This window comes from Papaver somniferum, chromosome 10 (assembly GCF_003573695.1).
Source record: "Papaver somniferum cultivar HN1 chromosome 10, ASM357369v1, whole genome shotgun sequence".
Taxonomy (NCBI): domain Eukaryota; kingdom Viridiplantae; phylum Streptophyta; class Magnoliopsida; order Ranunculales; family Papaveraceae; genus Papaver; species Papaver somniferum.
In genome coordinates this window covers 24,576,831-24,721,009 of record NC_039367.1, presented here as the reverse complement: position 1 = coordinate 24,721,009, position 144,179 = coordinate 24,576,831, and the positions used below count along the sequence as shown (strand labels likewise).

Here is a 144,179-nt window from a genome sequence, read left to right as displayed (position 1 = left end):
GAGATACCGGTTTGACTAATATCAACACAGCTGGGATATACAAGGGAACCAGCGGGTGATAATCCTAACTCTAGGTCAACACAACTGCCATATACAAGGGCACCAGTGGTCGACTTTATTGAATTTATTCCGGTTGGTCTGATGGTCTGGTCTCAAAAAAAAATTATTTTTTTGTATCTCAATCACTCTATTTCACCTAGCAATGGTAACAACTTGAATCGTGTGCCCCACCAAATCACTTAAGAAATAAAAACATAAGGGATTAGGATTCAACGTGATATGACGAAATTACTATTTTTTTTTAATTCTAACACTTGAGCTCTGTGCTTTTATGAATAGACTCTTTAGATGTTTCCATCTAATCAGATTGGTTCCTCAACTCCTACAACCAAGATGTTCCCATCCACTTAGATTGGTTAGTGCCAACCTTAATAAGCATAAATTTCTAGGCTCTGGAGTTTATTTATTGCAACTAAAAGCTAACAAAAAGTTTCTTCCCCACCCTCAAACTTAAATCTAACATTGTCCTCAATGTTTCTAATGAAAGAGCAATACCAAAAAGTAAAGTAACATGAGGAATCAGTAAAGACAGAAGTCGGAGAGATAGTACCTGGGTGAAGAGAGAAATCAAAAACTAATATACAACATACAATCGCCTCGATTGTCAATCAAGGGTAAACAGGGTCCTCCAGAGGGACCTCCTCAACATCACCTGTAGGAAATGGCTCTAAAAAGGGTTTCAATCTCTGACCGTTAACCTTCGAAGAACTACTACCATCTGGTGTCTCGATCTCAACAACTCCATGAGGAAAGACAGTGCGAACAATAAAAGGACATGTCCACCGAGAATGTAACTTCCCAGGGAAAAGATGCAAGCGGGTATCATACAAAAGAACTTTTTGACCTGGAGAAAATGACTTTCTTAAAATATTCTTATCATGCACAAGTTTCATTTTGTTTTTATACTCCTTAGCACTATCGTATGCATCTCTACGTATTTCTTCCAACTCATTGAGCTGGAGTTTCCTATGGGCTCCTGCCTTGTCGAGTGAAAAATTTAGCTGCTTAACTGCCCAATATGCTCTATGTTCTAACTCAACAGGTAAGTGACATGCCTTGCCATACACAAGTCGATAAAGTGACATTCTAATGGGGTCTTAAACGCAATACGGTAAGCCCATAAGGCATCAGTAAGCCTAGACGACTAGTCTTTCCGATTATGATTAACTGTTTTCTCTAATATACGTTTTATCTCCCTATTGGAAACCTCTACTTGACCACTAGTCTGTGGATGATACGAGGTAGCTACCTTATGTGTAATACTATATTTCTTCATCAAAATCCTAAAAGGTCCATTACAAAAGTGCGACCCTCCATCACTAATTATAGCACGGGGTGTACCAAAACGTGTAAGTATATTATCTTTTAAGAACTCAACCACAACCCTCTGGTCATTGGTTTTATACGCAACCGCCTCAATCCACTTAGAGACATAATCTACAGCGACAAGGATGTAAAGGTTACCAAAAGAATTAGGAAACGAACCCATAAAGTCAATACCCCACACATCAAAGACCTCAACAACTAAAATAGGGTTCAAGGGCATCATGTTCCTACGGGAAATGATTCCTAATTTCTGGCAATGCTCACAAGTAACACAGTGACTTTGGGAGTCTTTAAACAACGAAGGCCAATAGAATCCACACTGCAATATCTTAGCAGCAGTCTTCTTAGCACTAAAGTGTCCCCCACAAGCATGATCATGACAAAAGGAAATAATATTGGACTGGTCACTCTCAGGTATACATCTCCCAATAATCTGGTATGGACAATACTTAAACAAATAAGGATCATCCCAAAAGAAGTTCTTCACCTCGGCTAAAAACCTAAAACGATCTTGTTTACCCCAATGTTGGGGCATTTGACCAGTAACAAGATAGTTCACTATATTTGCATACCAAGGTAATTTGGTAATAAAGAACAGTTGTTCATCAGGAAAGTCATCCCTTATAGGAAGGGAATCATCAGGGGAATCAACAACTAGCCTAGACAAGTGGTCTGCTACTACATTTTCGGCACCCTTTTTGTCTCTAATGTCTGGAGAAAACTCTTGCAACAAAAGGATCCACCTAATCAATCTAGGTTTCGTATCCTTTTTATACAGAAGATATTTCAAAGCAGCATGATCAGTATATATTACGATCTTAGAACCTAAGAGATACGGTCTAAACTTGTCTTTAGGCTAGAGTTTTTAGATTATTTTTTTTAGGTTTTTATTTGTTTTTCATTTTTATTTTATTTGTTCTTCTTTACGTTTTTGGGTTTTTGTCTTTTCCTTACAGATTTTGGAGTTTGGAGCGAAAGAAAAATGATGAGGTTTTTGATTGTCGTTGCAGTAATTAAGATTCGGACTCTAAGACTTGTTAAGATTAAATTTAAAGGTTTAATGAAAATAGAAAGCAAAAGCTAGAGTTACTGGGACTATGATTCCACCAAATTCATAACATGAGGTTCAATTATCTATTCTCAACAATTATCGCTCAATAAATAAAACAACATCAACTCTGGTTTTTCCAAGGTAGATTCTCAAAATATTAGTTATAAATCGTAAGCATGGGACATCAAACATGTAAGCAAGAATGACCCATCAAATAAAATAATAACTAATTAAATCAAACCATAATTCTTTTTTACTTAGTGCAAAAGTCATATACAAAATAAATAAATTCACCCATATATGAAGTTCGGCTTCCTCCGTCGACCCAGTATTGGGGTTTAGCTTATCATGATAAAAATACACTCAAAAATATAATTCATAGCTCAAATAGTGTTTTTATTGAAGAAAACTAATAATACAATGAATCTTCAACGGTGTACTGGCGTTACAGAAGTCACCGTTACAAGAAATTGTGGCAAATTCAAAACAAGTGTGCCAAACTGACTGTTGCGACTACTGTTAATAAACGATAGTTTTCTGCGACAGTCAGCAGGCATCAAATGTTCTTCTTCTTCTTCTTCTTCTTTGCAGCAGCAGAGAAATCTGCTCTACGACCCTTTATTCTTCTCCCCAACTCTCGATCCCCTTCTCTGCAACACCAGCACCCTTTATATAGACAGCAGCACCAAAAAATCTCGCTCAATCACTCCAAATTTTCTTCCATTACTCGAGAGTAAAAGAATATATCCTCGAGATATTTTCTTCTCAAATTTATCTTCTCACGCTGTCTTCTCATGTTGAACACTCCAAACGCGCTCAGTCAGCATCCCAGAAGTGGTTAAACGCACAGAAACCACACGCAACCATCCAAATCACACACACAGAACTCGGGTTACTCTGTTTTATCCAACAGCAATGATTCGACCCTTGTTAATCGATTCTAACCAATATACCCATCCTGTTCTGTCGTAACAGGATCATACTAATCCAACTCACCGAAATAATCTCTCTCAAATCACTCCCTGCTTCAAACTAAAAACCCGAGAAATACCTATCTTCCCTGATTTGCTCAATCGAACTATCTAGCCAATTCTGGTTGAATCAAAAGTTATAACCAAACCTGATTATACGTTAAGAACAATCCCAATTAAACTGAGCGATCGAGTCTCCCTCTAATAACTCCAAAACATGAACCCTAACTTTTCCGGTCACTGAAACAACTTTATTTGAATTATCCAACCCAATTCTTTCGAACACAATGACTATACCAATCCTGTTTAGTGTTAACAGGTCCAACAAAACTGAATCCAGGGATTGAATCTTTCCCGAACAGCCCTGAAATTCGTATCCAAAATCTGCCTAAAACTGCCCGTGAATATTTATCTTCATGTTTGCTCCAACATGATTTTTCAGCCAACTCTGATCGAATCCATTGCATATATCAACCCTGTTTAGTCTTAATGAACCCAGACCAACAAAATTCAGGGATTGAATCTCTCTAAAACTCGACTAAAATCCGAACCCTAATCTGTTCTTCCCTGAGACCAGTTTCCCGCCAAAACCTGGAATTTGAATTGTTGAAGATGACCTCCCCTTATCCTCTGATGGGGTGCGAATAGTAAGTGAGTCCCCCTTAGTAATTAAGGTGCCCTTTATCCAAAGTAGGGGTCCTTTTAGCAAGTGTCCTCCGAGGGTGTAAAAACCACTTTTCGAGCAACTTTCTCCATAAAAGCTTATTTCCTTAAAAAGACATAAAGCAAGTTTATTAGTAATAAAATGAGGCCTAACTAATATAGTTATGGGTGAAAATGCGTCACACTTGCGTCCTTGTCAACCAATGTGCTTTGGATCCCATCCTTGAGAACCATGGGCTTGTCTTCGTTGCATCTTTGAAAATGAAGCATGTTCGACATATTGATTACCTTACACCGTATACTTTTACTTAGAGAATGATTTGCAAATGAATGAATGAGTATGAAGGTAGAATAGAGGAAATACACTCCTCTACTTATACATGTTTAGTGAACAATTAGCCTTTTAGAAATTAGCGTTTCATTAATTTTTGCATGAGATATTATGTCTTAATCATAAATTACTACGGTGCACGATGCACCCTTTATTGAGCTCTTCATAATTAGTGACGTTTCTTTTGCATGGGCAACTACTTGATGGTGCAAACGTCTCTTCACATAAATTTTGTGTAACGAAATGGGATGCTCCCCATTTATTCTTTCCTGACGATGGATATGCCTGTAGATCGTCTTGCATCATTGCCTAACATTATTAATATGTTGATGGTATTATTGTGTTTGTGCACGACATAAAAATGGTACAGTAGTAACCTTGCCGTGATAGGGCAGCTACAGTTAAATCTACAAAGGATTGAAGGAACGGAAATAAACGGTGAATAAGGAGGAGATACATGGAGAAATAATTGTAACATACTATATTTTTCAAGAGGGATTGACGTGTCACTGCACTTTACGTTTTGGAAAGTCATTAGTAAAACCAAAGTAGTGAATTCGATGGTCGCCAAGAAATCGATCTCTTCCCATTTTTTTTGCAACACCAAACCTGAATATTGCAGGTTTGTTTTCATCGCAATCATGTATTCTCGAAAAGGAAGCAAACACATTTTGGGCAACGGTTTTTTTTAAGGCCGCATCTAATCATGTTTGACATGTTTATACTCTTAAGCTAAAAATTTCACCAAGAAAATAAGTTAGGAATGAGTGAATGAATGAATGAATGTGCGTGGTTGAAGAAATATATTCCTCTATTTATACACGATTCATTGATAATTGTAATTAGTGACACATTCAATTTTTTGAACGTTTTTTGTCTTGGAATGTCTTGTTATGTGCTAGTCATCAAGAGTAGCCGTTTCGTTGCATGCATACCTTGGAGCATGGACGGTTTTAACTTATTTATGGGTAAGGAATTCTCTAAATCGTGGGAGGAGGATGGGGGAGTAAATAGAGGATCCAAAGTAATTGAAAAAATTAGAATTAGCGTAAACTTTTAAAGGTGAGTTGTATAGGTGGATGGCCAAAATTTTAGCAAAAATTATGATTGAATTCTTTTGTAACTTTTATGTTTTGATATTCTTTTATTTTTGTTTGTGTTGTGGATCACCAAAAAAAAAATTAACTCCATCAGAAGATATTAACGTTTCCGTCAGAAGATGTGCTCCCAAAGCTAAAGAAATAACTTTATTGCATATCCCATTATCAGCAGAATAGTGGCATGGAAGCTCAATTGGTAAGCTTTACTTTAGTAAGCGTGTAAATGGTATGGAAGCTCATAAGTTTCATTCTTCCTTTTCTTGGAAGCAATTGATATCGAATGTGAATGGCATGAATTTTGGTGACAGTTCGTTTCACCATTTAGTTTATATAGATGTATACGTGTTATCTCTATTTTTCAATTGTTTGATCAGGATTTTTTGCTTTTTTTACTTTTTTGTTTGAGTTTAGATTCTTTTTGTTTGTGCTACAGATTTTGATTAAATTATTCATGGCATTAAAATCTGATGAAAAAATAGTCGTGATCTTGATCAAGAATGCTCAAATGTCTCCAAAAATGCTAAAGTTGACAGTATGAAAACATGGTTCATCTTTCGATTGGCTAAATGTCTCATCCGAAAATAAATTTATTATAGATGCTAGAAAATGTTTCTAAATTTTGATTAAATTATTCATAGCATTAAAATCTGATGAAAAGTTAGTCGTGATCTTGATCAAGAATGCTCAAATGTTTCCAAAAATGCTAAAGTTGATACGAATGAAAACATGGTTCATCTTTCGATTGGTTAAATATCTCATCCGAAAAAATTTTATTATGGATGCTAGAAAATGATTTTAAAGTTCTTTGTTCTTTGGTTAAATGACTCTGATTTTTTTTCTTTTTTGCAGGATGATGAAAATAGGCTCATTCGATTACTAAAATTAAAAAATCAGGCCTATGGTGTAAGATTATTTCTTTTGGTGAGTCATTTTATGGATATATATAACTCATTATTGCATTTGTACAATGAGTAGAATGAAAATTATTATTCCTATTTTCCCCTTTACACAATGAGTATAATAAAAAGTGTTTGTGTTTTGCAGGTTGTTAAAGTGTGGCTAATTTGTTTTTTAAAAATATGGGTCAATTTTTTTTTTGTCTATGATTGAAACATGGTTGTAACATTTATTTTTTCAGTTTATTTTCTTAGTGGCGCATTTATTTGTTAAACTGATGAGGAACTAATTAAGAGGGTTAGTAATATCTCCATAAATGAAGGAGGTTACAAACACCAAAGCCGCCAGATGTCTTTGGCTGGGATGAGATTGGGATGGTCGGATCACTTGTTTGTCTCTCAAAATGTTATCCGTCCGACCAAGCTCAAAAACCCATTCTGTTTTGTATTATAGATATTGTTTTTTTAATCCTTATTTTTTTTTATTTCTTGATCAGAACAAGTTGAACCATCTGTTGGGCCTGTAGTGGTTCTAAGTTCAATGGCCTGAGTGTAGTGGGTCTAACTTCAATGGGAATGAGTGTAGTGGGTCTAAGTCCAATATGCCTGCTCATGATAACTCAGAGTTTGAGAAGCAATATGCAGAACACCCGAAAGAAGAAGATGATGAGAAAATGTTCCCACAGGAAGAAGAAGGTGAATTGGATCCAAACTCATTCATAGTTGTAAGTAAGTTTATGAATAAAGATGCTTCCTACAAGCATGTGAATAACTTTTGTGTCCTCAATAAACACCAGACATAGTCTACTAAGATTTCTACAACCAAGCTAAGGGTCAAGTGCATCCATATTTAGAGGACTCTCAAATGTCCATTCTTCATCTATGGCATTGTCAAGAAAGGTGAAGGTAAACCTTTCACACTTAGAGGCTTTAATCTAGATTCACAACTGCAATGGTGACAAGGATGCCATGAACAAATGTGCAAACCCATCAAATGTAGATGACTGGTACTATGAGAAGATTAAGTCTGAGCTTGGCATTAATGAACCAGTACCATGTGCTGACGACTTAGCAACATAATTCAATAAAGCCAGAAATCTTAATATTAGATATCACACTGCACAAAGGGCAAGGGTTAAGGTGTTGGATAAAATAAATGGCAATTATGAGAAGAGCTACCTAATGGTGCCTGCATTTTATGATATGGTCAAGGTAACATTATATGTTTATGTTTTATGTTTTATTTTTATTTTTTTACTTTTGCTTAAATAGTAGTTTTTAGATGAAACAAACCCTGAAATGATCTTTACTTTCTTTGCTTGTAGAAGAGGAATCCAGGCAGTGTAGCTACATTTTCATATGAAACAGAAGATAATACTTTCTTGTCCTTGACAATTTGTTTCAAAGCCACAATGGAGGGATTCCTTGCAGGATGCGGAAAAGTTATTGGTATGGATGCATGTCACTTGTATGGGAAGTGTGGTGGTGTGTTGTTACATGCACTGCATTGGATGGTCAAAATGGATTACTTCCGTTAGGTATAATGGTTTGCAGGAATGAAATAATAGAGAACTGGAAAATATTCTTCGATGATTTGAAGAAGCTGTTAGGTTATGAATGGGAGTTTACCTTCATCTCTGACAAGCAAAAGGGAATTTTGGAAGCTGTTGACCATTACTTTCCCTTGTTTGAGAACATACAATGTGTCAGGTGAACTTTTCAATCATTTACTCGGTTTTAGAATTTGTTATATATGTATAATTGTCATTAGTTACAGTTTCTTGGTGTGGCAGACACTTGATGGCTAACTTCAAGAAGTACTTCAAGGGGTTTAGCTTGCAGAACCATCTCTGAAATGCTGCAAAGTGTTATAAGATCAAGCATTTTAACGTACATTTCTATAAGCCTCATTAATTTTCAGTTTTTATTCGTATACTGCATATTTTACAACTTAGTAATGTTTATTGCAGCAACATATGGATGTTATGGCAGCTGAGAATGAAAATGTTGCAAGATGGCTCATGTATGAAAGGCCTGAAACATGATGTATAGATCATTTTACACCTACTAGCAAGTGTGAGCACATCAACAACAACTTCTCGGAATCCTTCAACAATATGGCCAAGAAGTTGAGAGACAAGCCAATCTGCAAGCTGGGTTTGACATATGGACAGATGGTAATGGGGCTTATGCACAAGAGGAGGAATGAGGCTGCAGAATGGAAGGATAGTGACTTGGTTCCAAAGGAAATGAAGCTGATCGAGAAGATGTGCGGCTTGACCACTAATTTTAAGCTTGATGGTGCTATAAGGGGGAGAGTATATGAAGTTACCAGTTGTCATGGAGCCATTTTTTCAGTCAATATGCCAAAGAAGACTTGTACCTATTTGCAATGGCAACTAAGGGGGTTTGTCTGCCAGCATGTTGTATGTGCTTAAATCCATTGAGACCTGTTTGGGCTGAGTAAGTTTTATTTGTTTCCTTGCATTTGTTTTATTTATTTGTTTTTTAGTTTCATAGACTTAGTTTTATAATGTTGTTGTAGGTATTGTGACCAGTGTTATTGGGTGGATAGCTACAAGAGAACATATGTTCCAGAGTTTAACCCATTATTAGGCCCAGATGACTATGAGAAGGTACTTTTGTCCTAATTTTGTTTTATAATATGCTTTTGTCATTATTATTGTTTGTTGTGCAATAAATATATAATATCAATATTTGATTCTTTTAGGGTTTCACTCTTTCCTTTATAACTCTTTTTGTTTCATTCTTCATATGCAGACAGCAAAGAAAGAAATGATACAGCCTCCAGTGAATATCAGGAAAACAGGTAGACTAAGAGGAAAAAAAATCAGAGCTTATGATGAACCTGAATCCAGTGGAAAGAAGACTAGAAAATACAAGAGATGTAAAGAACCAAGTCACTATGAGAAAACCTGTGCTGGTGGAGCTGTTGGATCTAATCCAAAGGTTAGAACCTGTGTTGATGGTGATACTTACACAGCATTTAAATCAGGTCAATCCAATAGGAACAAGAAAGCTGCAAAGATTGTTCATGGTTCATCTGCAGGTGAAAGTACCAGTGTTAGAGGTGGAAAGAAGACCAATTTCCAGAGTTGTGTTGGTGAATCTTCTCGTCAAGATGCTGCAAGATCTGCTAAGAAAGGTGAAAAGGAAAGGCTCAACCAGAATCTTGTCATAAGTCTTGTTTAATCAGAATTTCAACTAGGTTGGTTCTATTACCAACAAAGTCACATTTACTGCGTCAGATCCAAAAGAAGGAAGAAGAACCAAAAAAGTACATTCATGTTCTTTCTTTTATTTTGCGGGTTTGTTTATGGATTTAAGATCTGAAATTGAAAGACAATGTTTAGTTAGTTTAGTTTCAATTTATGAAACTTTGGATGAATGCAGTTTATTTTGAAGAACAAAATCTGAAATGTTTAAGACAATCTGAATCCAATTTTCTTTTGATCACATTTTAAGAATTTTCTTACACTCATTACATATTTCCAGTACTTTTCCTTTCAATGTTTCTTTTGTTTCAATTACAAGTGCATTTGAAGACCATATAAAAGCATCGCAATCTTTCTTCTTACATACCAAGTAAGCTATATTGAGATTGTATTGATTTTGACAAACTTTTAGTTCTAACTTTGAACTGCAGTTTTGTTTGAAGCAGGGTTGATTGTGTAATGGACAGTTATTGAAACAATGTTCTTGTCCACATGCAATGCAGCTATGTGAGCTTGGAAGCTTGATGTGAAGTGTTGTAGTTGGAGAAGAAGCAAGATCAAACCACTCAAAGTAGTTGCAGGTATGATTCAAGCAATTGAAGAAGGCCTTTCCATTTGTTTGATCTGTTTTAGATCTTAACAATGCTCTAACTCCATTACAAGGTACATGTTTGCACCTTGAATAAACCCATGGGAAACTCTTTGTTTCATGGTTTTCTTTGTCACACATAGAACACTCCACCTTTCTGCTACTGCTGGAATTTGAAGAAAAATGAACACCACCAACCTTCTTTTTTTTTAAAAATCTTTATTAAAAAAGTGAGAAAATCTGAAGTAGGAGATATGATTTTATTGAAGATAATGTTGTCGTTTGGTGATGTGGGGTCCACTTTTTTACCGACACGTGACCAGATTGATGACATGGACTGATTGATGACGTGGCCATATTGATGACGTGTACAAGTACACGTGTATACCCAGTCAGCTCCGAGTTATTGTGCAAAATTGGCGAGTTAAACTGCAACTCGACGAGTTGAATGATTCAAAGGTCTCATAAGTCTTTTTTCCCTACACTAACGGTGGAAAAAAGGTGGATAACCACCTGTTTGTGGGTGAAAACGGTTTCTGCTGATTTTGGTAAATTCGTGTGTGTGAATGAGAAACGAGTCTAAACCCTAAACAATGTACTTCCCGGGAGTACTTTTGATTTAAGAGATCAATCTGTACAAATCTGGCCTAAACCAAGAAATGGTCGTTCCAGACTTGCTTCGGTCACAAAATGAAGGAGAAAGGTTGGTCTTAGGGAGGGAAGCGAAGAAAGTGTTGAGACCAAAATTCGTCGTTTTGGAAATGTGGGTGTTTTGTGACTTGTATCAGAAAATTGGACTACCTAGTTGAATGAAAAATCTATCAGGTGATTTATGAATGTTGTATTGTTCTCCTGACCAAAAAACTTGTCGTTTGGTGGAAATAGATGACACTTATTTATACAAGTCGCAACAAAATGTACCCTGGTCTCGTGTAAACGATTGAGGAGTGGAAGAAGGGAGTAACGAATAACGCATGGAATTGATGTTTCCATAATGAAAGATATGTTTCACCATTACTTCTTGCCATTACTAACCGCCCCGCTTTATGACACTTTCTTGTAACGGGCGTATTGCACGCCGCACGCTGTAAACCGCCAGACCAATACCCTGATGGGTATCTCCCAGTTTGTGACATGTTTTGATGTCTCGAGTGTTTTCGTGGAAAACATGTAGCACTTTGCTACGTGTGGAAAGTTGAAATTGAGAGGCTTGCCCCAGGTAAATAGCATGTGATGTTATTAGGATCGTCTTGGCTGGTCACCTAAAACTTGCCACAAGCTCTCCAGCTTGGTGGAGAACTTCGATGGCTGAGATCGCATCTTATAAAATAAGGGCAGCCGTTGATTGTGGCTACCTTGTGTTGGCGCCTGAAGATGGCGTAGTGGTGTTTTTGGTGCACGCCAATAGCAATTGGCTCGTGCATGCCAGTGGCACGGTGGTGCAAGTGGCGCTTGGCGTAGCCATGGCCATTAATTTTAGGCGGATGGTCGCCTGAAAGTTTCCACAAGTCTATCAGCTCGGTGGCGAACTTGGAAGGCCGAGATTGCATATCATGAGGAAGGATAGTCGTTGATTATGGCTACCTTCTGTCGGCGCCTGGAAACTTTGTCTAAATTAGGGTTTAGCATGCCGAAACCCTAATTAGCGTATAAGGCATGCCATTTGGCAAGTTAGGCATGTTTATTGGCATGTGCGCCTGGCATGCGCGTTTGGCGAGTTTGGAATGCTGCTTGGCATGTTTGGCATGCCGATTGGCATGTGCGTCTGGCATGTGCATTTGGCGGGTTTGGCATGTCGATTGGCATGTGCGTATGGCACGCGGGTTTGGCGGGTTTGGCATGCCAATTGGCATGTGTGTCTGGCACTCGTGTTTGGCGGGTTTGGCATGCCGATTCGCATGTGCACCTGGCATGCGTGTTTGGCGAGTTTATCATGCTGCTTGGCATGTCGATTGGGATGTGCATCTGGCACGTGTGTTTGGCGCGGGTTTTGGGAAGCCAATTGGCTTTGTGACCATCTGGCGTGGTTTCCTCCTTTTCAACGTTGTGGCGAGTTTGAAGCAACCTGATTGGTTAATGTAAGAGGGTCGTCCAAGCATGGGCGTGGCCACACTTCTGTGTGAGTGTGGCGGATTTAAAGCGACCTGATTGGTCGATGGGAAGTGGGGTCGGCAAGCCAGGGCGTGGCCACACTTCCAGTGTGCTGTGGCGAATTTAATCGCCTAGTTTGGCTAAGCATAGTTCTTCGACCAACGGGGTCTAGTGTACTGCGCGGGGCGCGAAACCCTAATTTTGCAAATTAGTCGGGTTTATAAGTTTTTTATGAGTTATCACAATAATTGGCTGGATTTTGTATGCTACCATAAAAATCCTTATCTACAGAATGCAGTGTGTTTTCCGTCTGAGCATTTCGTGCAATGGACTTAACTTTGGTACTTGGAGGTTCATGCTACTCCGCTGCGAGTGAACACAAATCCGTCATGCCATACCGATATTAAGGGTTCTTACGGGGAACATAGCACAGAAAAGTACTCAATGAGTCTTGTATTGGCGAGATGCCGAAATTTACAGAGTGTTTGGGATGGTTGCTACATTCGCCAGTATGGATAAATTTCATGTAAATATATTGAATGGCTCAATAAATATGTTGGTGGAGAGGTTAGCACTCACGGCACTGTTTCCTTGCAGAGTGACGTCAGGTGCAAGGTTTTACGATTTTAACCCTAAGCTAAAAACCATCATCAACATTAAGTCCCCTGCTTAGCTCGGAACAGTTACATTGTGGCGGGGTAAGCATAAGATGGTGATGGACAAGGATAAAATCAAAACGGAAAGTCATGAAGAGATTGTCAGGAAGATTTGGCTAACCTTTGTCGAGAGGCCTGAGGAATTTGTGACCCTTGCATTGGTGGATTTGCATAAATTCGGCTAGGCCATGGGGTGTTGGCATCAGCGTTGCAGCTTTGGTTTGCTGATTGGAAGAGGTGGCACTGTAACCTGGTCCACGTAATGGGCACTGGCTGGCTCAGAAAGGTAGATGTCGCTGGCTATGGAGCGGACTGCTGGCGCTGGCCATGGAGCAGACGGATGGCTGGGACGCGGAATGATGGCATTGGCTTGGGTTGGTGGAGATGGTGCTTCTTTGAACGGCTAAAATGGTACCGTTGGCTTGGTGAAGATGGCGCTGCTTTGAACGGCTAGGATGGCGCTGCTAGCTGGAGTAGCGGATGGGTGCGGCTAGCTTGGCATGGAGGATGGCGCGGCTACCTTGGGATGTCCGTGTAGTGGTGCGGCTAGCTTGGAGTTGAGCGTCGGCGTTGGCTTGTCTTGGACGTCTTCTTTCATGGTTAATTCCTCTGTGGAAAGGAGAACACATTCCAGATATGCGTCCACGCGAGAGTTCCGAGCTAGGAAACGTATTCCTCCTTTGAATGTTTGACCGTTTTTTTTTTCTTTTTATTTATTAGGGTTTCGACGAGAGATTACACTGAGGCTGATTTTTCGGCTGTCATGTAGGCTCATCGCGTTTGCTCAGCATCCATTTCTCTCTAGGGTTTTCACAGTATATATGTTGGTGAAACTGTATCATCCTTCCCAGTTCAAGGCAGAAGTTTCTCTTTTTGAATCCATATTTCTTTCATCATGTTGAGTAGAAGTGAATCATCCTCGAGCCGTCTAGATTCTTCAGTCAAGCGCAGGCGGTCTGGCTCTTGCGACAATTCCCCCATCCGGATCATCCGAGTCAAGAAGATCATACCGGTATGCTTTCGTTAACTAATAAATATTTGTTTATTATTACTGGCGAGTGACGAAGGGAGACTTTATTTTGCGCAGAGATATCCAACTGGGACATGTGTGACCGTCGTTGATGATGATGATCTGACCGCCCCCCTTTCTTCGAACCCGAGCACACTGACCGCTTCTGATCTGGAAAATGCTGATTTGGGTATCTCTTGCCATGAATATCCCAATGCAGGCTTGTCATTTGAAATCCGCATGAAGTGTTTATCTTCTAGCTACCGAAGCGTCGGTAAATTCTTAGTGCGAAAGGAATTCGTGACTTTGTATACGAAAATATGGAGAAGATATGACCATATCGCCACCAGGAACGTGGTGAAGCATTGTTCGTCGGCTTTGGTTACCACAGTGAATTGTCTCCTGCCTATGATTGTTGAAATTGAAGGCACATCCATCCGCGACGTCACGGAATCAACTATTGAAAGGTGGGAAAACATGGTGTCTACCTGTGAATCCCTTGAGTTTAATGTAAGTTGGCTACGACATCGCCTTGACATTGTGAAGGTTGACAGAGCCAGTATTCTTACCAACGTCGTTTCCAAAAGGTGGGAAAGACTATCCAGGACTTGACGAGTATGACTGAAAGATATCAAAACAGGTTGAAGATGATGCTTTCAAGGAACTACAATCTATTAGACGGGCTTTTCTGAGTTATGTAGTTGTGAGACGCCTGACTTTCTTTCTGGTTTCGAACATATGTATTTTTTTTTGTACTGGTTTTTGGAGAAATAAGATAATTTTCATTAATATGCTTCGACTAAATGAAATTCAATAACTGGGATGTGAAGGAAACAGAAAAAATGCCTGGCTAGCCGTTCTATGAGATGGCGAGAGGTGGGGTAAGGGTTAGGCGTAATATGCCTTGAACCATTTTCCATTGATGATTGTTTCCGATCTGCCTCTATCTTTCTTGACAACCTTGTAGTATCCACTGTTATATGCTTTGGTGACCACATAAGGCCCTTTCCATTTTGGGGAGAATTTCGGTGCTGACATGTCTTGTTGGATGTGTTTGGCGGTCTTCAACACCAGTTTCCCTACTTGAAAAACTCGAGGTTTCACAGCTTTGTCGTACGCTCGGGAAATTCTATTTTTGTATGCTTGCGCATGATCCTATACTTTAGCTCTTATGGAATCCAAAGTGTCTAGCTCTGCTACCCTGGAATTTGTTGTTTCAGCTTCATTCCATTGAACTCCGCTTGTTTTGATGATCCTAGCTGATGGGATTTTAATTTCTGCCGGGAGAATGGCGTCTGCGTCGTAGACGAGGGAATAGGGGGAGGCGCCAGTAGATCTCCTTGGTGATGTACGATATGCCTAAAGAGCCATTGGCAGTTATTCGTGCCATGTCCGAGGGTTATCGTGCATTGTCCGGCTGAGGATTCGAATTAGAGTTTTGTTGGTACTTTCGGCCTGCCCATTCCCTTGGGGGTAGTAAATAGTGGAGAAGACTTTTTTAATTCCATATTCCTCAAATAGCTCCCGTACCTACTTGTTGGCAAAAGGAGTGCCGTTGTCGGTGATGATGTGTTTGGGCACGCCAAATCGACAAATGATATATTCCTTAATGAACGCTGCAATTGTGGCTCTAGTAGTCCCTCGTAAAGGGATGGCTTCGACCCATTTGGTGAAATACTCCATTGAGGTTATTATATACTCATGTTGTTTTGATGACGGCAGTCTGATTTTCCCAATGATGTCGAGTCCCCTGCTATAAAACGGCCACGGACTACTTACCGAATGCAGGGGAGTAAAGGGTGCATGGATAAGATTTCCATGAATTTTACATTTGTGGCATCTTTGAACAAAAGCAGACGCATCGTCTTCCTTGGTCGACTAGTAGTATCGCTCGTGTATTTGGAGAAACAACTTCTTTTTCCCGGTGCTCGCCTTCGTGCATTTCTTTCAGCATGATCGGGATTTCTGCCTCGTCCAGGCATCATAACAAATCTCCACCAAAACTTTTTCTATACAAGATTCCTTCATGGAATATGAATCTCTTGGATCTTTGTTTTATCATGGTTGCGTCTTTCTTGACTGCAGGAAGTATGCCGTCGCGAAGATAACTGATGTACGGATTTTGCCAGTCCCCAGCATGGTCAACAGAAAAAAACTTCCAATTGATGCGGCGGTGCTTGGAAATTGGAGCAAGATCCTTGGAGCAATCGAGATTGAGTCTCCATCTCTGGCCAGTAGTAGCCAAGGCGTTGCAGGCGACGATAAAGTGTTACCACCAATGTTTGTCCGCAAATTTCTCTAGGATTACGGTTAAGATGTTGTTGTGCCTCTTCATCTCCGAGGCACCTTGACAGGGAACCATCTGAGTTTCGATGGTACAACATCCCGTGAAGCATGAAGAAGTTTTGCAAGGTCTTGAGACTGACCTTTCCTTGGGAGAGCGAGCTGTTAAGCTCTTGGATAATCGGTGTTCTCCAGTCGTTGTCCTCACTCTACTCAGGTTGCGAGATCCATGTCGAAGCTATGGGTCGTCTCTTCACTGTCAAGGTTTCCTCTAAACCTTCGAACTGCATCTTTGAAGCTAACGTGGCTAGGCAATCAGCATGTTTGTTGTTGCCGCGGCCAACATGTGTTATGGTCGCATCGGCGAAGTAATTTAGCAGCCTTTGTGCCTCGGATCTATATGGGGACAATGTCACTTCCTTCAGTGTATATACTACATTCATCTAGTTGACCAGTAAATTAGAATCACCTCTTATTTCTAGACGCGTGGCTCCGGCTTATTTGGCTAATGACAATCCTATGTGAAAGGCCTCATATTCTGCTGAATTGTTGGTGGAATGAAAGTCTAGCTTAAAGGAATGCGAGAAGAATTCACCCGTTGGGGATACTAGAACCACGCCTGCTCCTCCGGCATTACTGCTGGGGTGGAAGAGCCATCAAAAAACAATAGCCACGCTTCTTCTTTGACAAAAGATATTTCCGGAAAATCTCCAGGAAGGTCCTCGTGTAGCGTTGTGGTGCTCTCTCCTGGGAAAGCTGCTAGCAAACCCGCAACCGCTTGTCCTTTGATAGCTCTTGGGGAAGCACACGTTATATCAAATTCTGACATTTAGAGGAGCCATTTGGCTGGTCTTCCTATCAGGGACGGTTTTGAAAGAAGGAACTTCACAGGATCAGACTTAGAGATCAGCACAACTTTGTTTGAGAGCAGATAATGCCTAAACTTTTGGATGGAGTGAATCAGGGTTAGGCACGCTTTTTAATGCAGTTTTACAAGTGGTAAGGAGAAGATTCGTTGCTCGGACTTTTATGAAGATTTGGTTTTAAGACTAACTAAGAAAAGTACTAAAGAAAATTTGCTAAGATGATTAATGGGAGAAAAATCTAGGGTTTCGGATTCCACCAAATCAATAATGTAAAATAATCATTCCTCTCTAAAAATATTTGTAATGTAACACAAGACAATATTGAACCCAATTTCATGACTCGGAATATATAACGATTAAAACAAATATTACAACTATATGTTGTACCAAAGCAATATAACCTCCTTCGCTTATAAAAAATCGACATCCGAAGACTATACAAAACAATTAAAATGAAGCTAAATATGAAGAGAAATTAATTAAAATATTTACGCTCCAAAAGAATATTTATTGAGAAAGTACTAGAATTTCTTACATGATTTATTGGTTTCCTCCTTAGCACTGATAGAGAGAACTAGCCTTCCATTACAAAAGACGAAAACAAAATGGACTAAAATTACAGTGTTGTCGGCTATTTGGCGTGAAAACTCCTCTTATATATATATGCTCTTACGTACTCTTAATTTCCATGGTTTGAAAATAATATTACGAGCACATGCAAATCATCATCAAATGGTAATATTGCCTATGTGTCGTTGTTTGGTTCGTTAGATTTCAAATCCTTGGCTTAACTTCATCTGTTCTCAATTAATACTTCCTCCGTTTCTAAAAAATAGGCTTGTTTGATTTTCATAAAAATTAAGAAAAATAATTATTGGAGCCACTTTTCAATGTTTTTTCCTAATCTATCCTTTGGTCTCCACTCATTTGTTATTAGAGAAGAGGAGAGAGAAATTGTCCCCTTTTTGTATTAGGAGAGAAAATGGAGAGATAGAAATAGTCTCTCAATAAATATAATAGTAAAATCATAACATTTGACTTTCCACGTATGAAATCAAGCCTATTTTTTAAACATATCCAAAAAAAAAAAAATCTACCTAGTTTTTAAAAAGGGAGGAAATACTTGATATGACTTTCCAAATTTGGTACGGGATCTTCCAAATTTGTGGTAGACATAAGCCAAACATCCAAACCACGTGACACCATTAATCACTCATGTGGGACTCCTTTCCCAATCGTGTGCCTTCCTTTCTCCATGGCTAACTCACCTATATCCCATAGTGGAAAGAAAATTTGTATCATCTTCCAGTATGACCTGTCCTGCTTCCGACGTGGTTAAAATGCTCGTCCGCAGGATGTCGTCACTTTCCCATTTCACTTTCTCCAAAAATATGCCATTAATATTCACAAATCCCAGATTCCCATTGGTATACTCCTTCTCCATGTCTGACGTCCATCTTTGGCCCACTGGTTCCCAAGTTAATCGGTCCATCGGCTCTAAAGTACTCAGCACCGTTAACCCCATTTAGCCCATAAATTTATGGACCAACTCATTTCTCGCATGGTATTTAACTGGCTTTGACTTATGCTATCCGTGTACCTCGAACATCCATATCTTAAGAGAACCCGTACAGCTATTGTGGTTGGCTTTTGATTTTTCTCCATTTTAGGATAAATTCCGGTATTTCTAGTCCATCGAGTTTTATTTCCTAAAAACTGCAAAACCAAACAAATAACATTAAATATGTACAAAGTATATAACTAAGAAAATGTACATTGAGTGGTAAATATGTAAGAATTAAGCACTCATCACTTTTTCTGCTTTGGGATATCTGAGTTCGGCATCTCTCAAAGTTCGACTGAAGTAGTATATAGGGTGCTCAATTCCTTCGTCATCTTATTGGGCGAGAAGGTCTCCAACAACAGTGTCACTGAAGGCAGTGTAGAGGCACAACGGTCTTTCTTGTATCGGGGATTTCATGATGGCTGGGGATGACAATATTTGTTGAATCTTCCGAAATGCCTCTTTTTGTAGTGCGGTCCAGACGAAGCTTGCTCCCTTTTTCAGCAAGGGGGTAAATGAAGCGACAAGCTGAGCTAAACCCGGTACAAAATGTCGAATGTAGTTTACCTTACCCATGAAGCTCTAGAGCTATTTTACGGCCGCGGGGGTGGCATCGTAACGATAGCTTGGGTTTTGATTGGATCAACTTTGATTCCCTCGGCGGTCACCTGGAAACCTAGGAATTTGCCCTAAGAAACACCAAAGACAGACTTCAACGGGTTCATCCTCAGTTTGTATTCGCGACACCTTTCAAATACCTGTCACAGCACCTCTGTATGAGCCGCCCGAGTTTTTGATTTAACCACTATGTCGTCTACATAATCTTCAACTTGCTTGTGCATCATGTCATGGAAAATAATGGTCATGGCGCGTTAGGAGGTGGCGCCGGAATTTTTCAAGCCGAAAGGCATCACAGTATAGTAAAAGTTCCCGAGAGGAGTTCGAAAAGTTGTTTTACTTACGCCGTGCTCGTACATCTTTATTTGATTGTAGACGATGTATCCGTCCATAAAAGAGAGCATACCGTGTCCACTGGTGGCGTCTACCAGCATGTCAATGTTTGGAAGAGGAAAATCGTCCTTGAGGCAGCATTTGTTTAGGTCCCTAAAATCAACACGGCACCTGATTTGGCCGCTCTTCTTTTTCACTGGAACCACGTTGGCCAACCAGGTGGGATGGTGGATTGGTGTGCTTGGGAACGACACACCAAAGACTTTCAAGTATACAAGGCCAAGTTTTAGTATAGAGAGTAAGCAAGGGATTAGTCCACAGGGAGTGGGAGCATACAAGAAATTTTCCTAAGCTAGCAATGGAGACAAGGCACTATGGCAGTGAGCAAGGCAAAGTAATATGGCAATTGCAAAGAACCAAAACAGTTAACAAAGCAAAGATGACAAAACAGCATGGAACCAAGGCTGTGAGCCAAGGGCAGGGGTGAGTTTGTGCACTGATTTCAATGCACAACAGGCTTCAAAATACAAGAAATAAACAGCAAGATAGCTAAGAAATTTAGTTGAGCAGGGAGCAAAATAAGACTGAAATTGTAAGTGACTGAAATAAGGTATCGTGGTCTAAGCTAAGGCTTAGAGTCCACCTTTGTGTCCTAGCCAAACAATGTGATCCTAGGTTGAGTTGAATATCCTATGCATACATCTAGAATGGGAGGAAAACTAATTTTCTCACTAGTTTTCCCCTAGCATTGACTGTCTTTTGACAGAACAATCAATCACAGGCACTATGAGCATTAGTCTCTTCCCATTGCTCAATCAAAACAATGCACTAAGGCTCTAACCTAGCATTCCACTATCAGACAGTGCACTGAGGTTTCATCTAAACCTCAGCTGCAACAATTTAGCTCATGCTCAACATATTACATACACAAGCATTCATCATACAAGATAATTCAAACACACTAGACATGGTGAACAAATACAATTGAAATTACTGAATTTGAAATTAAACAAGAGGTAACAGTAGAGAGCACTGGCTAGTCCAGGCCTCTAAGGTGGTGCTCTGGCTAATCCAGGCATGCCTTTAACATTCTACCTTGTTTCCCTTTTATAGCTTACAACAAAATACCCAAATTTTCTACAAACCCTAATTTGAAAATCCCCAAATCAGCAGGATTAGGGTTTCGATAAATAAAATTAACTCACCCTCTGATGCAAATAGACTCGACCCATGCTTGTTGATGTCCCTCTGATGCTCTTCCTGCTCCAATTGATGTACTGCAACCCTAGCTCGAGTTGTTTCATCAACTCCACACCTAGGGTTCAGAGAGATGTGGGTTTGAAGAAGCAACTAGGCTAGAGAGTTGGGGAAAGTGATGGTGATTGAGGTGGTGTCGGGGTATGGAGATAGTAGTGAGGCAGAGGGTGGCAGTGGACATGGAAGAGAGGCAGGAGCAGAGCTCGACTGCAACTGTCGGGGGAAGAAGAAGGTTTTTGGGGAAGATAAGATCGATGGGAAGAAGGGAAGGGAGTGTTTGGGTGAAGGGTATAGGTTCCGATGCTAGGGTGTGAGGCGGGTGTATCAAAGGTTGATGCTTAGCGAAGCGAAAGCGTAGGATGAAAAGGTGATGGAATGATCCAACGACGCGATAGAAGCGACCGTTGGATGATGAGATACAACAAAACTGACGGCTTCAGATGGAGTTAGGTACTATAGTGTTTGACAGGAGCTTCGGATTTTGATTCACAATGATGAGGTGACCGTTGGATGATGAGATGGATCCAATCTGACGGCTCTCATGTAAATGGGTATGGATAATGGAAATGGATTTGGGTAAGGGTCTTGGGTCTTGGGTATGCCAAGCCCATATCTTCTTTAAGAACAATTCTTCCTCTTCAAGCCCACTTCTAGTTGATCCGGCTCTTGCAAACATCATTCTTCGCTTCCTCCTAGCGAGAGTCTTTGCCGTTTCTCTGCTCTTTTCGCTCCGTGAGATAACCAGGCTTTATTTAGTACCTAAAAATGCAAAATTAATTAAGAAAAATATTTATTCTTGAAAACAATGAAAATACAGAATATGGGATAAAATGTAGAATTAATGCACAAAAGATGAGTTAAATGCCAAGAAAAATATATAGAAATATGCACTTTTTAGCACTCATCAAATACCCCCAAACCTGAATTTTACTTGTCCTCAAGTAAAACAAAACTAAGGAAATCCTACCTATACCACTGTCGCTGGTCTCTCGAATGCATTTAGCGTATGCACTAAGCCTTTTAAACCACTAAGTGTCCCTAGTGGACGAGTTAAGTCTCATGAAGGTTTGCTTAGAACGTACCTACAAAGTTCTAGGTCAAAATATAAGCTCAGATTCCATCAAATGTGACATGTGCAAGTCAGTTTAAGCTCACAGCAAAATGGAGATGTCAATTTAGCTATCAAAGGCACAATCCTAGCACTGATAACAAATAAAGACATGTGATAAGAGTGTAAAGTGTATCTACACATGTGTAAAGAAAGATCGGATGTTATGACTACTAATCACCAAGAGATAGTTTCTCAGGCTAAGAACCAAGGTCGAAATCTAGCTAGCTGTCCGGACTTTACGAGAATTGTGAATGAGTTGGAGGTATTTCACAATTACTCGCGTTGTACATCAATGGCATACACCCTCCTTGCTTATTACAATGAAACAACAAAATGACTATTTACATGACTCTTATTTACATTGACTACTCTCTTTTATTTTTGGAACAAGAGAGGATGGAATTGATAAATACTTGATTTTTTTGTATTTTTCTGATATTTTTCTGAATTTACATCGTTTTTTTTTTTTTTTTTTTTGATAAAAAACACTTTTGATACATATACAAAAGGAAACAAAAGATTACATGACACTTTGCAAGAGGTAGCCCTTTTTGATGCACCCAGTTAAATTCGATGGTTGTCTTTCTTAATGTAACCTCCACCTTCTATCCCAACCAACCAAAGAACAAGCTAGTCAAGTTTCGTTCAGTATTCTAAAGTGATTGGCAATCGTGACTTCCTATCAAACACCTTGAAGATCGAGGCTATACATGTATTGGTAGATCGTGCGCGTGCAAATTTCTTATCACTATGTGAATTGTGCTAGAATCAGGGTGCCTAAATATCTAGACTAAGACTCCTAATAATTACATATTTGCACAAGAGTCAACATTTCAAGGTAAATGAGCTCCATTTTTATGTTTTTTTTTTCAATTTTTAATTTTTATTTTCATTTTTCATTTTTTTCAAAAAGAAGGAGTTCTTGTTTTCAATTATGGCATATTATCAAAGTATCTACTTTTCACCCCCAAACCTAAACTAAACATTGTCCTCAATGTTTCAAAATATGAACAAAATTATAATACAACATATGAAGAGGATCATGTTGAGTAGAGAAAAAGGAAAGAGAATACCCGATTTCGGCGAAAGCAATATTAGAACTCCGTTATTCAAGGCAAGAATCCAACATATGTCAGCCGAGATCATATTGGATTAGCAAAATATATACAAAAGGAACAAAAAGGTTTTTAAGAAATTTTATCTACTGGATTATATACAAAAATTCACCATACACTAACAATCTAAAGAGTTGAGGATCAACCCAAAAGACAAAGTGTAGAGGTTTCAACAGCTTCACACAATATAATATGAAGGCATGCAAGTGAAGCTGTGAAACTGTGAAACAAAATGAGCTACCCCCAAACCTGGATTTTTCAACGGATAAAATTTTGGAAACAAAATCTCGCAGTTTTGGGGGTTCATCATGCACAAGGTCTAGCTCGAAATGAACTGTGCTAGGGACGGGCAAACATGCTAATTCCAACTGTGGCTCCTCAAAGATATTATACTTAGATGCAAAATAGTCCAAGAGGACTTGGGAAGCACACAGTTCCAAACCTAGATTAGGGACTCTCAGAAAAGTCGGTTTGACAATATGGGTACAAACCAAATCTAGGTTGGGTGGAAGGCCATCAGATTGTGACTTATGTAGGACGATAGGCACATCATTACTAATCACATCAACATCTCCTAAGTCTTCTACACGTGTCACAACATGCTTACAATCATCAAACAAATTGGCAAGATCACAATCAGAGTCATCAACATCATCAACAGATTCATTCTCATGCATCGGCAAATCAGGAGAAATATCACAATGTGACCTAGGTAGAGAATCAGACACATCAAATATATTTTCATGCATATTAACATTAGTGTCTACAGAAGATTCAACTATTCCTATGTCATGCTCATCTTCACAGAATAATTGTACGAATCCCATGTCAATATCAAAATCATATGAATTACAATGAGTATTAGAAAAAACAACATTCATGGAGGTCGAGGGCGAGAAGCCATATGTTATTGAACCAACAGGTTCCACAATATTTTCATGTTCTTCTAACAAATCATCATAATCATAATCATCATCATGGTAGCATGCATATTGGTCCTCATTAACAGTGGTGGTGTCATTAGTCGATTCATGTTCCTCTAAATTCTCTAAATTAGGTTCATATTCAACATTATTTACAAGAATGGGACTAGACACTTCATTAGGGACAACATACATTTCCTCATGAATTTCCTCCTTTTGTAGGTGAAGCAAAATCTGATCTAAATATGCATGAATTCGTGATGTAGATCTATCAAAGTTTTGCTTACTGAGTCTTAAAGCTTCTGTGGTGGAGTCTAAATTCATGGGAGTACAAAATTCTTCATGTTCAAATTGTGGTGAATGGTACATGTGTGCATGGTCATTAGGGTTTACAAAATATTGATCGCAACCCTCAAAGGATTGATTATGGTCCCAATGACTACCATTCTCACAATTTATGGGCATTTCATACCTTGGATTTTCTCTAGATTGCCTAAAATTATGCAAAATATGACAATTCTCAACAGGGTGGTCTAGACTACCACATGCGGGACATGCACAGATTTCAGGTTGCCTAAGAAAATTAGATGTGACAGATTCCTCATGTGATTGCATTTCTAAAGCTGTGATTCGAGCTTCTAATTGATCCATAAGTGATGATTGTGTGAGTGAGGCTCTAGCAGAATGTTCATTTTCACGTTGCGATGAATGATGCATGTATGAATAGTCATTAGGGTTCATGTATTGCGGCTCGGGACTTTGAAAATGTCCATAATAATTCCTATGACTATTGACATCATGGTCCGTGGAAGGTTCATAACGTGAAGTTTGTCCATATGCAAGTTCTCTAAGGGATTTGTTGTACTCCCCAACTGTAGAAAAAGATCTATTCATGATTGGCTCAAAATCTAAGTAAAGAATGTACAAAGCTCATAATTTGGTTTTTAAAGGGTTTGGATTTTTGGGAAAAATTTAGTTTTGGTGGGATAAAATTTTGGTTTTTAAAGAGGGAGAAAAATTTTGGTTTTTGAAATAAGGAGCAAATTTTTTTTATTTTTTTTATTTTTTTTGAACTTAGCCTAGCATAACTTATCACACCCCACAAAAGAAAATAAAAACAACAATAAATAATTACAAGCCCATAAAAGAAAAATAAAAGAAAAAGAAAAAGAAAATAAAAATAAAAATAATTATTACAAGCCCAAATTAAAAATAAATTAATTATTACATACCCAAATTGAATATTTAATGGGGCCCAAGTGGGTTACTCATGGTTTAGGCTTACTTGGTTAAGGAGGGAAGCCTAGTTAGGCTTTTGTTCCCTTTGGTTGCACTAGCCCAGTTGGGCTTTAGGATCGTCCTAAGCAGCTCACGCCCAAGCCCAGCAACAGTTGGAGTTGGTTCAGCAACACGAGCCCAGGAGGATCAGCTGCGAAGCCCAGGAGCAGAAGATCACGAGCCCAGCAACAGAAAAAGGCAGAGCCCAGCAGCAGCAGGTGGCTAAGCCCAGTTGCAAAGTTTGGAGAAGCCCAGCAGACCACCACCAGAGAATCCCAGCAGTGAAACGCAGCTTCAGTTGGCAGCCCAGTTACTTTGGCTTGGCAGCAGCAGGCTTGGTTCACCAGCTCCAGCAATAGCAACAACAGCAGCCAAGGTTCCAGCAGCAGCAGCAGCTCAGGTGGCCAGCAACACAGCTCTGCAGCAACTCAGTGGCACCTGCAATGATAGTGATGAAGCTCAGACAACTCAGTGCAATGATTGCAGGTCAGGACAGCAAAGGAAATCAGCAGCATCAAGCACCACTCCCCGGCAGCGGCGCCAAAAACTTGGTGTGCTTGGGAACGACACACAAAAGACTTGCAAGTATACAAGGCCAAGTTTTAGTATAAAGAGTAAGCAAGGGATTAGTCCACAGGGAGTGGGAGCATACAAGAAATTTTCCTAAGCTAGCAATGGAGACAAGGCACTATGGCAGTGAGCAAGGCAAAGTAATATGGCAATTGCAAAGAACCAAAACAGTTAACAAAGCAAAGATGACAAAACAGCATGGAACCAAGGCTGTGAGCCAAGGGCAGGGGTGAGTTTGTGCACTGATTTCAATGCACAACAGGCTTCAAAATACAAGAAATAAACAGCAAGATAGCTAAGAAATTTAGTTGAGCAGGGAGAAAAATAAGACTGAAATTGTAAGTGACTGAAATAAGGTATCGTGGTCTAAGCTAAGGCTTAGAGTCCACCTTTGTGTCCTAGCCAAACAATGTGATCCTAGGTTGAGTTGAATATCCTATGCATACATCTAGAATGGGAGGAAAACTAATTTTCTCACTAGTTTGCCCCTAGCATTGACTGTCTTTTGACAGAACAATCAATCACAGGCACTATGAGCATTAGTCTCTTCCCATTGCTCAATCAAAACAATGCACTAAGGCTCTAACCTAGCATTCCACTATCAGACAGTGCACTGAGGTTTCATCTAAACCTCAGCTGCAACAATTTAGCTCATGCTCAACATATTACATACACAAGCATTCATCATACAAGATAATTCAAACACACTAGACATGGTGAACAAATACAATTGAAATTACTGAATTTGAAATTAAACAAGAGGTAACAGTAGAGAGCACTGGCTAGTCCAGGCCTCTAAGGTGGTGCTCTGGCTAATCCAGGCATGCCTTTAACATTCTACCTCGTTTCCCTTTTATAGCTTACAACAAAATACCCAAATTTTCTACAAACCCTAATTTGAAAATCCCCAAATCAGCAGGATTAGGGTTTCGATAAATAAAATTAACTCACCCTCTGATGCAAATAGACTCGACCCATGCTTGTTGATGTCCCTCTGATGCTCTTCCTGCTCCAATTGATGTACTGCAACCCTAGCTCGAGTTGTTTCATCAACTCCACACCTAGGGTTCAGAGAGATGTGGGTTTGAAGAAGCAACTAGGCTAGAGAGTTGGGGAAAGTGATGGTGATTGAGGTGGTGTCGGGGTATGGAGATTGTAGTGAGGCAGAGGGTGGAAGTGGACATGGAAGAGAGGCAGGAGCAGAGCTCGACTGCAACTGTCGGGGGAAGAAGAAGGTTTTTGGGGAAGATAAGATCGATGGGAAGAAGGGAAGGGAGTGTTTGGGTGAAGGGTATAGGTTCCGATGCTAGGGTGTGAGGCGGGTGTATCAAAGGTTGATGCTTAGCGAAGCGAAAGCGTAGGATGAAAAGGTGATGGAATGATCCAACGACGCGATAGAAGCGACCGTTGGATGATGAGATACAACAAAACTGACGGCTTCAGATGGAGTTAGGTACTATAGTGTTTGACAGGAGCTTCGGATTTTGATGCACAATGATGAGGCGACCGTTGGATGATGAGATGGATCCAATCTGACGGCTCTCATGTAAATGGGTATGGATAATGGAAATGGATTTGGGTAAGGGTCTTGGGTCTTGGGTATGCCAAGCCCATATCTTCTTTAAGAACAATTCTTCCTCTCCAAGCCCACTTCTAGTTGATACGGCTCTTGCAAACATCATTCTTCGCTTCCTCCTAGCGAGAGTCTTTGCCGTTTCTCTGCTCTTTTCGCTCCGTGAGATAACCAGGCTTTATTTAGTACCTAAAAATGCAAAATTAATTAAGAAAAATATTTATTCTTGAAAACAATGAAAATACAGAATATGGGATAAAATGTAGAATTAATGCACAAAAGATGAGTTAAATGCCAAGAAAAATATATAGAAATATGCACTTTTTAGCACTCATCATGGATGGGTTTGATGAAATCGGCGGCTAGCAATTTTTGAATTTCTATCTTGATATGTTCCTCCACATCGTGTCTGAACTGTCTCGGATATTGTTTGACTGGTTTGGATCCGGGTATTATATGTAGATGATGAGTGACCAGCTTCTCATCCAAACCAGGAATTTCCTCGTATGTCCATGTGAACACATCTTGATATTCCCTAAAAAGGTCCACAAGTTTTGCACGCTCGTACGCACATAGAGCCGAGTTGATTGAGACAGGCCGCGGAGATTCCTCGTTTCCGATGTTGACAACTTCAAGTTCATCCGTGGTGGAGTTGGTTCTGTCTTGTAGTTGTCGAGGTGCATCTGGCACCTCCTCTTGTGGCTTGCTGCTGTGATTGCATTCTACTGGGTGGAGAGACTGGGAGGTAGTCTCCCCTGTTAATTGCTAACAGCGGCGCCGATATATGGTTTCTCTTTTTCATCACGACTTGCGATAAAAGCCCGCTTCCGCTTGACATGAGAATTAGCTAGATTTCTGCTTGACGAGAGAAAACTGACGTGCTTTTCCTTTGGAGGGATTGCGTGATATCGAGCTTCTTTGTGAAATGATGTGAGTATGTCCTCATCTTCGATTGACGCCCAAGTCGGTAGTGGAGTGTAGCGAACCTTGCCTGCTGGACCCTGCGAATTTTTCTTTGGTTCGAACATCTCCACACCACAGATTGGTGCATAAGGAGATAACGATGCGGGGATGTGGATGACTTCTCCGTTCAACATGGTCTTTAGGCACTGGTGATATGTCGAAGGAATGATCTTGTTGTCGTGGAGCCACGGTCTTCCCAGTATCATGTGGTACTCTGGCTCTTTTTCGATTACTTTGAACTTCACCTTTGACTGGACTGGTCCCACTGACAATTTTTGATTGATGTATCCATACGTGCTGGTTTGGTTTCCTTCGAAATATGTCATCATGGTAGGCTGTCGTACGACTTCGCTCGGCCGCAACTTGGCTGTCCTGAGCGTTCTAAGGGTAATGACATTGGAGGACGCTCCTGTGTCTATGAGGGCCCTTTTGAACTCCACATCCTTGATGCGGGCGGTGACGTGTAGAGACCGGTTTTGTCATTCTTCTAACATCATGTCGTCTTCGGTAAACGTTACATTGTTGACGGACATCTCTGACATCTTTGAAGTTTCTGGGCGAACCAAACATGCGTCTAGGGATATTTGATTGATAGCAGCACATGTTTCTGCTCACTGGTCTTTTGAAAGTTGTAGAAGTTCACACAAGTTTTCCACCAACGCGGTTGCCTCTTGGTCTACCGGTTTCTAATTGGTAGTGAAGTTGTTAACTTGAAAGCGATCATCCGAGACGTCAGTCCCCAGTCTTGGAGTTTCCGGGATGGGCGAATCACTCAGATTTGATGTCAGGCTGATAAGAAAGTTGAGTATGTTGTTGATCGCTTACTTCATCAGGTCCATGTTCCTTGTGTGGATCTCCTGAACCCGTGCCAATTCGGCAAACCTTGGGATTTCCCCATCGGTTGCACCATTAGGTGTCATGTTGGGAGAGGAACATCGCCATTCTCCAGAGTCCGAGCGGAGTTTGGGATCATGGATTCAGCTCTTAGACCGACCATCTTCTGAGAATTGGGGTCAAAAATTAAAATTAGAAATCGGTATTGCAAACGAGAGATTAGTCTCCCACTGTGGTCGCCAATTGTTTATGGGTGAAAACGGTTTCTGATGATTTTGGTAATTCGTGTATGTGAATGAGTAACGAGTCTAAACCCTAAACAATGTACTGCACGGGAGTACTTTTGATTCGAGAGATCAATCTGTACAAATCTGGCCTAAACCAAGAAATGGCCAGATTTGGCGGGTTTGGCATGCTGCTCGGCATGTGCGTCCGGCACGCGTGTTTGGGGGGTTTGGCATGCTGCTCGGCATGTACGTCTGGAACGCGTGTTTGGCGGGTTTGGTATGCTGCTCGGCATGTTTGGCATGCCGATTGGCATATGCGCCTGGCATGCGCGTTTGGCGAGTTTGGCATGCTGCTTGGTATGTTTGGCATGCCGATTGGCATGTGCATCTGGCACGCGTGTTTGGCGCGGGTTTTGGGAAGCCAATTGGCTTTGTGACCATCTGGCGTGGTTTCCTCCTTTTCAACGTTGTGGCGAGTTTGAAGCAACCTGATTGGTTAATGTAAGAGGGTCGGCCAAGCATGGGTGTGCCACACTTCTGTGTGAGTGTGGCGGATTTAAAGCGACCTGATTGGTCGATGGGAAGTGGAGCCTGCAATCCAGGGCGTGGTCACACTTCCAGTGTGCTGTGGCGAATTTAATCGCCTAGTTTGGCTAAGCATAGTTCTTCGACCAACCGGGTCTAGTGTACTGCGCGGGGCGCGAAACCCTAATATTGCAAACTAGTCGGGTTTATGAGTTTTTTGTGAGTTATCACAATAATTGGCTGAATTTTGTATGCTACCATAAAAATCCTTATCTACATAATGCAGTGTGATTTCCGTCTGAGCATTTCATGCAATGGCCTTAACTTCGGTACCTGGAGGTTCATGCTACTCCGCTGCGAGTGAACACAAATCTGTCATGCCATACCGATATTAAGGGTTCTGTCGGGGAACATAGCACAGAAAAGTACTCAATGAGTCTTGTATTGGCGAGATGCCGAAATTTACAGAGTGTTTGGGATGGTTGCTGCATTCGCCAGTCTGGATAAATTTCATGTAAATATATTAAATGGCTCAATAAATATGTTGGTGGAGATGTTAGCACTCACGACACCGTTTCCTTACAGAGTGACGTCAGGTACAAGATTTTACGATTTTAACCCTAAGCTAAAAACCACCATCAACACCACCTTTAGTCGTTTTCTCAAAAAGACAATCAAAACCGCCCTAATTTTGAAATGCGAAAAAAAGGGGCCTAGAATTGTAACCCTAAAAGAAAACAAGCTTATTTGTGTTTTTCATCCAAGAAAGATTTAGTACACTAGAAATGCAAGTAACTTAAAAATTCTCAGGTGATTCTTGCATCAAAATCTATCATCTCTTTACTTCGCTTCACCTCTGAACCAATTTTTGACAACCTGGTATTGATCACTACATATACAAATTATTGTCTATCACCTATTCTACCCGATCATTTTGCGAAACGAGTTGTCATTCCATGGAAAATGAACCGCAAGTCTAGCATTCCAAGTAGAAAATGAACTCAAATTTAGTTAAACCGATAATGTGAAAATTAAGGCTTTGGAAAAGAGAAAATAAAAAAGTTATTGTTTTGTTTGCACTCATGGCATAAATCTGGCCGAAAGCTTTTTGGATTTATTAAATTTGTTGAAATCCAACCTATAGTGTAGTTTGAGAGATATTCTATTTCAAGTTTTTTTCACTTCAATTTGCACATAAACCACATTTCTGACATAATTTTGAAAATGATGGCATCATCCCGCGTCTTTTGACGAAAGTTCTGACTTCTGAGTTCTGACATAATTTTGAAAAACGATGGAATTGGATAATCCATAAGAACCTTGGGTCTGTTCCATAGCAGCTGGTGCGTGCAGTGGTTTTCGACTCTTCTGGTAACCATTTGGGAGGTGGCACGATCTGTTACACAGCAATTTCACGTACGATGGCAGGTGCTATAAGGATATGCAGCTGCATGCTCAACTGCAATAAATAGAAGTACCGAATATATTCCTATTAGAGCAATAATTATCTTATCGACGCACATGCTCTCTAATCGTTCGCCGTGAATGCTAATGCGTAAACTGATGAATATCATTATGTAATTTATATGTTGGGAAAATCATATGCTACCATAAACATGACATTGGTTGGCGTTGCTAACAAGTTTCTTATCCTTGCCACCTTCTAAAACATTGAAAAGTGAGAGACACTTCTAAATTATGGTGCAGCTATACAATGGAACCCGGTTATGCGTGAAGGAGTGTCTAGCAGGGAATGCGCATAACAGAGACGAGGGAATAGGAATATGTTCTAGATACTAGTTCTTGATTCAAGAGATGACTTAATCATCATGATAATTATACCGCACGAATCCCTCAAATTACAGAGATAGAAAAAGGAGATTGAAGAAGTGAGAGACGGTTAATGTTTTTTCTGATACAAGTTATAAGACCCGATACTGGACCCGAATTAAACGGGTACAGGTAATCGGGTACCATTGACAACCCTAGAATATTACTTTTCTCTCCTTCTCAAAGACGAGACAAGTTACACAAGTAACACAACGCCCTCGCTCCTCCTAGGCTCTTAAACCAGGTCCAGTACTACCACCTTCTTCTTCAACTCCACAAAGTTCTGAATCAGATTTTGCCATCATCAAGGTTCGTCAATTTTTTTTTTTTCTTTTTTTGTGATTACAATTTCTTTTTCTTTGTATGATCTATTTGTTTAGGGTTTTATAACATGATGAATAATATCTTGACTTGATTTCAAGAGTTTGCTCATGCTAGTTGAAGTTGAATGTGTGTGTTTCTCAAGCTTAAGGTGGTCAGTAAGATTTCCTGTTGATTGATTCTTTATTTAGAAATTGTGATTGATTATTTGAGCAGTATGTTATCAAACATTCGATCAACTTCAAATTTTGCATTTGTTGTTTTTGCAAAATGGCCTTTAATCTTAGGTCTAGTCTCTGCATAAGATTTTCTAGAAGCGTATCTAATTGTCTTCTCAAATTTTCTTGTATTTCTTTTCTCTGTATATCTAAGTACTCTAGCTTCCCTATCAATAGAACTAAACTGGGCTGGCTGAATTGGTGGATTTGTAAAGAGCTTCCTTTCGGAGAACATCTAATAATCATAGAATTCGATACTTCGTTTAAGTTGTTAGTCTCTGGTACTCTGATGACATTGAAACCTGAAAAATAGAACACAAGTGAACCTTGTTAGTTAAGTTGGAAGATGATTGAAGGAAGTTTTAATACCAAATTCTCAAGTTAAGAGAACCCTTCAAAGACGGAAATTTGGAAAGCAATACAACTAAAACAAATTAGTACAAATACCCAACATACAACATACACATTCAAAAAGTTTTACATGTTAAGTAGTCCCTCATTGCCGGAGCAACCTAGATTTGTGCAATGTATATGCCTTGGACAACCCTTTCCTCAGGTGCTTTGGTTTTTAAGGAGAGTTGGGTTTTCAAGACGTCTCTGTAGTAGTTTTAGATTGACATTTAGGGGTTCTGTATGAATGAAAAGAATGTTACAGTAATTTTACTTGACTGGAGTCTTTAAGTGATTGTATTTTAGTTTTGTAAAAGAAATGTTTGAATGTTTGTTTCGATTTTCGAAAAGATTCTGCAAATTCGAAGCTCTTAAGAAGTGTTACATAAAGGCAGGTAAAATGGCTCTATTGATTCAGGTTTCTAAGGCTTTTGTTGTCATGTCATGAGTTTGTAATGGAGCTACTGGTTTTGATTTACTGTGGAATTATTAGTGGAATACTGGAATTGTTTACTGGGTACTTCAATACATGTGGAATTTGTAACTCTATTCACACGCTCACATTGATTCTCTTTAAAAATGAGTTGGACGTGGGATGCCCTACTTCTTTGCAGATCAGGGTTTAGGGTTTAATGATTTATTGATTGCTATTTTCTTAAACAAATAAACATACTTCTCCATTCTCTTTAAGGTTTGTTGCTTTCAAGATACTTTCTTTTTACCAGAGTTTATGTTTATGTAAACCTATATGTTAACTTTTTTATCAATTCTTTTGTGTGATTTAGTGAAGGAAATCTCGAAGCAACTCTTGGGTGAAGAGAAATTTGGAGGGATAAGAGAAGATGTCAAGCAATCCATCGCAGCTACTCCCATCGGGTATATTCCCTCTCATACATTTGAATACAAGCATAACCTATTTATTGTTATCGTGTTTAAGCTTTTGAGAGGTAACATAATTTGGTTGGTGGTGCATTTCAGAGTTGATTGATCGGTGCATAGGATCAAAGATATGGGTAATAATGAAGGGTGACAAGGAGTTGGTTGGAACCCTTCGGGGATTTGATGTTTATGTAAACATGGTCCTTGAAGACGTCACTGAATAGTAATTCCCTCACTCTCTCCCTCTCTTGCTTACAAAAGTATAGCATATTCAAATCTTGGCTATGATTTGGCTAAACAATTTGTGCAAATAAACCTTAACATGCAGTACTTCTTGTGTTCTCACGGAAGAATATTTGTACCTCTGTTGTGTGGTTTGAGATAAGTTGTTTAGTTATGGTATCATCATGAGACTGGGTTAAGTACCTTTCATTGTTTCACATCGTTTTAGAAACTAAGATACATCGTCGTTATCTTCAGTTTCGCCTTTGTCTAGGATTTAGACCTACCCCTCGATCTGATTGAGCTGAATTGTTGCTTTTTCCAGCATCGAGTCAATACAAATTTCTGAGGGTCTTTAATATCTACTGTGTTCCTAACTTTTAACTGATATAGTTTCATTTGAACATGTCTCAAACTACTTCATATATGACATTTGTGTTGTTCAAATTTATATTTCTTTTTTTATGGTCGATTGCCGTTTGACACAAGTTTCGTTTCTTATTTGTGATTTCATACATCTACAGTGTTTATCTTTTTATAAACCTTTGTACTTGTACCTTTTGCACATTGTAGTGAAATAACTGCCGAGGGACGACGAGTTACGAAGCTTGACCAAATACTGCTTAATGGAAACAATATTGCCATCGTAAGTATATCATTCCACTCTGAGTATTATATGACAACTTCAAACGTCGTGGAGAATTTTTTCTTTTCCCATTTTGCACTTATTCTTTTTTCGCATCCCAAGTGTTTGATTCTCTGTAATTTTCTAATGCAGCTGGTCCCCGGTGGCTCCCCTGATCCAGAGTAAGAGGTTGATTCTGATTATTAATAGGTACAATGAGAAATTTGGAAATCAAAGTAAACTGATCATGAGCTGTAGGATAAATGTGGAAACCCATATTGGAAAACATTGTACTATGCTTGAATGCTTCTAAGAGCAGAGGGAGGGGATATATTTACTACTGTAAAATTGTAGATGTCTCTTATTTATGTTGTTGATAATTAGATTTAGTATGACTTTTATCCACTCTTTTGTTTTTGCTCTTGACCATTACTGCCTAGTTAGATAGAGGTTATGTTCTGCAATAAGCTTTACTTGACAGATACAGCCACCGCGTGGTGTTAACTTGGAGCTTCCTTTTCTCTTCTTCTTCCTGGGGTTTGAACCCAGTTGATGTCTAATTCCTTGCACTTAGAGGTCAATCGTTGAATTCGCACTCGTGAAGAAAAAGGCTCTTCAGGTTCACCCTAGAGCTCTTGATATAATGAAGATTGTAGCACCCTTTATAGATTAAGACATTTTACCAGTAGACCAAATAAATGTTTATGTTGCTCTGACATCACACACTAGCTTGTGGAGCTCATCACGCTCATATCAGTTGAAACTTTGGCACACTATGGAAGAAGTATTTCAGGCTGAAATTTACAGAGATCAACTGACTTACTTCCTTTTTAGAGCTGGTAAGATTCAGGTCCAGCTTGTTTGTTTGGTGCTGCAGCTGTGGGGTGTAATGACCACTTGTTTATGTATTACAAAGAGACTGCCAAGTTATGGAATTACTTCCTAGACAGTTTTAGGTTGCAATGGACTTTCTCTGAAGCCGTGAAGTCAGACCATTTGGGAATGGAGAAACAAGAAAGGGAGGAAAATGATAAAGAAAATTTGGGGTACATTTCCTTTTGCTATTTGGCGGACTGACTGGAACGAAGACGAGTGTCATTTCTTGATTTGAATTTGCATTTTCGTCAAAAAATATTTATCCAACTTGCTTCAAAAGAATAAAGAATAAACTTCAGTAGGATAACGATCACCATCCTAAAACTTAAAAAAATTTGGAAGTGCACATAAAAATGTAAAACGTTTTTCACTAGGAATATGGCTTTAATACAAAGATACCAACAAATTTTTGATCCTACCCAAATGACTACCACGTCTCAATAGTGTAATACAAAGTAAATTGTTGACACAAGGATAATCGAGACCTTTGACAGCTATCTTATTTCACTGATTTATTAATCAAAACACCATACACTCACCACATCTGCTATTTCCTGACCATGAATTTATGATCAGCTTGACGTCATTATCTGTAATTGTTTTATCGGGCATCCTTGGATAGGAAGTTGTGGGCTTGGATCTGGCGTGCATTGCGTAGCTCATCGACACAGTCACCTCTCTCGAATACAGCTGCAGCTCCCATTCCCGTGCCTGTAGACAGTAAAGAACACAATGGTTATCATCTTCATACCAAATGCACATGGATAGACGGATCAAATTAATACCACCCATTTAGAGGAAGAGAAACACATGGATAGATGGATCAAATTAATACCAAATGCACATGGATAGACGATCAAATTAATACCACCCATTTAGACGGATCAAATTAATACCAAATGCACATGGATAGACGGATCAAATCAAATACGTATCATACCAATGCACATGGATATCACTCCAAATCGGCTATCCTTGCCTCGCCGCTTCATCTCATGCAAGAGAGTTGCAACGCAACGCGCTCCTATAATAAAGATCATGTAGACTGTGAGAAACATGCCAAACCTATCTAGTTCTCTTCTCGATATCACAAGCTATATACCACATTTTACTAATAAAAGACAATTTAGATTTTCAGTTCCATTAACCAGGGCACAAATAAATACCTGTAGCACCAAGAGGATGCCCAATGGCCATAGCACCTCCATTAACATTCACTTTGGCTGGATCAAGACCCAGTTTGTTACGGCAGTACACAAATTGGGATCCAAAAGCCTGTCGAGAAGTGCACATAATTACCTTGATTAGGATCAAAAGCATTATAAACAGCTTTGCCTATAAAGCTTCATTTAAGAAACGCTTGTGGAAGAAATCAGCATATTACTTACCTCATTTATTTCAAAAAGATCAATATCATCAAGTTCAAGACCAGCGGCCTTCACTGCAGCTGGAATTGCAACAGCTGGACCAACACCCATGACATCGGGTTCGACTCCAACAGCAACAAAGCTCCTGTAAGAGTAACAGAGTTGGTCCTATTAAGAAATGTTATCAAATACTTGCAACCATGGAGAACATTAATCTGTAACCTCAACACTGATGCAATGAGCTGCAATAATTTCACGGTGATTGGCTGATTACAAAGAACATGAAAAATGCACAGATTCCTGGAACCAGGTTGCAATTTATGCAAGAGGACTCACTAAGTTACAAGTATCTACAGACCTGAATACACCCAAAATTGGAAGGCCTTTCTGCATAGCTAAACTTCTCTTCATAAGGAGAACTGCTCCAGCGCCATCACTCACTTGACTAGAGTTTCCTACATGCACATAAACTTTGATTAGAAATGACCTGTGTATAGTAAGAGGGCAACATCTTAGTTAATAGTAGCAATGCGCTTCCTCAGACCTGCTGTGGTGGTCCCATCCTTTTTAAAGACAGTCCTCAACTTTGCCAAATCTGCCACTGTTGTGCTTGGACGAATACCATCATCCACAGATATGGTAACAGATTTTTCTTCTCCAGTTTTTGGGTCCACGATCTACAAAAATGGAGCATGTCATTTCAAAAAGAAAAAAAAAAAGCAGAAAACATAATAAGAAAACCTATAAACAACAGACAAGGTTACCTTCGTGTGCACAGGTACTATCTCATCTTTGAATTTTCCAGCTGCAGTCGCTGCAGCGGCACGTCTGTGAGATTCAACCTAAACATATATGCCAGTGAGTAATATTAGTTAAGAAAACTAACGCATTGGAAATGCAACAACAGACTAGAACATCTTTTGAACTCACAGCGGCCTGGTCTTGCTCCGTTCTTGTTACACCAAATCGATGAGCAACATTTTCAGAAGTGATTCCCATGGGAAGTAAACAATCTTGGGCTTGTTTAATGGTGCTGGCCTGTAAACATATGTAAATCACATTTAGAAAACTATCTGTCTCAGTTTTGTCTAAGCGAACAAACGAAATAGTGAGAGCGAAGATATACTCTAGGATTAATCGACCCTTCCCAGGCCATGGGATTTACTGTCATCGACTCCAGGCCAGCTCCAATTCCTGTTTAGATATAAAGAATAAGGCAACAGATTCATGGCTCAAATAATTGTTATATTCCAAATGAATTACATCCCTCTTACCAACATCATAAAATCCGGCTTTTATGGCAGCAGCTACATCAGCAACTGCCTGTAGACCAGATGAGCATTGTCTGTTCACGGTTCTAATGGGCACAGTGTCTGGCAATAACACAATAGAAAGACAAGTAAGATAAAGACAACGATAAAAAGAAATGAATTGGTAGACACTCATGCCATAAATCGAAGAGAAACTGTGAGAATGAGAGAGAGAATAATTACCAGGGAAACCAGCATAAAATGCTGCCATACGGCATTCACTTGCTCTCTGGGAGCCTGGTGCCAAGACCGTTCCAACAACAATATCTCCAACCTCAGCCGGGTTAACATTAGTTTTTTCCATCACAGCCTACATAAATTTTGACTCACAAATGACAACGTGGGGAGGATGATAAACCACGGCATAAAATAACAGACTGAATTCTGAATAGATGTGTATGTTACAAACCCTGAGAACAGGTGCAAGTATGTCATCAGGAAGGGTATCTTTGAAACCTCCACGTTTTGACTTGCAAAGGGCAGTTCGGTACGCACTGCACAGAAGGAAACAGTGTTAAACCTGGACATATAACTTATAAATAGAGTAAAACATGAGACAAACATTAAACTAATAAACATGGGGTTAAAGGGTTTCTAAGAAAATTTAGTATGGAACTTCTCTTGGGGAATTTCATGTCATTCCTTCCTGTGTACTTTCCATATTAAACCGCATCAAATTGAAACCTCTTTATAGCAAGTACTTGATAATACTCATTCAAATACCTTCCCACCAGTGGCTAAACCGCATATTAACAATGTTTCTTTTGCATCAAATCAAAAAAATAACAATGTTTCAAATGCTTATCAATTTTGGCACTAAGCTAATACTCTGTGTTTCAAAGTTCATACCCACACACTCTGGATCAATATGTACTTCCAAACCAAAGCAAGTCAATAGTCAAAACAACTTACGCGACAATCACAACATCGTCACCAAAAGCAGCAGTTCTTTGATATGCAGCACTGTCTCCAGCTGAACAAATGGACGGCTAACACATAAACAAGCAAATCAAATTGTATTTAGAATCTGTAACTCAAAAGAACAATAACAAAAACAAAAAGATCAGAAACAAAATACTTGAGAAAGCTACCCAAAAACCAAAAATAAACACTTCCATGGACAAGATCTCAAACAACAAACAGCTCAATAGCTCCAATAAGCAAATTATTTAATCAAAATTAGAATAATAGGAGAAAAAAAAATGAAGTCATAAGAAAATTAAATTAGAAAACAAAATACTTACAGAGATCACAGATTCGCTTCTCTGAGAAGATGATGGACGAAGATGTTCTAACAAAACTCTTTGTCTGTTAATAGCTTTCTCCATTTCTCTCTAGAAAATGAAAATTCTGATCTAATTTTAAAGCGGTGATGAGAGATGATGATGATTTGATTTTGATAAGAATAGGACTCTTTTTCTTCGGTTTTTATACCAGAACTTGAATTATGTCCAAAACCCACAAATCGGTTTTGCATTGACCCGGAAGTCCTTAAAAGTTAACCGGTAGGACCCATTTTCTAATGAGCGTATCTGACGGTTCAGGGTCGGTGTAATGAAGAAAGAAGCAACCCAGTCTTCTAGAAACGGTGGAGTTCCACTCCTAATCTTGTCAAGATGTTTAGATTTCACAGACTACCAAGAACATCGGGCGGCTGATGTGTGATTTGATGTGAGAAATGGGGATACAAGAAGTCGATGTTATCACTTTGGGTTGTGTGCCTGTATGGTTTGGAATAGAAACTGTTTTTCTTGGAAAATACAAAGTTCGCTTGATTGTTGATAGCGTTGTGCGGTGGTCCTAGTGGAAGTAGTTACAGATGTACACGGTAAGTACAAAGAACATTACATTGTTGTGGATAGTTGGTGGTTGACCACCAGTCAAGGTCAAGAAAATTTCTAATTTCTTATTTGTAGATGTTTGGTCTATAAATGCCCTTCCAAGATTTTTTTTTTCTTTTTCTTTTGAAGCATGTATATATATATAAATATAGAAAATTTAAATTGTTATTATATGAGGGATTTTGATAGACATAAAATCACTTAGGAGAATTTGATTGATGCTCTTTAAAGGGTTGTTTGTACTTAGAAGTAAGATAACGAAAATGAAGTATTGAAAGCGTGAATCGGAACATGAAGCGTTTTTCATTTTTAGGAAGTGATTCGTATGTCGAAGCGTGAAGCGTCTTTTCATGGTTGATGTTTGAAGTGGAGGATGTTTTCTTATAAATAAATTAGTCGTAACTAGTAATTATAAATTTATTAGGAAGATAATATCTATATAAATTTTATATAAGTCTAATTATCATCAAAAACAAAGCGTGTGCACACCAGTTCAACCTTCTCTAGGTGAATGGGAGGTGGGGTGTTTGATTCCCCTTAAAACATTCATGTTTTTTCTTTTAAAAGCTTTAAAAATTAGGCGGGAAATGAGTTGACTAAGTCAAAAAGCGCACTTCACATGACCGCTTCGGAGCGAAATGCTGAAATTCGAAGCGAAGCGTACGCTTTTAAAAACCATGAGTAAGAGCTTGTTGTCTCCCGTTTAACCTTACACTTTCGTTTACACACTGTGTACATGAAATGATCGAACTAAAACATATAGACATCTTACCGTATCAAATGAGTTTTTTATCAATTGATTTTTTTAAAGCATTTATTTTGAGGATTAGGTTACAATTTGATGTTGGTATGTGGTATCCACATAATCATGGTAAAATATTTGACTAATAAAAATCGGGATTGTCTGATCCCATATTTTGGTTGAGAAATTTTTCATTTGACTTCCATCTGCCGCATGATTGGCCAAACCATCTGCTGCTTAATTTCCTTCTTTGTAGTTGTGTTGGATAGCAGCCTGTGGAATCTGTCGAATCTTATTCTTTATTTCCTCAATCATCCCTGAGATGTGGCAGGTGGGGAGTAGTCAATGTGATGAAGCGCATGAGGTACTCTGAGTCCGGCTCAAAGATAATTTTTGGGCATTTTATTTCTGTTGTTGTTCATAAATCCAAAAGCAGAGCCCAAATTTCTGCAGTTAAGACAGTCGTAATTCATAAGGGTTGAGATAGAATCATTAGAGTACGTCCCCTGAATGCCCCATCTGTGTTAATCTCAATCCAGTTCATGTTCGGAGTGGACCATCCTACCGAGACTTTTGACATCCTTTTGTCTCCTCTTAGGTGGTTAAATATTGGTAAATCTCCTGGTAGGACCAGAGGCAAGGAATCTAGTGCAGCTGAAAATTCTTGTTGTTGTTTTCGAACCCACGCTAAGATTTCTTCCGATATTGTTTTCTGTTGGCGGTATATTAGTTCATTCGTAGCCAACCATAAGGTCCCTAATAAAAAAACAGAAGGAGAAGATGACATATATTGGTAGTGATTGTTGTAGGATTTGGAAATGGTTGTTGAGTCATTAAGGTAAATGTGGAAGGATAGTTGGAGTATGGTGTGGTTGAGAGTTGAATGATGTGTTCCAATACGTAACCCGTCGGACAGTGAATTAGCAGGTGAATCACTGATTCCAGATCAGTGTTGCATCTGGGACAAAGGTCAGCGTCGGTCAAATGGATGTGATGTAAGCGATAGAAGGTTGATAGACCTTCACTGATTGCTTTCCACAAGAAAAGCCGAATTTTGGTGGACACGATAAAATCCACAGGAATTTAGTAGGTGGGAGGAGGTATGAGTAGGTTGACCATGGGTTAGACCTTTGTATCCCAATGAAATGATGTATTTTCCAGATTTTGAATGTGGCCATATAATTTTTTCCTAGGGGATATCTTGGGGAAGTGTCATGTTCACGGGGTATTCATTCCACATACCTTGTAATTTTGAGTAACTAGTGAGTGGGTGTAACTAAGTTGAGTTGGGTGTATTAATCCTAGGGGTTCCTTCTCGAGTCTAGCATTGAGTTATGATTCTATTTTAGCCGTTGATGTAATTGTTAAGGATTGGTCTATTAAAGGCCAATCATTCTTCCCTCCTGAATTATTTAATGAAAACCAAATTTGACTTCAATTGAAGTTTAGGCTCTGTTCATCAGAGAGAAGGTAGATTGCTACCATTGTTATCCAAAATTCATCTTGTAGTTGTACTAGATACACTAGAATTGGTATCAGACTCCATCCTGGAACCTATATCCATGGACACCAAAGAAAAACTTCAAGAGATTTCATTAACCATTTCTCAACACACCGATTCAATTACTGAGATTAAATATGAAATCCAGTCTTTGAGTACTAAGATGAACATTATCATTGGGTTACTTGAGATTGCACCGAACACGAATTCACCTCCGGATCCTTCTGCATCTGAGACTCCTCAAACGAATCTGGAAAATTCAATTGCAGGCTTTTAGAATCTGGTTCACAATCTTTCTCATACTGAACATCGTAAGTTCTCTCGTACTCCTAAAGTAGATTTTCCTCGATTCAATGGTACAAATCCCCATGGTTGGGCTCTCAAATGTGTAAGATACTTCCAATTACATAATATTTCTGATAATGAACGTGTTGACATTGCTGCTATTCACTTCGATTCTTCCATAGATCCGTGGTTTCTAAATTACCAACAGGGTAAAGATTTCATTCCATGGGATATTTTTGTTGAGGATTTAGGTATTCGATTTGAGGATATTTCTCAGCACAATTATGTAGGTAGCTTCAATAAACTTTACCAGCCCACCAGTGTTGAGGATTATTATGATCTTTGGGAACATTATAAAAGTTTCATGGTTGCTAACAATCCTTATTTTCCTGAGAGTTTTTATACCTTGAGTTCATTAGTGGGTTAAAAGAGGAGATCCGTACTATGGTGCGAATGTTTAAACCCGATAATACTGCAGCAACTTTTTACTTGGCTAGATTGCAGCAAGCTTGTATACATCACCAACATAAATCAACTAAATCCTTATCTAAACCATTTGATCCCTCACCACTTTTTGTTTCCCACCCACCATCTACTATCAAACTTTTTTTCACTCCATCCTCCATATTTACTAAGCACATTGCATCATCATCATCCCCCATTGTGACTGATCCTACTACACCCACTAAAACATCCCCAGACAACTCTCTTCCTCCTGTTAAACGACTCACCCATGCACAAATGTAGGTTAGGAAAGACAAAGGGCTTTGTTATAATTGTGATGAGTTTTACAGACAAGGGCATAGATGTAAAACTCAACAACTGTTTATGTTGATTGCTGATGAGGACCTTGAAGGACATGAATCATTATCAACTGAAGCTGTCTCTGAAGACTCTCCTTCAACTCCTGATTCTCCCATCAAGATTTCTTTACATGCCTTGACAGGGAATGTTGCCCCTGACACAATTAGAATTGCTGGTCATCTTAATAAGCACTCTGTCATTATCCTTATTGATACAGGCAGCACCCATAGTTTCATTGATGCTAATTTAACTTCAAAGTTGGGTCTACATCTTTCTCCAACTAGACAAATGCTTGTCACAGTTGCTAATGGAGATAGCACTCTGCCACAACCTACATTGGGATATGTAAGGCCATCAATTTTCTGCACATTTACGAGTTCTTCCTCTTGGCGGTTGTGACATTGTTTTAGGAGATGATTGGTTGCGCCAACTTGGTGATGTTACATTCAACTACAGTCAATTGAGCATTTCATTTCTACATCAAGGCAGCCATATCACACTTCAGGGTATCACTTCTAAACCTTCTCTAAGCATGATTAGTGGTTCTTCATTAAAGAAGTTTATTAAGAGTAATACTCCAGCCCTAATTGGCCAGTTTTTCTCTATTTTTACAACTCCTATACTCCCACCTCCACCTGCAGTTTCTACACTATTCGGGACATTTGCAGATGTTTTTGCAGAGCCTACTGGCCTTCCACCCTCTAGATTACTTGACCACAAGATTCCACTCATTGCATTCCTCAGCAAGCCATTGGGTCCTAAGGCACCAGCCTTATCTACCTATGAGAAAGAATTTTTGGCCATTGTTATGGTTGTTCAAAAGTGGAACCAATATTTAATCAACCAACAGTTTATCATACATACAAACCATCAAAGTTTGAAGTATTTACTGGATCAGAAATTGTCTACTGCTTTACAACAAAAATGGCTGGTCAAATTGATGGGTTTTGACTATGTTATCAAGTACAAAAAAAGGGTTAGATAATAAGGCTGCTGATGCATTATCAAGACTACCAACTGCCTCTTCCTCAGCATTGTCTTTATCTCAAACACAGTGGATTCAAGACATTCATGTTCACAGGGTATTCATTCCACATACCTTGTAATTCTGAGTAACTAGTGGGTGGGTGTAACTAAGTTGATTTGGGTGTATTAATCCTAGGGGTTCCTTCTCGAGTCTAGCACTGAGTTATGATTCTATTCTAGTCGTTGATGTAACTGTTAAGGATTGGTATATTAAAGGCCAATCATTCTTCTCTCCTGAATTATGTAATGAGAACCAAATTTGACTTCAATTGAAGTTTAGGCTCTGTTCATCAGAGAGAAGGTAGCTTGCTACCATTGTTATCCAAAATTCATCTTGTAGTTGTACTAGATACACTACACGAAGGTGGAATTTTATGATTTTTTGGGCTACAAGATAGGGAAGGGTGCTTAATTCTTCCTGGATCCATTTATGAGAGATCTGATCAATGATATCAGATACCTTTCGGATCGGGTGACATCGTGCTGGGTCTAGATTTGGTGAATGTGGAATCCAATTGGCTTTTATTGGTGTTGATAACCCATTTCCAATACGGTAAAATGTCAGTTGTTGCATGGTAGGGACAATGGATGCTAATTGTCTCTATTGAGCGCTGGAGGAAGATGGTATGGAATCAATGCCTCGTATAATTGGTTGTTTATCAAGATATTTTTCACTAAAAATACTTCCACATATGGAGTTAGGTTGTTCATGCAAATTCCAAATTCTTTTCATGAGAAGAGACTTATTATGATCACTGCTTCTTCTTATGTCTAGCCCTCCTTCAGATATTGGTTTTGTTACTTTATCCCAACCAATAGGGTGAAATTTTTTAACTGACGAATCATGTCCCCAGAAAACAATTCTGGTGATATGATCTATTTATTTGTGGACATTGTTGGTTAGGTTTTGTGTTTACAAAAGTGGTTTGAGGTGGGGATTAGGGAGATTTTTATGAGAACGAATCTTCCAGCTTGAGTTAAGAATTTTATCATCCATCCTTTAGATTTTCGAGCTAATCTTTGTAGGAGCGGCACAAAGGTTTGATTAGATGCTCTTCCTTGTTTGAATCGGACTCCTTGATAGGTTGGAGATTTTGATGTCGTCAGCATCTCGAAGAATTGCCGAAGATCACTTACCTTGATCGGATCCAATCTCGGATGATGAATGATTAACTATCTGGACTAGTAGATCATCAATATACATTAAATGAATAGTGGGCGGTACTTTTTTTGTATGTTAAGAGTGAAGCAGGGTCTTAAGATGATAGTTACTCTGAGCATAGGCTTTATATGTCATAAGTAGATCATCAACATACATTAAATGAATAGTGGGCGGTGCTTTTTTTGATATGTTAATTCCTCGAACCAGCTTTTGGTTTTGAAGGTTTCCTAAATTTGTACACAGGATTTCAGCACATATAATGAAAATATATGACAAAAGAGGGTCTCTTTATCTGATACCTCTAGTTGGGTTGATGTAACCATGAGGTGTCCATTTATTGAAAAAGCGGGGGTCTAACAACCACACCCAATATTTCGCTTAGCAATCTGTATGGACTAACTCCAATATACTTTCAAGAGAATCAACTAGACAGTCAGACTCAATCTTAAGAAAAGTATATCAAAGAGTTATATCTCAATTTCTCTATTCAATCTGCAATCAAACAAATAGGAATTTGCGAGCCTGGTTGAATATAAGAAATAACTTGGACGGTATGAAAAACCAATATCCAAGTGTCAATCAATTTAATCAACAACCAAAGGTTGGATTCCCAATTGATTGAACTTACGCACAACCTGTGATATTTAAATTATATAAACAAATATAATGCATAAAAGAAATAACACATACACCATAAGTTTTGTTAACGAGGAAACCACAAATGAAAAAAAATACCGGGACCTAGTCCAGATTTAAATACCACACTGTATTAAGACGCTACAGACACTAGATTACTCCAAGTTAACTTCGGACTGGAATGTAGTTTAGCCCTAACCAATTTCACACTGATCAAGGTACAGTTGTGCTCCTTACGTCTTTGAATCCAGCAGGACTCTGTACACTTGATTCCCTTAGCTGATCTCACCCACAACTAAGAGTTGTTACGACCCAAAGTCGAAGACTTGATAAACCAATCTGTCTCACACAGAAAATTCCATAGAATAGATAAATCTGTCTCCCTTATATAATCTTCAAACCAGGGTTTGCAATCAATGCTACCTTGGTAACAAAGCATTCAATATTCATCATTAGATGAAAACCTGATTAGACTCGTATCTTTCGACTATTAGATCGAACTTAGATTGTTACACACAAATGAAAAGTGGCTTCATTTAGATATGAGTAACCGTACCTAAATGTGTGCACCTTTGTTGGCTCAACAATAGGTAACCGAAGTTAGCCATATGAACACTTTCATATCAACCATATTCATCTTAACCATAACTAGTTCAAATTACTCAAATGAAACTAGTTATAGAGTTTTTCAATTGTTTATATTCTCATAGAAGTATACAAGACACAATTGAAGCAAAATTAATTTTGATTCACTAGAATCAATTCATGAACATTATAGCCACGGTTTTCAAAAGATTGGATTCCTTAATATATAAATATATTCGTTCATGAACAAACCGATTTTGGAACATAACTTACTCAAGTATGCAAACGGGTACGCATACCTAAGTAGCCGGACTTGGACTGTATTTTCCAGTATGCAAATGGGTACGTATCCTGTCGTTCACATCCGAACTCAGTTGAATATAGTGCGCCTACGGGTATGCATACTATTGTTCCCGGACTTCAACTAACTTCGTCAGTACGTACACGGGTATGCATAGTATATCTCCCGGATTTTACCTGACCAACCAGTACGCATACGGTTATGTGTACTAGATTGTCGGTCTTGGACTACACATATGCAAGTACACATATTGTGTTTATATCCAATCATGGTTAATCGATTTAAACTCCCATTTCAACCATTGAAACATTCTTGAAAGACGACAATAGTTGTCTCACACAAACTATTAGCTTAAAAGCAATTTTCAAGTGATCGAAATCAATATAAAACATTCTGAGTCTACATCAAATGACTGTCTCACACAAATCATGTAAGATGTTACAAGGCGATTTTCACATGATCATCTTTTGATTTTCGTCAAGAATATAAGATGAACTTGGTTAAAGCAAAAGCTTACCCACACATATTTCGAGAAATATGTAAGCGAGTTAAACTCAACTCGAAATATCAAATGTGTATAATCGAAGTCTTTATAGATATACGACTTTTGTCTCAAATAGGAGATAGAGTAGATAGACTTTTGAGTGATATATGAATTCAAGTCTCCACATATATTTTGTTGATGAAGTTCCACAAGCTCCCCTTAGTAGTTATTCGTCTTCAATCGATGAACGCCGTGAAGTCTACTGCTCAACGACACTTTATATCCTAATCCGAGACTTAGCTATAAGTATACTAGAATAACAAACAAGGGGTTTCATGAAATTAGGAAAATAATAATTAGGAAGATAAACCATATCTTGTCGGATCCCAACCAATCAAGTTTGTACATGAAGTTAAATAACAAAGATATGAAACCAATAAGAAATCTTCTTATCTTCAAATCTTCAATGTCTTCTTCTGTAGATGCACAACCAAACTTGATTCCAACTTAAGATCGATCACGCAAAGTGTTAGATCATTGCTCGATTGAACCCACCAAGTGTAGGTATGTCAAGTTTGGTTGTCATATTTTAGTGAACCTAAACTCATTTAAAGAGTCGCTTGATTATTCACTAGAGTCAACTTCGTATAGGTTAGCTAGAAAGTTATTAGGATATGAGACATACAAGTATTACTCGAAGACTTGAAGAATGCGAAGAAGTAAAGAGCTACATCGACAACATCATCCTTTCTCTTGAGGTTAGTAATATTTTGACTTGAACTGTTTTATTCCTAACATATCTTTCAAGTTGTGCTATATTGAAAACATAAATGCGAAGCTGTGAATGATCATACTCTAGTTAGACCTAGTATTAAGAAATTATAATACGAAGTGTAACGCCTATCTTTTGAACTTCGTATATAAGACGTCGACATAATCTTATGAATGATATTGTGATTATGTATGGGTATGGGTGAATATTTCGTCCTAGGAAACAATGTTTTACATTAGTTTAAAGGAAGTACAATTCATAAACTTGTTTTATGAATCGAAAGGGAAATCGCTAGACTTATTGGTATTGTTATTCAATGCAAATCTTTGTATTACCGATATGTATGTTTAGTATAACCACTCATAACTTGTTTATGTATCTTCGTAAAACTATTCACAATGCCTGACTTATGTATCGGTATGACTTTTATTAGTGAACCCAATCTTAATTAATCACCTGAGATGGTATGATCGATACTTGTAATTGGTGTGACCATTCCTAGTCATTGGGTAACCGATCCTTGTACTTTGTGGGACTAATCACAAGATGTGTAATCGGTCCTTGTAGTAGGTTAACAAGTTTTAGTAATTGGTGTAACCGATCCTATAACTTGTGCAACCGATCACAAGTAATACCATGAGATAGTGGTAACCGATCCTGGTACTTAGTTAGATATTTTATGGAAACTAGTGTAACCGATCCTAGTAACCACTTGGAGGTAGAACCGAGTACTGTTGGGATTGAGAATCTCTACGAGTACCATTGGTGGGAACTAAATCATTGCCGTTTATTATTAGTTTTTGATTGATTTGATTGACTAATGGTTGTTGAAATTTGATTGCACCTAGTTTGTTTATGCTTGAGAGTCTTCTCTTCTGATATAAGATTCACTCAAACTAGATCGAAGTATCGACGGGGATCTTTAGACTATTTGTATATCTAAAGACATCTTGTGATAATCCATTGTTAACAGACTCCGTTTTGTGTGTGATTAATCACAAGAGATTCAAGTTGTTTGTGTGCAGGTGTATATTGAAGATCTAAGAAGATTTGAAGACAAAGAAGATTTCTTACTTGAGTTCATAATCTTTGGTGTGCAAAAAACTTGATAGGCTAGGGATCCAACTATAATCGGTTTATCTTTTGATAGATTGGATTGATTAGTTGCGTAGATCAGCATCAATGCATTTCTTTGTGATTTATAGTATTGATTGCATAGTCTAAACAATTACTTTGGTAGTTGTTGAATAAATTGATCTAGAACCCGACAAAGGAGTTTATTGGTTAAACAGAAGAGCCTTTTCTTAAACTCATATCACGTTGTTTGAAAAGACTTGTTACCGAACATATTTGTTATTCCTTTACTGTTTGGAATACGAACCAAAGGAATTGTTCCAAGTGCGTGACTTATTGCAAGTTGGAGGCGCAGGGATACTGAGGGAACTAGGTGAATTATAGGTTTAGTTGCTTGATCTCAATTATACGAAGTTGGTTTAGATTTTGTATATCGGCTTAATTCTGAAAGTATTCAATTTTAGACAAGGTCCCGGGGTTTTTCTGCATTTGCGGTTTCCTCGTTAACAAAATCTTGTCGTGTCTTTTACTTTTCTATTTCCGCAATTATAATTGATTTATTATAATTAGAAGTAAAATACACAAACGTTAATTCCTAATTACTTGATAGCAATCCTATAGTGTTTGGTTAAGTCCGAACCTATTATCAAGTAATCATACTTCGTTGTTGTATTGTCTCGATCTTGAATCCGTAGTCAATCATGCAAGTTATCTTGTTGTCGCACTGTCTCGATCTTGTATCCATAAACGATCACACGAAGTGTGAACCGATTCGTTGATTGTCTCGACTCAGTCTACAGACAATCACTTTCGGAGAAAGGACTTATATGTGGAACAGTTTTAGATTGAGGTATATTTGGTACCCTCGTTTTTTCACAAAGAACGGAGTCTGTTAATAATGGATGATCACAAGTAACTGTCATATCTAAAACATATCTGAACTACCGTTAGTTCCTTGATCTATTTTGAGTGACCTCATGTCAGAAGAAAAGGCTCTCGAGAATAATCAAATTAGTTGCAATCAAGGTTTAACGAATATTTGTCAATCAAATCAATAATCAAAAACTAAAATAACAATCCAAAATCTAGTTTCCCACCAACGGTATTATCTAGACGCTTCTTGATCCCACATAAACTAGTGTCATAAGAGATTTCGCGTAATCAAGTTACTTTCCTCTCCAAGATGGTATTACAAGTAATACTAATAGTCGGCTACATCAGTGACTACAAATGAAGTTGTCAACCTGCCTCGGGATAATTTTCTAAGAAGAAAAAACTTCACTATTTATAGACCAAGGAAGTTTGGATACCAAGTAATCTCCATAACCGAAAATACTCTCAAGATATGCAATAAACACCTATTTTCGGTTTTGTCTAATTACAATTGTTATACCGAAAACCCACTTGGATTACAGCTCATTAGTAGCTAGCATACAAGATACTTAGCTATCTAGAGATATGCTTTGCTTGCTGGAAAAGCAAAAATATATGTCGGTTTGGGATTTCAACTTGATTATCAAGAAAAATCTTTGAACAATAAAATATATTCGGGGTAGGAGACTTTCATTTTCATCATACGAAAATGTCAGGGATTCCTTTGAACCCCAATTTTTGCATCATCAATTTCCTCTTTCAATAAAACCTCGATTTCTCCTTTGCTTTCAAATAAACCAGACTTCGTTTTAACTGCTTCTACATTTACCATTACACAACCAAAATCAGCTTTCAAAATCTTTATTTCTGATTTTACATCTTCATCTTCTTCTGATAACCTCTGCACCAAATCAACTGGTAGTGGTAAAAAGCTCAAGATTGATCAATATAGGTCCAATATGAAAGAACCTAAAAAGGAATCTGAATCTTATTTACCCATACCTTTCTCGCTATCTTCCCTATCAGAGTTACATGAGGAGACACTGGTTTTTTTTCTCTTATCTGAATCCAGTTTTCTATTCAATTTTATTTCATGTATTAAGTTTATATTTATATTTCAGATATGATCTTATAGTTCCCTTTATTGATTTAATAGTTAATTGCATAATTATTCAGGAGTTTCCCTTAGAAATAGCTAAACATCTATGATTAACTCCACTCTATTGTTAATTTTAGTTATCAACTAAAATATCTTACCTCCATCATAGTAAAATTAGAACATTCTCTCAATCCTTTTGTGGACTTATAGGCCTTTAATTTATTCACATTATAACAATGAATATAATAGCGTTGAATGTCCAAGGTTTTGGAAATCCATTCACCTAGAATCATCTAAAACAAATCATTACCCAAGATAAACATGAAAAACTTTTCCTCTCAGAAACCAAATCCCAAAAAACCTTAGTTAATTCTCTTCTATTTTCATAGTAAACCCAATTGGAATAGTAGGAGGACTAGAAACTTCCTGGATTGATGGGTTCCATTTTCATGTAAATCAATGGAACATTAGTACGATAAACATAATAGTCCAAACTAATTTTGAATCCAAAAAATGGATTCTGACCTGCTTTTATGGTAGTCCTTACCCCTCAAATAGAAACACAGTGTGGGATTTCATATGGAAAACAACAGAACAGGTCGACCAAAATAGAATGCCCTGGATGCTAATAGGTGAAATGAACATTATGTTTGATCAATTGGAAAAATTAGGACGGTCTTGGACTACACATATGCAAGTACACATACTATGTTTATATCCAATCATGGTTAATCGTTTTAAACTCTCATTTCAGCCATTGAAACATTCTTGGAAGACAAAAATAGTTGTCTCACACAAACTATTAGCTTCAAAGCAATTTTCAAGTGATCGAAATCAATACAAAACATTCTGAGTCTACATCAAATGACTGTCTCACATAAATCATGTAAGATGTTACAAGGCGATTTTTACATGATCATCTTTTGATTTTCGTCAAGAAATAAGATGAACTTGGTTAAAGAGAAAGCTTACCAACACATATTTCGAGAAATATGTAAGCGAGTTAAACTCAACTTGAAATATCAAATGTGTATAATCGAAGTCTATATAGCTATACGACTTTTTTCTCAAATAGGAGATAGAATAGATAGACTTTTGAGTGATAGATGAGTTCAAGTCTCCACATACCTTTTGTTGATGAAGTTCCACAAGCTCCCCTTAGTAGTTCTTCGTCTTCAATCGATGAACGGCGTGAAGTCTAATGCTCAACTACACTTTCCTAATCCGAGATTTAGCTATAAGTAGACTAGAAATCAAAACTTGTATTTTTGACAACTAAACTTGACAAACAAGCTTGAGATAGCAACGCTTGCGATTTCGACCGAGCAATGCTCTAACAATCTCCCCCTTTGTCAATTTTAGTGACAAAACTATCAATACATATGGATTACAAAATAAATAAACTTTGTAGCTTCTCATCCAAATACTTGATTTCCTTGGTTCTTTAACATTACTCAAAATCTTTGCCACTTCCAAGTACTCCAGTGATTCTGAACGTGTTCAACTCAGCATCATAGTTGTTGAAGATCCGTAGCTATAACAATGAGAAAACAGTTGCTCTCAATCATTCTCATACAGTGTCATAATATCATTACACAACATCAAAGTCCAATTGTATCACAACTTTGACAATAATACTATACTGATATGTACCACACCCCCTTAGCCAATACTTCATCTCATATGAAAACCACTCCCCCTTATATAATGATCCGTAGACCATATGTATTTGTAGTGTGAACTACACATTAATTCTCCCCCTTTTGTCATTATAAATTGGCAAAAGTACGAAAACTAGTAGGATCCTAATGAAATTCTCATGGAAACACTTCATTACCAAAAGAAAACATATCTACAAGAAAACTCCTACAATATTCCACAACCGCACTCCCCACAAAGATTTGGAAATTAAGCACAAGTTCAATTAAGAACTCTCCCCCATAAAATGTCATTCCCAAAAGAACAACAAGAGCGACCTTACTTTTACAAGAAAAGAAGGATTTCTTTGGACATTGACAAATCACATAAAACATGAATTTGTATCCAGAAAACTCAATTAAATTAACCACAAGAGAACCCATGATTAATTTAATTGGAAATGCTCACATAAGAGGACTTACGGAGCCTCACAATATTTGCACAAAGATGTGGATCAGGAAAAGAGCAATACTGCGGAATATTCAAAGATTCATTCTATTTTTCATCAATATTTGCATAAAGACATATAGTAGACTTAATCTTTGCAGACAAAAGTCCATGCTATCTTCATCAATATTTGCATAATGACATGATAGGCTTAACTTTTGTGTCAAAAGTTCATTCTATCTTTCATCAATAAAGACACATGATAGACTTAACTTTTGAGCAAAGTATGGGACAATCATAGTTCACGGACGCAAACACACGTATCCCATAACAAGTTGCAATATATAAAACCATAAAGATTAATATTGCAAAATCATCTTCCAAATAAACTTTAGAATTTAAATAAATAAATCTAAAAACATTGCAAGATGAAAAACGTTGGCAATAGCTATGTGTATTCACAATAATTGTTATTCCAAAACTTAGTTATGCTTCTTAAAACACAAGAATAAATTCCCATAAGAAGTTTCCTAGACATTGAGACCTATAAAAAATTATTTATCGTTCCCGAACTCCTTGTCATCAACAGCCATTGGAACGTAAGGTTCATGAAGATAGGAGTCAATTCCAACAAACCTTCTTGATTGATGTTGAACCAGGGCCTTCTGAATTTCCAGAGTTCTAAAAACAATAGCCTTTATTTGCAGAATATCCTTTCTTGTTTCCTTCAACTCTTCAAGAACACCAGAAAACTTCTGAGACTTTGAAGGAACAGCTCTTGGCTTCCTCACATTCCTTCTTTTTCTTTTCAAAGTTTGAGGTAAAGGAGGTTTATCTTTTTCCTTCATGATTAATGGATTAACAATCATATTAATATCTTTTCCATCAAAAGACATAATGCTTTGAGTCTCTATACAAGTATGAGATTGTGGGAGGAAATCACAAATCAATCTCAACAAGCAATCTTATGATAAAAAGAGTTTCTAGAGAAGGAAAAAGGAATGTAGGGTTACAGAACCTTTAAACAACAAAAAGTTCACGTACGCACAACTCATAACCTAGAGAGGGAGAATTGTCTATATTAACCCTCTTTTATGAATCAAACATGGAAACCCTTTTCAATATCAATTAGATATGAAAAGATGGAAGAATTCCAAACCGGCGAAAACGAAACCAAAAAGAAAAAAGAAACAAAAAAAAAATTCTCTTTTCCTAAAGCCTAAGGTGTGCAAACGCTTGTCTCTTTTGAACCAGGCACATGAGACAAGATACTCAGTCAACACAATTAAGTTATGCTGGGGTGAACAATAATCTGTCCACCGTAACCTTCTTGAACGGAATTCTTAGAACCCTGTTTAATAGACTGTTTACACCGTATTCTTTTCTCTATAGGTCTAATCTTTTCTTCGGAAATTAACTTCTTCGGAGAAGAGATAAGTTTACATACCTCAGAGGACTTCTGAACAAATTTGAGTTTGTTTGCTAATCGATTTTCTCCTTGTTGAAGTTTATTGACATATCTTATCTTATGTTTGTACTTGAAACAATTGGATATTTCATGACCCTTGAGAGTACAATAAGAACATGTCAATATAGAAGATGGCTCAGACGCTATAGTTGTGCAAGCTGCTAGACATACGATGGAACCTGAAAAATTAGAAATATAATTTCCAGTAGACAAGGAGAAATCCATTTTATCCTCCAAAGTGGTTGAAGTTTCTCCCGGAAGAATATCGAGATTGATGTATGTATTGCTAAAATTATCAAAATCAATATTTTCACAGAGAAGTACAACACTTGATTTTTCGTCTTCACTAGAATCATAGTGATCAGACATTTCATCAAGAGTTGAAGCAAGGCCTTTGTTTCCAGTGTATTTTCTACGATTTGGACACTCATTTGCAAATGACCAAAAACTTTACACTTGAAGCACTGTGGCATATCCTCATCATCAGTATCGTCAGTATCCCTGTTTTTTGGAGTAACACAATTATGAGGTTTAACTGATGACTTAGGTTTATCTCTTGTGAACCGTTTACTTCTCTTTAAAATAAGATCTCTAAACTGTCTTGTGATCAAAGAGACTGACTTGTTAAGAACTTCATCTGATGAATCAGTCTCAGGGGAATCATCTTCAGAGATGCCAACACTTTTACTTTATCAAGTAATTTAATGTTCTTTTGTGCTTTGAAAGCAATATCTTTTACAGATATGGATACATGCTCATGATCAAAGATCTTTAACTTCCAACCAGAGTATTTCTGGATAAAGTATTAAGGTTATTTCCTTCAATGATGGCATGTTTCTTAGAGTCGTATTTGGCTGGCAGTGATCTGAGAATTTTTATCACAATGTCCTTTTCAGGAATAGTCTTACCCAACGCAAAATATGCATTAACAATTTCAGACACTTTGTGATTAAACTCATCAAATGAATCCTAATCAGCCATACGAAGGTTTTCCCATTCAGAATATAGTTTTGAAGCCTAGATTCTTTCTCAGAGGAATTTCCTTCGAATATAGTTTCTAAGATATCCCAGGCATCTTTAGACTCAGTGCACGTAATCACCTGGTGCTGAAGATCTGGGGTAATGGAATGTGTGATAGCATTTAAACCATCAGAATTTTGCTTTGCAGTAAGAATCTCGTTAGGGTCATATCTACCAATATCGCTTGCAATAGAGACACCGTCTATTGTAACCATTAGAGGATCATAGCTATTAACAACATAAACTCATGTTTGAAAATCACGCGCTTGAAGAAAGGCACGCATGGCAATTTTCCACCATGAGTAATTTGAGCCATCGACGACTGGTGGTATGTTTATAGAGATAACACCTCTGTTCATAGAGTCAGATCGCAACAAACACAGGCTTGTAAGGTCTTGAACGTGTTTGCCTGCTCTGATACCAATTGAAAAAGCGGGGGTCTAACAACCACACCCAATATTTCGCTTAGCAATCTGTATGGACTAACTCCAATATACTTTCAAGAGAATCCACTAAACAGTCAGACTCAATCTTAAGAAAATTATATCAAAGAGTTATATCTCAAATTCTGTATTCAATCTGCAATCAAACAAACAGGAATTTGCGAGCCCGATTGAATGTAATAAATAACTTGGACGGTATCAAAAACCAATATCCAAGTGTCAATCAATTTTAATCAACAACCAAAGGTTGGATCCGCAATTGATTGAACTTACACACAACCTGTGATATTTCAATTATATAAACAAATATAATGCATAAAAGAAATAACACAGACACCAGAAGTTTTGATAAGGAAACCGCAAATGCGGAAAAACCCCGAGACCTAGTCCATATTTGAACACCACACTGTATTAAGCCGTTATAGACACTAGCCTACTCCAAGTTAACTTCGGACTGGAATGTAGTTGAGTCCTAACCAATATCACACTGATCAAGGTACAGTTACCCTCCTTACATCTCTGAATCCCAACAGGACTCCGTGCACTTGATTCCCTTAGCTGATCTCACCCACAACTAAGAGTTGCTACGACCCAAAGTCGAAGACTTGATAAACCAATCTGTCTCACACAGAAAAGTCCATAGAATAGATAATTTTGTCTCCCGCAGATATACCTATGAGTTTTGTTCCGTATTTTGATAAATCAAGGTGAACATGAACCAATTGATATACCATAGTTATATCCCGAAGAACAGCCTAGAAATATCAATCACCTCACAATAATCTTAATTGTATGGTAGCAAAACAAGATATTGTGGAATCACAAACGATGAGACGAAGATGTTTGTGACTACTTTTTATTTTGTCTATCGGAGATTATATCTCGATCCAATCTTAGAGAAGATAGTACTCAATCACGATAGAAAACAACAAGATCATATCACACAACTACAAAGAAAATAGTTGGGTCTGGCTTCACAATCCCAATGAAGTCTTCAAGTCGTTAACCTATAGGGTTTTGGGAAAACCTAAGGTTAAAGGAGAACCGACTCTAGTCGTAACTAGTATCACACAGGAGGTGTGGGGATTAGGTTTCCCAGTTGCTAGAGTTCTCCCTTGTATAGTTTTCAAATTAGGGTTTGCGATCAATGCTACCTTGGTAACAAAGCATTCAATATTCACTGTTAGATGAAAACCTGATTAGACTCATATCTTTCAACCGTTAGATCGAACTTATCCTGTTACACACAAATGAAAATTGACTTCATTTAGATATGAGTAACCATACCTAAACCTGTGCACCTTTGTTGGCTCAACTATAGTTAACCGAAGTTAGCCATATGAACACTTTCATACCAACCATATTCATCTTAACCATAGCTAGTTCAAATGACTCAAATGAAACTAGTTCTATAGTTTTCAATTGTTTATATTCTCATAGAATTATAAAACACACAATGGGAGCAATATCGGTTTGGATTCACTCGAATCAATTCATGAACATTATAGTCACGGTTTGCAAAAGATTGCATTCCTTAATATATAAATGTATTCGTTCATGAACAAACGATTTTGGAACATAACCTACTCAAGAATGCAAACGGGTACGTGTACCTAAGTAGCCGTACTTGGCTTATGTTCGCCAGTATGCAAACGGGTATGTATACTGTCGTTCACATCCGAACTCAGTTGAATATTGTGCGCGTACGGGTATGCGTACTAAAGTTCTCGGACTTCAACTGACTTCGTTTGTACGCATACGGGTATGCATACTATATCTCCCGGAGTTCACCTGACCAACCTGTACGCATACGGGTATTCATACTAGATTGCAGTCTTGGACTACACATATGCAAATACACATACTGTGTTTATATCCAATCATGGTTAATCATTATAAACTCCCATTTCAACCATTGAAACATTCTTGGAAGACGGCAATAGCTGTCTCACACAAACTATTAGCTTCAAGGCAATTTTCAAGTGATCGAATGATCAATACGAAACATTCCGAGTCTACATCAAATGACTCTCACACAAATCATGTAAGATGTTACAAGGCAATTTTCACATGATCATCTTTTGACCTTCGTCAAGAATATAAGATGAACTTGGTTAAAGCGAAAGCTTACCAACACATATTTCGAGAAATATGTAAGCGAGTTAAACTCAGCTCAACATATCAAATATGTACAATCGAATTCATATAGATATACGAATTTTGTCTCAAATAGGAGATAGAGTAGATAAAATTTTGAGTGATAGATGAGTTCAAGTCTCCACATATCTTTTGTTGACGAAGTTCCACAAGCTCCCTTTAGTAGTTCTTCGTCCTCAATCGATGAACGCCGTGAAGTCTAATGCTCAACTACACTTTCTATCCTAATCCGAGACTTAGCTATATGTAGACTAGAAATCAAGACTTATAGTTTTGACAACTAAACTTTACAAACAAGCTTGAGATAGCAACGCTTGCGAGTTTGACCGCGTAGTGCTCTAACATTTATGTTGATTGAATATATAATAGTTGTGACGCATGGCAAAATGTAATTTGTAAAGGTTGGTGGAAATCCAAGCTTGGTGAAGGCAGTTTTGATGAATCCCCAATCTAAGATATTGCAGGCTTTCTGGATATCCAGTTTGAGGGCTATTTTTGGATCCTTGGTGAGCTTTGAGGTTTTTGATATGGTGGGAGAGCTCTCCAGCAATCGTTATGTCATCTTCAATTGATTTTTACGGTACAAAGGCACTTTGATAGATGATATATATTAAGATCATTGAAAAAGATTTGAACCATTGCTATCAATTGGGAGTGAGTTGTTTCCCAAAAACTTTGAAAAACTTACTTGTGTAACTATCTGGAGCAAGAGCACTCTCTGAATTTATGGAGAAAAGGGCTTGTTTGATTTTTGTTGTAGTTACTTCCTTGGTAAGTAGGTCTGATTGTCTGGGAGTTAATCTTGAGTTGATATTTGTAAAAATATTCCCATCTATCACTGTAGGTGGGTCGTGTATTGTTGAGAGTAGTGTTTAAGTCCTTCTTTCTAACCTAGTTGTTTTGTGGGTCTTGTAGTTGTTGTATATTGTTACAGGCCCTGTTGAGATCACCTGATTGTAATCGTTGAATTCTGGATCTTTGATGCTAGTATGTTGCATGACATTGTAGCATGTCTGCATGATCGATTCTTAGCTTTTTTTCCTGAGTCAACCAAAATTCCAGATCGCTGCCAGATTGGGTAGCATACTGATGTTGAGAAAGTTTTATCATGGCTATCGATTTCTTGGTCATAGTTGGCAGGTGGCCAAAAGTTTCCTTATTCCATTCCAAGAGAGTTTGACCAATTGTTATGAGTTCTAATTGAAGGTCATAGGTAGCTTCGATATCTTGTTGTTGTGCCCAAGGTGATTCAACCACTTTCATGAGTTGCGGATGATAGATCCTAGGTGTTCAAATTTATAATTTTTTTTTGCTTGCCAATCCATTGTTTTCCATTGCAGTAGTATTGGGGCGTGATGAGATATTATTCTCGGAAGATGAGTAACTGTTGCATGTGGATTCGCAGTACGCCAATGTTGGGTTGCCATTTTATCAATTTATGAGAGATCCTATATATATAAGGATTATATAATACCTTATCAGCACGAATTGCTTTACGACACGTAAAAGGATAATTTTTTTCACCGTTTACATATTTAATTTAACTATTGTTCAGTAGTTATATGCATACATTTTTCAGTATGTATAACTTGGTTCATATTTTATAGGATTTTTTAAAGAGAAAGTTCGACATCTCATCTTGCCTTGTATGTGCTATTGGCAACCAAAAAATATGCAGTGTAAGAAAAGATATCCAAATAGGTACGTATTAGTGTGACTCATATTTGTGATATTATTCTATTTACGAATTTATCCAAATATTTGAGTTTGTATTATTTGCTATTTTCCTCATTAGTCGATCAATGAAAGGTTTTTCCATTAGTTTTTCTTCGTTGTTTTACCATGCATTTTGTGGTATATAGTTTGGCTTAAATTTTGAGAAGACATACGCGTTGTACAAAATGTTGCGACGAGCAATGAGTAGAGCTGCAAATTTTACGCCCTTACATACGCCGCTAGTTTTTATGACATGCATAATATGCACCTTTTATATGCACCGGCGAGCTTTAAAAAGCTATTGTGCAATTTGCACTTTGTATATGTTTTAACATCAACAACGAGAGTTGCATATTTTAACTATACCTCGCGTATATACAACGCCAAGCGATAATGAGTGTTAAATTTATTTAATGATACTTAGGGTTAATATCAAGTCTTCTCTTCTCCTAAGCTATTACCAAAAATCACAAATTTGGAGAATTAAATTTGTAATTTACGTAAGCAAATTATTCTATTTTTGACAAATTAATAGATGTGACGAATGAGGAAGATGCAATTGTGGTAGGCATTTTGAAAATGGGAACTGATGTTGAGATAATGTCTATGTTCACATAGTTTATTTTACAGTTTACTATGAATTTTACATGGTAATGTAAATTCTTAACTTTATTCCAGCTGGATAATAAACAAGAGAGGAAACCTGACCAGTTATCTTTCATGGGTTAAGTATTATTATTTATAGCAGCTAGTTTCTACCCTTAAGTTATGCTGATGAGAGACTCCCACATGAGGATCAGGGGAAGAATCGTCGACGATATTGGTTAGCTCCAATTGCGTCTCATTAAAACTCTCACACTAATAAATGGCTGAGGTGTTACATATTACTTTGTTGATTGAATAAACAAGAGTACGCTTGCTAAATTCGGCATAATCTAAAGTCTTTACAAGGCATGCATGAAAGCGCATCGATTTTTTCGTCTGAAACTATTCTTACAAGCATAAACAAAAAACTCTCGTAAGAGGTATGCCAATTTAATCAGATGAGGTCCATATTCTCTTTGACTTATGAATTGATATCTCTCTCCGATGAGGATCACTTATATAAAAGTTACGTTGAACATAGAGAAGAATATCTGAAAAAGCGGGGGTATAACAACCATACCCAATAATTCTTTCATCAATTTGTATGGACTTACTCAAATATAATTCCGAGAGCACCATCTTATAAAGAGAGCTCAACTAAGAAAGATATCAAAAAGTTATATCTCAATTTCTCAATACAATCTGCAATAGAACAAATAGAAATCTGTGAGCCTGATTGATACGAGAAATACCTTAGACGGTACCAAAGACCAATGCCCAAGTTCCAATCAATTACTGCCCAACAATCAAGGTCAGATTTACCAATTGATTAAACTACGCACAACCTGTGATATTTCAATATATAAACAAATATAATGCGGAAAATAAATAACATTGACACCAGAAGTTTTGTTAACGAGGAAACTGCAAATGCCTCGGAACCTAGTCCAGATTTGAACACTACACTGTATTAAGCCGCTACAAACACTAACTGTATATGGGGAAAAACAATTTCCTGGTTTTTTTAGGAAAGTGGAAAGATGACGGTTCGAGCTAAACTCCTCAACTGAGCAAACTGCTTAACCTCACACAGATGCACTGCATGGGAGTGCTTTAAGTTCGAGAGAACTCTGTAGGAATCCGGCCTAAACCAAGTCAATGGCCGTTCCAGAGTAAATTCAGTCACAAAGAGGGAGATGGGTTGATCTGTAGGAAGGAATCTAAGAATTGTGGGATCAATGGTGATCAAGAATTTTGGATGTGTTGAAGGTTTCTGCAAATATGTGTAAATAAGTTTGATCAAGAGGACTTGTGTGTAGACGATTGTTTTTCCAGTCATCGATTTTGGACTTATTTATATTGTCAGAATAGTAAGCACATTGATCCTGTAAGTGTGATGGTTTCTTGAGTGAAAGAGTGGGAAATTGCGAGATCATGGTGAAACCAGTTCCACGTTGTGTGGAGACTTGGTTAACCGTCCACCCAATACTTTGATAACTTCTTCAACTGCTTGCACGAATTATTCACATTATCCTCGTGGATGAACACACGTGATGTAGGCCACCAGACCAAACCCTAATTGATATCCCCATGTGACGTGATTGATGTCTCACGAACGTGGATTCTGCAAAGCAGACGCGTATTTGATTAGTCAGTCGTTGACTTATTAGACAGTGAGTCTAAGTTTTGTTGAATTGAGCATGAGTGACGAATGCTCAGTGATTCATGGATTGAACATACGTACAGTTCTTGTGTTGATATTGCTCGTCTGAGTAAATATTGTAAATTCGAGCAACTGAGCAAGTATTGCTCGATTCGACGAATTACTGATAGTTTGATCAATATTCGAGCAGTTCGACGAATTATTGATGTAGATAAATTACTGAATATTGATAAATTACTGAATATTGATATTTGGATCAATATTCGAGCAACTGAGCAAGTATTTCTCAATTCGACGAATTATTAATTGGCAACGTGACCCAATAAAATATTAATTAAAATATTGGTAGACTACCAAATATTATCAGATGTTGATTGACGGATCAACATAAATTTATTAGTGTTTGAACTTGCTCAGAATGATGATTTGTGGAGCGTTTGTTCGAAACCCTAATTTTTGATCAATTGTTCGTCAATTGATGAATTGCTGAAAGTAGGTCATGAGTGAGGGAGGGACCGACCACATAGGATGATGGACGTCCATGTGGTGCCCAAGTTCTCGAGTGAGCGTACACCAGGGTCCTTAGTTGACCGGTTGGTGAAAGAATGATCAAATGCTGGTGTGTTATTAGAATAATGCTCGTGCGAGTGTTAGGTGATAAAACCTAATTGTGGAGAAGTCAAGGACCGACCAAAAGGGCATATAGAACCGGCCCTTGGTGGTGTGGGACCAACAGATGGTCGATTGAGCAAATTCCAAGTTGGTTGGAAAGAGTTTGGACCCAATATGAACAATTGAGCAAATTAGGTCAAAATTATAAGAATGTGTGGGACCGGCTCCTTGCAATCCTTAGAGCCGGCCTTGGTCGGTCAAGGAAGCATGCCCGTGTCACCATAACGCCCGTGTCTCAATCTTGAGAGTTTTGGTATTTTCTGGTGTGCGTTTGAGCAATATCTTGGATTTTCAGAAGAGTTTGATCTTTGACTGAAATTCTTGATTTTGTTCGAATGAGCAAGTAGGACTTTGCTCGTTCGATCAATATTTTGAGAATATTAAAAAAAAATTAATATTTTAATATTTTTCGTGAATAGCCTAGTCAGTCATGTGACCATTTGACTTTTTGGCTTTTTTATGGTTTGAGCAGTATTTGAGAAAATATGAAGAAACCATGATTTTTGTTCAAACAGAGGGGTTTCATGAAATTAGGAAAATAATAATTATAAAAACAAGGGATTGGAAGGTGTGGGAACGGCCACGGCTAGGGCATGGCCGGCTGGCTAGGTAGCCCGATCCCGCAACACCTTTCCCTATTTTATTATTTTTCATGAAAGCGTGAAAATATGGAGAAACCATGAGTTTTGCTCAAAAAAGGAAAGTTGCTCGAACGAAGGAGTTTTCATGAGTTCATGAAAATAAGAAAATAAGAAACTAAGAAAAATAAAGGGAAGAGGCGTGGGGGACCGTCCACGACATCATGACCGGCCAGCCGGTGGGCCCGGTCCCTAGGCGCCTCTTTATTATTTTATCTCTCCTGTTTTGTGTAGGATTCCTCGTTTGTGCATATTTTAGAATGCTCGTTCGTGCATTTGGGTGCTCGTTCGTGCATCATTGTGGAGTGCACTTGCACCATTTTCTCGGGGCTTACTCGGTGATAGTCCAGATGCCCGATTGTTGAGTAATTGTTACTAATTCATGAAATTCAGCGGAGAATGATTCATGAAATGAAGTGATAATTATAAATTGTGCATATATTACCAATCCATGAAATCCAGTCGGGGAATTCAGGGAACAGAATAATGAGATAAATTGGTTATATATTAACATAGAATCAGCCGGGGATCAGCCATGTGACGTACTAATAAGATAAAATAGATTATTTTCTAGGAATTCAGTGGATGAATGTCACGGTAGAATTAATCTGTTGTAGAATCTAGATATGAGATAGTTGAAGCATCATACTCGTTCTGAAAGGTGCATAGTCAGGGAACAATGTGCAACGTTGTTGACGTCCTGAAAGCGTTTAGCCCCCTCAACAAACAATTATATAGGAGAGCCGCCTGAATCTATACACAGACTCTCTACATAGTCATGGAACAACGAGTGTCGCCGACGTTCTGAAGGCATTAAGCCCTCTCAACAAACAATTATGTAGGAGGACCGCCCAATCATTCTTCTATGTAGAGGGGGGTATCTCTATGTAGTCAGGGAACAATGAGTATCGCCGATGTCCTGAAGGCGTTAAACCCTCTCAACAAACAATTATGTAGGAGGACCGCCCAATCACGTTATTCTGCATAGAGGGTATGATGAAATACGTAGCATCGAACGCTCAGCTAGTGGGAGGCCTTTAGAAAAACATATTCATCATGGCTCTGAGAAAAACTCGATCAAAGATTGTGAAACGATTCACGGATCGTAAAATATGAATCGTCACATGTGTTCCTGAAGCCGGGTCAGAAACATGCAGTATCATGATTTTACAATTTTGACTTTTGTCGAAAATCCACCATCAACACTAGCCTACTACAATTTAACTTCGGACCAGAATGCAGTTGATCCCTAACCAAGTCTCACACCGATTAAGGTACAATCGCGTTCCTTATGCCTCTAGAACCACGTCGGATTCTGCGCACTTAATTCCCTTAGTTGATCTCACCCACAACTAAGAGTTGCTACTACCCAAAGTCGAAGACTTACAAACAAATCTGTCTCCCACAGATAAGTCTATTCTGATAGATATATATGTCTCCCATAGAAGTACCTATGAAGTATTTGTTCTGTCTTTTGATAAATCAAGGTGAACAGGAACCAATTGATAATTGGTCTTATACCCCCGAAGAGCAGCCTAGAAATATCAATCATGTCACAATAACTTAACTATATGGTAGTAGAAGAAGTTATTGTGGAATCACAAAGAATGAGACGAAGAGCTTTGTGATTACTTTTTATATATTACCTATCGGAGATAAATCTCGAGCAAATATTGGAGAAGATAGTACTCAATACGATAGAACAAGTAAGATCAGAACACGTAACTATAGAGAAAATAGTTGGGCCTGGCTTCACGAATCCCAAATGAAATCTTCAAGTCGTTAACATATAATGGTTTTGGAAAAACCCAGGTTAAAGGAGAATCGATTCTAGTCTCAACTAGGACATAGGAAAATGTCGGGATTAGGTTTTCCAGTTGCTAGAGTTCTCCCTTATATAATATCTCAAATCAGGGCTTGCTTTAAATCAAAGCTAAGATAGCTTAGTAACAAAGCATTCAATATTCACCGTTAGATGAAAACCTGATTTAAGATTCAAGCTAAGTCTGCTTAAATCCAAAGCAATATCTCTCCACCGTTAGATGGTCTTATCTTGTTACACACACATCTCAAAAACCATTGTAGTAGATATTCACCATAGAATTTAGATGCTTCCATAAAGAAGTGATATACATGAATTTCTCCGAACGATTTCGAATTACATTGATCTTTTCTAATTTGGTCAATACTTTTTTGAAAATAGATCGTCCTTGTAAATAGACCGTCTTTGTAATCAGCAAAAAATGGATAATATAAACCACTGGAAGAGTGTACAATAAATGATAATGGCAAGATATACCATATCAATCAGAAAGTGGAAAAAAAAGAACCTACCACCGATTGCTAATAACGCAATTTTGTCTTATATATATATAACGTATATTAGTCTACTCGGATCTTAAATTCAATTAAAATATAGGCAGAAAATTGAGTGAATTCTTTAAAATAATACAATAGATAAGATGAAGATAACTATAAATGGATGGAGATAACCGTGTATAAATTAAGATATCTGCTTGTTTTTAAGATAGAGTTTGAAATGACGAGGGTACCAAGTGCACCACAATCTTTTTGATATCAACTTAATTGTCTTATTGTGTGATCTAATATAGAGATAGACTGTCAAAGATGGCGACAACAAGGTACACACATGGAATATAGTATAAGTCTGAAACCGAACCTTAACTATAGGGATCATCCCAAGTGTTTGATTAATGTACAAGTTCAATTACTTTAATTATAACTAAAAAATAATTATAATGTGGAAACTAAATTAAAAGCACACAACGATATTTTCTTAACGAGGAAACTGCAAAGCAGAAAAACCGTGGGACCTAGTTCAGTTTTGAATATTCTCAGAATTAAGACGTTATACAAACACTACTACCAACTTCCTATAATTGAGACCAAGTAAACTACCCCTAGTTACCCTAGTTTCCTCAGTATCCCCAGTTTTGCTTCAACTGTTGTGAGGACTTCAATCACTCAACTTCTTTGGATCGTCTTCCGAAACAGTAAATGACTAATCTACTTGGTAACCACTCTTTCAATCTCAAGAAGTAAATCAAAGATTATAATTGAGTTCAAAAAAGGCTCTTCCGTTTAATCTAATAAACTCCTTTGTTGCGTAAGATCTACCAAGATCTAAATTATCAAGATAACTAGATCTAGGTATACAAACTATCATATTCAGATACTTAAGAACACCACCAAATGATAGCTTGTCGATCAAATAAGACCAGTGAATCAATTGTCTAATAAAGATAAACAATATCTTTTCGGATCCCAACCAATCAAGTTTGTACATGAAGTTAAATAACAAAGATATGAAACCAATAAGAAATCTTCTTATCTTCAAATCTTCAATGTCTTCTTCTGTAGATGCACAACCAAACTTGATTCCAACTTAAGATCGATCACGCAAAGTGTCAGAGCATTGCTCGGTTGAACCCACCAAGCGTTGGTATGTCAAGTTTGGTTGTCATATTTTAGTGAACCAAAACTCATTTAAAGAGTCGCTTGATTATTTACTAGAGTCAACTTCGTATAGGTTAGCTATAAAATTATTAGGATATGAGACATACAAGTATTACTCGAAGACTTGAAGAATGCAAAGAGGTAAAGAGCTACATCGACAACATCATCCTTTATCTTGAGGTTAGTAATATTTTGAATTGAACTGTTTCATTCCTAACGTATCTTTCAATTTATGATATATTGAAAACATAACTGCGAAGCTGTGAATGATTATACCCTAGTTAGACGTAGTATTAAGGAATTATAATACGAAATGTAACGCCTATCTTTTGAACTTCGTATATAATACATCGACATAATCGTATGAATGCTATTGTGATTATGTACGGGAATGGGTGAAGATTTCGTCCTAGGAAACAATCTTTTACATTCGTTTAAAGGAAGTACAATCATAAACTTGTTTTGTGAATCGAAAGGGAAATCGCTAGGCTTATTGGTATTGTTATTCATTGCAAATATTTGGATTACCAATATGTGTGTTTAGTATAAGCTCTCATAAATTTTTTATGTATCTTGGTAAAACTATTCACAATGCCTGACTTATGTATCAGTATGACTTTTATTAGTGAAACCAATCTTAGGTAATCACCTGAGATGGTATGATCGATATTTGTAATTGGTGTGACCATTCCTAGTCATTGGGTAAACGATCCTAGTACTTTGTGGGAATAATCACAAGATGTGTAATCGATCCTTGTAGAAGGTTAATAAGTTTTAGTAATTGGTGTAACCGATCCTATAACTTGTGCAACCGATCACAAGTAATACCATGAGATAGTGGTAACCGATCCTGGTACTTATTTATCCATTTTATGGAAACTAGTGTAACCGATCCTAGTAACCACTTGGAGGTAGAACCGAGTACCGTTGGGATTGAGAAGCTCTACGAGTATCGTTGGTGGGAACTAAATAATTGCAGTTTATTATTAGTTTTCGATTGATTTGATTGACTAACGGTTGTTGAACTTTGATTGCACCTAGTTTGTTTATGCTTGAGAATCTTCTCTTCTGATATAAGATTCACTCAAACTAGATCGAAGTATCGATGAGGATCTTTAGACTATTTGTATACAAATACGTCTTGTGATAATCCATCATTAACAGAGACCTTTTTGTATGTGGTTGATCACAAGAGATTCAAGTTGTTTGTGTGCAGGTGTTTATTGAAGATCTAAGAAGATTTAAAGACAAAGAAGATTTCTTACTTGAGTTCATAATCTTTGGTATGCACAAAACTTGATCGGCTAGGGATCCAACTATAATCGGTTTATCTTTTGATAGATTGGATTGATTAGTTGCGTAGATCGGCATCAATACATTTCCTTGTGATTCATAGTATTGATTGCATAGTATAAACAATTACTTTGGTAGTTGTTGAATAGATTGATCTAGAACCCGACAAAGGAGTTTATTGGTTAACAAGAAGAGCCTTTTTCTCAAACTCATATCATGTTGTTTGAAAAGACTTGTTACCGAACAGATTTGTTGTTCCTTTACTTTTTGGAATACGAACCAAAGGAATTGTTACAAGTGCGTGACTTATTGCAAGTTGGAGGCGTAGGGATACTAAGGGAACTAGGTGAACTATAGGTTTATTTGCTTGGTCTCAACTATACGAAGTTGGTTTAGATTTTGTATAGCGGCTTAATTATGAGAGTATTCAATTTTGCACAAGGTCCCTGGGTTTTTCTGCATTTGCGGTTTCCTCGTTAACAAAATCTTGCCGTGTATTTTACTTTTCTATTTCCGCAATTATAATTTATTTATTATAATTAGAAGTAAAATACACAAACTTTAATTCCTAATTACTTGATAGCAATCCTATAGTGTTTCGTTAAGTCCGAACCTATTATCAAGTAATCATACTTCGTTGTTGTATTGTCTCTATCTTGTATCCATACTCAATCATGCAAGTTATCTTGTTGTCGCATTGTCTCGTTCTTGTATCCATAAACGATTACACGAAGTGTAAACGGATTCATTGTATTATCTCGACTCAGTCCATAGACAATCACTTTCGGAGAAAGGACTTATTGGTGGAAAAGTTTTAGATTGAGGTATATTTGGGTACCCTCGTTTTTCACAAAGAACGAAATCTGTTAACAATGGATGATCATAAGTAACTGTCATATCTAAAAACATATCCGAACTACAGTTAATCCCTTGATCTATTTTGAGTGACCTCATGTCATAAGAGAAGGCTCTCAAGAATAATCAAATTAGTTGCAATCAAGGTTTAACGAATATTAGTCAATCAAATCAATAATCAAAAACTAAAATAACAATACAAAATCTAGTTTCCCACCAACGGTATTTTCTAGACGCTTCTTGATCCCACATAAACTAGTGTCATAAGAGATTTCGCGTAATCAAGTTACTTTCCTCTCCAAGATGGTATTACAAGTGATACTAATAGTCGGTTACAGCAGTGACTATAAATGAAGTTGTCAACCTGCCTCGGGATAATTCTGTAAGAATAAAAAACTTCACTGTTTATAGACCAAGGAAGTTTGGATACCAAGTAATCTCCATAACCGAAAATACTCTCAAGATATGCAATAAACACCTATTTTCGGTTTTGTATAATTCCAACTGTTATACCGAAATCCCTCTTGGATTACAGCTCATTAGTAGCTATCATACAAGATACTTAGATATCTAGAGATATGCTTTGATTGCTGTAAAAACAAAAATATATATCGGTTTGGGATCTCAACTTGATTATCAAGAATAATATTTGAACAATAAAATATATTCGGGGTAGGAGACTCTTTCATTTTCATCATACAAAAATGTCAGGGATTCCTTTGAACACCAATTTTGCATCATCAATTTCGTCTTTCATTAAAATCCAGATTTCTCCTTTGCTTTCAAATAAACCAGACTTCATTTAAATGCTTCTAAATCTCCCATTACACAACCAAAATCATCTTTCAAAATCTTTATTTTTGATTTTACATCTTCATCTTCTTCTGTTAACCTTTGCATCAAATCAACTGGTAGTGGTAAAAAAGCTCAAGATTGATCAATATAGGTCCAATATGAAAGAAGATAAAAATAAATTTGAATCCTATTTACCATACCTTTCTCGCTATCTTCCCTATCAGAGCTACATGAGGAGGCACTGGTTTTTTTCTCTTATCTGAATCCAGTTTTCTATTCAATTTCATTTTATGTATTAAGTTTATATTTACATTCCGGATATGATCTTATAGTTCCCTTTATTGATTTAATAGTTAATTGCATAATTATTCAGGAGTTTCCCTTAGAAATAGCTAAATATATATGATTAACTTCACTCTATTGTTAATTTTAGTTATCAGCTAAAATATCTTACCTCCGTCATAGTAAAATTAGAACATTCTCTCAATCCTTTTGTGGACTTATAGGCCTTTAATTTATTCACATTATAACGATGAAGATAATGACATTGAATGTCCAAGGTTTTGGAAATCCATTCACCCAGAATCATCTAAAACAAATCATTACACAAGATAAACATGAAATTCTTTTCCTCTCAGAAACCGAATCCCAAAAAACCTTAGTTAAGTCTCTTCTATTTTCTTACCCAAATACACATATAGTAGACCCAATTGGATTAGCAGGAGGACTAGAAATTTCCTGGATTGATGGGTTCCATTTTCATGTAATTCAATGGAACATTAGTACGATAAACATAATAATCCAAACTAATTTTGAATCCAAAAAATGGATTCTGACCTGCTTTTATGGTAGTCCTTACCCCTCATATAGAAACACAGTGTGGGATTTCATATGGAAAACAACAGAACAGGTAGACCAAAATAGAATGCCCTGGATGCTAATAAGTGAAATGAACATTATGTTTGATCAATTGGAAAAATTAGGAGGTCTACCTTTCAATAACACTAACAGTGTTTATTATGAAAACATACTACAAAAATATGGACTCTTTCACCTAGGTTTTTCTGGACACAAATTTACTTGGAATAATCATAAAAAAGACGTTGCAAAGATACAAAAAAGATTAGATAAAGCAGTATCCAATTCAGACTGGAATTTGAAATTCCTGATGGTTGTCGTAAGTGCAATCAAATTGATAATCTTATTTCCACACAATTAACTGGTAATATAATTAAGCAACGATCGTTTCCACGAAGAGCAGTGAGTTTTAGTTGTCAAAGTGTCACAAAGGGGGGTTTGTTTCAGATTTTTAACAAAGTAAATAAAAGCAATTGAAAATATTAAGTTGTAAGCAATCGAGAGAGATATGATCGAAGAATCCTTATTCGTCAATAAACCGGTAATGAGTTATTATAATTTCCTACTTGTCATTAATAATAAATTTTCACCAACCGTGGAATAACAACTAGATCAGTATTATCCCCTAAATTCCTTATATCACTGGAAACGGAAGTTCTCGACTACCAGATTCTATTCGTCTAAACCACCAAGTAGTAGATCACTCAAGGTGTAATTTGGTCGAATGATTTATCTTTTGTGAATTTATAGGTTGATCCTACTAGTTAGACTCTTAGATCAAGGTCCACTTTTTAGTGTTGTTTATACACACAATCGCTCCACAAAATCCCTCTGCAAGGTCTCGTGTTCTCTACTTGTGTACAAGTTATTTGCGATTAGTTATCTCCTAACTCAATACTAGGAATAGATTAAATCAACAAAACAATTTAGTTGGCCACCTAAAAAATCTATCAATCAATCATAAATATTCGTTATAATATAAACAAGCGATAATCATATGAAGAACTTCAAAGTAGATTAATATAATAACTCAAATCTTGCTTACAACTTAGAATTCATCCCCATTCAATAGTTGTTTAGCTACTCATGGATGTATGAACATCCATGATATACATATAACAAAAGTTAAGATATATCGTTACAATTGAAGAAAGCTCCGAAATCCTAGCTTTTGCTTCGTATGTAATTTCTTCTCTCCAAACCTTAAAATTTTCGTGACCTCTTGATGATATCTCATTCATGACCTAATACCCATTTTTATAGGTTTACGTTGCTTGGCCATCAAGAACCCGGCCCGAAATACCGAAATAAAAACCATAATCGTGAATTTTGGCTTTCAAAAGTTTGCATACCAGTATGCAAACGAAATTTTGTTATAAAATCCAGGGAGATAAGTTTGCATACCAGCTTGCAAATGGAAACATTATTTAAAATACCCCTCAAAATTCGCCTCTTAAATTATACCCTTATTCAATTTTTAAAAATACCCCTATATTCTGAAAAGTGGGAGCAACTGGCACAGGTTGTTTTCAGAAGTGGACGCAACTAGCACAAGTTGCTTCCAGAAGTGGACGCAACTTTATACAAGTTGCTTCCAAAAAGTGGAAGCAACTTTCTCAAGTTGACTCAAAAAAATTTATTTTTTACCCCTCGAGGGTATTTGTGCAAGGTCAACAAAAATGGAGGGTATTTATAACATTCCCACAAATAAATTTCAGTTACTCCCGTTTGCATACCAGTTTGCAAACTTTCCTGTCTTCGGTATTCGATAAAAAATTTGTTTTGGCCGTAATTTCCTCGTCCGAACTCGGAATGACCTCATTATTTTTGCATTTTTTTCCTATTTCAATTCTATTCAAGATGGTGATCAGAAATACCGAGTTTGAATGATTTAATCCCGGTCTTTGGCCCGTCTCTTGATTTTGAGCATTTTGCTCCTTGTTGTCGCACTTATTCCACTTCTCTTGGACTTGGACACTTGGATACTTGCAATACTTCTCTTCCTAGATATTTTTATCACTTTGTAGATCCTTTTTTGATGATTCACCTAATATAGATAAATAAGAGAAAACAAGAGTAATAATACGAAAATATGCAAGAATAATAGCTAAAACAAGTATGGAATGAACACTAAAATCATATGAATTATGCACTTATCAAATTCCCTAACACTTGGATTTTTCTAGTCATCGAGAAAACTAAATAAAGCTAATCCTAAATACAACGACTCCATTTCATCGAGAATACGGTTACACTTAGCTAATGCAACATGCCTTTAAACCCCTAGGTGTCCCTAGTGGACGAGTTATAGTCTCGTGAGGGTTTATAAGAGGTTTACCCACAAAAAATACTCCAATTTATCGCCTTGGAAGAACTGTTAAGGAAAAACACAAAGTAGTAGCGAACAAGATAATTATCCTACATACGTTCTTTAACTGCAAACATCCCACACACATTCCAATCATCATATATAAGTAATTACTTACGCGTGACATTCAACCTGACTGCAAAACTCTATTAGGATAGTCACCATATTTGTTGCAACGTTAGCCACAACACTCGCATACTGAAATCACATGGATAAATAAGAAAATGAAAATAGAATAGTGAAGCGTGTAAATGTTAACTAAGGTGAAAGATGTTAACCACAATACTTGTATGAATGTTGTCAAAGGATTTTTAATTTATGTTTAGCGCAATAGTTGAAATAAGCATTCCATTTAACTCGACAACATGGTTAGATACTCTAAGCGCATGTTTCTTTTCAGCAAATGTTTCTTTTCAGGGTTAGATACTCTGAACCCTTGGATCCTGCATTCCACGCTTGTTTAGGCGACGGAGACAGGGAAAACGTTTCCCACATATTGCTATCCAAGTGTCGAGAAACTCATCAATAGTCTTTTTGACTTGCTAAATAATGATGATAGGTTTTACTCATTTCATCGACTACATGATTAATTCCCATTGATCCTGCATTCCACGCTTATTTAGGCGACGTGTAAAAGGAGAATCTTCTCTTTGTATTGTCAATAATGTCGGTATATGAAGAGAAGCCTTATATAAATTTTTGATTTTTGAATTTTGGCTCACTCTTTATGAGTGTAAGACAATTGTCTATGGGGCTTTTATAAACTCAACCAATGATTACCTTGCTACAATATTCATGGAAGTACTAGGATCCCACCAAATCACTTAGAGAAATATATAACTGCAAAAATAAAAAGAAAGTGATTTCGAAATGATAAATTGCGGGGATTAATCTTTCAAACGACTATCATGCTATTGCTAGCATCTGAGTTCCTCATTCCATTATGAACATATATGATTAAGGATTGTAGAATGATAAAGTGGGACTCAATCTATAGCCGTAAGAACTTTTTCAACCTAAAAAGGTTTAGTGTGTCATCCTAAATAGCTCATAATTAACTCCAAAAGATGAAGTCTCAAGAATGCAAGAGGTAAAAGAGTATTTTTTTTATTATTATTTTTTTATTATAGAAATACTAATATAATCTCCAAACATGCTTAACTACTCCCTCACACTTAAAATCAACATTGTCCTCAATGTTCAAAACCGAAAATTATGATTTATGACATAATAACCTGGAAAAACTCAAAAAATGTACAAATGGGTAGGGAACTAGGAAAAACATCCTAAACGAAAGTTGTTCGCCTAGTCTTTTTTATGAAGTGTTAAAAGGTCACAGTGTTTCGATAATCAGTCTGAAAGTTATGTCACTCGGAGTTAATTGCCAAATCTTTGTGGGGAGTGCGGCTGCAGAATATTGTGGGAGTTATCTTGTATCATTATTAACTCCTTGGTGAATACACTAAGTTTCGACTATGTGAAATCATCGAAACAAAGTTGATATATTCTCTTTTAGTCATGAATTATCTTTATGAGAATTTCATTATGATCCCATAATTTTTGTACATTTGCCAATTTATATTGACAAAAAGGGGGAGAATTATTTTGTAGTTCAAACTACATACATATGGTTTACGGATCATTATGTAAGGGGGAGTGGTTTTCATTGTGAGATGAAGTATTGACTAAGGAGGAGTGATACATATCACCATAGTATTATTGTCAAAGTTGTGGTACAAATGAACTTTGATGTTGTGTAATAATACTATGACACTGCATAACAATATGAAAACAATCTTGTTGATTATTGTTATAGCTATGGATCTTAAACAACAATGATGCTGGGTAGAACACATTCAGAGTCACTGGAATACTTGGAGCGACAAAGAATTCAAGTAATGTTGAAGAACCAAGGAAATCAAGCATGTGGATGAGAAGCTACAAAGTCTTATTTATTTTTTAATCCGTATGTATTGATAGTTTTGTCACTAAAATTGACAAAGGGCAAGATTGTTAGAGCATTGCTCGGTCGAACTCGCAAGCGTTGCTATCTCAAGCTTGTTTGTCAAGTTTAGTTGATCAAAACTATAGTCATGATTTCTAGTCTACCTATAGGAGTTTCAGACTAGGATAGATTATATAGTTGAGCTTTAGACTTCACGGAGCTTACAACTGAAGAACTTGGAGGAACTGCATCAATAAAATGTATGTGGAGACTAAAACTTATCTATCCTCAGAAGTCTATTCTATTCTTACTTATATCCTATTGAGACAAAATTCGTATACGATATAGTCTTTCGTATCATACACATTTCATATTTCAAGCTGAGTATAACTCGCTTATCTATTTCTCGAAATACGTATTGGTATCTTTCTGTCTTAGCTACATTCATCATTATTCTTGACTTTATGTCAAAAGATGATCATGTAGAAATTGCCTTGAAACATCTTACATGATTTATGTGAGACAGTCATTTGATGTCGACTTGGAAAGTTCCGTATTGATCATTCGATCACTTGGAAATTTGTTATTAGCTAATGGTATGTGTGAGACATCCATTGTCGTCTTCTAAGAATGTTTCAATGATAAAAATGGGAGTTAAGAGCTAAAAACCATGTCTGGATACATTACGGTTTGTGTACTTAGTATAGGAACTGTTTTGACGGAATTCAGGACCGGAAGTTTGCATACCCGTTTGCAATCTTATTCAACTGTTTAAGTCAGGTTACTTAAGTTTGCATACCCGTTCGTAAACTGATTTAACTGTTGAAGTCTGGGAACCAAGTTTGCGTACCCTTTCGCAAACGGTTTCAACCGAGTTCGGTCCGGAGCTAAAGTTTGCATACCCGTTTGCAAACTGTTAGCTTGTGACCAATATCCGGAACTTAAGTTTGCATACTCATTGGCAAACTTAAGTGGTTCAATTTCTTAAATCGGTAAAGTATGATTTCATACTCATGAACATATATATTTACTCCCTCCGTCCCAAATTAATTGAGTTGTTTGTAGTTTGCACAATTTTTAAGGCAAAGAGGAAAGGAGAATATATTTAAATGTTTTTTACAATTATACTCTTATGGATAATAACTAGTAAAATTTAGAAATGATTTATCTCTTAAACTATACGACGGTTTTTCGTAAATTCTATACTGTTGAATTTTTTTTTTAAAACATCTACGTAACTAATATAAACATGATTATCAAATTATACTATTTCTTATAGTGACAATAATCAATTAAAAGGGTAGTTTTGGAGAAATCCCCTTGATTAGTGAATTAGCTCAACTATTTACCGGACACAATTTAAAACCAAATAGCTCAATTAATTTGGGACGGAAGGAGTATATAATAAGGAATGCAATCTTTGCAAACCGTGATTGTGAGGTCTATAATTGACTTCAGGATTTTTAGTATGTGGCCGGGACTATAGGCTCCGACAAATTAACATAATACCAGATTTCAACATAACTAAGGCTAATCTTAATTTTGACAGCTAAATCCATAGATTTCAACATAACTACGGCTAATTTTAATGTAAGGCGTATGCTTGACACTGATGAGATTTTTTTAATTCACTGTCGGGACCGTAGTCCCTGACTAATTTGACTAGACTAACAAAATATCTGCATAAAATATCTGGGCCACTGATCTTGGCTAACCTATAAGCTCGATTTCCTATAATTCAGCTGACTCGATGCCTAATTAGAATCTCATTGACCATTAAGTTGACTGTTTATTATAACGATGATTGTCAGCGACTCAGGTGTTTGGATGACAGAATTCATACGGTTTTTGGCCGAATTTCGGTGATCTTATAGATTTTTCGACGACCCAATTTTATGCAGAAAGTTGACGGTACCAAATCAAAAAAGAATCGAGACGAGGCGAGGCGAAGCCGAGCTCCACCAATTCGAAAATATGATCGAAAGAAAAAGGTGGGCACAAAATCTAGTTCTTTTGATGATATTTGCAAAAAAAAATAAAAGAAGATTACTATTACACTTTTGTGACACGTCGGGTGCATTTGTGTCAAACGCCTATCATCACAAGTAGGTCCCATTAAATGTGGGCATCCACGATATCCGTCGGCTTGACACTTTTTGCCAAATTCGGCCCATTTTTGACGCATGAATAGACTACGCCCCTGACTCTTCACTCAACTTCTATTTGGGCAATCCAGCAGAGATCAGCCGTCAGCGGAGCTGGTGAAGTCGTGTAGTCTGAATTACACAGCCACCATTTCCATATCCAAATGCAAGCTTACAAGATCAATTTAGTGACGCCGAAAAGGTGGCTAGTTGCCACTGTACAAATTCATCAAACAGCCAATTCACCATACAGCTGAAAAGAAGCAGCATCAGCAATGCAAATCAATGAATGGAAGAAACTGCTTATTGTCTATCAAATCAATGGGACGGTTAATACTTATACTTATAGGTAACTCAAATTCACTCTTTCTCCTTGTGTAATACCTGTGAAAAAATTGATTTGAGTTTCATACATGAAGAAAACATCATAAAGGGATAAATCCCGTAATTTGGTCAAGAAGCCCCAGTAAGGTCCCGTGTCATCATATACTCAGGTTTTGTTCTTGAAAAGCTATCTTAGGATCTGTAAGATAATATTGAGAAATTTTCCATCTCATTTTTTGAAATGGATTTACACAATAGGGTTCGCATGACAGTTTAAATTTTGGGATGGGAATCATTGAATCTGTAATTGGTATGGTTTAGTAAGATTGCCGGTTTGTAAATACTGTATGATTTTTGAGTAAGAAAGTATAGACATGACTGATGTTTTAAATCGTTCAACACACATGCTATCTAATCGATCACTGTGAATTTAATTGATGGATACGTAAATCTATAAAGTAAAATTTGCCGAATGTGTGGTGTTAGTACACTCTCAAAGTTGGGAAAACTATATACATACCATAAACTATGACATTAGTTGATGTTGCTGCCGAGTTTCTGTCCTTGACACCTTCTAAAACATTGAAAAGTGAGTGACACTTCTAAATTATGGTGAAGCTGTACAAAAAAAATGTGGAACCTAGTTATATGTGAAGGAGTGTCTGGCAGGGGATGCGCATAACAGAGACTAAGGAATAGGAAATCTGTTCTCTAGATACTAGGTTCGAGATTCAAGAGAGGAGAGAGTGAAGACATGAATCATGACGATAACACCCTGAAAACCTTCTTGTTAACCTTCCGATTACAGAGTCAGAAAATGAGATTGAAAAAATGAGTTGTGTTATGAATTTTTTTCTCATTTGTTCTTCTTTGCTTCTGTTTTTTCTATTCCGTTCTGCCTCTTATCCCTTATGCCTTGATTCAAGTAGGTCTCTATCTCTCTGAAGCTTTACCGCTAATGTTATTCTTTTGGTCAAACCATGATTGTTGTTTGTTTTTCTGAATGCTACAGAGGCACCATATGCTCCAAAGATCCCTTTGGGATTTTGTCCTAACGATGAGAGTGTTTGCTGTGACTCCAACCAGGACTTGGAAATGAAGAAAGTGTTTCAATCTATGAACATTTCTGACCCTGCTTGCGGCTCTCTTGTTAAGTCTATATTTTGTGCGGTACGACTTGATATTTAGCTATTTTATATCTGTTAGACAACCCCAAAAGTTCTCAGTTAGATGCATTGTCATTGATGAAAAGTGTTACAATAAATTTTAATTTTAAAAATGTGATGCGTTTGCACTTTTCAGAAATGCAATCAGTTCTCTGCGGATTTATTTAGAAATGATTCTGGGACTCGAATGGTTCCAGTTCTCTGTACATTTTCAGAAACATCAACTTTGTCCAAGACTTCTTCGTTCTGTTCAAGGGTCTGGAATGCATGCAAAGCTGAACCTATTTTAAACTCCCCATTTGTGTCCTCACTACAAGGTAGAACTGAAGTTATGGTTCGTTCTACACCTTCTAAATTAACAGATATATGTCAGTCAAAGAGTGATTTCTGTAGAATATTTGGTGGATCTTCGGAAGATAGATTAGTATGTTTCAATGGGTCATCTGCTTCGCTACACAATACTGTAAATTCCCGGCCACCAAGCGGCATTTGCCTTGAGCAAGTTACTAATGGACGTTACTTTCATATGGATGCCCATCCTGATGGATCCAACCGTGTTTTCTTGGCGAGCCAACAAGGTAAGATATGGCTGGCAACTGTTCCTAAAGAGGGAAATGGAGAAGAAATTGTAATAGATGAATCAAATCTATTTGTAGACTTAACTGACATTGTACATGTGAATATTGTGCATGGATTGATGAGTATCGCATTCCATCCAAGATTTGTACGCAATGGTCGCTTCTTTGCTTCTTATATTTGTGATGGGGAAAATGGTCTGGATGTTATGGAAGGTGTGCATGTAATACAGATGTTAACTGTGATCCTTCAAAGCTTCCTCTGGTTTTCGGATCCCGAGCATGCCGATTTCATGTTGCTATATCAGAGTTTACAGTTAATAGTAGTGCATATAATTTTTTGAGTAAGCCCCACTAATATCTGTGGGAGTTCTGACGGAAGTGAGAAGAAAAATTTAGCTTGATTCATTTTTTTTCAGGAAATAAGGGGCAATCCATCCGAAGTGATAAGGATATTCACGATGGGCATTGCATTCAAGAATGCTATAGCAAGCCAAATTCTCTTTGGTCCGGATGGGTATTTATACTTACTGACGGGAGATGGCGAAACTGAACTCAGTACTTACAATCTTGCTCAGAACAAGAAATCCGTGCTCGGTAAAGTCTTGAGGTTTGATGTTGATAAATTTTCAAGTGAGTACTATTATTAGAGCTAAGCCTTGAGTTTAAATTAAAACTTCTTATGCAATTTTTCGAAATAAATAAATAAATTCTGATTCAGTTCTCTATGGACAATTTTTGATAATGTATTTCCTAATAGTTCATTGCATTGTCAGGTGCAGCAGAACTAAGCAAACACAGTGCATGGGGAAACTACTCTATCCCAGGAGATAATCCGTATATTCATGAAAAGGAATCGCTTCCTGAAATTTGGGCCTTAGGGTTTCGGCACCCTTGGCGTTGTAGTTTTGATTCAGAGAGGTCGTCCTACTTTCTTTGTGGAGACTCTGGGAAGGTTAATTGGGAGTTATTTCTTGCTCATTATAGTTTTTCTTCAATTGTCTTTGGACCAATTCTATCTTTCTTAGTTGTCGATTATGTGTTTCTTATATGATGTAGAAATTGTAGGATCAATATGAAGAAGTGGATATAGTCATGAAAGGTGGGAACTATGGGTGGCCTTATTTTGAGGGAGATTTTCCTTTTCACTCTCTAAATTCTTCCGGAGGAAACACCAATATGAACTCCACGAACTTCATCTCTCGTGTAATGGGATATGATCACTCCGATGCTAATACAAACGAAGGATCTTCTTCAATTGTAGGTGGTTTTTTTTATAGGTCCGAAACTGATTCGTGCTTATATGGAAAGTAAGTTTCATTTCCCTCAATGAGTGCAAAACAAATGCAAGATTACGTATTTTCCACAATCTTAAATCGGTTTGCTTACTTATTTGCTGCTTATGATTGAATTCCAGGTACATTTTTCTAGATCTATACAGGTGTGCCATATGGGCAGGAACAGAAAATCCAGAAAATAGTGGGAACTTTACCAGTGTTAAGGTTCCATTTAGTTGTGCCCATAACTCTCCATTGCAGTGTAAGTTTGAGAAAACACATCCTCACCTTAATTTAAATTATGTTTTCTCAATGGGAAGTGATAACAGGAAAGATATTTTTCTGTTAACAAGCAAAGGTGTGCTTAGAATTGCTCATCCTAGTCGTTGTAACTACAAAAGCTCAAAAGAAAAATTTACAACTTCTCAGATTCCACGACATTCCCCTTTGTCTGGAAGTGGCACAGGAGTTAAGGGTTCACAAACGAGTTTTTTGTTTTTCTTCTATTCATTTTTGTTTTTTCATCTGCATTTTACCTTGCAAGTCAGACAAATAATTGGTCTGTAACAGCATCTGTTATCTCAATTGTAATGAAAAATATGAACTTTGGTTAATATACAAGTTAGAACAATATCGGAAGCGCAGTATCAAGAACCACTGGGAAACCAGAACCGAGAGCCAGGATTTCTATGATGGGGATGCAAAGATTAATATACCCTGCAAAATTTGCTCTGGGGTGCAAAAATATTTTTAGAGGGTGTAAAAAAGGAATATTAAGCTTGTAAAGGGAATAAAAATTGTAATTAGGCCCAAAGTGGTTTTTGGAGCCAGCTGGGCTGGGGGTGCAAGTGCACACTCTCGCACCAGGCTGGCTCCGCCCCAGTTAGAGCCTTGAACTCAGCAGGGAACCGCTTCAGCTAGATGTCTCCTTAAATTCAGCAGGGAACCACTTCAACTAGATGTCTGGCTCGCTGTTTTCCATTCACTATTTTTGATGAACCATAATATTGGGCATACCAAAAACTTTATACACATACAAAGTCATTTTCCTAACCAGGGTGTATTGATAAGGGGTGTCTAATGGGTATGAATGACCTATATACCCTTAAACACTTCGAAAATATTGATTTATAGGCTTTAGGTTCGGCTGACTCGTGTTGATGAGTTATCAGCCGAACTTCCCGCTGTAGACTGAATTCTTTCGATCTTGTTTTGATCATAACTTCTTCGTCCAATGTCGGAATGACCTCATTCTTTTTGCGTTATCTTCGTATTTTCATTCTCTTAAAGATGAAGATAAAATCTACTTGATTTTAATGGGTTAAAATCTACGATTTCCATTATATAAGATGAACCATTAACATTTTTTATTCCTGAACTCCCAGGAATAGGTTCGGCTTACATATATGAGTCGAACCAACCCATTGATGAACAGTTCGGCTTACATCTATGAGCCGAACCTCACATAACTTTTCTTCCAGATCACACAGGACTAGGTTCGGCTCATTATGATATTTTTAAACAAGCCGAACTAGTTGGTTCGGCCCATAACAATAACACTTTCAGCTTGCCGAACTGTTCATTAGTTGTCAATATCCAGGTTTCAGATCAAGGTTCGGCGCATAATTTAGTTGCTTTGTGAGCCGAACCTAGTTCGGCGCATAATGTTGTTGTTTTTTAAGCCGAACGGTTCTTCAAATTTTCAGCCTGAAAGTGTATATGAACAGTTCGGCTGATACGATTTTCATTATATAAGCCGAACCATTAACATTTTTTATTCCAGAACTCTCAGGAATAGGTTCGTTTTTCTAGGAAAATTTTATACAAGCCGAACTAGTGTCTAGCAAATGTTCGGCGCATACTTAAACAGTTTCAGCTAGCCGAACTATTCATAAAGGGATCGGTTCGGCTCATAAATGTAAGTCGAACCTTTTCATCCTCCATTGAATCATTCTCGTAATCTAAAAACTGGAAGCATCAACCAGTTTGAAACCTTAAATAACTTAAACAAGCGTGAAACAGATGCAACTTGAAATAAAAAACAAAAGCGAAGACACCGAGTTTGAGTTTTAGATAGAAAAGATGATATAGTAGTAGAGGCAACAAGTGCTCCAAATATTTTGTTAGTTGCTTAGGCAGAGACAATTTTGATGGTTGATGTTGCTAACTAGTTTCTGTGCTTGCCACCTTCTAAAACATTGAAAAGTGAGAGAAACCTCTAAATTATGGTGCAGCTGTACAATAAAAAACGTGGAACTTGGTAATGCGTGAAGGAGTGTCTAGCAGGGAATGCGCATAAGAGAGACAAAGGAATAGGAATCTCAGATAGCCTTCTTGTGAATCCTCCGACTACAGAGGAAGATAAAGGAGATTGAAGAAATGAGTTGTGTCGTTCATATTTTTCTCGTTTGTTCTTGCTTGCTTCTACTTTTACTCCCATCTACTTCTCATCCCTTATGCCTTGATTCAAGTAGGTTTCTTTGTCTCTCTCGTTAATTTACTGCTAATATTTGAAATTCTTTTGGTTGTTTGTTTTTTTGAATGCCACAGAGGCACCATTTACCCCGAGGATCCCTTTGGGATAAAGTATTTGTTGTGAATCCAACCAGGACTTGGAACTGAAGAAAGTATTTCAATCTATGAACATTCCTGATCCTGCTTGAGCCTCTTTTGTTAAGTCTATACTTTGCACGGTATGACTTTATATTAGCTATTTTATATCGGTTGGACTGCATATTGAACATCATATGTGTTGTGTGTAAAATGCTTAGCCCTTGGCGATGTAGCTAGATATACTGGTTGGATCTGTAGCTAAAATCCTAAATATGAAGCATGAATGTCAATCAGCTGATTAAGTTGTAGTGTTTGCTAACTTAGACATACTGTTAGTTCAACGCATTTGTAAGTTCTCATTGTCATGATGGGCTTTGTACCAAGTTACTAACATGCCATAACGTTAGAAGGTGTTACCCTTACTCCCCCTCCTTAGATAGATAGATAACCTATTTTAAGTTTGCATAAATTTTAAGGTAAGGAGGAGGGGGAATATTTTTAAGTATTTTTTGACAATTATGTCCATATGAATAATAACTAGTAAATTTTAGAAACGATTTATCTCTCAACCCATATCACGGATATTCGTAAACTTTATACCATATCACGGATATACGTGAACTTTATACGGTTAAAATTTGTAGGATCAATATGAAGATGTGGATATAGTCATGAAAGGTGGAAACTATGGATGTCCATATTATTTTCCTTTCCATTCTCTAAATTCTTCCAAAGGAAACAACGGTATGAATCCAACGAACTCCATCTCTCATGTAACGGGATATGATCACTCAAATGCCAATACGAAAGAAGGATCTTCATCAATTGCAGGTGGTTTCTTTTATAGGTCCAAAACTGATCCATGCTTATATGGCAAGTAAGTTTCATTTTCCCGGGAGAGTGCAAGACAAATGCAAGATAACATATTTTCCACAAACTTAATGATTTGTTTGTTTATTTTCTGCTTATGAATGAATATCAGGTACGTGTTTATAGATCTGTACGGGTTTGCTATATGGGCAGGAACAAAAAATCTAGAAAACAGTGGGAATTTTAGAAGTGCCAAGGTTCCATTTAGTTGTGTGGATAACTCTGTGTTGCAGTGTAAGTTGGAGAAAACACATCCTCACGGACCTCATCTTAAATTGAACCATGTCTTCTCCATGGGAAGAGATAACATGAAAGATATTTTTTCTGTCAACAAGTAAAGGTGTGCTCAGAATTGCTCGTCCTAGTCTTTCTAACTACAAGTGCTCAAAAGAAAAATTCACGGGTTCTCAAATTCCAGACATTCCCCTTCGTTTCAAAGTGGCACAGGTTTTAAGGGTTCACAATCACAAATGAGTTTTTTTTCGCTTTTCTTCTTTTCATTTTTGTTCTTTCTTATGCATTTTACCTTGTAAGAGCAACTGCAGTGGTGCGAGTATAACCAAAGACCAAAGAGGGAAAAAAAAAAATCAAATTTTGGGTTTAGTATGGTGTGTGACGCTACGGTGGAAAGACTAAATTTGGTCAGACGTACATTATACGTTCGCCTGGTATAGGGCATAGACTATACCAACGCCTGATTGGGACGTGCACTAAAAAAAAAAATGAAAGAAGTGGGGCGGAGGTATAAAGCCCGCCCCACTAAATTGATTTTCAAAACAAAGAATGGGGCGGGGGTATAATGCCCGCCCCACTAAATTGATTTTCAAAACAAAGAATGGGGCGGGGTATAATGCCCGCCCCATACAAAATAATTAAAAAAAAAAATGGGGCGTAGACTTTACGTACGCCCCATGTGGAGCGTAAACTATACCAACGCCTGGTGTGGGGCGTAGACTATACCAACGCCTGATGTGGGACGTGCACAATATGTCCGCCTGGTGGTGGGGCGTGAAGTATATCAACGCTCGACTATATCTGGGTTTAGTCTTGGTCCCAGACTAAATATACTCTGGGTTTTAGTCGTTGATCAAAATTTGATCGATAATACGTTCCACTACGCCTGTTCAAAAGACCAAATATTTGGGTTTACTCTCCCACTGTGGACGCTCTAAGTCGACCAATAATTGGTCTATCTAGTTATGTAATGAAAAAAAATCAACTATGGTTCAGTTTATGTAGTACAGTATCCGAACTAGAGTAACAAGAACCACTAGGAAACCAATACCCAATCGAGCCTTAAATTTCAACAGTAATAACTAGTGGTTTCTATGAACCCACATTTGGGGATACTTCCATAAATTGGGGGATGCTAAAAAAAAACATTATGAAGAAGAACCCCTTATCCGAATAAATTTTGGTGATGACTAAATTACCCTTGATAAATTAGGACTAATTATTGAATAGAGAGTATAGAAGAATTGAAAAAAGAAAGATTCTGGGAGATATGAGTGATATTTGAGATATGAGAGATTATATGAGTGATATCTGAGATATGAGAGATTCTAGTGAGGAATTTGATGTTGGGAAATTCTCATCCCACCAAGAAGAAGGTGGTCACATTGATTTTGATGACTCCCAATTACAACCTTTTGTAGAGAATCAAACTTTCATTCATGAAAAAAAACTTCAAATCGGACCCTCAATCAAACCGTAAGTCATCCATTGATTAATGTGATTTTCGTGTGTTTGATTCGTGAAATTACAGACCACGGCCGGCATTCCGCTAATATCCAGGTACAATCGGTATTGTCAACAAAGAATCGGCAAAGTAAGTTCACAGTCGGCATTGAAAAGTGTCTCTCGGCATTGACTGTGTATTCAATAAAAAGAGGGTTATTCTCGACAATTCTACTCTTTTTAGAGTCGTGAATTGTGTGTATGAGAACCTGGGTGGTTAAAAGGTTCTGTAACCCTACATTCTTTTTTTTTCCTTCTCTGAAACTCTTTTCATCTTAAGACTGCCTGTTGAGTTTAAATTGTGATTTTCTCTCACAAACCCATATTCGTATTGAGACTCCAAGCATCATGTCTTCTGATGGAAAAGATGTTAATATGATTGTTAAGCCATCAATCGTGAAGGAAAAAGAAAAATCTCCATTGTCTCCAACCTTGAAAAGAAAAAGAAGGAATGTGAGGAAGCCAAGAGTTGTTCCTTCAAATTCTCAGAAGTTTTCAGATGTTCTTGAAGAGTTGAAGGAATGAAGGAAGGAGATTAATCAAATAAAGGCTTTTGTTATGAGAACTCTCGAAATTCAGAAGGCCCTGGTTCGACATCATCAGCCTAGAAGGTTTGTTGGAATTGACTCCTTTCTCCATGAACCCTATGTACCAATGGCTGTTGACGAGAAGGAGTTCGGGGACGATAAAGAATTATTCAGAGGTCTCAATGTCTGGTAAATCTTCTTTTAGGCAATTTATTTCTTGTTTTTAGAAATATAACTAGGGTTTGGAATAGCCATTATTGTGAGTACACATAGCTATGTCCAACGTTTTTCATCTTCTATGTTTTTAGATTTATTTATTTAAATTATAAGTTTTTGGAAGATGATTTTTTGTAATTTTAATCTTTATGATTTTATATATTTCTAATTGTTATGGGATATGTTGTTTACGTCTGTGAACCTGTGACTGTCCCATACTTGTTCAAAAGTTATCTCTATTATGTCGGTATGAATGTATTGATAAAAGATAGAATGAACTTTTGAAATTACAAAAGTTAAAGCCTTTTATGTCATTGTCCTGATGGAAGAAAGGTTAAAACTTTTGTGTACAAGGATTAAGCATATTGTATGTCATTGTGCAAATAATGATGGAAAATATGACGAATCCTTATCTATTCCGCAGTATTTGGTCGATCTCCGATCCATATTTTTGTGCATATATTGTGTTGGTCCGTAAGGTCCCTTATGTTTGAGCATGACCAACTAAATTGATCATTCTCTTATGGTTATTTTAGTTGTTGCTCCGTAAGTTCTCTTATGTCGAGCATGACCAATTGAATTGATCACTTTTGTGGTTAATTTGGTTGTGTATTCCAATTGAATTAATTATGAATTTTCTTGTGATTAATTTAATTGTGCATTTCGATTGGATTAATCATGAATTCTTTTATGAATAATTCAATTGAATACTTTGGGTTCAATTTCATGTTTTCATGTGATTTGATTTTGTCCAAAAGAAATCTTCTTTTCTTGTGAAATTAAGGTCGCCTTTGTTGTTCCTTCGGGGATGACATTTTATGGGGGAGAATTCATATTGAACTTGTGCATAATTTCCAAATCTTTGTGGGGAGTGCGGATGTGGAATTTTAGGGGTTATCTTGTATCTTTATTAACTCCTTGATGAATGCATTTAGCTTCGGCTTTATTATGGCATCTAAATAATTTGATATGGTATTCTATTTTAGTCATGAAGTATCTCCGTGGAAATTTCATGAGGATCCCACTAGTTTCCGTACCTTTGAAAATTTATATTGACAAAAAGGGGGAGAATTAATGTGTAGTGTGATACTACAAATACATATGGTTTAGGGATCATTATGTAAGGGGGAGTGGTTTTCATGGTGAGATAAAGTATTAACTAAGGGGGAGTGATGAATATAACCATAGTATTGTTGTCAAAGTTGTGATACAATTGGACTTTGATGTTGTGTAATAATACTATGACACTGTATAACAATGGTTGAGAGCATTTTTTCTTCTCATTGTTATAGCTACGGATCTTCAACAACTACGATGCTGAACTTACAACCTTTAGGATCATGGAGTACTTGGAAGTGACGAATATTTCGAGTCGCATTGAAGACGCCAAGGAGATCAAGCATGTGGATGGGAAGCTACAATTTTTACCTATTTTGTACTCCATGTGTATTGATAGTTTTGTCACTAAAATTGACAAAGAGGGAGATTGTTAGAGCATTGCTCGGTCGAACTCGCATGCGTTGCTATCTCAAGCATGTTTGGCAATGTTAGTGATGAAAACTATAAGTCTTAATTTATAGCATATTTATAGATGTCTCGGACTAGGATATAGATAGTATAGTTGAGATTAGATCTCTCGGCGTTTATCTCTTGAAGACGAAGAACTACCAAGGGGTTCTTGTGGAACTTCTTCGACAAAAGGTATGCGGAGACTTGAACTCATCTATCACTTGGAAAGTGTATTTCTACTATCTCATATATTGAGACATAACTCATGTTATGATATAGTTTTCTCTATACGCATTTGAGATTTTGAGCTGAGTATATCTCGCTTACATATTTCTCGAAATATGTGTTGGTAAGCTTTCTCTTCGACCAAGTTCATCTTATATCATGAGAAAATTGCCGAGTAACATCTTACATGGTTTGTGTGATACAATCATTTCATGTAGGCTTGGAATGTTTCAATAATGATTATTTCAATATCTTGAAAATTGCTTTGATGCTAATAATGTGTGAAAACGACTATTGTCATTATAGAAGAATGTTTCAATGATTGAAATAAAGAGTTGAGGATGTAACCATCTTTGGATATAAGCATATATAGTGTGTTCGCACATTAGCGTATAAATACATAAACCGGGAACCAAGAGTATGCATATGTGTGTATACGAAATTGGTGAAGGAGACAAGATAAGTATGCGTACCCGTATGCATACTGGCGGAAGTTTTCGAACCGAAAATTTCTGCGGAGTTTGGAAACTTAACAAACCCAAAATACGGTTGCTTAAGTACGCATACCTCATACACATACTTAAGCTGGTTACTTTGTCAAATCGGCCAGTTCATGAACTTAAACATTTAAATCATAAGGAATCAAATCTTTGCAAACCGTGGCTATAATGTTCATGATTGATTCAAGTGAATCAAACCGATTTGGTTTCGATGGTGTTTTCTATACAATTGAACAACTCTTTAACTAGTTTCCTTTGAGTCATTTGAAATAGTTATGGTTAAGATGAATAAGGTTGATATGAGAGTAATCATATGGATAACCTCGGTTAACTACTTGTGAACCAATCTGGTGTACATGTTTAGGTACGGTTACATAAACCTAAATGAGGGTACATTTCATCTGTGTGTAGAAAGCTAAGTTCGATCTAACGGTTGAAAGATATTAGCTTGGTTGAATCAGGTTTTTCATCTAACGATGAATATTTAATGCTTTGTTACCAAGGTAACTTGGATTGCAAACCCTGGTTTGAAAACAATATAAAGGAGAACTCTAGCAACTGGGAAACCTAATCCACACACCTCATGTGTGTTACTAGTTGCATAACTAGAGTCTATTCTCCTTTAACCTTAGGTTTCTTCTCGAGACCCTGTAGGTTAACGACTTGAAGACTTCATTAGGATTGTGAATCCAGACCCAACTATTATCTTTGTAGTTGTGTGATCTGATCTTGTTGTTTCTATCGTTTTGAGTGCAATTTAAATAATTGGCTCGAGATTTTATATCTCCGATAGGCAAGATAGAAAAGTAACCACAAGCAAACTTCGTCTCATCGTTTGTGATTCCACAATAATTTGTTTCGTTAGTCGATTTAGTTTATTGTGAGGTGAATGATAATTCTAGGCTGTTATTCGGGAATATAAGTCCGGGTTATTAATTGGTTCCTGTTCACCTTGATTTATCAAAATACGGAACAAAAACTCTTGGGTATTTTTGTGGGAGACAGATTTATTCATTCCTATAGACTTTTCTGCATGAGACAGGTTTGTCTATCAAGTTTTCGACTTTGGGTCGTAGCAATTCTTAGTTGTGGGTGAGATCAACTAAGGGAATCAAGTGTGTAGTATCCTGCCGGGATCATAGACGTAAGGAGCGCAAATGTACCTTGAATCAGTGTGAGATTGATTAGGGTTCAACTACAGTCCAGTCGTAAGTTAATTGGTAGTAGGCTAGTGTCTGTAGAGGCTTAATACAATGTGGTGTTCAATCTGGACTAAGTCCCGGGTTTTTTCTGCATTTGCGGTTTCCTCGTTAACAAAATTCTGGTGTCTGTGTTATTTCTTTTCTGCATTGTATTTTGTTATATAATTAAAATATCACAGGTTGTGCGTTAAGATCAATCAATTAGAATATCCAACCTTGCGTTGTTGATTTACATTGATTGACACTTGAACATTGGTCTTTGGTACTGTTCAAGTTACTCCTCTTATTCAATCGGGCTCGCATATTTCTATTTGCTGATTGCGGATTGAATTAAGAGTTAGAGATATTAAACTCTTTGATACACTTTATTCTAGATTGAGTATGACTGTCTAGTTGATTCTCTAGAAAGTGTATTAGAGTAAGTCCTCTCACATTTCCAAACGAATTGTTGGGTGTGGTTGTTAGACCTCCACATTTTCAATTGGTATCAGAGCAGGCAAACACATTAAAGACCTAATAAGTTTGTGTTTTTAGCGATCTGATATGGACAAAGGTGCTATCTCTATAAACGTACCATCAGTCTTTGATGGCTCTAATTACTTGTGGTGGAAAATTGCTATGCGTTCCTTTCTTCAAGCGCGTGATTTTCAATCATGGGTTTATGTAGTTAATGACTATGATGCTCCCGTTGTGGTAGTAGGAAATGAAACCGTTCCAAAGAACATTGGTGAATACAATGCTGCCGAGATACTTGTTGCAAAGCAAAATTCCGACGTTTTGAATGCCATCATACATGCCATTATACCAGATCTTCTGCACCATGTGACTACGTGCACTCGGTCTAAAGATGCGTGGGATATCTTAGAAACCGTATTCGAAGGAAATACCAGTGAAAAGGAAGCTAGGCTTCAAAAGAACTCTCCCCCAATATGTTGTCATCCTCTCGCAAGAACAAAAGAACAACAACAAAATCAACCTTTATTAGAGAAATGTTAAAACGGTTTCAACTAATGCGTTCCAATAGCAAAAGTTGAAAAACCGAAACACATATGTTATGCTAAACCCAACTCATGTAAACATAAATTGATTTCAACATATTGTGACTTTTCACATATGAGTTTCAATCGGAACACCTTATGATCCTTCGATACAGCCTACCAACATGGGATAGAACTTAATCCCGCTAAATCAAAAAATACACACAAACCATAATGGTCACATCATATGAGATCGAATATTAAGGTTAATGAAAACCGAAATCAGACATCTCATAAACTCAAATGCAATACATCATAAATATTCAGCATATAATCAAGTATTGCAATTACCTCAATATTTTAGCAAATTGAATTACAAAAACAACGCAAAAAGAATGAGGTCATTCCGAGTTCGGACGAAAAAGTTATGAGCAAAACAGTTTTACACTCCATTCGTATGGACCAATCACACCAATCACCAGGACCAGTTATGATGATTGCTTGTGATGGTTCATACCACTAAAATGTTTTAAACATAACTTTTGTGTACAATGTCCGAATTCAATGATTTTTGGCTCGTTTTAACCGTAAAAATAAGATCTACACATATATAATCAGTAGATATCAACATCATAAACTCAAAATTACCGTTTCTATCAAAAGGTCAAATATAGATAGAGAAGGTATGAGTATAGAAGAAAAGAAATCTCCCTAAAGATGTTAATTAGTCATATTATAACCGAGGAATCATTTGCTCAGTTTCATGTGCTTCCTTACCCTTTATAAGATTGAGCACAAAGGTGAGCATACACATTCCAACACAACTAGGTTGTGTTTATTTGAGCCTTCTCTTCCTTGTCACTAGGGACTAAGACAGAATCACTCTTGACCTCTTGATTGGTTTGCTTACTTTTATTGCATCTCTTGTTTTTATTCTTTGACTTGTGATGAAGAGTGTCAATATCACAACGTGCATTCATACAAGAGACTTTAGTCAACAAGATGTCTTTCCTTAGTCTTTCAAGAAAACTCCCAAAAACATTGTTACCAACATTTATCAATTGAGTGTCATTCTTATGACTAACTTTGGTCCCTTCTTGGATATGGAGGACTTAGGGACCCATTTAGAGATGGGTTTCGCAGGAGCACCTTTCTCCTTCATACCATTAGGACCATTGCCCTTTTGGATATTTTGTGAAACAACTTTTCTCCAATTTGGAACATCAGATCTTGTCTTCGCATTTACAAAGTCATCTCTCTTTTTATAATTGGGTCTTTTATGAGATGACCTTGTTGAGTGATAGGAAAAATTTGAACTATCATTATAATAATTCTTTTTCCTAAACTTAGGACAATAACGATCTGAGTTCTTTCGGGTAACAAACTTAGCCAATTCGTTTGATACAAAAGAGAGTGTATCTTGCATCTTACGAACTTTGCATCCCCATTGTAAGTGTCCTTTATTACCACAATAGTAACATACAGAGACTGAGTTTTAATGTTACCTTTTTGTGGAACCTCTTCCATCGGAGCTCGGCGAGTTTTCTTTTTCTTCTTTTTATCTTTGTTCAACGTTGTTGCTTTCTTGACATTAGAAAAAGTGTTTTCTTTGATTGCTGCTGGTTGAACACAATTCTTAGGCTTGACTGGATTTTCTTTTTTACAAGAAATAAGAGCATCTTTGACATCAGTGGAAGCCTCTGGTTGAGAAGAATTTATAGCTTTAACAAATTTATCTCATTGTTATCGTTGGAAGCACTTGATTCCTTATATCCCAATCCTCGTGTATCAGCATGATATCTTCCTGCTTCTAATAATGAGGATAAATTTTTTATACTATCATTGGATTTTTTCAAGTACAAATTTTCTTCTTCCAACGTCTTGATTTTAGCATGTGCACTAGCTAGCGCAGCCTCAAGGCGTTTCTCTCGTGAGAGATATTCACCATTTTTCTCTTAAAAATATTTTGTTGAGAGTTAATCCTTGCTTCAGATTCAACAGAATTCTTTTTCGACAAAAAGAGATCTCTTCGAGGATTCTCGCATTCAAGACTCTTTGAGTTTAGCTCTTCTGTACGATCTATAAGAAGAGAGTCATTGAGGCGATAACCAATATAATATCCTTGAAAAACCCTCTTCAGTTTCTTGTTCTCACGACAAAGAGGAGTCATAAAACCAAGAAAATCCGAAGTACTCAGTTTTTTATTTTTCAAAAGATCCAGTAGTTTAGAGTATTCTGAGATATCCTCTTCTACATCTCGTTCAAAATCTGAGTCATCATCATCGGAAATTTCATCTAAACTTTCTTGTAGACATATTTTCCAATAATCATCAGTTTTTACATCATTAAAAATATTAGTAGATTCTCTAGTGATGATTTCATGAACGTTTTCAGATATTGATTCGTAGATGCCATCATCAAGTGTTAATTCAAAACTCTTGATATCTTTCTTTATGTTAACTAAATCATTCTTAGGTTCTATAAAAACCATTTTTAGATTCCAGTCTTATAAGTTGGATCGAGGGTACCCAAATACACCACAACATTTTATTTATCAACCTATAAGTCCTCTACTGAAAGTGATTGTCTATAGACTGAGTCGAGACAATACAACAAATCGGTTCACACTTCGTGTGATCGTCTATGGATACGAGATCGAGATAATACGAAAACAAGATAACTTGTGTGATTGAATATGGATACAAGATAGAGATAATACAACAACGAAGTATGATACTTGAAAATAGGTTCGGATTTAACCAAACTTTATAGGATCACTATCAAGTATATGCAGAGTTCACATTTGTGTATTTTACTTTTACTTATAATAAACAATTATAATTACGGAAATAGAAAAGTAAAAGACACAAAAAAATATTTTGTTAACGAGGAAACTACAAATGCAGAAAAACCCTGGGACCTAGTCCAGAATTGAATACTCTTATAATTAAGCCGCTATACAAAATCTATACCAACTTCGTATAGTTGATACCAGGCAACTACCCCTAGTTCACTTAGTTTCCTAAGTATCCTTGCGCTTCCGACTTCAATGAGAGCACGCACTGGAACAATTCCTTTGGATCGTATTCCAAAAAGTAAATGAACAATAAATTTGTTTGGTAACAACTCTTTCGATTCTTTCAAGATAAAGATATCTCAAGTCATACGCAAAGGCTCTTCCGTTTAATCTAATAAACTCCTTTGCCTGGTTAGATCAATCTATCCAATAACTACCAAAGTAGTTAAGTTTAGATTCCCAATCAATCAATATAGATATAGACATCAACGAGAATCTATAAAGTGATGCTGATCTCACGCAACTAATCAATCGAATAAATCCGATTCTAGTTGGATCCCAGCCGATCAAGGTCTGTGCACACACAAAATATGAGAACTAAATAAGAAATCTTCTTCGTCTTCAAATATTCTTTGATCTTCAATAAACACCTGCACAACACCACTTGAATCTCTTGTGATCAATCACACACAGAACGAAGTCTGTTAACAGTGGATTATCACAAGATACCTTTGGATCTACAAACAGTTCTAAAGATCCCGTCGATACTTTGATCTAGTTTGAGTGAATCTTATATAATAAGAGAAGATTCTCAAAAATAAACAAACTAGGTGCAATAAAAGTTTCAACAATCGTTAGTCAATCAAATCAATCGAAAACTAATAACATTGCAATTATCTAGTTTCCCATCAACGGTACTCGTAGAGCTTCTTGATCCCACAGATGTCTTTAAATGAGCGGTTGTAAGAGATTTTACCTAATTAGGATACTTTCCTCTCCGGTTAGACGGCTCCACCAGAAACAACAAGAATGAAGTTTTCCTGGCTCTTAGGATAGTTTGCTAAAAATGCAAACTTAGGTATTTATAAATCAAGGATGTTTGGACACCAAGGAATTTCCAAAACTGAAAATAGTCTCAAGATATGTAATGAATATCATAATTTAGTTTTCCTAATTCCAATAAATGCTTGTCCAAAATTTCCGAAATCTCTCAATAGAAAATCTCCAATTAGTAAATGCACATTACTAATTTTTATTCTTTATAGATACGCATTTAATTGCTGGTAATTAAAGCATATAAATCTAAAAACCTTAATTAAAAGATTTTCAATTTCTTTCGGCACAAGATCTCCTTGAGTATTAAGGAATATCTTTGAACAATAAATGATAAGAGTTACTCTACGTGTTCAAAGTATGGCACCTTTTCACTGTAAATCCTCATTCATATTTACATGGATTTACATTCTTGGAATCGGTTATACCACACTTCCAAACAAGTTTAGAATTGGTTCATATGTATTCAAAGAATGTGATTGATTAAATCACATACATGGGTTCAATCGGTTTTACCAATCACTAGGATCGGTTATACCTCAGTATGGAAATACTTATGATCGGTCACACAAGTTACCAGGACCGGTTACATCAATTACCATGATCGGTTGCATCAATTACCAGAACCGGTTACCATATACTCATGGTATTGCTTGTGATCGGTCACACCAATTACCAGGATCGGTCACACCAATTACCAAGATCGATTACACCAGTTACCAGGACCGGTTACCAATTACAAGGATCGATTACACAACACTCTATTTTCGGTCACACCAATTGCTAGGATCGGTGACACCAATTACAAATATCGATCATACCATATCATGGTGATTAGGTAGGACCGATTACACCAATTAATAAAAACTAGTCATACCAAATCATAAGTCAGGCATTCTGATTAGTTATACCAAGATACATAACAAAGTTACGATCGGTTCTACCACATCACACATATTGGTAATCCAAAGATTTGCAATGAATAGACGTACCAATAAGCCTAATGATTTCCTTTTCAATTCATAAAAAAATTTCGTGAATGTACTTCCTTTAAGCAAATGTAAAACATTGTTTCCTAGGATGAAATCTTCACCATAACCTATTCACATAATCATAACAGTGTATACAAGATTGTGTCGATGTCATATCTACGAAGTTTAAAAGATAAGCGTTATACTTCATAGTCTAATTCCCTAATAGTATGATCATACAAATATGACTATGTCACATCACTAGAGTATTATAAAATATGTACTGTATATACAGCTTCGCAGTTATATTTTTAATATAACACAACTTGAAAGATACGTTAGGAATGAAACAGTTCAAGTCAATATTACTAACCTCAAGAGGAAGGATGATGTTGTCATTGTAGTTCGCTTCTTCTTCACACTCTTCAGGTCTTCAGAATAATACTTATATGTCTCAACATTCCTAGAAATTCTATTCTAACCTAAACGAAGTTGACTCTAGTATATAATCAAACGACTTTAGATGAGTTTTGACACACTAAAATATGACAACCAAACTTGACATAACAACACTTGGTGAGTTCAACCGAGCTATGCTCTAACAAAATTGGATTAACGTTTTAAATCATGCAAAAATCATGTTATCTAATCGTCGATCACTCTAAATATAAATGTGTAATAAACTGGTAAAATGTAATAAGTCTATTATGAAACATAAATTTACAGTTTATCCATCAGCAAAAAGTTGGTACTAAATACAACCTTCTTGTTAGAGCAATTAACTCAGATGGCATGTGTTATTTGTCAGACTTCATTAAAAAGGATGTTAACTCAAGACTCTAATCTATACTGGCCGGATTCAGGTATACCTAATGAGACAAAATATGGTCATTTTGAAGTAAAACACAAAATCTCTTAGCCATATATTTTTGAAAATGGCTAAACTTCTCTTGATTAATTAACACTAATCAATCTGTATAGTTAACTAGATTAATTAGTTGGATTCAAAGTTATGAAATCTTGTTTTGGTTAGATTGAAATTATGGATTTTGTTAGAAGATTTTTGAGATTTTCTTTTATAACAGAAATAATACCACACTAGCCAAACACTTCTAGTATGGGGATTGCATAGCTGTTTAATGGTTTCATTCTCCAAACTACAACAGAAATCAACACTTTCAGAAATCACAGTATGAAAATTCGGCACGCTCGACTGAAACAAAGCATGCCGACCAAACTTAGTCGGCACGCTCAACAAGGAACAAAGCATGCCGACTAAGCATTAGTTTTTCGCATTTATTAGTCTCCATGGTCGAAAATGCAGCACATTGACCATTGTTCATCAGTCGTCATGTTATTTTTACAAAAACCATGACGACTAACAACAAAATTGGTGTTGATGGGGAAAAATGATTTACTATTTTTTTAGGAAAGTGAAGAGACGAACATGCAGACGGGACTCCTCAACCGAGCAAACTGCTTAACCTCAAACAGATGCACTGCACGGGAGTGCTTTAAGTTCGAGAGATCAATCTGCAGGACTCCGGCCTAAACCAAGACAATGGTCGTTACAGACTCAATTTGGTCACAAGAGAGGATGGGTCAATCTATAGGAGGAAAGCTTAGAAGTATGTGAGATCAATGATGATCAAGGATTGTGTATGTGTTGTATATTCTACGTGAAGAAATAAGATAAGTTCTGATTGATTGAATTTGCTCTGTTGAGAGTGATTGCTCAGACGAGAATTCTTGTGCAGATGTGAATTCTAACCTTAGACAAACATTCTTATCCTTTCAATCATAGACTCAAAGACTTATTTATATTGCAAGAATAGAAGACACATTGATCCCATGAAGTGTGGCAGTTGCTGGAGTGAAAGAGTGGGAAAGTGGGAAATTGTGGTTAAACCAGTTCCACGTCATGCGGAGACTTGGTTGATTGTCCACCCACTACTTTTCTAACTCCTCTAATTTCCTGCACGACTTACTCACATTTCTCATCATGGGTGAACATACGTGCCGTAAACCGCCAGTCCAAAACCCCAGTTAATATCCCCCCATGTGACGTGATTGATGTCTCATGAATGTGGAGTCAGCAAATCAAACGTGTATTTAGTCAATTGTTGACTTGACTAGACGATCAGTCTTAGTATTGTTGAGTCGAGCATGATGGACGAATACTCTTGAAAAGGAGAGGGTACCCAAATATACCACAAGCTAAAACTTTTCCTACCTATAAGTCCTTTCTCCGAAAGTGATTGTATATGGACTGAGTCGAGACAATACAACTAATCGGTTCACACTTCGTGTGATCGTCTATGGATACGAGATCTAGACAATACAACAATGAAGTATGTTTACTTGATACAAAGGTTCGGACTTAACCAAACATAATAGGATTGCTTATCAAGTAAATATGAATTAACGTTTGTGTAATTTACTTTAATTATAATAAAAAAAATTATAATGCGAAAATATAAAGTAAATGACACAGCAATATTTTGTTAACGAGGAAACCGCAAATGCAGAAAAACCCCGGGAACTTGTCCATAATTGAATACTCTCAGGAATAAGCCGCTACACAAAATTACACCTAACTTCGTATAGTTGAGACCAAGAAACTAAACCTATAGTTCACCTTGTTCCGTTTGTATTCCCACGCCTCCAACTTCTAAATAAGTCATGTACTTGGAACAATTCCTTTGGTTCGTATTCCAAACAGTAAAGGAACAACAAATCTGTTTGGTATCAACTCTATTCAACCAAGTGATATGAGTCACACAAAGGCTCTTCCGTTTATCATAACATAAACTCCTTCGTATAGTCCTTAGATCTATCTTATGTTGAATTACCGAAGTAATCATTTAAGATTAAGCCAACAACACTCTTAATCCAAAGAATTGTGTTGATGCCGATCTACTCAATTAATCAATCCAATCTACCACAAGGATAAACCGATTATTAATTGGATCCACTTTTACCAGAACAAGTATTGTGCATACCAAAAATTATAAACCCAAGTCAGATCTTTAATATCTTCTTTGTCTTCAAATCTTCTTAAATCTTCAATAAAAACCTGCACACAATCACTTGAATATCTTGTGATCAATCACGCACAGAACAGAGTCTGTTAACGATGGATTATCACAAGATCGTCTTTAGAACTAACAACAGTCTAAAGATCCCTGTCGAAACTCTGAACTAGTTTGAGTGAATCTTATATCAGAAGAGAAGATCCTCAAGCATAAACAAACTAGGTGCAATTAGATTTCAACTACAGTTAGTCAATCAAATCAATCGAAAACAAAAGATAAACCACAATTATCTAGTTTCCTACCAACGGTACACGCTAGAGCTTCTTAATCCCAAAGAAGACTTTAAACTGAGCGGCCGTAAGAGATTTCTCCTAATTAGTTACTCTCCTCTCCGAATAGGAGGCTACACCAGTAACAACAATAAAAGAGGAAGTTTGTTGTTACGGAGGATTAGTTTGCTAGAAAGGAAAACTTCAAGTATTTATAGACAAGGAAGTTTGGACACCAAGGAATTTACAAAACCGAAAATATTCTCAAGATATTCATTAAAGCACAAATTCGGTTTCCATAATTCCTGGAAATGCTCTGTCCAAAAATAATGATTGAAATCTCTCAGAAAATCTAATTAGTAAATGCACATTACTGAATCTTATATTTACCTACAAAATGAAATTAATAACCTTAATTAAAAGATTCTTAACTTACTTATGTTTCGATCCTGCAATTTTCTTTCTTTAGCTATTAAGGAATAACTTTGAACAATTAAAGAAATAAACATTCACAACACGTGTTCAAAGTATGTTGACATCCTTACTTTGTAAGTTCTCTTTCACACTTACAACCTTGAAACCGATTTGCCACACTTCCAAACAAGTTTAGAATTGGTTCATCTGACTTTCAAGAACTATGTGATTGATCAAACAAACATTCAATCACAATCATGGGTTTAACGGTTCTACCAAAACAAGTTTCGGTTCTACCTCCATGTGAGTATTGTGCCTAGTCACACTAGCTTTCCAAAATTCGGTTGACTAGGTACTAGGATCGGTTCCGCACATATATATGGTATCTAACTTATATGTGTTTCACATGTCCATAGGATCGGTTCCCCTTTCTGCTATAAACCTTTCTTCACCTCATACAAGGATCGGTTCCCCTTTGTGATGTATTGCACCTCTTACTAGGATCGGTTCCCCTTTCTCAAATTTGGCCAGACATAACACAAACCCGATTATACCATCTCAGGTGATTACTTAAGATCGGTTTCACAAATAAAAGTCATACCAATACATAAGTCGGGCCTTTGTGAATAGTTCTACCAAGAACATAAACAAGTTGTGAGCGGTTATACTCAATCACATATATTGGTTGTTCATAAGATATGCAATGAATAACAAAACCAATAACACCTGGCAATTTCCTTTTCGGTTCACAAATTTTTTTATGAACTTACTTCCTTAGAACATATGTAAACATTTTTCCCTAGGATGAAATCCTCACCTCATACCTATACATAATCACAATAGCATTCAAATGATTATGATGATGTCTTATCTACAAAGTTTAATGGTTAAAAAATAAACCTCGTATTGTATTCCTTAATACTGTGTCTATCTAGAGTTCAAATATGCTTCGCATTTATGTTTTCAGTATGCACGACTTGAAATATACGTAAGGGAATGAAACAGTTCAAGTCAAATATCACTAACCTCAATTGGAAGGATGATTGTTGTCGTTGTAGCTCCTTCCTTCTTCACATCTTCAAGTCTTCGCAATATTGTAATGTTTCATATCCTAATACTTTCAAGCTAACCTATACGAAGTTGACTCTAGTACATAATCAAGCGACTCTTAACATGAGTTTTGATTCACTAAAATATGACAACCAAACTTGAGATACCAACGCTTGGCGGGTTCAACCGAGCAATGCTCTAACAGCTCTAAGACTCAACAGGCTGAGCAAATATTGCTCGTATGATGAATTGTTGAATATTGATAGTTGAATTAATATTATTAATTTAATAAAATATTTCTGGTTTGAGGAATTATTAAATATGGATAGTTGAATCAATATTGATAAACTGAACAAATATTGCTCGTTGGTGGCTCTCTAAAAGAGTCACAGAAATGATACCTGCAAGTGCACAGGGTCTGTTGTAGTGCGTGTGCAAGGAAGGGTCGAACCACAGAGACTTGGGTGTGAATTGAAGTAATGAAGCAAGTGACAGTTATCTAAATTAACAAGGCAGTAAATAAAGCAATGAGGTAACAGTGACAGAGAACAAAGAAAGTGAAATTCAGTGGCAGTGAATAAGAAACATTGAAACAAAGATAAACAAACCAAGGCTGTGAGCCAATGGCAGTGATAAAGAAATAAAGGCAGGTCCTCCAGCTATGTTCTTGTCCCTTGTTAGTTATCAGTCAACTTCTAGGCTTTCTGAATAACTAGATGACAGTTGCGGTTCAAAGCCGGCTGTTCATCTAAGGGTTGGTCTAGAAAGGAGGCTAAAGGCACTAAGATGAATTCTAAACCTTGTGGTAGTTGGGGCTCTCACACTGCAACTACCCGCATAGAAGCTTGCTTAGTGTTTTAACAACCTATAAGGATATTCAATCCTAGACAATTCAAGCACAACAAGATCATAACATGGATAGGATAAAAACAATTGAAGTTTACAACATTATTTAAAATAAAAACTAACCCTTGAGGCACTGGCTATTCCAGTCCTCTTGGGTGAAGCACTGGCTAGTCCAGGCCTGCCCATTACAACATCCCAAAGCATCTATTTATACTCAATTACACTTTACAAGCAAAACCCCCAAAACAGTAAATTAGGGTTTCTGAAAATTGAAATTCAGTTTACCTAATCTTTGATAATGGCTTCTGTACGTCGACCCATTCTTCTTCTGACTCTCCTGCTCCTCTCCATGCCTTCCAATTGCTTTTCTAACTCGACATATTCTATTGATTTCTTACCTAGGGTTTCAGAGAGAAATCAGGGAAGAAATCGAGAGAATAGATGGCTATAAGTTTAGGGGAATGATGGGTTTCGGTGAGGGATAGCCATGATGGATTTTGGTGGTTGATTGTGGTGGTTGAGGCAGTGGAGTTGGCGGAGTTGGTGGTGAAGGTGAGGCTGCTGCAGACGGAGGTGAGGGAGGTGAAGTCGATGGAGAAGAAGGAGGGGAGTGTTTGGTTGATGGGTATAGGTATTAGGTGCTTGGGTGTTGAGCGGTTGCATCAAGTCTCGATGATTCGCGAAGCTGAGCCGTGGGATGCGGAAATGATAGATTGATCTAACGGAGAGATATAAGGGAGCTTGTAGCGACCGTTGGATGTATAATACATCAAAATTAACGGCGCAGATTAGAGTTAGGTGCTGTAGTGTTAGACAGGAGCTTCAGACTTCGATGTACTGGCGATGCTGCGACCATTGGATTCAGATGTGATCCAATCTGACGGCTGACGAAGGAGACGGGTATGGATATTGGAAATGGGTTTGGGTAAGGGTTTTGGGCCTTGGGTATGCCAAGCCCATATCTTCTTTAAGAACAATTCTTTCTTGTTAAGCCCATTTCTAGCCTTTTGGTCTTGTGCACAACATTCCTCGCGGCTTCCTTGCGTAATTCCTCCCGGCTTTTCACTACTTTTCTGCTCTTTTCGCTCCGTGAGTTAACCAGGATTTATTTAGTACCTAAAAATGCAAAATTAATTGAGAAAAGTATTTATTCTTGAAAACAATGAAAATAAAGAATATGGGATAAAATGGAGAATTAGAGCACAAAAGATGAGTTAATCGCCAACAAAAAGATATAGAAATATGCACTTTTTAGCACTCATCAAATACCCCCAAACCTGAATTTTACTTGTCCTCAAGTAAAACAAAACTAAGGAAATCCTACTTATACCACTGTCGCTGGTCTCTCGAATGCATTTAGCATATGCACTAAGCCTTTTAAACCACTAAGTGTCCCTAGTGGACGAGTTGAAGTCTCGTGAAGGTTTGCTTAGAACGTACCTACAAAGTTCTAGGACAAAATATAAGCTCAGATTCCATGAAATGTGACATGTGCAAGACAGTAGAAGCTCACAGCAAAATGGAGATGTCAATCTAGCTATCAAAGGCACAATCCTAGCACTGATAACAACTAAAGACATGTGATAAGAGTGTAAAGTGTATCTACACATGTTTCTAGAATGACCTGAAGTTATGACTACTAGTCACGAAGAGATAGTTTTTAGGCTAAGAACCGAATTCTAAGCCAAGCTAGTTGTCCGGCTTTACGAGAATTGTGAATGTTCACCCAATGAGTTGGTGATATTTCAGTTTACCCGAGTTATATATCGATGGTTGCACCCTCCTTGCTTATTACAAGACTATTTACAACAAAAAGATGACTCTTTACATGACTCTTATTTACATTGATTACTTTCTTTTATTTTTGGAACAAGAGAGAATATTGTCTTTAACATGACAAAACATGGAATAAATAAATACTTGATTGATTATTTTTATTTATTTTTTTGATTTTTTTTTTGATATTTTTTTGATTTTTCTGATTTTTTTTTGAAGAAATAACTTTGATCTTTACAACATAGTGACACTTTTGATACATGAACAAAAAAGAAAAACATAATTACATGACTCTTAGCAAGAGGTGGCCCTTATCGAATGCATCCGGTCAAATTCTATGGTTGCTTTTCTAACGTATCCTCCAACTTCTATCCCAGCCAACCAAAGAACAAGCTAGTCAAGTCTCATTCAGTATTCTAAAGTGATTGGCAATCTAACTTCCTATCAAACACCTTGAAGATCGAGGCTATACATGTATTGGTAGATTGTGCGTGTGCAAGTTTCTTATCACATGTGAATTGTGCTAGAATCAGGGTGCCTAAATATCTAGACTAAGAATCCTTATGTTTACATACATGCACAAGAGTCAACATTTCAAGGTAAATGAGCTCCATTTTTATGATTTTTTTCATTTTTTTTTTTCAAAAAAGAAGGAGTTCTGTTTTCAATTATAACATGTGATCATGGTATCTATACCATACCCCAAACCTAAACTAAACATTGTCCTCAATGTTTCAAAATATGAAAAGAATTATAACATACGAAGAGGATTATGCTGAGTAGAGAAAAAGGAAAGAGAATACCCGATTTGACGGCGAAAGCAAAATTAGAACTCCGTTATTCAAGGAAAAAATCCAACATATTTCGACTAAGAGTCACATTGGATTAGCACAATATATACAAAAGAAACAAAAGATTTAACTAAGAAATTATCTACTGGATTATATACAAGAAAATTCTACCGTACATTTGGTTTTGTGGGAAACATTTGGTTTTACGGGAAATATTTGGTTTGTAGGGGTTTGAAAAAATTTTGGTTTTAATTAGAAAAAGAGAAAGAAAAGTTTGGTTTTTAAATGGGTTAAGTGGTGAAGCCCACTTAATTTGGTTTTTAAACTTTGAAGACAAAGCCCATGATTTGGTTTAAATGGGTGAGGCAAATGGTTGTTTTTGAATTAAAAAAAAGAGCCCAAAGTACGAAGCCCACAATTCAGTGAACTAGGCCCAGTTGGGTTTTCAGTTTGTTGAGGCCCAGAGTTCAGTAAAATACTAGGCCCGGATTTTGGTTTTCAAAGTTACAATTACAAGCCCACAGACAATTTAAACAAGCTCACATAAAGTTCAAATAAGCCCACAAACAGGGTTCAGGAGCCCAATTGGGCTTAAAAATGTTTTCAGTTTCTGTCTGGGTTCAAGCCCACAGTTCAATTGGGTTCAGTCATACAATTTCAGAAACAAATTTTGACAATGCCCAGAATTCTAGTGGGAGAAGAATACCACAAACCCAGTGTAGAACTGGGTTGAATGCTTAGCTGGGTAAGCTTCAGCCCACAAACTTCCTTGTTTCTCTTCTGTTTCAACCTTGGCTTGGCAACAACATCTTCACAGCCTGATTTCTTAGCAGCATTCAGGTCAGCAGCACCACAAGCTTGCACCTGGTGGCTCAGAAGAGAAGAGTTAGTTCTCACAGTTTGGAACTAATTTCAAGATGACAACAGCACATCCAACACAACTCAGGCAAATTTCAGCACCAAATTTCAGACTGAAAAGCTGACAACACCACTTCACATTCACAGCATGCAGATTCAGGCATTCAAGATGACAATGACTATGAGCTACTTTTACAGCTACAGCATGAGATGCAGGTGGAGCTGAAACAAAATGGAGATGTGCAATAATGCAATGATGCAATGATGCAGATGCAGATGATGCAATGATGCAAGATGAGATATGCTAATGATGCAGATGCAAGGTTATGCAGATGCAGTGATTGATGCAATGATGCAATATGAATGCAGAACTAAGTTACAACTAAAATGCAGATGATGCAGGTGATGATGCTAATTACAACTAAGTTACACTAAGTTACAACTAAGTTACACTACACAGCAGCTAAGTTACACTAAGTTACAGCAGGTTGAAAACAGAAAAGCAAGAGCAAAATTTTTTTTTTTCAACTAAACAGCGCCAGTCCCCGGCAGCGGCGCCAAAAACTTGGTGGCTCTCTAAAAGAGTCACAGAAATGATACCTGCAAGTGCACAAGGTCTGTTGTAGTGAGTGTGCAAGGCAGGGTCGAACCACAGAGACTTGGGTGTGAATTGAAGTAATGAAGCAAGTGACAGTTATCTAAATTAACAAGGCAGTAACTAAAGAAATGAGGTAACAGTGACAGAGAACAAATAAAGTGAAATTCAGTGGCAGTGAATAAGAAACATTGAAACAAAGATAAACAAACCAAGGCTGTGAGCCAAGGGCAGTGATAAAGAAACAAAGGCAGTTCCTCCAGCTATGTTCTTGTCCCTTGTTAGTTATCAGTCAGCTTCTAGGCTTTCTGAATAACTAGATGACAGTTGCGGTTCAAATCCGGCTGTTCATTTAAGGGTTGGTCTAGAAAGGAGGCTAAAGGCACTAAGATGAATTCTAAACCTTGTGGTAGTTGGGGCTCTCACACTGCAACTACCCGCAGAGAAGCTTGCTTAGTGTTTTAACAACCTATAAGGATATTCAATCCTAGACAATTCAAGCACAACAAGATCAGAACATGGATAGGATAAAAACAATTGAAGTTTACAACATCATTTAAAATAAAAACTAACCCTTGAGGCACTGGCTATTCCAGTCCTCTTGGGTGAAGCACTGGCTAGTCCAGGCCTGCCCATTACAACATCCCAAAGCATCTATTTATACTCAATTACACTTTACAAGCAAAACCCCCAAAACAGTAAATTAGGGTTTTTGAAAATTGAAATTCAGTTTACCTAATCTTTGATAATGGCTTCTGCATGTCGACCCATTCTTCTTCTGACTCTCCTGCTCCTCTCCATGCCTTCCAATTGCTTTTCTAACTCGACCTATTCTATTGATTTCTTACCTAGGGTTTCAGAGAGAAATCAGGGAAGAAATCGAGAGAATATATGGCTAGAAGTTTAGGGGAATTATGGGTTTCGGTGAGGGATAGCCATGATGGCTTTTGGTGGTTGATTGTGGTGGTTGAGGCAGTGGAGTTGGCGGAGTTGGTGGTGAAGGTGAGGCTGTTGCAGACGGAGGTGAGGGAGGTGAAGTCGATGGAGAAGAAGGAGGGGAGTGTTTGGTTGATGGGTATAAGTATTAGGTGCTTGGGTGTTGAGCGGTTGCATCAAGTCTCGATGATTCGCGAAGCTGAGCCGTGGGATGCGGAAATGATAGATTGATCTAACGGCGAGATATAAGGGAGCTTGTAGCGACCGTTGGATGTATAATACATCAAAATTAACGGCGCAGATTAGAGTTAGGTGCTGTAGTGTTAGAAAGGATCTTCAGACTTCGATGTACTGGCGATGCTGCGACCATTGGATTCAGATGTGATCCAATCTGACGGCTGACGAAGGAGACAGGTATGGATATTGGAAATGGGTTTGGGTAAGGGTTTTGGGCCTTGGGTATGCCAAGCCCATATCTTCTTTAAGAACAATTCTTTCTTGTTAAGCCCATTTCTAGCCTTTTGGTCTTGTGCACAACATTCCTCGCGGCTTCCTTGCGTAATTCCTCCCGGCTTTTCACTACTTTTCTGCTCTTTTCGCTCCGTGAGTTAACCAGGCTTTATTTAGTACCTAAAAATGCAAAATTAATTGAGAAAAGTATTTATTCTTGAAAACAAATGAAAATACAGAATATGGGATAAAATGGAGAATTAGAGCACAAAAGATGAGTTAATTGCCAACAAAAAGATATAGAAATATGCACTTTTTAGCACTCATCACTCGTCTGATGATTATTGGTAACACGACTAATGAAATATTAGTTTAAAATACTGGTAGCGGGACCGAATATTATATCATAAAATGTTGACTGCTTGATCAACATGAAAATAGTGGTGTTTGAACCTGTTCAAAATTATGCTTTGCAGAGCATTCAGTTTCAAACCTTAATTTTGATCGATTGTTGATCCATTGATGATTTACTGAAAATCAACCAATGAGTGAGAGAGGGACCGGCTACATGGGATGATGGGATGACCATGTAGCACCCAGATGCTTGAATGAGCAAGCACCAAACTCCTTTGCGGACAAGTTGGGTAAAAAATGATTAAATGCCGGTTTAATCATTTATTAAAATAATGCTCGTCTAAGCATTAGGTAATAAAAGCTAATTATGGAGAGATGGGGGACCGACGAAGAGGGTATGGAACCGACCCTTGGTGACATGGGACCGAATGACGGTCGTTTGATCAAATTCCAAATTATTTGGAAAAAGTTTGAACCCAATGTGAACAAATTAGGTCAAATTATGAAAATGTGTGGGACCGGCTCCTTGCAAGACAAAGGGCCGAGCTTGGTCGATCATGGTGGCATGCACGTGTCACCATGTTTCTCGTGTCTCAATTATGAGAATTTTGATATTTTCTGACGTGCGTTCGAGCAATATCTTGGATTTTCAAAAGAGTTTGATCTTGACTGAAACTCTCAATTTTGCTCGAATGAGCAAGTAGGGCATTGCTCGTGCGGTCGACATTTTGATAATATATTAAAATATTAATATTTTAATATTTACGTGAGAAGCCTAGTCGTCATGAGCAATATTGGTGGAATATTGAAAAAAATTAGGTTTTTGCTCAAACGAAGGAGTTTCCTGAGATGAGAGAATGAATAATAATAAAATAAGGGATTAGAGAAGTGTGGGATCGTACACGTCTAGGGCATGGACGGACAGCTAGTAGGCCCGGTCCCGTGACACTTTTCTTTATTTTATATTATTTTTCATCGTGTAGGGAAATATGGAGAAATTGGGAGTTTCGCTCGAACGAGGGAGTTTGCTCGAATGAAGGAGTTGATATTAGGAAAAATAATAAAATAAGAGAAAATAAAAAGGAGAGGCGTGGGACCGGCCACAGCGACATGACCGGTGGTCCCGGTCCTCTTAGGCACGTCATTATTATTATTTTTCTTCCCTATGCATATGTTTCCTTGTTAGTCCATATTTTTGAATGCTCGTGTATGCATTTGGGTGCTTGTTTGTGCATTATTAATAAGTACACTCGCATCATTTTTTCGGGGCTTACTCGGTAGTGGCGCAGATGCGCGTACGTTGAATATTTGTTACTAACCCCTGGAATCATATTGGGAAAAGCCATGAATTGAAGTAACAAAATATTATGATTAACGTAGAATTCTTTCTAGGAATTCAATTGATGAATCTTACGACTAGAAACGATTAATTGATTAATTGATGGCTTTATACTAGCAGGAAAACTGCCTAGGAGCATTATGATTATTCGAGAATTGAGTGATATGAGCTAATTGAAGCGCAATATTTATTCTGTATAGTCAGGGAAAACATTGTTACATCTTGAAGACGTTATCGCTCTATACTAGCAGGCAAGCTGTCTAGGAGCCGTCTAATCATTAAGATTATATGCATATGTCTTTATATATATAGTCAGGGAAAATATTGTTACATCCTGAAGACGTTATCGCTCTACGTGGGAAATCGTGGTTAAACCAGTTCCGCGTCGTGCAGAGGCTTGGTTGATTGTCCACCCACTACTTTGCTAACTCCTCTAACTGCTTGCACGACTTACTCACATTTCTCATCGTGGGTGAAAAACACGTGTCGTAGGTTCCCAGACCAAAACCCTAGTTCATATCCCCCTATGTGACGTGATTGATGTCACATGAATGTGGAGTCTGCAAAGAAGACGTGTATTTAATCAGTTATTGACTTGACTAGACGATGAGTCTTAGTATTGTTGAGTCGAGCATGATCGACGAATGCTCTAAGACTCAACAGTCTGATCAAATATTGCTAGTATGATGAATTTCTGAATATTATTAGTTTTAGAAAATATTGCTCGTCTGAGGAATTATTAAATAATGATAGTTGAATCAATATTGATAAACTAAACAAATATTGCTTGTTTGATGATTATTAATAACGCGACCACATGAAATATTAGTTTAAAATATTGGTAGCAGGACCAAATATTATATCATTAAATTTTGACTGCTTGACCAACATGAAAATAGTGGTGTTCGAACCGTCCAATCATTTTCAAATCTATATAAAAGTGATTACTGAAATTGTTCAGTATTGATGAAATATGTCGTAGTCTCAATTGAGAAACTGCATGTTCATGTATGCTCTGAGAGGCAATACACTCAGTCAGAGGTTCTAACGGATGATCTGAGAGGAAATACACTCAGCTAAAGATCATCGTGGCATGAGCTTTCATGCTTAAAAGAGAGACAAGAGTCTCAATACTCGTCTAATTACTGGATCAGGAATATGTAAGGTTATGATTTTACGATTTTAGCCTTTGTCAAAAATCCACCATCAACATCAGTCTCTAAGAAATGCTGGAAAGCTGATACACGGTATATCTCTGGATCATCTGAAAGTTGCCCGTGATAGGTTTCCAAAGAGGGAAGCTGAAGATGAAAAGCTTGCAGCTTATCAAAAACGACACCGACTTCAACAGACAAAGCTAGCAGCTGAGGATGAAATTCGATCTTGTGATGACAGTGTAGCTTTAGATTCATATGCGGACGAAGTCGAGTCTGTATGGGAACCTGTCGAACGCAAGGTTAAGTCATATCCACCTGGTACGAGGAATGAAAGATTGGTTAGGGATGATTTACGAGCCGAATGTGAAGATGACAACTATTTGGATGAAATGTACGACGATCCTGATGATCACTTGGAGGAAATTTATGATGAGAATTCTAGAGATGACTCCGAAGAAGAATCCGAATGGAGCTCTACGGAAGATGATGATCGTGAAGACAACAGTAACTCTGATGAACCTGATGATTAGTTTTTCTTGCAATCTTCCTGAATATTTCAACGTCTTTTAGTCTTCATAGTAGATATCTTCTTGATCATTTGAGCAACTTTGATTTGAATTAGGATTTTTTGAGTGAAAACCCTTTTATTATGCATTCAATTCTTCTATCTTGTGCCTTCAACTGAACTGAATGAAATGAACCAATGTTCATGTGCCACACAATCAATCATAATTCTTTGATAGACTCCTGTTTTGTGATATCCGTTTGTAGAAAGTGCTAGACTTTGCAAACATCGCATGAGTACGGAAAAACGTGTAATACGCATAAACGATCAATCCAAAACTATGGTGTTGACCTCTGACCGCATCCCTCGATCATTTTCAGTCCCCAGTGCGTCACTTTCCTTCGTGTCACCAATATTGATCTTGCTTGGAATTTAGGTTTTCAGTGAAACTCGCAACTGATTTGACCATTCCTAGAAGATAAGTATACACTGTGTCTTTTATATATTCAAGACTTAGGGTTTATCATTTACGCAAATATTTTCTTCTGTTCCCGAGTTTCATCATATAAAAGAAATTTTAACCATCATCATACCTTGTAGCAGTATGTCTGACGGTATCTCATCTCCTCAAAGCGTATCTCCATCAAGGCGGGGAATTGAAGCACCCAACTCGGTATGAAGTATTCTTTTTTTTTTGTGTAATGAATGGATAATTGAAAAGAAAATATTTGTTGCAGACGAACCAGGGTGACCGACTTTCCTCTTATTCTCCGTATAAATTGAGACCCAAACAAACTTTTAAGATCCCTGCTCGTTTCAAAACTGTTCATGCGTATGCTGGAACATCTGTGAGTTTTGGTAGAAGTTTTCCTTGAACGAACGTTCATCTAAACCCCTGTTGAGTTTGAGTGATTTATTATTGCAGGTTGATATTCATGTTGTTGGAGCAGAGAATAGAAGACATGGAAAGTATGTAGTTATAGCTGATGATGACGATCGTGCTGGCGATGATTCAATCAGCTTTGTAAACGCTGATCTTGAAGTTCCAGTTTGTGAGTATCCAACGGACAGTCTTCCATTTGACATCCCCATGGAAAATTCTTTCCAAGATAACCAGCTTGTCCGTGGATTCATTCTTCCCAAGTGTTATGCATCATTGTACACAAAAATATGGAGGAAGTATGGGCACATCGCTACCACAGAAGTATGGAGAGATTTTCTGCCAACTCTTTTAACCACAGTTGCTGGATTATTTCCCATCATCGATGAGATAAACAAGAAGAATTTGCGTGATGTCAAGAAAAGAGAGCTTCATAGATGCAATGACATGACCTCGAATTATGGGATCCTGAAATTCAATGTGGGCTGGCTTCGTCGTCGTCTTGATATTATCAAGATTGATAGGTCTGGCATTGTCTACAATATGATCTCCTCTTCAACTGCGATGATGGCTGAGGAGAGGGCATTAGCTCTAGATTCAATAAGGGTTGACAGGGAGATTGAAGATCTGAGGGTGAGAACCGAAAACTTCCAAACAAAGTTGAAAATGATGTCCAGTAATAATTATCTGTTATTGGATGGTGTTCTCCAGATGAGCGTTTATGATTGTTGTTTTGAGTAGGCTTAGGATTTTCTTTTGAGTAAGGTAGAATAATTTATCATGGTGTGAAAATTTTTGTTCAATTGATGAAATGCTTAATGAACAAACGAGCATTTTGTACGCTCTTTTGGAGGAACATAAACTACATTTTTGAAATATGCTTGAATGATGAAAAAGTAATTGTTTTCTGTTGATCACACATAATATGCTTTGAGCCATTTACCGTTGATTATATTTCCTTCAACTCCTTCATTAATAGCTAAGATCTTGTAATATCCACTGGGTACTGTCTTGATGACTACATCTATGGCCCTTCCCATTTTGGAGAGAACTTGGGAGCATATATGTCTTGTGAAATGTCCTTTGCTGTTTTTAATACCAAATATCCTACTTGGAATGTTCGGGCTTACCATTTTGTTGTAGGATCTGAAGATCCTCTGTTTGTAAGCCTCCACATATTTCTCTACCTTAGTCCTCCTTGACTCGAGCATGTCCAGTTCATCAATTCTTGAATTGGACGCTTCGTCTTCATCCCATGTTACTCCATTAGCTGTTGCAATCCTTGCTGAAGGAATTTTGATTTCCGCTGAGAGTATGGCATCGGCTCCATAGACGAGGGAGTATGGTGAAGTTCCGATCGAGCTTCTCGGTGCGGTTCGATAAGCCCATAAATCCATAGGCAATTTTTCATGCCACATTCGAGGATTATCATGAACTGTTCGACTGAGAATCCGGAACAAAGTCTTGTTGGTGCTCCCTGCTTGTCCGTTTTCTTGGGGATAGTACGGTGCAAATAAAACCTGTTTGATACCATATTCTTCGAGCAATTCCTATACATGTCTTTTGGCAAAAGGATTTCCATTATCTATGATGATATGCTTAGGAACAGCGAATCTACATATGATGTATTCCTTGATGGAGGCAGGAATCGTGACCCCGGTGGTGCTTCGAAGAGGGATAGCTTCAACCCACTTGGTGAAATACTCAGTTGTTGTGATGATGTATTCATGTGTTCTTTGAAGATGATGGATTGATCTTCCCGATGATATCTAGTCCCCATCTATAAAAAGGCCATGGACTGCTCACAGAATGCAATGGGAGACGAGGAGTATGAATGAGATTACCATGGATTTGGCATTGGTGACATTTCTAAACGTATGCGGCCGCATCATCTTCCATGGTTGGACAGTAATATTTCTCATGAATGTGGATGGATAGTTTCCTCTTTCCTTGATGCTCTCCCTCGAGCAGTTCTTTCAAATTTTTTGAAATTTCATGCTCAGCTAAGCATCTCAGAAAGTTTCCTCCAAAGATTTTACAGTATAAGATTCCATCAAGAAAGAAAAATCTTTTAGCTCTCTGCATGAGTTTGCTTGCTTCTTTATTTTCTGACGACAAGTCATTGTCACGAAGGTACTTGATGTAAGGTTATCTCCAGTCCCTAGTGTGGTGGATGGTCAAAGCCTCTAAATGATGAGGAGGCGGTTGAAAATCAGGACACGATCCTTGCAAAGCTCTTGATTGAGCCTCCATGGAAGGCCAATAATATCCAAGCCTTTGAAGCCTTTTGTAAAGTGTCACCACCAATGTTTGTCCACATATTTCCCCTGTGTGCATCTGAGTTGTTCGCTTGTATTCTCCAAGGAATCGTGATAAAAGACCCATCAAGATTCATGTAGTACAACGCTCCATGAAGCAGAAAAAGTTCTTTAATTCCTTGAGGCTGATTTTTCCTTCTGAAAGAGAACTGCTCAATTCATGAATGATAGGTGTTCGCCGGTCGCTTGCTTGAACATCCTAGACTTGAGTGAGCCAGATGGACGACACAACACGTCTTTGCACTATGATGGATTTCTCTGATCCTTCAAACTGTAATTTGGAGGAGAGAGTTTCTAAACAGTCAGCATGCCGGTTGTTGGTTCGACCAGTATGGACGATCGTTGCATCGGCAAAATGAGATAGGAGTCGTTATGCTTCAGATCTGAATGGGTAAATTGTTACTTCTTTGATAGAGTATACCCATTCATTTGGTTGACTAGTATCTTTGAATCTCCTCTTATATCCAGGTGCATTGATCCCGCTTGTTTATCCAAGGATAATCCTAATAGGAAGGCCTCGTATTCTGCTGAATTGTTGGTACAATGTAAATCCAACTTGAATGAGTGTGAAAAGACTTAACCGGATGAAGATACTAGTACCACGCCCGCTCCTCCAGTGTCATTTCTAGGGGTGGCAGATCCATCAAAATATAATAACCATGTTTCTTATTTAACAACTGAAATCTCTAAAAATTCACCGGGTACGTCTTCATGTAGCATTGTGATGTCCTCTCCTAGAAAGGCAGAAAGTAAGCCTGCAACTGCTTGGACTTTGATCACTTTGGGTGGGACACATGCTATGTCAAACTATGAAATATGAAGTAGCCATTTTGCAGGTCTCCCTATCAAAGCTGGTTTTGATAACAAGAACTTTATAGGGTTGGCTTTGGAGACGAGCACAACTCTGTTTGATAGAAAATAATAATGTTTGAATTTCTGGATTGCATGGACCAATTCTAGGCATGCTATTTTAGCTTTTGGGTACCGCAGTTCAGCATCTCTCATTGTACGACTGAAGTAGTAGATAGGATGTTCGATGCCTTCTTCATCTTCTTGATCAAGGAGAGCTCCGACAGCAACATCGTTGGAAGCTGTGTAGAGTATTAATAGTCGTTCTTGCACCAGAGATTTCATGACAGCAAGTGATAATAATATCCGCTGTATCTTCTGGAAAGCATCTTGTTGGACGGTCCTCCATGCGAAATCGGCTCCTTTCTTCAGCAGTGGGGTGAATGAAGCAATGAGTTGAGCTAACCCAGGAATGAACGTCGAATGTAATTTACCTTGCCCATGAAGCTCAGATGCTCTTTCACAGTGCGTGGAGGAGACATGGTAGTAATAGCTTTCGTAAACCTAGGAATTTTCCGGAGGATACACCAAAAGCGCACTTCAGAGGATTCATCTTTAACTTATATTCCCCTTCATCTTTCGAAGACTTGTCTCAAAACGCCTAGCTGGGATGCTCGAGTATTCGACTTCACCACCACATCATCGACATAGTGAAAAGACGAGGGTATCCAAATATACCTCAATCTAAAACTTTTCCACCTATAAGTCATTTCTCCGAAAGTGATTGTCTATGGACTGAGTCGAGACAATACAAAAATCGGTTCACACTTCGTTTGACCGTCTATGAATACGAGATCAAGACAATACAAAAACAAGATAACTTGTGTGATTGACTATGGATACAAGATCGAGACAATACAACAACGAAGTATGATTACTTGATAATAGGTTCAGGCTTAACCAAACATTATAGGATTGCTATCAAGTAATTAGGAATTAACGTTTGTGTATTTTACTTATAATTATAATAAATCAATTATAATTGCATAAATAGAAAAGTAAAATACACATCAAGATTTTGTTAACGAGGAAACGACAAATGCAGAAAAACCCCGGCACCTCGTCCAGAATTGAATACTCTCAGAATTAAGTCGCTATACAAAATCTAAACAAACTTCATATAGTTGAGACCAAGCAACTAAACCTATAGTTCACCTAGTTCCCTCAGTATCCCCGCGCCTCCAACTTTCAATAAGTCAGGCACTTGGAACAATTCCTTTGGTTCGTATTCCGAACAGTAAAGGAGCAATAAATCTGTTCGGTAACAAATCTTTTCAAACAACGTGATATGAGTTTGACAAAAGGCTCTTCTATTTAACCAATAAACTCCTTTGTCGGGTTCTTAGATCAATCTATTCAAAAACTACCAAAGTAATTTTTTAAACTTTGCAATCAATATTATGAATCACAAAGAAATGTATTGATGCCAATCTACACAACTAATCAATCCAATCTATCAACAGATAAACCGATTATAGTTGGATCCCCAGCCGATCAAGTTTTGTGCACACTAAAGATTATGAACTCAAATAAGAAACATTCTTTGTCTTCAAATAAAAACTTGAATCTCTTGTGATCAATCACACACAGAATGGAGTCTATTAACGATGGATTATCACAAGATGTCTTTAGATCTACAAAAAGTCTAAAGGTCCTCGTCGAAACTTCGATCTAGTTTGAGTGAATCTTATATCAGAAGACAAGATTCTCAAGAATAAACAAACTAGGTGCAATAAATGTTCAACAACCGTTAGTCAATCAAGTCAATCGAAAACTAATAATAAACTGCAATTATCTAGTTTCCCACCAACGGTATTCGTAGAGCTTCTCAATCCCAAAGAAGTATTTAAAACGAGCGGTCGTAAGAGATTTTGCCTAATTAGGGTACTTTCCTCTCCGAATAGATGGCTCCACCAGTAACAACACAACTAGGTAGTTTTGCTGGCACAGAGGATTAGTTTGCTCGAAATGGAAACTTCGATATTTACAGACCAAGGAAGTTCGGACACCAAGGAATTTCCAAAACCGAATATTCTCAAAGATATGCAATAAAGCCAAAATCGGTTTTCATAATTCCTGGAAATGCTTTGTCCTAATATTGACCGAAATTTCGGTAGAAAATTTCCAATTAGTAGATGCACATTACCAATTTTTATTTTCTAAATATATGCATTTAATTGCTGGAAATTAAAAGCATATAAAATTAAAAACATTAATTAAAAGATTCTCAATTTATTTCGATCCGAGATTCTCCTTTAGTTATTTCGATCCGAGATTCTCCTTTAGTTAATTAAAAACCTTAATTAAAAGATGTCGACATACTTTGAACATGTGCAGTAATTCTTATCTATTATTGAACAATAATAGATAAGAATTACTGCACATGTTCAAAGTATGTCGACATCTTTACTTTGTAAATCCTTTTTCATATTTACAATCTTGGAACCGATTTGCCACACTTCCAAACGAGTTTAGAATTGGTTCATTTGATTTCCAAGAACTATATGATTGGTTCATGGGTTTAACGGTTCTACGAAACACAAGGTTCGGTTCTACCTCCAAGTGGCTACTAGGATCGGTTACACTAGTTTCCATAAAATGGCTAACTAAGTACCAGGATCGGTTACCACTATTTATGGTACTTACTTGTGATCGGTTTTACAAGTTATAGGATCGCTTACACCAATTACTAAAAATTGTTAACCTACTACAAGGATCGATTACACATCTTGTGATTAGTCCCACCAAAACTAAGATCGGTTACCCAATGACTAGGAATGGTCACACCAATTACAAATATCGATCATACCATCTCAGGTGATTACTTAAGATTGGTTTCACTAATAAAAGTCATACCGATACATAAGTCAGGCATTGTGAATAGTTTTACCAAGATACATAAACAAGGTATGAGCAGTTATACTAAACACACATATTGGTAATCCAAATATTTGCAATAAATAACAAAACCAATAAGCCTAGCGATTTCCCTTTCGATTCACAAAACAAGTTTATGAATTGTACTTCCTTTAAAAGAATGTAAAACATTGTTTCCTAGGACGAAATATTCACCCATACCCATACATAATCACAATAGCATTCATACGATTATGTCGATATCTTATATACGAATTTCAAAAGACAGGCGTTATACTTCGTATTATAATTCCTTAATACTACGTCTAACTAGAGTATAAACATTCACAGCTTTGCAGTTATGTTTTCAATATAGCACGACTTGAAAGATACGTTAGGAATGAAACAGTTCAAGTCAAAATATTACTAACCTCAAGAGGAAGGATGATGTCGTCGACATAGCTCTTTACTTCTTCGCATTCTTCAAGTCTTCGAGTAATACTTGTAAGTCTCATATCCTAATAACTTTCTAGCCAACCTATACGAAGTTGACTCTAGTAAATAATCAAGAGACTCTTTAAATGAGTTTTGGTTCATTAAAATATGACAACCAAACTTGACATAACAACGCTTGGTGGGTTCAACCGATCAATGCTCTAACAATCTCCCCCTTGTCAATTTCAGTGACAAAACTCTTATATCATATGGATAAACAAATTACAAGAATTAATTATAAATACGCTTGATTCCAATTTTCAACAACACAATAACCTACATATATCCAATCCATAAATGCCGCTGTTTACATTATAATAACAAAGCTAATACTCCCCCTAAAGGTGAGATAGGTATATTTTCAATCCGCACATCTTTGTTATTCCCTTTGTAGTTAGGATAACCACAAGAATCAATATGATTTGTTACTCCCCCTTAGTCTATGCTTTACTCTTTCGTTAACGTTTAAGCACCATTTTCCTTTTGATAAACATGTAAATGCTACATTTTATACCCATATTTATATTAGCTAGGATACAATATTTTAGTTGCTAATGCTATTTTAGTGCTTTTGTAGAAAGTACAAGTGAATTCGATCATCCGGCGAATAAACAACAAAATGTGAGACTTAATGGTGTTTGCGACGAAAATTGCAAAATGTGGTTGTGACTAAAGATTTTTGATGGGGTTGTAGTAAATAGGATTCGTTTCAGACTTGTGAAGGAAATGAAATTTTTAGATTTGATAAAAATATATACAAAAATATTGACAAATTGGTAGAGAGGTACTGGGACTAATGATTCGGCCAATCTTCATAACATAGGGCTCAATGATTTATTCTCAACAATAATCGCTCAAAACATATATGGACTCTTATTTTGCCAAAGTAGATTCTCAAAACATTGATTGTAAATGTTAAGCATGGAACATCAAATCACCTAATCTAAGCATGACCCATCTAATCAAATAACACCCAATTTAATCAAATCATATTTCAATTAATTTTTAATGCAAAAGTCTTAAAAAGAATTAATAAAATTACCCATGTATGAAGCTCGGCCTCCTCCGTCGTCCCAGTGTTGGGTTTTAACTCATCATAGTAAAAATGCTCTCAAAATAATTTATTATGGCTCATAAATGGTTTACAAATGATGAGAATATGAGAAATACAATAAAACCAGAGAACTACGACCCACAATGACAAAATAAGACTGCTGCCGCTGTGGAAAATAAGACTGCCTGATGTACGACCCACATGTGTGAGTCGTTATTACTGTAGAAAAACGACTGTCCTCGCGAGTCCGTTCTTCATGTTCTTGGTGTTCTCCATCAGCAGCAGCAGCAGCAACAGAGTTTCATCAACTCTTGATTTCTGCTTCTCTGGACCTCCTCTCGACCCCAAACTCTCGACCACCTTCTATGCTAACCCAAGAGTTATATTTATACACCTTTGGACCAAGAATAACTTCTCATTAATCCAAAAATTCTTCCCATTACTCGGCAGTGAATGAAAGTATTCCCGATATCTCTTTTCTTTAATTCTCTGATTTGTTACGGATTGTTCCCTGTTTTATCTCTTCTCACGCGTCATCCTTGAGCTGTAGGGATTGTTTCCAGCCAATAGAATCAACCCATGCACGTCTCTTCCATCCAAGAATTCCAAGAATAGAATATATTTCCTATTTTAGAATATCTTCCCTGATTTGATTACCACCGGTTATCTAACCAATTTTGACCGAATCCAACACCCATACCAGCTCTATCTAGGCCCTACGAACAAACGCATTTAATTTGGGCCATTGAATCTCACTGGAACACCTTCAAATCCTCAACCCTAGTCACGACAGTTCGAGAACAATTTTTCCCGCCAATTTTTGGTTTTTGAATTTGGGAAGAAGATGTCCTCCCCCTAACCAGAACTGGGGTGCGAATAGCAGCTGCCTTGGGGGTGACCTGGGGTGCCCCTTATTAATTAGGTTACCCCTTATCCAAAAGCGAGATTCTGAATAACACTTGTCCTCCGGGGGTGCCAAAATCAACTTTTCGAGCCGAATTTTCCAAAAATGTTTATTTCCTAAAAATACATAAAAACACAATATTAGTACAAAAATAGAGTTCCAACAATACGGACATTGAGGACAAATTAGACACAAAAATGTGTCTATCAGGTTGGCCAGGTATTTCCATATATCAGTAACCACAATGATGAAATGTGGTTGGACTGGTATTTCCATATATCAACAATCACAATGATGAAAGGGGTTGGCCTGGTATTTCCATCTACCAGCAACCACAATGATCAAATATGTTGGCCTGGTATTTCTATATATCAGCAACACGTATTATGCTGGCCTGGTATTTCTATATATCAGAAGCACTTATTATGCTGGCCTGGTATTTCTATATATCAGCAACACTTATTATGCTGGCCTGGTATTTCTACATATCAGCAGCACTTATTATGTTGGCGTGGTATCTCCATATATATCAGCAGCATGAATTATTTCATAACCGAGGTCACAATGGGAAGACAAGTTTTAATTTACTCTTCAATTAATGCATGATTAAGCGAGTCGACATCAGCACACTAATGCCACCTAAGATTGGTAAAGAGTGACTTTATTATTGTTAGCATAAGAATGGAAGAATATCACCTCCATGACCACGTGCAAATGAAGTGAAAATGAAGAAAAAGGAAAGATTAACATATCTTGTCCTTACATAAGTTCTCTTGCTATATATATATAAAGAATCTGAAGGAATGTTTGAGACCAAATGACGTTATTTGTGCAAATACAGTTAAGGTGGGCCCTGCACATGCAAGAAAATATCATGCTTTTTAAATGAAATTAATTCATTTCCTTGGTGGTTTCATATACTATGGAAAGTGGATATTCACCGATACTTTATAATGTTTCGTCATATTATGACACGCGGCACAATATTATTGGGCGGATTGTATTTCATGACATGTGGCAGACTTCTATTGGGAGGTGATGTGGTGACGACGTGAGTTCATCTGTGGGATATATTTATGTGTTGTTTCAAAATGAAAAAGGGGGGGTCGGCCATAGTGGCGCAACTAGAGAAGGGTTTTGAAGTTTTGTTTTCTATTCTTCGTTTTTATTAGATAAAGTTTGATTTATTTGTATTGATTTATGGTTTTTTGAGAAAACCATGTCTAACTAATCCATGTTTGGTTGAACGGATGAAGTTGCAGGTGATTTATTTTATGTTCTTGAATAAAGTTTCTACCAATTGAACTTATTGATAATGTTTGTGATTCTCTTTCAATATTTCACCTTCTAGCTATACTTTTCATGTTTTATGCCATGTATAGTCCATAGTTAGATTAGTAGAAAAACTCATTGAACCTTTGGATTAATTGAATTATGAATTTCATTTGACTATTTATGCCATGTATATCTAGTGCTTAAGAATTCTACATTAAGGTGACAAAAAACTACCATTTTGAAAATGATAATTCTTGTCAACGATTCTTAATGAAATATCTTCCGTGTATTAGTAGCTAGGTTTTCTATTTTACATGAGTAAATTAGAGATTTTTGTGATTGAATACAAATAACTTTCCTACAACGGATTCCCGAAACCTTAACACTTTCACATCTTTGGTTACATTTTTATTATTTTGCTATCATTTTGTCCGAAATTCTGAAAACTCTCAAAAGCATCATATTTGATTACTTAGTTTTTTTGGTATTAGTTGGTAGAGTATTTCACACTCCTCGTGGGAACGACCTGTACTTGCCATTGTCTACATGTTAGACACTGTGCACTTGTAGTATATTATTGTAGGTTTCCGAGCCTACCAAGTTTTTGGCGACGCTACCGGGAGTGGTTGCAAAATACTCTCTAGTTGATATCATTGTATATAGTTTATTTTTATTTTAGTTTTAGTTTTTGTACATAATTTATTTTTCTTTTTCTTTTAGATTTTCTTTAGTTTCTTTTTACGCAGTTTGTTTGATTTTTGTTTTCTTAGGTACCTTAGTGATTGAAGTGCTGCAATTGAAACCAGTAGTGGGGGAAAAGAAAGTATGCACTCGCAAAGCTTTTGCAAGAGCGACTTGGAAGATCCATTAGAGGTTTGCTTAGCTTATTTTGGGTATGATTTTGATGATGATAGTGTTATTTGTGAAGTCAATGCTTTGTTAGACTCCACATCGCTGCTAGACACTAATAAATGGAACCCCAAACTAGAACCTCTAGTTTTTTCTGATTCTCGACTAGTTCCAACAGTCGAGAATGCTCCTACCTTGACCCATAAGCCATTAAGTTCTGAATTTTTTCGTCTTGATGATATTCATAATGAAAACGTTTTAGATGATAATGGGTCTAAGAGTCATGATATTACTGCTCCATTGAGGCCTTGTTCAACGAGTGAATTTGAAAAAATATCAGTCGTGGAAGTTATTTCCACTAACTTAGAACCAGATTTAGGGAGTACAATAACTGTTCAATTCTTTAGACAATCTTTAGTAATCATCTGCGAACCTGATTTACTTCATATTCAAGGTTCGAATTATGCTTTGAATAAGATTGAATTCAGTTTTATCTCTCTGGGTACTAATCTTTCTTACTGTAGGTTCATGTTTTCAACTAATCATATTAGTTGGGTTGATCCCCAACTCTTCAGGCTTTATATATATAATTCGCAGCTTACCTTCGGGTACCAACCCCACATTGTTTGAGAACGTGCTACTGGCAAGTCGGGAAACAAACACATTTCGCTTCATGGGAGTCAACCCATCAGAATTGTTCCATGCACTCTATCTTTTATTTTTAGTTCTTTAGTTTTTGCATATGTATTTTAGAATTTCCCACCTTAATTTCTACGTTGGATGATTCAATTACATTGAGGACAATGTAATGTTTAAGTGTGGGGGAATGGCGCTTTTGTTAGGATTTTTCTTTAAAAAAAAATCTATTGCATAATATCTCAGTTTTGCTCGAGGACTAGCAAAATATAAGTGTGGGGGTGTTGATAAGCATGTAAATGCTACATTTTATACCCATATTTATATTAGCTAGGATACAATATTTTAGTTGCTAATACTATTTTAGTGCTTTTGTAGAAAGTACAAGTGAATTCGATCATCCGGCGAATAAACAACAAAATGTGAGACTTAATGGTGTTTGCGACGAAAATTGCAAAATGTGGTTGGCATGGTATTTCCATATATCAGCAACTACAATGATGAAATGTGGTTGGCCTGGCATTTCCATATATCAGCAATCACAATGATGAAACGTGGTTGGGCTGGTATTCCATGTATCATCAACCACAATGATGAAATGGGGTTGGCCTGGTATTTCCATGTATAAGCAACTACAATGATCAAATATGTTGGCCTGGTATTTCTATATATCAGTAACACTTATTATGCTGGCCTGGTATTTCTATATATCAGCAGCACTTATTATGTTGGCATGGAATTTCTATATATCAGCAGCACTTATTATGCTGGCATGGTATTTCTATATATCAGCAGCACTTATTATGTTGGCCTGGTATCTCCATATATATAAGCAGCATAGAATTATTTCACAGCCGAGGTCACAATGGGCAGACAAGTTTTAATTTACTCGTCAATTAATGCATGGTGAATCGAGTCGACGTCAGCACACTAATGCCACCTAAGATTGGTCAAGAGTGACTTTATTATTATTAGCATAAGAATGGAAGAATATCACCTCCATGACCACGTGCAAATGAAGTGCAAATGAAGAAAAATGAAATATTAACATATCTTGTTCTTACATAAGTTCTCTTGCTATATATATATATATATATATATAAAGAATCTGAAGGAGTGTTTGAGACCAAATGACTTCATTTGTGCAAATACAGTTAAGGCAGGCCCAACACATGCAAGAAAATATCATGCTTTTTAAATGAAATTAATTCATTTACTTGGTGGTTTCATATACTATGGTAAGTGGAGATTCGCTAATACTTTATAATGTTCGTCATATTATGACACGCGGCACAATATTATTGGGTGGATTGTATTTCATGACATGTGGCAGACTTCTATTGGGAGGTGATGTGGCGACGCCGTGAATTCATCTGTGGGCTATATTTATGTTTTGTTTCAAAATGAAAATGGGGGGTCGGCCATAGTGCCGCAACTAGAGAAGGGTTTTGAAGTTTTGTTTTCTATTCTTCGTTTTTATTAGCTAGAGTTTGATTTATTTATATTATTTTATGGTTTTTTGAGAAAACCATGTCTAGCTAATCCATGTTAGGGTGAACGGATGAAGTTGTAGGTGATTTATTTTATGTTCTTGAATAAAGTTTCTACCAATTGAACTTAATGATAATGTTTGTGATTCTCTTTCAATGTTTCACCTTCTAGATATATTTTTCATGTTCTATGCCATGTATAGTCCATAGTTAGATTAGTAGAAGAACTCATTGAACCTTTGGATTAATTGAATTATGAATTTCATTTGACTATTTATGCCATGTATATCTAGTGCTTAAGAATTCTACATTAAGGTGACAACAAACTACGATTTTGAAAATGATAATTCTTGTCAACGATTCTTAATGAAATATCTTCCGTGTACTGGTAGCTAGGTTTGCTATTTTACATGAGTAAATTAGAGATTTTTGTGATTGAATACAAATAACTTTCCTATAACGGATTCCCGAAACCTTAACACTTTCACATCTTTGGTTACATTTTTATTATTTTGCTATCATTTTGTCCGAATTTCTGAAAACTCTCAAAAGCATCATATTTTATTACTTAGTTTTTTTGGTATTAGTTGCTAGAGTATTTCACACTCCTCGTGGGAACTACCTGTACTTGTTGTGCACTTGCAGTATACTATTGTAGGTTTCCGAGACTACCACCTTTCCTTTGTAATACAAATCACTTGTTTACTCCATATATTTTTCCACCTTTTTGTCACAAATGAAAAAGGTACGAGCAAATAAAGGACAAACCGAAAGGATCTTACAAATCTAAAAAACTTGCATAACCTATAAGAGTTAAGCACGAAGGTTTCACATACCATTTTATATAAACAATATCAAAATCGAAACTACAAAGTAATTTTATTTTGATATGTTATCAAGGAAAAAATTTCCTGAAGAAATTTTCCCTAATAGTTTAGCAAATTAAAACTTGATTAAGCGCCTTAGTTCCTTTGTTAAACCGATTTTACAAATGCAATCGCTTGTTTGATAAGACCAAAATAAAGATCAGAATTAACTCTATTTTTCTCATCAGGTTCTAATTATTCGAACAATAACTTAGACCTTTCACTTTAAACAAGACAATTACTAGGTTAATTAACTAGTATTTCTTGTTAAGGCATTCAATTAGACTTGAATAACCGAATCCTCCACTTTGATAAGTCTAACTAAGATCAGAATTAACTTAGTTTCTCTTATCCAGAATCGAATTGGACTAAACAATTGATCACGAAAACCTTTTTGTTAAGCCATAAACAATTCATACGAACCAAATAAATCAACTTGCATAATTATTTATCTTAACCAGAAAAAATAAATAAACATAGACATTAAAGCGCCGCAATTGCACCGAAATTTCGTGAACCCTAAACAAATGATACCAAACAATAAAGCAAGATAACAATAGTTTTTCTCAACTGGAAACAATTGAATCACACACACATCCATACACAAATAATGGAATAAACATCAATTGTATCGAAATTTTGTTAAGCAAAAGCAAAAAATATACAATAAAAATCAGGCTTTTCTTAAACAGGAAAACAATTAACTAACAAATTCGTTACCTCAAGTTTCGCATCCCCTTCACCTTTTCTTTGCATCTTTCCGGGGAGGAATATCACTGTGTTGTCATCCTCTTGCAAGACTAAACAACAACAACAAAAACCAATCTTTAGCAGAGAAAGGTTGAAAATCGGTTTTAACTGATACGATGCAAAAGTTGAAAACCCGAAACACATATGCTTTTATGCTAAACCAAAAACGATTCGACATATTGTGACTTTTTCACACATGAGTTTCAATCGGAATCCCTTATGATCCTTTAATAAAGCCTACCAACATGGGCTAGAACTCAATCCCGCTAAATAAAAAAGTCACCCAAACCATAAGGGTTCGCACAATATGAGATCGAATATTAAGGTTATGAAAACCGAAATCAAACACCCCATAAACACATAGCAATAAAATAAAGCATTCAAGCACAGTCTATCCAATCGAAAAACTATCACACTAAAAATTATAAAATAATAATTTTATTCATAAATAACTGATAGTTTTATTCAAAATAGACTTTATACAATTATTGAAAGAAATCTGTCACAGTGTGACAGTTAGGGGATGTTTTTTTTGGATGCCTTTAATAATTTTGTGGGTGTATTTAGTTATTTCTGTTGCTAGCTATTTGGTAGTTGTTGTCCACTTGATTTAGTCCACGCGTCTCTCATCCGTTGGACAGGATTAGGGTTAATGATTGGATACTTAAATGTGTAAGAGAGGTTTATTTTCTCTCATCTGAAATTTATGAATTGAAACCCATTTTGGTTGCGTTCTTATGAACCAGATTTGGCTCATTTCCTCACGGATTTGAGATTTTGTTATCTATTTTCATCACCATTTCATCTCCTGATTGTTAATTTGTTGTGTAATCACAACAATCATCAGAGCCGTTTCCAATCCACCAAATTTCATCCATTTTTTTTTACAATGACAATCAAGGAAGTAAACGATAAGGTAGAAGCAAACACTGCTGCTATCACCAAACTACAAGCGAATTTCACTAGCTTCTCCTCAGATCTGACTTCTAAGTTCGATTTACTTCTCTAGAAGTTCGATTCAACACCAGAACCGGCTAGTACTTCTCATTCGGACCTAATGGAGGTAATCGATTTTCAAATCAACATCAAAATCACTATCAACATCATCGTCTTCCTAAGATGGATTTTCCAAGATTTGATGGAGAGAATCCTAGAGCATGGATACAGAAGAGTGAAAGATATTTTTAATTCAATGATATTGAGGGACACAAGAAGGTAAATATTGCTGCAATCTACCTAGAGGGTAAGGCTGAAACTTGGTTTTTAAATTTCAGGTTAATAGACATAAAATTACTTGGCAAGATTTAGCTGTCCATCTATGTGCTCGATTTGAAAACCCTGCTGAAGAAAATTTTGTTGGCAGTTTTAATAAATTGGTACAAACTTCTTCCGTGGATGACTATTATGAAGAGTTTGAGATGCTCAAAACAATGATGTTTAAAATGAATCCTACTCTGAGTGAAAAATACTTTGTTATGAGTTTTCTTAGTGGGTTGAAAGATGAGATAGGAAAAACTATCTCTATGTTTCATCCAAAAACGTTAGCAGATGTTTTTCCCTTGCCAGATTACAAGAGAAAAAGCTTACCTTAGCAACAACTGCCACTAAACCCTTTACAAGGTCATTCAACAACTCTTTCAACTCTAACAGACAATATTCCTATAACATTTTTCCACCCAAACCCATTTTGACTTCTCCAAAGTCTACACCCATCACCCCTAAATCTTTCTTCCCTCTTCCCCACAAATCAAATCCCACATCTCCTTCAATTAAGAGACTCACACCTAAAGAGATGAACAAAAGAAGAGATCAAGGTTTATGTTATAACTGTGATGAGGTGTACAAGGAAGGACACTTTTGTAAGGGAAAACAGAAGATCTCTATGCTTCAAATGGACAATAGTGAATTACAAGATACTGATGATGAGGAGGAAATTTTTGAGGAGACTATTGAATCTCCAGTTCAATCTGATGTTGAAATTTCATTACATGCTCTTATAGGCACTGCTACTGGTGACACAATTAGAATTCCTGGTATTCTCAAGGACAAAAAAGTTTCTATTCTAATTGATTCAGGCAACACTACCAGTTTCATTGATAGTGCTTTAGCAAGTTCACTACAATGCCATATTGAATCAACTGATCCAATGGTAGTCACAGTTGCAAATGGGGAGAAAACTTTCAGTATTGGTATTTGCCACAGGTTACTTGGACCATGCAGAACAACAAATTTGTGTAAAATATCAGAGTCTTACCATTGGGTGGCTGTGACATTGTGCTTGGGGAAGACTGGATCAGAACTTTACGTGATGTTCTTTTTAACTTCTCTAAGTTGTGTATTTCCTTCAAATACCGCAAACAAGAAAATTACTGATAGGTGTCTAAAACACCTTAATATTTATCTATTGTTTATGTTTTCTTTGTTAAGTTTTCTTGTAAATTGTGTATCTTATGTTTGCTTTTGAGTATTTAGGTACTTTGGAGTCATTTGGAACAAAAGAAGAAGAAACAACGCAAAAGTCTCATCTCATGTGCAATTGATGTTGGAGACTAACTATTTCTCATTATTTGCTTTTATTTCTTCATCTCTATCTGAAAAGTATGTCGGCTTTAGTGATGCAAATTCTGTCTGAAAAGCATGACATCTTTAGTGATGAAGAGACATTGAAGAGAAGAAGTGGGTCTGAGAAGTAAGAGGCGGCTGCTGCTGGTGGAAGAATTCGAGGAAGAAGAAAGCCTTCATTTGGAGCGAAAGGGAGCAAAAAGGATCAAGTCGCAGGCGAAGAATGAACTGCCAGTTTTGCGCAACTGACAGTTGAGCAACAAAACAAAATAGGATGTCAGTTTACTAGAACCGACAAGCTATGTAAGAAATGGGTATCCTTATATGGAGAGTGGGTGTCTTGAGTAATTCCACTCATTACCAAGCCATAAACTTCAGCAAAAAATTAATTTTTCAATCATTTTATCAAAATTCAGAGAAGTGTGAAATAGAGGCGCTGGTGTCTGAGACTTTAAGCTGATCCCCTTCTCAAATCGAGTGATGAACAGAAAGATTGATAGAGGTTTTTTATAAGAGACGAAGAGGCTGCTGCTGTAACTATCAATTGAAGCATCAGAAGAAGAAATTAGGGTTTTTCCCGATTTGGAGTTAGGGTTTGTCGAGATGATAATGTGAAATAGGTATTGGTTGTTGGTTCGATGGATTTAAGAGATTGATGTTGTTACTGTTAAACAGATGAAGATTGAATTAGGGTTACAGCAGATTGAAGAACTGTGTTATGATGTTTGTGTTTTGATATTTCTGGTGATGCTGTTATTGTGTGGATTTGAGTTTTCAACAAAGAGGATGTGACAGATAGAAAAGAGGATTGAAGCAGAGATTGAGGGTTTGAGTTGATGTGTTGATTGGTTCGAAATGGAAGAAGCATTTGGTGGTATTTGTTGTTGGAATTACATAATTGAGCAAGGGAATGATTTTGTACAGAATTGGTGGTCTGAGTTGTTAAAGGAAGCTACATCTGCAGGTGATGTTGCAGGGACATGGGACTGAGATGAAGCTAAGGATGAATGTGATGGACTGTTGTGCAGCTAAGCAACTACAATGGAGCAGCAAGACTAAGCTTGTGATGCAAATGCCATGAATGAGGTGAGAAGAGCTGACATTGCAGGTTATAGAGATGGAAGTTGGTGTTGCTAGGTGCAGCTGAAGATGATCATGAACTCAAGTTTCCATGGCTGTTACTTTTGGAGATTTGAGGAGATGATGGAGTCTGTGAATAATGGGTTGAGATGAAGTTTGAATCTAGCAGAATGGGTCTGTTGTGGTGTTTGATCTTTAATGAAGTTGCAGGTGGTTGAAGCTGCAGTTCAGTTACTGGTGATGCTTGAATTGAAGGCACGGGGAGTAGCAGTTGGTGATGAGGTACAATTGAAGCAGTGACACAAATGGGTTTCTGCAGTTAGGTTCAGGTTGCGCAGCTGGTGATTCTATTGGTTGTGTAACACGGATGCGAATGACTTAAACTGAAGCCTTTAAGCAGATAAGGAAGATGATTTCTGATTGTTGCAGGTGAACTGAAGAGGTGATTTTGCAATGCAGAAAACGAAAGAGCAGAACTTGAGATTGAAATGGTGGATTTGAGCTGCGGAGAGACGGAATTGTTGTGTGGTTGCTTGGCTGTAGATAATGGGGATAGTTCAAGTTGCTGCTGTCATTTAGGAAGGAGAATGCTGAGGCTTACAACCTGCAATAAGATGAAATTCAGTGAAGCTTTGATCCTGCATAGAACCTGGTGGTATGAGTTGATTTTCGAAATCAGTTGAGATCACATTTCAAGTTGTGATGGTTAAAAGGGACTGACAAGGGAGTAGAGCCAGATGCAGTGGCTGTAAGATGAAGCTTCTTATGTTTCCGAGATGAAATTGAGGTGCAGGGCAAGTCTGAATACAAGAGAATGAGTTAGAGTTGGCCGATGGGGTTTGCAGCTGCAGGTTAAGCTGTTGTTGTTGCTATTAATATCAAAAGCCGTGGCTTCATTGAGGTGGTGGTTATGAAGTGTAGCTGAGAGAGTGAAGATATGAGTTAAGTTGATATGGGAACTGACATGGAAGAAGAAATGTTTCAGTTAATGATCAAGGAGGAAGCTGAGAAGCAGCAGCTAGTCATGGAGATTATAGGAAATTGCAGGAGCAACAAGGTGTTGGTGTTGGCTGGCGCTACTGATGGATGCAGTTAGAACGAATTGGTTGAACTGTGACTGAATGAATGATGATAGATGAATGTTTAGGTTGTGCAAGGAGGAAGAAACTGGCCAGAATTGGCCTGGGAATTTCCTGAAAACATAGGAAACTCTTTCAGACTTTTATCCTGCCGAGTCGACTCTGTGATTCGCGATCCAACTCACTGGACCCGGTTTGACACAGGGAAAGGTTTGGGCTTATTTTGACCGGGCTTGGTTATCAGAGACTTGCAATCGAGTTTTGGGAATGAAAGGAGATGGCAGTGCTATAAAAGGGAGGCTGGTGGTTATATTCTGGGGGATTATCTCTTCTTCTACTTGGTTCTAGGGTTTAGAAACATGATAGGTTTTCTCTTCCTTCTTGTTATGAACTCCATTATGATGTTTACCTAGTTTTCTCTTGGTTAAGGAATAAGTTGGAATTCCAAACATGATTTTTATGCAATAAATTAGTTTTATCTCAATGCTTTATCGCTTATGATTCACTATTGATATTGTTTTATGATTTGAATGCTTGTTTGGTCGAGTCTAGAATCGATTGAGTATGTTTCATTTTTACTGCTAGATTAGGATTTGTTATACGCAAAACTAATAAATTCCTGATTACAAGTAGCATAATTGTGAGTATTTCTTGTAGTGATACATCCTAGTAGTCACAAGTGAGTCATAACCTTTGTTAAATCGGATTAGTGCTTTTACACGTTCGATTGCTTTGATTGGCCTGATTTTAAAGAACTCAATGCATCTAGGGAATTAAACTTGATTAGTGCTTTTACACGTTAGGTTTTTCTCTAAGATAGAATTCATATTCACATCTTTTAATGTGTTTGTTGATGACAAGAGGAGATTTGCGGGATATACTTGCGATGAAGGTATCCTAGGGCCTTTGATAAAAGACAAATTAAATATGAATTCTAATTATTGTTAAAAAGCATGTTTGTGAATGAAGATGAGTCCTTAACCAATATATGTTCTATTTGATTTGCTTGTTTATTTCTTTATTTGCTTTCACTTTATCTTAATTTATAAAAAGCAGAAAACTCCCCCATTTGTTTATATAAAAAACCAAAACATATTGACAACCTAGACCTCTCTGTGGGAACGATTCTTTCTTTCCCTTGCTTCATTATATATTTTGAGTAGTGAGAAAGTAATTTACTTTTGACGCATACGACAGCGATCAATTACACTACAGGGTACAACACCAAAGTATTCATTGTCCACGATGAGCAGTGATGCAGTCAGCAGATTTTTTGCAACCAATTCTCATGGCTTGGTGGGTAACTTATACTCCATATCTACCTCTACTACACCCACCTCCACACCTCCCGAAATACTTCCTTTACTTCAAGAGTTTGATGATATTTTTGCAGAGCCAAACAGCTACCTCCTCAGAGGAGTTTAGATCACAAAATTCCTTTACAACCAAACTCAGTCCCTGTGAATCAAAGAGCTTATAAATGCCCCTATATCCAGAAAGATGTAGTAGAATAGCTTGTCAAGGAGATGCTCACCACTGGCATCATCCAACCTAGCCATAGCCCCTTTGCATCATCAATACTCATTGTCAAGAATAAAGACAACACATGGAGATTCTGTGTTGACTATAGAAAACTAAACAATATCACAGTCAAAGACAAATTTCCCATACCCATTATTGGGGAATTATTGGATGAATTAAATGGAGCTACTGTCTTCACAAGAATTGATTTGAGAGTTGGATATCAAATCAATTAGAGTACATCTCTCAGACATTTTTCAAGACAGCTTTCAGAACACATCAGGGCCATTATGAGTTTAAAGTGATGCCATTTGGCCCCACTAATGCTCCAGCTACATTTCAAGCTTTAATAAATGAAGTATTTCAACCTGCATTTAGAAAATCTATTATGGTCTTTTTTGATGATATTTTGATCTACAGCAAGAACATGTCTGAACATCTGGAGCATCTCAAGTTTACCTTCTCCTTACTCAGATAACATAAGTTGTATGCAAAGATATCTAAATGTTGTTTTTGTCAATATTCCCTGGAATATTTGGGCTACATTATCACAGCTGCAGGTGTTTGTACTGATCCAAGTAAAATTACTTGTATGCAATCTTGACCAACACCCCCCACTATAAAAGAATTAAGAGGATTTCTTGGCCACTACATGAAATTTTTCAAGAATTATGGGGTAATTAGTATACCTCTCACTGACCTTCTCAAGAAGAATTCATTTTTATGGAGCCAATCTACTACTGCTGCTTTTGAGAACCTCAAGACTGCAATGAGTAATACTCTTGTATTAGCTCTACCTGATTTTACAAAGACATTTGTAGTTGAGAGTGATGCTAGTGATGCTTGCATTGGAGAAGTTCTACTCCAAGAAGGGAGACCAATTTCTTACTTCAGCAAAACATTAGGCCCAAGAGCTTGAGCCATGTCCACTTATGAGAAAGATCTTCTTGATATAGTTATGGTTGTGCAAAGATGGAGACAATACCTACAGGGCACTAAATTTACTATCAAGACTGATCATCAAAGCCTCAAATACCTACTAGAGAAAAAGATCACCACAACATTCCAATAAAAATGGTTGATTAAACTCTTAGGGTTTGACTATGTTATCCAGTACAAGAAGGGAGCTGAGAATACTGTTGCTGATGCTCTTTCTAGAAGGCCCTCCGATGTTGCTGTTTGTAACTCTATAACCACTTCTACTCCAAATTGTGTCCAAGATGTAACCAGTAGCTACATCAATGACTCCAAGGCCAACCAGCTGATATCTCAACTTCTTCTAAATCCTGACAGTACTTCACATTACACTTACACAGAAGGAATTTTGAGGTACAAAACTAAACTTTATATTGGTACTGGAGGCAATATAAGACAATCATTATTAGAATCTCTACATGCTTCTGCAATTGGAGGCCATTCTGGAGTACAAGCCACCTCTGTCAGAGCAAGGAACTATTTTTATTGGAAAGGCATGCACAAAAACATAATATTTTTTGTCTCTCACTATGATGTCTTCCAGAGAAATAAGAGTGACACGACCAATGCTGCAGGGATACTTCAACCCTCCCTATCCCAGACCAGCCATGGCAGCATATCACTATGGACTTTATATAAGGCTTGCCTGTCAGCAATAAAAAGAGTGTGATTCTTGTCATTGTAGACAGACTCACCAAATATGCTCATTTCTTGGCTCTTCAACACCCTTACACAGTAGCTTCAGTTGCTCATACCTTCCTCAATGAAGTGTTCAAATTACATGGCTTGCCTTCATCCATTGTATCTGATAGAGACAAGGTTTTCACAAGCAATTTCTGGCAGGATATTTTTAAGGCCTTGGGAACAAATCTCAACCTCAGCACTGCATATCATCCCCAAACAGATGTCCAGACTGAGAGGGTCAATGCTTTCTTAGAAACTTATTTAAGATGCCTTACTGTCCATAAACCAGGAAAATGGAGCCAATGGATAGCTCTTGCAGAATGGTGGTACAATACAAGTTTCCATACAAGCCTCAAGATGTCTCCATTTCAAGCACTTTATGGGTATGTGTCTCCACACCTTGCATTTCTTCCTTTTGTCACCACTTCTGTTGATGCTGTTGAAACATATTTGAAAGAAAGAAACTCCTTACTGGATATTCTTAAGGAATCGCTCCACACAGCTCAGGCAAGAATGAAGTTTTATGCAGATCAGTCTAGAAAATAGAGATCTTTTGAAGTAGGTGATCTGATTTATCTCAAACTACAACCATACAGGCAAGCTTATCTATCTCTGAGAAAGAATGTCAAACTGTCCTCAAAATTCTATGGTCCTTTTCCAGTTTTGCAGAAAGTGGGTAAAGTGGCTTACAGGCTGGAACTACCCTCCCATGCACGTATACATCCAGTATTTCATGTGTCCCAACTCAAGAAACACATTGGGCTCAAACACACTCCAGTTCCAAACCTGCATGTGGTGGACCATGAAGGTGCAATAATCATTCTTCCTGAAAAGATTCTCCAAACAAGACAAGTTCTACAAGGTGGACAAACTCTTCTCTTGAAAATGCCACATGGGCAGCTCTATATGATGTTAAGGCGCATTATCCAAAATTCATCCTCGAGGACAAGGATTCTTTGGAGGGAGAGGAAATGTCACAGTGTGACAGTTAGGGGTTGTCCTTTTTGGCTGCCTTTAATAATTCTGTGGGTGTATTTAGTTATTTCGGTTGCTAGCTATTTGGTAGTTGTTGTCCACTTGATTTAGTCCACGCGTTTCTCATCCTTTGGACAAGATTAGGGTAAATGATTGGATACTTAAATGTGTAAGAGAGGCTTATTTTCTCTCATATGAAATTTATGAATTGAAACCCATTTTTGGCTGCGTTCTTATGAACCATATTTGGCTCATTTCCTCACGGATTTGAGATTTTGTTATCCATTTTCATCACCATTTCATCTCCTGATTGTTAATTTGTTGTGTAATCACAACAAAATCAAAAACTGATGTCTATTTTTCTGGATTAAGTCTTGCAATATATGACTTAATCTATAGTGGTGCTCTTATTGTTTACTGAGATTTTATTAGTACTCAAACTTTTGAAGTATGTCTCAGGAGACTTGTCTGCAACCACTTCTTGTTTTTCAAGTTCTGCAATTAGAACCTTGAGTTCAGTAAGAACACTTCTTGTTTGATCAATTCTTTCTTTGAGCCAATCTTGATGTTGAACTGTCATTATGAGATTGGTGCTCAGTTCTTCAAAAACTTGGATATAGTGAATCATACTATCAGAACGAATCCACTTGGTTTCGGTTGGATCTTGAAAGTTGTAAGCCAACAAACATGACTCATCTTGAGATCCATTCGTACTATCTGAATCATAATCAAACATGATTTTTGATATGTTATTCTTCTTCCTTTTCGTATTGATTCCTTGATAATCCTTAACTTTTTGAGCTTCCTTCTTATTAGCCTTTGTAACACTGCGAGTTATTGGAGGCATGCTCGGTTATTTAAATAGGGACCAATCAGAATTTCTCAATACACGCAAGAGATTGTTTCCCTTAAGAAGAAACAAATTTTCGGACCTGGACGCTTGTGGAATACCCAAAATATACACATAATATATTTTGTTTCCATTATCCGAATTTCTCATGATGGAAGGTTTATTAAAACTCGAAAATTTCAAATGAAACCTATTTTCTGGTAGATAATGTTAAACATGAACAATATTTTAGACAGACATGGATTCGCAACTATCCATAAATTGTCACAGATTTTTCCGATGAACAGACACAAACATTGTGCTCTTGTTTCATGTGCTTTTACCATCCAAAGTTATGAGCACAAATAGTATGAGTTTGCACATTCTCAATACAACTAAGTTGTATTGGAGTAACTTTTTCTAGCTTACAACGTGCATCAGAATAGTTCATGTTTCTCTTTGGTAATTTATGCCCAAGATATTTTCTCCCAATAAGGTTATCCTTTCTTGATCTAACAATATGATCATTAGGAGAAAGTGTACTGACGTGAGAATTTTCAGAGAAGAATAAATATCTCTTAATTCTATCAATGAGATTTTCATAAGATTTTCTCATTCTAAGGATTTCCTTATGATGCACATCAGCATGATTGTCTGGAACAATTATCGGAAGTTTATGATTGTTTCCATTGGCAGAGATTCTCTCTTTCCCTTTCTTTTGGAGTCATTGATAGACGCATTTATGTGTCTATATTGTCCTCAATTTTATGTATTGTTGGTACTCGATTTCGTACATTTTATGGTGTTTTTTTTGTATTTGTAGGTATTTTTGGGAAATAAACATTTTTGGAAAATTCGGCTCGAAAAGTTGCTCGGGGCACCCCGGAGGACATTTGCTATACAAAACCAGATTTGGCTAAGGAGCACCCATGGCTATGTGTAACCCAAATTCATCCACAGTACGCATTTTCTATCAGCACCCCCATTCTGGTTAGGGGGCCACCCTTCTTCATCATTTGAATTCAAGAACTGGCGGGAAAGTTTTTCACTCACCTGCGGAAACTGCTGGAGTGGATTTCACTGAGATTTTCTCGGATTTTCGGTTTGAATTGGACTCTTATCAACCTGTTAAACCTAATCAGGGACGGTAAGGAGGTTTGTTTCGAGAAACAAGGAATAGAACGTGCGAACATAAGAAACAAAGAGGATAAATATTCTCTGGGTTCTCGGGGATTTTTTCCGAGTTATTTTTAGAGTCTGCGTGTGCCCTGAGAGTATTCTGCTCAATCTGTTACGTGCATATTTCATGTTTGGATGATCGCAGCTTCCAACAGACGCATGCAGAGATTAAAAAGGGAAATTATTCCCGTATTCTGAAAAGAAATAAAAGAGAAGATTCAGAGCAGTTTTGAGGAGAATTATTTGCATTTAGTCGAGATATTCTTAGGAGCTGTTGGGTATAAAAAGGCTTCACGGGATTCAGACCAGAGGACAGAGAGTTTGGGAGAATACAGGGCTGTGAAAGTCGAGTTGCAGAAGAATCACCATTTCTGCTACTGTGAAGAACACCAAGAACATAAGACGTGCAACAGCAGTCGTTTATGCTACAGTACCTACGACAGTTCACAGTTATCGTTCTTTGTAACAGTATGGTTTGTAACAGATATAATTGTTACAAACCCGGTTTTAATTGATTTTTCTCCCATTTCATCATTTGTACACCACCTTTGAGCAATAAAAATGAATTTTGAGCGTGTTTTCCTAATGATGAGCAAAACCCAATCCTTGGGGCGATGGAGGAAGCCATTCTTTCAAGAATTATGTGGTAATATTTATTTTATAAATTTATGCAATATTTTTATATGATTACTTGCATTGATAAAAAAATTAAATTAAATGATTTTTATTAATCAAATGTGTTTTCTCTTGATGATGCATGCTTAGTTTTAGACTCTTGATGCGTTATACTTGCGACTAACATTTGATATTTTGGGAATCTGATTTTGGCAATACTTTAGAATCAAATCAATTGTTTGAATTGCATGGTAAAAATTAATTTAGAACCACATAAGTATTGATGAATGGTGAAATCCTAGGTCCATCCTCTCCATAATTTTCACAACATATCAACATTAATTTGCTTTATTTTCTTTGCCTTAAAATTAAGTCTAAAATCTATTGATTTAACAAGTCTTGAACGAATCATTTACTACAACTCAATTGAAAATCACATCAATTTTTGGCGCCGCCGACGCGGATTTGTCTTTAGGCTAGAGTTTTTAGATTTATTTATTTTTTTTAGTTTTTTTTTTATTTGTTCTACTTTACGTTTTTGGGTTTTTGTCTTTTTACTACAGATTCTGGAATTTGGAGCGAAAGAAAAATTTGCCAAATCTTTTGGTGAATACTTAAAGATTTTGAGTTAAAGACAAAGCGAAAAGAGCGAAAGAAAAAAAAATAATAAAAAAAAGAGACAGAGAGAGACATTTTTTTAGATTATCTTTTTCTTTCGCACTATATTTTTGGTCTGTGGACTGTGGACTTTGGGGCTTTTTTTTTAACCCTATGGAAGGGTAGTTTAAATATCAGTTGTTTGTAGAGAAGGACGACGATTACGATATCGCCTCGGCCCCTCGGGTTCGTACATGACATAGGAGTCGTGGCCCGAGTCGACTACAATGGTTCATCCCCCGTCTGGTACGGGAGGTAAGTTTGTCGAAACACTCGCGAATCCCCTGTCAGCGAGTTACTGTATTCCTTCGTTTGCATATATGCTGAGGATTTGAAAATGGCTGCTTTAATTTCCTAGTAAAGGGCAAGGACTGGCCATACAAGATAAGGGTTCTGATTTCATCACCGTTCCCTTCTTGCCCGCCTTAGGAAAACGAAACCAAACGCGAACCTAAGCCTAAAATTTGACTAGAACGAGACCTATAGTGTAACGATCTTAATAGGAAAGTCGTTCGAAAAATATTGGTTACTCTTTTAAGCATGCTTCAAAGTTCATGATGGTTTCTGTGAGTTGAATACACCGCCTTGTAACGCCGCTGAGGCCTTGGGTATCAAAGCTCCACTGAGATTCCCTCGTCTCGATTAAACTTACTTTAACTCGGATTGATTCCAGAGGGGTTTGCTTAAATTGTAACGAATTCCCTTTCGAAGGATTAGAAGCTGGTCTAGAAACAATCTAAGTGGAACCATCATGCTTTTTGTTTGCTAGAAATCAGTAGGTTTGCTGTGGTGGAGTCAGCCTTGTTTGTGTTTGCATAGAACTTCCCTTCCTTTTAGGAATTCTTTCCTTTTCTTTTGTTTTTCTAGTGTATGCCCGAGGTCATTAGAAAACGGGCTTGGAAAAGAGATAATCTAGGTTGATTGATTAGTGAAAAACCTAGTAGTTCTTCTTGTGGAAGCGGGGAGCTCGAAGACTCTTCTTTTGAGAGCCCTGTTTTTGGAAACCTCAGTTTTAAGAATCTGTCTCTTTGTGAGGAAAATACCCCTAGTACTTCAGTTGTGCCAACGATGGCAACTTTGAAAGATTACATGTTCCCAACTAGGTCCACCCGAGCTTCATGCATTAAATTTCCAGCCACTACGGCTAATTTGGAGATAAAACCTAGTATTCTTTAGATGATCCCTATATTCTTAGGAAAAGATGATGAGAACCCTTATTTTCATATTAGGGACTTCGAGGAAATTTGTGGGACAATTAGAATAAAAGACCTTACTGATGAAGTCTTGAAACTTAAGATGTTTCCCTTTTCCTTGAGAGATAAAGCCAAGACCTGGCTGAACAACCTACCATCTAAATCCATTGAAACATGGCAGGAACTTATTGTTGCTTTTTATATGAAATTCTACCCTAAGCATAAAACTGCGTCTGTTATCCATAAAATTAGTGCTAGTGTGCAACAAGAGGAAGAGTCTTTTTATAGGTTTTTAGAGAGATTCGATGATCTCCTATCCCAGTGTCCTCACCATGGATTTGATAAGATAAAACTCGTAGAGATTATTTATGATGGTTTATACTATTCAACCAAAGCCATGGTCGAGTCTATGTGTGTTGGTGAGTTCACTAGTAAAAGTGTTGATGATGCTTTTACCTTCTTAGGAGCCGTCTCTGAAAAATCCCAACAGTGGGAGTCTTGTGTTGAACCCCCCAAAAGACTCTTTGGTCAATAGAAGTAGCACCAATGTGGTAGATACAAGCTTCGGGTCAGATGCTAAGTTTGTTGCTTTGTCTAGAAGGTTAGAATCTTTGGAATTGAATCATCCTAAACATAGGTCTCTTGTTGAACCTGATGATAGGTTTAGAGCCTCTCAAGTGTCTAGTTATGGCGTAGAACCTAATAACTCGTTTTGGGAAGGTCAGGTTAGTGAAGAGCAAGCCCATGCTGTCTATAACAATGCTAGGTTTGAGAACCGTCAAAAATTTGATCCATATTCAGAGACTTACAACCCTGGTTGGAGAAACCATCCTAATTTTTCTTGGTCTAAGGGTCAGAATCAAGAACAGTCTAGTAATTCTAAGCCTCCCCCAGGTTTTGGTTATGCTAAGAACTCTTCAGGTCAACCCCAGTTTCAGAATGAGAAAAAGATCTCCACCTTAGAAGAAACCCTTACTATGTTAGCAAAGAACCATGAGATGTTATCAAAGAACCACTATGGTTTTCAAGAAGAAACCAGGCATAATTTTAAGAATAATTCCCAGTCTTTTGTTAACTTAGAACTCCAAGTCGGCCAAATAGCTAAATTTCTTAGTGAAAGAGAAGATGGAAGGTTCCCTAGTCAAACTGATCCTAACCCTAAAGGAGAGAGAAATCGTACAATCATGTGAATTCTATTACAACCCTTAGGAGTGGAAAGAAAGTTGACAATAAGGTTTCCATGCCTAATAGTGAACATGTTGTAGTTCACCCTTCTGAGCCATAAAATGAGGAGACTGATAGAGTCTCCAAAGAGACCAATGAGGGTCCTGTTAAGACCGGCTTTGTTCCCAGAGCCCCGTTCCCCCAGCTGCTAGTTCCAACTAAGAGGGAGGCCAACTTTAATGATATATTGGAGGTTTTTAAGCAGGTTACTATCAACCTACCATTGTTAGATGTGATTAAGCAGATTCCCGCTTATGCCAAGTTTCTTAAGGATATGTGTACGCGAAAGCGAAAACTTAGTGTCCAGAAGAAAGCCTTCCTAGCTAGTCATGTGAGTTCTATTATTCAGAATACCACTACTCCTAAGTATAAAGACCCAAGGTCCCCTACTATTTCTTGCACAATAGGTAAATACCGTGTTGAGAAATCTTTGCTTGACTTAGGATCCAGTGTGAACTTACTCCCATACCATGTGTAACTTAAGTTAGGACTTGGTGAGATGAAACCTACCCAGATGGCACTTCAGTTAGCTGATAGGTCCGTTAAAATTCCTCGTGGTGTGATCGAGGACGTTCTTATTGAGTTCGACAAGTTTATTTATCTGGTGGATTTTGTTATCCTAGATACCCAACCTGTCCCTGAGCCAGAGAACCAAATACTAGTGATTTTAGGTCGCCTGTTTTTAGCTACATCCAATGCGATTATTAACTTTCGAAATGGTATTATGAATTTGTCTTTTGGTAATATGACTATTGAGATGAACATTTTTAATATTAGTAAGCTACCCTCTGAACTAGATGACTCGAGCATAGAAGAGGTGAACATGATAATAACTTTGGTCGAGGAGTCATTACCAAACACTTTGTTAGAAGATCCATTAGAGAAATGCCTAGCACACATTGGGATTGATTTTGATGATGACGATGTGATTAATGAGGTGAATGCTTTGTTAGATTCAACCCCTTTGATAGACACTAGTAATGGCTGGAAACCTAAGTTCGAACCTCTACCCGTTTCTAAGTCTACCCTAGTTCCTTCGTTAAAAAAGCCTCCTAAGTTGGACCTTAAACCATTACCAGATTCCCTGAAGTATGTGTTTTTAGGCCCATCTGAAACTTTACCTGTGATTATAGCATCCGACTTGGATAGTGATCAGGAAAGTAGGCTACTGACCGTCCTTCAGAATAACAAGGAAGCTTTAGGGTGGACCATAGCAGAGATTAAGAGTATAAGTCCCACTGTTTGTATGCATAAGATCTATTTAGAGAGTGACACCAAACCTTCTAGGGAGATGCAACGTCGACGAAACCCTAATATGAAAGAAGTAGTTCGAACCGAGGTTCTTAAGCTGTTAGATGCTGGCATTATCTACCCAATTTCAGACAGTAAGTGGGTCAGCCCCGTTTAGGTTGTTCCCAAGAAATCCGGTATTACTGTGGTCCATAATGAGAATAATGAGTTAATCCCAACCCGGGTGACCACGGGTTGGAGTGTCTGTATTGACAATAGAAAATTGAACAAGGTCACTAGGAAGGACCACTTTACCCTTATATTCATCGACCAAATGCTAGAGAGATTAGATGGACGTAGTCATTATTGCTTTTTAGATGGATATTGCGGTTATAATCAAGTTGTTATTACCCAGAAGACCAAGAGAAAACCACTTTTACCTGTCCCTTTGGTACCTTTGCGTATAGACGCATGCCTTTCGGGCTATGTAATGCCCCTGCGACCTTTCAGCGTTGTACGTTGAGCATATTTTCTGACATGGTAGAACGGTTCTTAGAGGTCTTTATGGATGATTTTTCAGTGTTTGGTTCGTCTTTCGATGAGTGCTTGCATCATTTGTCATTAGTTTTGACTAGGTGTAAGGAAAATAATTTAGTGCTTAATTGGGAGAAATTTCACTTCATGGTTCGTTCAGGAATTGTTCTAGGGCATATCATATCTTCGAAGGGTATAGAGGTAGATAGAGACAAATTTGACCTTATTAAAACTTTACAGGTCCCAAAAACCGTAAGAGATATTAGGTCATTCTTAGGGCATGCAGTTTTTTTATCGTCGATTCATTAAGGATTTTAGCTTGATTTACCTCTCTGCAATTTGCTTGAAAAATACGTTAAGTTTGTCTTTGATGATGCTTCTTTAGAGGCTTTTGAGAAGCTTAAGAATTTACTCACTACCGCCCCCATATTCCAGGCACCCAACTGGAACCTACCTTTTGAGATCATGTGTGGGGCTTCAGATTATGCTATTGGTGTTGTGCTAGGTCAGCGAGAAAATAAGTTACTTCATGTGATTTACTATGCTAGCAAAACTCTGAATGATGCCCAGTTGAACTATACCACTACGGAGAAGGAATTATTAGCCATTGTGTTTGCTTTAGACAAGTTTAGACCCTATCTCTTAGGTTCTAAGATCGTAATATATACTGATCATGCTGCTTTGAAATATCTTCTGTCTAAGAAGGATACTAAACCTAGATTGATTAGGTGGATCCTTTTGTTGCAAGAGTTTTCTCCAGATATTAGAGACAAAAAGGGTGTCGAAAATGTAGTAGCATACCACTTGTCCAGGCTAGTTGTAGATTCCCCTGATGATTCTCCTCCTTAGGGATAGTTTTCCTGATGAACAACTGTTCTTTGTTACCCAAGCACCTTGGTATGCGAATATAGTGAATTATCTTGTTACTGGTCGAATGCCCCAACATTGGGGTAAACAAGATCGTTCTAGGTTTTTAGCCGAGGTGAAGCACTTCTTTTGGGATGATCCTTATTTGTTTAAGTATTGTCCAGACCAGATTATTAGGAGATGTATACCTGAGAGTGACCAGTCCAGTATTATTTCCTTTTGTCATGATCATGCTTGTGCGGTCACTTTAGTGCTAAGAAGACTGCTGCTAAGATATTGCAGTGTGGATTCTATTGGCCTTCGTTGTTTAAAGACTCCCACAGTTACTGTGTTACTTGTGAGCGTTGCCAGAAATTAGGAACCATTTCCCGTAGGAACATGATGCCCTTGAACCCTATTTTAGTTGTTGAGGTCTTTGATGTGTGGGGTATTGACTTTATGGGTCCGTTTCCTAATTCTTTTGGTAACCTTTACATCCTTGTCGCTGTAGACTATGTCTCTAAGTGGATTGAGGCGGTTGCGTGTAAACCAATGACCATAGGGTTGTGATTGAGTTCTTGAAAATAATATACTTACACGTTTTGGTACACCGCGAGCTATAATTAGTGATGGAGGGTCGCACTTTTGTAATGGACCTTTTAGGCTTTTGATGAAGAAATATGGTATTACACATAAGGTAGCTACCCCATATCATCCACAGACTAGTGGTCAGGTAGAGGTTTCCAATAGGGAGATAAAGCGTATATTAGAGAAAACAGTTAATCCTAATCGGAAAGACTGGTCGTCTAGGCTTACTGATGCCTTATGGGCTTACCGTACTGCGTTTAAGACCCCCATTGGAATGTCGCCTTATCGCTTGTGTATGGAAAGGCATGTCATTTACCTGTTGAGTTAGAACATAGAGCTTATTGGGCTGTTAAGCAGCTAAATTTTTCACTTGACAAGGCAGGAGCCCATAGGAAACTCCAGCTCAATGAGTTGGAAGAAATTCGTAGAGATGCATACGATAGTGCTAATGAGTATAAGAAAAAATGAAACTTGTGCATGATAAGAATATTTTAAGAAAGTCTTTTTCTCCAGGTCAAAAAGTTCTTCTGTATGATACCCGCTTGCATCTTTTCCCTGGGAAGTTACGTTCTCGATGACGGGTCCTTTTATTGTTCGCGTTGTCTTTCCTCATGGAGCTGTTGAGATCGAGACACCGGATGGTAGTAGTTCTTCGAAGTTTAACGATCAGAGATTGAAACCCTTTTTAGAGCCTTTTCCTACAGGTGATGTTGAGGAGGTCCCTCTGGAGGACCCTGTTTACCCTTGATTGACCATCGAGGCGATTGTATGTTGTATATTAGTTTTTGATTTCTTTCTTCACCCAGGTACTATCTTTCCGACTTCCCTCTTTACTGATTCCTCATGTTACTTTACTTTTTGGTATTGCTCTTTCATTAGAAACATTGAGGACAATGTTATATTTAAGT

General features: G+C 37.2%; 4 protein-coding genes across 6 annotated transcripts; 3 read left to right on the top strand and 1 right to left on the bottom strand.

Moving 5' to 3' along the window:
• Positions 1-5,568: 5,568 nt before the first annotated feature.
• LOC113315075 lies at positions 5,569-9,818 on the top strand. 3 transcript variants are annotated; one of them, XM_026563391.1, is made up of 8 exons: positions 5,569-5,698; positions 6,352-6,423; positions 6,896-7,610; positions 7,724-8,108; positions 8,192-8,288; positions 8,369-8,861; positions 8,944-9,034; positions 9,180-9,818. In XM_026563391.1, the coding sequence occupies exons 6-8, from the start codon at positions 8,791-8,793 to the stop codon at positions 9,609-9,611; spliced, it is 594 nt and encodes a 197-aa protein (XP_026419176.1). In that variant the 5' UTR covers positions 5,569-5,698; positions 6,352-6,423; positions 6,896-7,610; positions 7,724-8,108; positions 8,192-8,288; positions 8,369-8,790; the 3' UTR covers positions 9,612-9,818. The 3 variants fall into 3 exon arrangements, with proteins under 3 accessions (XP_026419176.1, XP_026419177.1, XP_026419175.1); XM_026563392.1 differs by having other exon boundaries at positions 6,547-7,610; positions 7,727-8,108; XM_026563390.1 differs by having other exon boundaries at positions 6,547-7,610.
• Positions 9,819-32,026: 22,208 nt separating this feature from the next.
• Positions 32,027-34,930, top strand: LOC113319206 (sm-like protein LSM5). Its single transcript, XM_026567478.1, has 5 exons — positions 32,027-32,158; positions 33,564-33,654; positions 33,757-33,880; positions 34,453-34,525; positions 34,658-34,930. The coding sequence occupies exons 2-5, from the start codon at positions 33,621-33,623 to the stop codon at positions 34,688-34,690; spliced, it is 264 nt and encodes an 87-aa protein (XP_026423263.1). The 5' UTR covers positions 32,027-32,158; positions 33,564-33,620; the 3' UTR covers positions 34,691-34,930.
• A 792-nt stretch (positions 34,931-35,722) lies between these two features.
• LOC113318051 (3-ketoacyl-CoA thiolase 2, peroxisomal) lies at positions 35,723-39,516 on the bottom strand. Its single transcript, XM_026566173.1, has 14 exons — positions 39,302-39,516; positions 38,970-39,046; positions 38,467-38,551; positions 38,241-38,367; positions 38,022-38,120; positions 37,874-37,941; positions 37,678-37,785; positions 37,512-37,589; positions 37,292-37,424; positions 37,106-37,202; positions 36,769-36,892; positions 36,547-36,655; positions 36,321-36,404; positions 35,723-36,091 (listed from the first exon to the last, which is right to left on the bottom strand). The coding sequence occupies exons 1-14, from the start codon at positions 39,383-39,385 to the stop codon at positions 35,982-35,984; spliced, it is 1,383 nt and encodes a 460-aa protein (XP_026421958.1). The 5' UTR covers positions 39,386-39,516; the 3' UTR covers positions 35,723-35,981.
• A 38,167-nt stretch (positions 39,517-77,683) lies between these two features.
• On the top strand, positions 77,684-110,303 carry LOC113315418 (HIPL1 protein-like). The gene is made up of 11 exons (XM_026563696.1): positions 77,684-77,773; positions 78,761-78,918; positions 79,051-79,713; positions 79,909-80,122; positions 80,266-80,444; positions 80,558-80,799; positions 80,907-81,234; positions 83,964-84,196; positions 84,302-84,423; positions 109,578-109,657; positions 109,833-110,303. Exons 1-11 carry the CDS (start codon positions 77,710-77,712, stop codon positions 110,301-110,303), a joined length of 2,754 nt encoding a protein of 917 aa, XP_026419481.1. The 5' UTR covers positions 77,684-77,709.
• Positions 110,304-144,179: the final 33,876 nt, after the last annotated feature.

Coding starts and splice junctions, on each gene's coding strand:
- LOC113315075 (XM_026563391.1), top strand. CDS start 8,791: ATGGCAACTAAGGGGGTTTGTCTGCCAGCATGTTGTATGTGCTTAAAT. Junction 8,862..8,943: donor TTGAGACCTGTTTGGGCTGA/GTAAGTTTTATT, acceptor ATGTTGTTGTAG/GTATTGTGACCAGTGTTATT. Junction 9,035..9,179: donor GCCCAGATGACTATGAGAAG/GTACTTTTGTCC, acceptor CTTCATATGCAG/ACAGCAAAGAAAGAAATGAT.
- LOC113319206 (XM_026567478.1), top strand. CDS start 33,621: ATGTCAAGCAATCCATCGCAGCTACTCCCATCGG. Junction 33,655..33,756: donor ATCGCAGCTACTCCCATCGG/GTATATTCCCTC, acceptor GGTGCATTTCAG/AGTTGATTGATCGGTGCATA. Junction 34,526..34,657: donor ATGGAAACAATATTGCCATC/GTAAGTATATCA, acceptor TTTCTAATGCAG/CTGGTCCCCGGTGGCTCCCC.
- LOC113318051 (XM_026566173.1), bottom strand. CDS start 39,385: ATGGAGAAAGCTATTAACAGACAAAGAGTTTTGTTAGAACATCTTCGT. Junction 38,121..38,240: donor ATTTTATGCTGGTTTCCCTG/GTAATTATTCTC, acceptor TGTTATTGCCAG/ACACTGTGCCCATTAGAACC. Junction 36,092..36,320: donor AGTGATATCCATGTGCATTG/GTATGATACGTA, acceptor TACTGTCTACAG/GCACGGGAATGGGAGCTGCA.
- LOC113315418 (XM_026563696.1), top strand. CDS start 77,710: ATGAATGGAAGAAACTGCTTATTGTCTATCAAATCAATGGGACGGTTA. Junction 80,445..80,557: donor TTTGTGGAGACTCTGGGAAG/GTTAATTGGGAG, acceptor TAGAAATTGTAG/GATCAATATGAAGAAGTGGA. Junction 84,424..109,577: donor GGATAACTCTGTGTTGCAGT/GTAAGTTGGAGA, acceptor GAAATTGTTCAG/TATTGATGAAATATGTCGTA.